General features: G+C 32.0%; 9 protein-coding genes and 1 long non-coding RNA gene across 30 annotated transcripts; 6 read left to right on the forward strand and 4 right to left on the reverse strand.

The window, feature by feature from the left end:
• Window positions 1-9,826: 9,826 nt before the first annotated feature.
• LOC133319396 (mucin-2-like) lies at window positions 9,827-14,835 on the forward strand. Its single transcript, XM_061523620.1, has 2 exons — window positions 9,827-10,304; window positions 11,236-14,835. The coding sequence occupies exons 1-2, from the start codon at window positions 9,873-9,875 to the stop codon at window positions 14,833-14,835; spliced, it is 4,032 nt and encodes a 1,343-aa protein (XP_061379604.1). The 5' UTR covers window positions 9,827-9,872.
• A 9,076-nt stretch (window positions 14,836-23,911) lies between these two features.
• Window positions 23,912-34,259, forward strand: LOC116768179 (mucin-2-like). Its single transcript, XM_032658843.2, has 2 exons — window positions 23,912-24,364; window positions 30,277-34,259. The coding sequence occupies exons 1-2, from the start codon at window positions 23,918-23,920 to the stop codon at window positions 33,526-33,528; spliced, it is 3,699 nt and encodes a 1,232-aa protein (XP_032514734.2). The 5' UTR covers window positions 23,912-23,917; the 3' UTR covers window positions 33,529-34,259.
• Window positions 34,260-38,871: 4,612 nt separating this feature from the next.
• Window positions 38,872-40,506, forward strand: LOC133319397 (uncharacterized). Its single transcript, XM_061523621.1, has one exon. The coding sequence runs from the start codon at window positions 38,872-38,874 to the stop codon at window positions 40,504-40,506; it is 1,635 nt and encodes a 544-aa protein (XP_061379605.1).
• Window positions 40,507-48,099: 7,593 nt separating this feature from the next.
• Window positions 48,100-50,757, forward strand: LOC116767942 (prisilkin-39-like). 2 transcript variants are annotated; one of them, XM_032658524.2, is made up of 5 exons: window positions 48,100-48,242; window positions 48,607-48,784; window positions 49,142-49,204; window positions 49,837-49,896; window positions 50,488-50,757. In XM_032658524.2, exons 1-5 carry the CDS (start codon window positions 48,231-48,233, stop codon window positions 50,664-50,666), a joined length of 492 nt encoding a protein of 163 aa, XP_032514415.2. In that variant the 5' UTR covers window positions 48,100-48,230; the 3' UTR covers window positions 50,667-50,757. The 2 variants fall into 2 exon arrangements, with proteins under 2 accessions (XP_032514415.2, XP_032514416.2); XM_032658525.2 differs by having other exon boundaries at window positions 48,607-48,775.
• On the reverse strand, window positions 50,743-59,227 carry LOC116767941 (conserved oligomeric Golgi complex subunit 1). 5 transcript variants are annotated; one of them, XM_061523483.1, is made up of 14 exons: window positions 58,972-59,227; window positions 58,682-58,846; window positions 58,421-58,569; window positions 58,044-58,195; window positions 57,492-57,717; window positions 57,228-57,360; window positions 56,918-57,090; window positions 56,352-56,642; window positions 55,487-55,706; window positions 53,720-54,029; window positions 53,105-53,542; window positions 52,638-52,787; window positions 51,543-51,582; window positions 50,743-50,934 (listed from the first exon to the last, which is right to left on the reverse strand). In XM_061523483.1, the coding sequence occupies exons 1-14, from the start codon at window positions 59,106-59,108 to the stop codon at window positions 50,879-50,881; spliced, it is 2,640 nt and encodes an 879-aa protein (XP_061379467.1). In that variant the 5' UTR covers window positions 59,109-59,227; the 3' UTR covers window positions 50,743-50,878. The 5 variants fall into 5 exon arrangements, with proteins under 5 accessions (XP_061379467.1, XP_032514414.2, XP_061379466.1 ...); XM_032658523.2 differs by having other exon boundaries at window positions 52,635-52,787; XM_061523482.1 differs by lacking the exon at window positions 51,543-51,582.
• Window positions 59,228-60,009: 782 nt separating this feature from the next.
• LOC116767948 (protein groucho-like) lies at window positions 60,010-70,110 on the reverse strand. Of its 14 annotated transcripts, none has more exons than XM_032658540.2 (18): window positions 69,699-70,110; window positions 69,523-69,620; window positions 69,341-69,404; window positions 69,222-69,266; window positions 69,017-69,121; window positions 68,804-68,836; window positions 67,809-67,916; window positions 65,986-66,093; window positions 65,315-65,437; window positions 64,471-64,524; window positions 63,490-63,609; window positions 63,074-63,213; window positions 62,548-62,803; window positions 62,044-62,223; window positions 61,439-61,517; window positions 61,200-61,364; window positions 60,397-60,596; window positions 60,010-60,173 (listed from the first exon to the last, which is right to left on the reverse strand). In XM_032658540.2, the coding sequence occupies exons 1-18, from the start codon at window positions 69,738-69,740 to the stop codon at window positions 60,066-60,068; spliced, it is 2,028 nt and encodes a 675-aa protein (XP_032514431.1). In that variant the 5' UTR covers window positions 69,741-70,110; the 3' UTR covers window positions 60,010-60,065. The 14 variants fall into 14 exon arrangements, with proteins under 14 accessions (XP_032514431.1, XP_032514428.1, XP_032514425.1 ...); XM_032658537.2 differs by having other exon boundaries at window positions 67,809-67,922; XM_032658534.2 differs by having other exon boundaries at window positions 68,984-69,121.
• A 389-nt stretch (window positions 70,111-70,499) lies between these two features.
• On the forward strand, window positions 70,500-109,535 carry LOC116767848 (protein fem-1 homolog CG6966). Of its 3 annotated transcripts, none has more exons than XM_032658345.2 (11): window positions 95,130-95,218; window positions 97,421-97,621; window positions 101,126-101,285; window positions 104,628-104,828; window positions 105,240-105,458; window positions 105,948-106,140; window positions 106,351-106,517; window positions 106,748-106,966; window positions 107,154-107,419; window positions 107,589-107,783; window positions 108,299-109,535. In XM_032658345.2, the coding sequence occupies exons 2-11, from the start codon at window positions 97,496-97,498 to the stop codon at window positions 108,545-108,547; spliced, it is 1,995 nt and encodes a 664-aa protein (XP_032514236.1). In that variant the 5' UTR covers window positions 95,130-95,218; window positions 97,421-97,495; the 3' UTR covers window positions 108,548-109,535. The 3 variants fall into 3 exon arrangements, with proteins under 3 accessions (XP_032514237.1, XP_032514236.1, XP_061379624.1); XM_061523640.1 differs by having other exon boundaries at window positions 95,162-95,218; window positions 97,408-97,621; XM_032658346.2 differs by lacking the exons at window positions 95,130-95,218; window positions 97,421-97,621 and adding an exon at window positions 70,500-70,794.
• A 365-nt stretch (window positions 109,536-109,900) lies between these two features.
• LOC133319405 (uncharacterized) lies at window positions 109,901-110,798 on the reverse strand. The gene is made up of 2 exons (XM_061523641.1): window positions 110,666-110,798; window positions 109,901-110,591 (listed from the first exon to the last, which is right to left on the reverse strand). Exons 1-2 carry the CDS (start codon window positions 110,725-110,727, stop codon window positions 110,108-110,110), a joined length of 546 nt encoding a protein of 181 aa, XP_061379625.1. The 5' UTR covers window positions 110,728-110,798; the 3' UTR covers window positions 109,901-110,107.
• A 2,108-nt stretch (window positions 110,799-112,906) lies between these two features.
• On the reverse strand, window positions 112,907-114,239 carry LOC116767849 (uncharacterized). Its single transcript, XM_032658347.2, has 3 exons — window positions 113,962-114,239; window positions 113,672-113,884; window positions 112,907-113,597 (listed from the first exon to the last, which is right to left on the reverse strand). Exons 2-3 carry the CDS (start codon window positions 113,881-113,883, stop codon window positions 113,114-113,116), a joined length of 696 nt encoding a protein of 231 aa, XP_032514238.2. The 5' UTR covers window position 113,884; window positions 113,962-114,239; the 3' UTR covers window positions 112,907-113,113.
• Window positions 114,240-115,147: 908 nt separating this feature from the next.
• On the forward strand, window positions 115,148-118,334 carry LOC133319406 (uncharacterized). Its single transcript, XR_009753026.1, has 2 exons — window positions 115,148-115,951; window positions 116,467-118,334. It is a non-coding gene; the product is annotated as an uncharacterized LOC133319406 (long non-coding RNA).
• The last annotated feature ends 3,562 nt before the right edge of the window (window positions 118,335-121,896 follow it).

Genomic DNA, 121,896 nt, shown 5'->3' on the forward strand with positions numbered 1-121,896 from the left:
AAGCACATCACCAAGAGTATTGTAAGCAGACGTCGTGCAGACGGGTGCAATCTTCTTCGATGTGGCGAAAGAATTCGACAAAGTCGAGCACAACGGCTTGATTTACAAACTATTCAAACTAAAACTGCCAGACAGGCTCGTTCACATCATTCGAGCCTACTTGTCGAATCGCTCTTTCCGCTTTCGAGTGGATGACACCGCAGCTTATACCTCATCAAGGTCTCTAGACTACATCATCTCTCGACTCCAGAAAGCAGCCAAAGCCTCATGGAAATGGTTTCGCCAATGGAGAATCGAGATTAATCCAGACAAAAGCACTGCAGTTATTTTTACCAGAAGTAATCGAGTAGGCATCCCCTCCCGAAAAATTTCCTTGTACGACAGCCCCATTCCTTGGCAAAAAAGAGCCAAATATTTAGGGGTCACTCTGAATAGATATTTAACTTTCAGACCCCACATTCAGATAGTTAAAAATAGGGCAGCCTAAATCCTAGGTCGCCTATATCCCCTGATCTGCAAAAGTTAACTGTCCCTTAGAAATGAGGTCACACTTTACAAGACCTGCATACTTCCCGTCATGTCGTACGCAAGCGCGTGCTTCGCCCACGGCCGTCCCTCAGCCGTCAACAAACTGCAAGTACTGCAAAATAGATTCATGCGCATAGCCACAGGCGCACCCTAGTACATCAGGAATTCCGATCTCCATAGGGACCTCCAACTTCCTACGATGGCTGCGGACTTCAAGACGATCTCAGAGAGATTTTTCGAGACCGCGACGGTTCATCCCAATCCACTAGTAGTCAAAGCGTGTGACTACTCCCAATCACCCAACTTCCCGTTAGGCAAGAGGCGTCCCAAAGACGTTCTCCTAGACCCTGACGATATAACAACAACAGACAACACAGACACAACGACCCCCATGACACAAAATCAAATCTACACACATCGTCTTCGCCGGCGAAGACGAGGTCCCGTTTCATACACGTCACTCCGGCGTTCTGCCGTCGGGGGACGTCATGTAATCCAATCTCCGATTTCATCCTCCACTACAACGACGTCCTAAGCCGAGGTCCGGCCTCTTAGAGGTACCCTTGGGACGGGCGCATCCCTCCGTCGGGCCGTTCGGGCCCGAATCAAACGACTAGGTCCCATCGGGCCACCCACCCCTCTCGGTGACGCTGTAAAAGCCAGTAGAGCTAACAGCTACAGTCAATTCGAAACTACACAAAGACAAGGGATTCTGTTACGAGTTGTGGAGCAATATAAACATCTAAGTGGAAGTACTGCCTAAATTTATTTCCAACATTATATATTTATAATATGTAAATAACATTAAATATTAATGAGAATAGAATTTATAGAGCATATATTATAATACTTCTTATTAAATTTTTCATTATAACATGACACAGATACATTTGCATACTCATGGTTTATGCTATACAAAAAATGTTTTTTTAAATTTTCATAAATTACTTCAAAAATACCTTTAACGCTTAATTTAATTCCGTCTGAGCTTTCCCTTGAAATACTGAACAAATTTACTTGAATTCTGTAACTGACGTGTGATGTTGAAACTGTCTGACATAAACATAAATTTGGAAATTATATTCAAAAATTGTGATTATTTTAAAATAATTCTGAGCTGTTATCAGAAAATAATATAAAACTAGTTCAGCATTATGTAAGATTTTAACCAACACACTTCTAATGAATAAAAAAAAGAGGATATATAATTATCAATATCATAGGGCATTGAAACAGCTGTAATAAAACAAAGATAATGTGTGTTTGAAACAGGGGATATTCCCTGTACGCGTCGAAGTCCCTCTGAGCTATAAATTCATACGGATCTGGGAACGACCGTGTTAACTGCGTCAGGCAATAACATGTCTCGACCAGATTTACGTCACACTACGTCGTTTATGAATTTTGGAAGCCAAGTCACAATATTAAAGCGTGCTACCATCAGACGAGTTTTTAATATGAACAAAAAATAACCTTACCATAAGTAAAATTATAAATATTACTTGCGATAAAAATTTTCACATAAGCAATAAAAACACATTACATATTAAGTTTTCCTTAATAATTTCAACAGTTTATAAAAGATTATAACATTGAATACGACAGAAATAATAAAAGAATTTCAACGTCTCTTTCGAGAACACATTTTTAACATAAAAATTATACTTTTTAATTTTATTACATAAAATAAACAGGTAAGTTTTTGGGAAAAACAATAAAATAATTCCTTATACAGTTCACAAAAAATATTTACTGTGTAAAAATATTACTCAATTTTATTAAAATGTAGGAAGTAAAATAGAGAATTATAGTAGCGAAAACCATTCGTCTCTTCCGACGTAATATTTAAAATATTTTATTATAATATTATAAGTATTGTTTTTTTTTTATTATATAACGTAATATTTAAAGAATTGCTGAGTTTAATTTTCTCTGAAATTAAATAATCTAAATTTATAAGGGATATTTCCAGTGATGTAAATTTTTCAGTCTAAATTGAATACAAGAAGTCGTGAACAAAATCTTGTAACTTATGCCTTCAATGTAGTCAAATGCGATTACGCATATGACATAAGGTACTTATGTATTAATATATATGCATAATACGATAATAACCATCATCTCATATAAATTCTACCAATACACTGCTTCTAAAAATTTGATTTCCACAAACAAAATCCACATCCAAAAGCGTCGTATTTCAATGTTGGTACAGTTTATACAAATGAATCCTTATGCACATAGATTTTATTGGAACTGCTGCAAAAAATAAAAAGAAACGTGCACTTTCAAATATTTTATATATATCGTATTTTTAAAAGTCTTTTGGAATAAAAGAATTTTAATGTCCTGTCATTTTTTTATTCTCAATGAACTGAATAGACTGTTCTTGTAGATTATATAATTTTTTATGTCTTTCTGTTTCTATGTTTTATTTACATAAACAAAATTAAGTATTTTTTTTTAAATTCGTAACTCAAAATACATTAGGGTGGGGTTAATAATTTTCCGTAGCAAGATATAAGTCTTCATTCCATTATTATAAACGCTTTGCGGAAATTAAGATTTGTCTTTTTTCCATTCATCTTCTTTAAATGTAATAAATGCTTTTGTATATAAACCTAAAATTCCAAACAATTAACATTTCTATTTTTTATTTAAATTACATCGTTTTAAATATATTCAAAAATAAGCAAGAAATCGCTATCGTTTAACTTAAATGTACCACCTATAAAGACTCTATGAAACAAATAATATTATATCACTATTGATTGTATTATTAGAAAAATAATATTATTATATGTCAATTATATTAAATCGCTGGAATTAACCTGGTTTAAATAAAATATACTGGTTTTAATCGAGGAAACCTAAAATGTTTCAATATGAGAAAAAGGCGTGTATCACTTAAACAAAGTGTCTAATATTTGAATATTCAAAATGAATTGATAACTGAGACGATTCCTAGTATCATTCTTTATCTTAATCCTTGGATAAAATAAATCAGTTTGATATTATTTTATTGCCGTGGTTAATAAAATTATTTACATTTATTACGTGTTTGTGTGAAACAAAAATGTTGAAAATTATTACTTTTTTTTTTAAATTAAGAGATATGAAGCCACAGAACAGAATAAAATTAGAATTATAACCTATTTTCTTTTTTATTAAAACTATTACGCGCCGATTCGAATATAAAAAAGGTTCACGCCTTCTCAAACGCGATATTATCAAGCAATATCTTTAATTCGTATAACATGAAAATTTTCAATTTAAATATAAATCCTTATTGATAGAACTCCCCTTAGCTTCCCCTTCCATACTTTTTTTTTAGCTCAGCGAATAAACAAATAAACACTTCGGCAATGCAATTAATCAATGTAAGAGCTTCGAGTGTGTTTTTCCAACAAATAATGAAACATTGTTGCCAGTGTAATAAATAAAAATTCTTCTTTTTCAAACCATTCGATGCCATTACGTGTATATTTTATTATATTTTTCTATAAACTGTACGTTTACTCAGTAATTTAATCAAATAATAGGTTTTTTAATTTATTTATGTTTATTTTGTAAGTCGTATCTTAAGTAATACAGGACTCCTGTTTCATGACTACCCTTATCAAATTATAAATACACATATTTTTTAAACAATAATAGTATAATAACGAGTTATAACCTCTTAATTACGAGTATTCAATTTGCCATCAAAAGTCAAGCAATTCTCGTAGATCTACTTCATTTGTCAAAGAAGATAGAATTAATGGACTTCAGATAAATTTACATTTCTTTGTTCAATAAAACTGTTCTTTTACAAATTGGTTCCTTCAGATGTTTTTATAATTTTTTTTCTGCTTTATCAAACTTTAACTCGTAAAATATAATTCGTTTTCTGGACTTTTATTTCACTTTATTTTAATGTTTGCTTTTTTTTTAACAAATTTATTTTATTGTTACAAATTTTCGTACATTACGTAGAAAGTGAGAAGTCCAGAACCTTGTCCGATACGTAAATTTGAATCTTGCACACCTTAATGTAGTTAGCACAATAAAAATTCCAGATAGTGAATTTACATTGAAAGCGAAAAGATTAATTAATTTCACCAGAAACAAATTTCACACGCAAAATAAACGGATGAAGAAAAAAATCAATCCAGGTAAATAAGTTAAGAGATTAGTTACAATAAAAATATATGTTTATTATTGTATTCGTCAATATTATAAATGTCAATATTAAACAAACAAATAAAAAAGTAATGAAGCTTACTTAAATTTAGAATTGTATCTGCTGTCAAGTGGCAGCAAATATAGAATTCTATTGTTATGATTGAACTTTTAACACAAAGTCTCTGAGAAACTTTTGGCCAGGACTGATTGAATGGTATTATAAAAAATAAATCTCAGTTTAAACCAAGTAAGATATAAAATTAACTCTGATATTCAGTAAGCTTTCCTAATATTTGACAATAATTATCAGTTTCCTTTTTATGTTATATGCTCAAGTATTCTTTGGATATTATAAGATAAAAAAAAGTATGCCCTAACACGGAGTGTGCGGCCTCTAAAGCAGAAGACATTAATGTTATTTATTACGCCATATTTATTTAGAAGTTCCGGCGTGTCCCACGGGTGCAGTGTGTACCGATTACTATAAAAGCCGGCGAAAGTTCGAAGTGTTGAAACAGGACATATATTTTTGCACTTTGACAGTAATATAGATGACTTATGGTTTATTTATATAAATATTATTATCTTTTTATTCATATTACAAATGTTTAAAAATATTCAAAAACTTATTTTCATCCCATAGATTCGTGTGCATATATACAACCACATACTATAATGCAATTTTGTACACAGCACTGAATGTGTCCTACGTGGTATTTTTTTATTTTCTCACTATCGCAAAATTTCTTCAAATTCTTTCAATGATTTTCAGATAAATCTACATACAAACCTTTATATGAAAAGAAATTTAACCGTAATGTTATTACTTAAATAAAATTAATTTATTATTTCCTGCATAACTAGATATGTAATTCTTTCTTATAAAATAAAACAGTATGACTAGAAAATATATTTGTATACATAAATATTAAAACAATTTTTAATATAAATTTCCTCTGAAAATCACAGAATCGAATAGAACTTGATGATCAATTAAAGGACGTGTTTTCTCAAATTTTGAAGGAAAAAAATTGTCAGGTTTTAAAGATTTCCGAAAAAGTTAACAGTATTTTATCTGTGCTAGTGATAACATATTTAACTGTTGCGTGGTTATAAAAACTCTTAATAGATAAAATTAAAAATTTTTAATTAACATACCCAGTATAAGATTTCGATGTTGGTGAAACATTTCAAAATATTGCTCATTTTATTTTTAGGAACAATATTTCGTTCATTCTAAAATTGCATTAAATCTTTTTCTTTGCTGTGTTTGGTTTTCTCGTATCGTGAGTACAACTAACAAAAAACATATAAATATATATTCAAATAAACAAATATATATGTAAAATAGGAATGTCGGTATATATATAATTTGTAGTATAAATCCACAAATACCCTTATTAGCGGGAATAAGTACATAGATACTAAAAGAAAGCACTAAAGTTTTATGTTTTTATCAATGCCACTAGTATAAAATGATTATTTTATTGGATCTAATATAAATAACTTTATTAAACACTGATATAGATTACAAATAGATCAAGATGCTTGCTGTACATTCGTTTAATCTTTTTCCGTCGTATTTATATATTATGATAAGGTTCGTAGTTTTCATAAACACGCATTTTCAACCAGATATTTACAGCCATGAAACTAAGGAAACAAAATAAGTGGGAAGCAAGATAATCTACGACAGTTTATACTTTAACTATAAATTAAATTGTCAAGGATGAATTATTTATATTACATTTTTTGAAGAAATATAAAAATAACTTAAATAAGATTAGTAAAGATTTTCGCCAGTATATTATAGTTAGTATATACAGTATAGTATAGTCAGTATATACCCCAATTTATACATGCTTTATACATCTCTCCAAGGGTCTCTCATTTGGTTCAGGACTTATTATGCCATCAGATTACGGAAAACATGAATCCGGAAAAAGTAAGTCACACCATTCAAATATCTCAGTCTTGTCTTAACTCCTAGTCTCAATCATGACCCTGGCACTGAGCGTTTTCTACTACTTTTTACACGTATTATGGGCTACATATATACTAAAGTATTTCAACCGGCAATCTGTTGAACACAGTAACGCGTTCTAAGTGTTTATAGGACTTTTTCGTTTCTGGGATGTTCGCAGACGCTCAGATAAATTGTTTCTATACGATCATGCGAAAGAGTTGCTCTCTAGTGCGTGTGGTGCAGGGTTGCCCCGACAGAACTCTAACTACGAAGGATGATTGGTCTGAAAATAAATACGTGAATCGCCCCATTGCCATCTCTCACAGAATGGTTGCAGTGAAGCGGTGAGTTGTTGTATGCAAACCGGCAACCTAACTAAGTGACTATTTCTCCACAGTAATTAGTTACTTTATACTTTTTTATTATTTTTATACTAACACAGTTTGTGAGTTATACTAACAATTAAGTATTATTTTGTTTCAAGTCCTATTTACTTAAAAAAAATGAAATATATCACTTGTGCCAACACATACCTATTTAATGAGGTCTAAGATACATACATACGTATTTGTTAGAAGTTTTTATTAGTCATCTTGCAACACAATTTTTACCTAACATTTTTTTACTGTCATATCATGTACCTATTCAAATTAAAACTATTTATAAAGTCATCAGTTATTTTATTAACATCAGTGAACTGTGGTGAGAAATCAAATTTCCTTAAAGTAATAAAATCATTCAACATTTACTGTTCAACGACCTTGCTTACTTAAGGCTAAGGAAGTGTCACTATTTTTAAGTCGATTCAATTATTATGATGAGTTTATAAACGTTTATTAGTCATGTTCCTAAAATTCTTCTTGAGTTTTGTGAAGGTGAAAAAATACTCTGTCATATTTAAATAATTTTTAAGTAGCGAACATTGAATAAAACAAACAATAAATATTCATTTAACAAACCTTACCCGTAGTGAGTGTATTTTTCCCTTATTTGTTATTTTGTTGAAGAATAAGATTCGTAGAATATATTAATAATATTATATTATATTTGAACCCCAGAGATATAAAGATTGATTCTCTGTATACATTGTATTATTATTTGCTTCTACCCATAAAAATGTACAAGAACGTAAGAAATCTAAGACGTTTTATTGTATCGTATTGTATAACATAAGTTATTCAATCAATATTTTAAACTACTTCATTATTAATGCAATTTCAATTTAATATATACTCGTAATAAAATTCATTGAAGTAAATGAAAAACATTGTCTCATAGCACTCACATTAAACTTCAAATACCATGTTAATAAATAAGAATGTATGAGAGAGTAATTTAATTTATTATTATTATTATTATTATTATTGCTTTATTGAAATACAATAAAAATATTACTTTATTGCAACGATTTTATGACGTAAAATATTTTTTCTACTGAAACCAAAAATGTCTAATTGACTTGTACCACGATAATTAAAGATAAGTTGTACACAGAAATAACATTACGGATATTTTATAGCGAGATTATTAGAGCTGATAATAATTCAGGTCTGTCTAAAAATAATTTGAAAGCAATTATAATATGTTTATTTATTTTATCGTTTCGCAATAACTTAAATCGTGTACTTTTTTTTTTTTTTTTGAATGTTTTCTGAATGAAAATATCTCGTATTAATTATAATACGAAATATTTTAGTAAAGTATATTAATGCTATATAGAGATACAGTGTCAAATTATATTCAGAATCAATATATATATTTTATTATTATTTTTTATAAGCTCATAAGCGGTTCTAACTAGAAGTATCCAAGCATAATATTACAAGTACAATAATTAATAGTCGCAGAAGGATGATTGCTCTTATGGCATAAGTATATTATAACGTGCCAGTGTGTTAGTTTATTAAAATATTCTTGCTTTAAATTTAATTTTTTTATTCAACTGATTAATTAATTTTTCGTTTTTGGAAACAAATGTATTTAGCACTATTGCGACTATTTATAACAAAAATTTAAGACTCTATATGAGCTAAATTGAAAATATTGCAATACCTTATTTGGCTTCGTAATTTTTTTTAAGGAAAAAAATTTTACAAAAACAACAGCCTGAAGGAAAAAGATTTTTTATGTTTCAAATTATCAATGATTAATAATACAAAACAATGCATACTTAACAGAAAAATTTTACTTTCAGTTTTTAGAGAGAAGTTATAAAATCATTTTCATACATTCAGTCAACTATTACCGATGCTGCAATGGAATAACCATGCTTGGCCGGCAATTTAATTGGTAAAAGCAACTGGAACGCAGATAATCAGGAGCTTGCAGATTCGAATTCCTGTAGTGTCGATGAATTTTGTATTTTAATTATAAAAATGCTTGAACTTTTATACTATAAAGCACAACTTAACACGCATATATAAAAATAATATTACCCTTCTCTGGAGTAACAAAAACCAAATCAAAAATATCCTGAATTTATGCAAAGCAGAGGAAGCATAGAAAATTTTGTCGATTGATTATTTTCAATCACAAAGCATGTTTTTGAAAACTTTAATGTTTTTAGAGAGCAAAAATTTTCTTGGCAGGACTAAATAATAATTTTAGTTATTCGTATAATTAAATGAAATGAATCTTGTCACATTATAGGCGTCTTATAAACGCTTTATATTTTTTAAATTCCAATTGGGTCAGTAAAATAATGACGAATAGAGACTCTCCGTTACATAAATAATAACTCTCCTCATACAACATTTTACAATAACATTTAATTTATAAACATTGATTAAGATTGCTATTGTGGTTTCAACTGTTCTAATAGAAATTTAATAAAAAAATGTATCTCAGTCTATCACGCACCTAATTGCCTGCCACATGGAATTATTATTATTTTTAAATTATAAGCCTCATACTCATACATCTTTTTTTATTTAATTAAAAATTGTATCTCCAAAAAATATGATGTTATAGTTGAACATTTCGAAAAAACCATTTAATAAAATTATCACAAACAAATCATTGAGTTTTTGCTAGTATTAAAATAAGATAATTAACACCTTACCTTGATTATTCAATCAAAAACTCGGACACGATTCGGTTTATCGTTTTACAGATTCGTTGAATCGTATCTTGTCCATATTAACATCAATTACCAAACAGCAGGAAAGCTAAATAAATAGTTTGAATTTGATTGTATGGATGAGTACGGTGCGTGATGTATAAATTAATTTTTTTGTTCGTACTAGTTTGTACGTGCCTTGCTAGTGAGGATTGTGTGACATACAATTTCGAAAATGGAATTGAAAACTTCACAAATGACAGAGATATTTGTTATGGCATGACTATGTGGTATATTGAGAATTACTCAGAAGTCTCCATCGATCCCTTTCACCCTCAGAGCACCAAATTCGCTTCACCACTCCCGCAAACAAGCTGCATGGCATCTCCTATGTTCCAAATGGGATTTGGAGGAACAGTTGAAATCAATTTTTATGTGAAACCAAATACAAAACAGTTGAACATAAATACATTTCTTATAGAGTATTTAGAAAATGAAAGGGATGCTACTGTAAATTCACAAGAACTTTCTTTTACTGGAGGTTGGCAAGCTGTAAATTACACCGTTTTGTCATCGTATCTGGGATATGTAAGTAAATTTATAATATATGTTGAATTATTTTATTTTCAAAGAAGATCTCCTCGAAATAACAAAATCTTTGTACATTTGATTCAAAGTGAAAATTGATAGTAAGTGAAAAGTAATACAAAAGTAAAAATTGAAATGAAATCAGTTATCTATTTAAAGTGCAAAAAAGCTCACTTCAATTTCATTAATTTTACTTCACTGGAGCATAGCAGGCTAATTTGGTCCAAAACAAAATAAATTGTATATGAATGTACTGCAACTGTGATATAATTACATAAATACTCATTAATCAACCTAACGTCCAATGTATAGCTGCGCTCACTGGAGTTGTCACGCCACATAGACTTAAAAACACAGAAGTTTAAATTCATAAACCTTAACCGGAGATTGTAACTTGATTAGATAACAAATTTTAACACTGAACTTCCCTATTTTTCTTGACTTTCTGTTTGAAAGACAAGGCTTTCGATTTAAGACTTTAAGACTATACTAAATACGAGAACACTTTATAAATAATCAATTTTAAGGGAACAAATATAGGTATACTAAATAAAGTGCAACTAATTTACTCCTAAGAATTCAAATCGCCGTAAAATGTAACATATTTATTTATATAAGCTATTATTATACATAAAATGTCACAAATATCAGACTAGTTAATACTACTATTCATAGATATACATTAAGCTAAGTATTAAAAATGATTTATTAGTCAGTCGACTTTCATTACGTATAGAAAATTAAAGTAAGGCTACATAATAAATTAAAGGAATTACAGAGAAAGAACTGGTCTACCAACAAAAAGAAGTATGTTTAGATTTTCTTACTACCAAGATGTGTTCATATATGTACAAAAATAATATGAACCAAATATAACACAGTAATTTTAAAATAATATATTTGCTAAAAACTAAAAATTTTATTATTACAGGTAGCATTAATTGGACAAAGTGAACCTAGTTCATTTTTCATAGATTCTCTTCGTTACTTTGGACCAAATACTGACAAGGAGGAATGTATAATTTATGAAGAGTATACAGAAACAACATCTAGTATAAGCCCCACTAACGCTACAACTACTACTGCAACAATGATTCCTACAACCTTGCCCCCTCAGAATACTAGTAATTCAACTGAAACTCCTTCACCAGATCCAACTGAAACTACTAATACTTTAGTTTCTACTACTTCTTCTTCAACTGAAGTTCCTACAACATTAACTACAGTTACAATTTTTACTTCTGAGCCGTCTACAACTTTATCTACCGAATATACTACTTCATCTACTACTACTACTACTACTACTACTACTACTGAAAGTCCTAGTACTTCTACTTTTTCAACTGAAGCTCCTACAACTTTATCAACCGAGTCATCTACTCCTTTGCCAAACCCTACTACAACTCCTACCACTCCGATAACTACTACATCTACTCCTTCTCCAACTGATCTTTCTACAACTTTACCTACTGAATCTTCTACATATTCACCTACTTCTACTGATATACCTACTACCACTACGATGACTACTACAAATACTCCTTCTCCAACTGATCTTCCTACAACTTTACCTACAGAATCTTCTACATCTTCACCTACTTCTACTGATATACCTACTACCACTACGATGACTACTACAAATACTCCTTCTCCGACTGATCTTCCTACAACTTTACCTACTGAATCTTCTACATCTTCACCTACTTCTACTGATATACCTACTACCACTACGATAACTACTACAACGACTCCTTCTCCGACTGATCTTCCTACAACTTTAACTACTGAATCTTCTACATATTCACCTACTTCTACTGATATACCTACTACCACTAGGATGACTACTACAACTACTCCTTCTCCAACTGATCTTCCTACAACTTTACCTACTGAATCTTCTACATCTTCACCTACTTCTACTGATATACCTACTACCACTACGATAACTACTACAATTACTCCTTCTCCAACTGATCTTCCTACAACTTTACCTACTGAATCTTCTACATATTCACCTACTTCTACTGATATACCTACTACCACTACGATGACTACTACAATTACTCCTTCTCCAACTGATCTTCCTACAACTTTACCTACTGAATCTTCTACATCTTCACCTACTTCTACTGATATACCTACTACCACCACGATGACTACTACAACTACTCCTTCTCCGACTGATCTTCCTACAACTTTACCTACTGAATCTTCTACATTTTCACCTACTTCTACTGATATACCTACTACCACTAAGATGACTACTACAACTACTCCTTCTCCGACTGATCTTCCTACAACTTTACCTACTGAATCTACTACATATTCACCTACTTCTACTGATATACCTACTACCACTACGATGACTACTACAACTACTCCTTCTCCAACTGATCTTCCTACAACTTTACCTACTGAATCTTCTACATCTTCACCTACTTCTACTGATATACCTACTACCACTACGATGACTACTACAATTACTCCTTCTCTAACTGATCTTCCTACAACTTTACCTACTGAATCTACTACATATTCACCTACTTCTACTGATATACCTACTACCACTACGATGACTACTACAATTACTCCTTCTCCAACTGATCTTCCTACAACTTTACCTACTGAATCTACTACATATTCACCTACTTCTACTGATATACCTACTACCACTACGATGACTACTACAATTACTCCTTCTCCAACTGATCTTCCTACAACTTTACCTACTGAATCTACTACATATTCACCTACTTCTACTGATATACCTACTACCACTACGATGACTACTACAATTACTCCTTCTCCAACTGATCTTCCTACAACTTTACCTACTGAATCTTCTACATCTTCATCTACTTCTTCTGATATACCTACTACCACTACGATGACTACTATAACTACTCCTTCTCCGACTGATCTTCCTACAACTTTACCTACTGAAACTTCTACATATTCACCTACTTCTACTGATATACCTACTACCACTACGATGACTACTACAATTACTCCTTCTCCAACTGATCTTCCTACAACTTTACCTACTGAATCTTCTACATCTTCATCTACTTCTTCTGATATACCTACTACCACTACGATGACTACTACAACTACTCCTTCTCCAACTGATCTTCCTACAACTTTACCTACTGAATCATCTACTTCTTCACTTACTTCTACTGATACTCCTATTACTATGATAACTTCTACAACTACTCCTTCTCCAACTGATTTTCCCACAACTTCATCTACCGAATCTTTTACATCTTCACCCACTCCTACTGATACACCTACGACCACTATGATAACTACTACAAATACTCCTTCTCCAACTGAGATTCCTACAACTATATCAACTGATTCGTCTACTTTTTCACCTACTTCTACTAATACTCCTACTACTACGATAACTTCTACAACTACTCCTTCGCCAACTGATTTTCCCACAACTTTATCTACTGGATCTTCTACATCTTCATCTACTTCTTCTGATATACCTACTACCACTACGATAATTACTACAACTACTCCTTCCCCAACTAATATTCCCACAACTTTATCTACTGAATCTTCTACATCTTCACCTACTTCTACTGATATACCTACTACCACTACGATGACTACAACAACTATTCCCTCTCCAACTGATCTTCCTACAATTATACCAACTTCATCGTCTTCATCTTCACCTACTTCTACTAATACTCCTACTACTACGATAACTACTTTTTTTCCAACTGTTTTTCCTACAACGTCTTCAACCGAAACGTCTCCATTTTTACCTACTTCTACTGATATAACTACCACTATGATAACTACTACAACTACTCCTTCTCCAACTGAGTTTCCTACAACTATATCAACTAAATGGTCTTCTTTTTTACCTACTTCTACTGATACTCCTACTACTACGATAACTACTACAACTTCAACTTTTCCAAGTGAAAGCACTACAACTGAAATTTCTTCTTCTACTACCACTACTGACATTCTGGATATTTCAACTACTTCTTCAACTGATACTACTCTCATGCCTACTTCAAGTGATATTTCTACATTAACCCCTACTGAAATCTCAGATATAACGACCAGTGGATCTACAATTCAGCCGACTGAATCTACGATGACTACCCTTACTGATACTGCAACTCTCCCTACCATAACATTACCAACAGAGGCATCTTCAACAACCCTAACGGAAACTACCACTACCCTTCCTAATATTCCCACTGAAAATACGAGTACTGAATCTACTCCTACTGAGCCTTTTACTACAAACAGTCCATTACCAGAACCTACAACAGAAAATTCATTCTGGAATGCATTTACAATATCAATGGTTACTATTTTAAATTTGATTGTTATTTGTGTGATCGCCTTTATATTTTATAGAATAGGTAAAAATAGGAATAATTCTGATATTTCTCATATATTATTTACTGATGCCTATGATTTGCCAAATCCTATAACTGTGCCAAGGGTTACAAGTGTTTACTCAAATCCTAATAATAAGAATTTTTATTTGCCTTAATATAAAGCTTCTATTAAGTTGAATAAGTATAAACTTATATTATTTTAATAAATAATTTATTCTATATTATATCGATCTAATGTGATACAAAAGTATTATAAAGTATTATATATTTTTTTAATAACTTTAAATACCTTAAGTGTAAGTTTAAGTTATTATTTTGATAAATTTTAATAAATATAAAAAAGAAACTTTTCTTTAATACATAAACTTAAGTACAAATATTAATAAATCAAAATAACCAGTATTATAAAAGGTTTTCATTTCATTTTCGTACATTAAAAGAAGACGAATATTGAAATAGAAAAAAAATATTTTTGAGTATACATAACAAAATGATTTTACCACGTCATGAGTGACATTTTAAATCACATATTTATTTTCTTGAGAATTTTGCATTACTTTCTTTATTACTATGCTGTTATCATTTTTTCTACAATTTACGTTCAAATTTTGAGTTTCATCAATGTTGAGGTTTCAAAAGTGCTTCATATTTTCTACTGAGCATTTTTTTCCTGTATACACAGAAATCGATAAATTATGAATATATAAAGTTTTTTTATACATGTAGATAAGAACGGGCGTACTAGCTGTGTCATAGTTGCTGATAATAATTCAGGAATTTGTTCATTACCTGATAAAATATCGATAATCATTATGATCTTTTAATAAGAAGCGTTCTGACGTTTTATTCTATTTTTAAGTATGATCTTATTATAAAAGATTCATTCTTTAATGGAATTATTTTGACTTGTATAACACATTTTTATTATATGTAAAGAAAAACAAATTAAAACATCGTATACGAATAAGAAATCAATATACTTATTAACCTTAGCATTAACATCTCTTAAATACGACAGTAAATGTTACTTAGAAACAACTACTCTTTTTATACACAGGCAAAAAAATGCTTAAGGTGTTAGTGCTTTTTCAGAGTTAAATTTACACCTGTGTGACGGTAGATCTGCGTCAAAAAATTCCTATCATTGCTTACTTTTATTGGCATGTTATGTTCATGAATTAAAAACATTTTCAAAGATATTTATTCTATGTCGCTGCTTTGATTAGTTATTTTAAACAGATATATAGAAAGGTGTACCTTTGTGACATTCTTGTGATGGTAATGAATCAAGATTTTGACTTATTAAGGTAGCAATGTTTTCCACAATATTTTTAAATATAATGAAAAGGTAGGAGAATCTTTAAGTCCACTCAACAATCAATCAACAAATTACCTTAGAACAACATTTTATTAGGTTAAAACCCTAGAAATTAAATGACATTTAACTATTATTATGGCACGCGTTGATACTTAAATAAGTCATCATAGGCAAAAAATGCCTTATATCATTTTTTTAAAAAGCGACACTTTTCTATTCTAGACCAATATTAACTCCGCATAGCAATGAACCACTGTAAGAAAACTCACTTTAAAAAGAAAAAACCGCGCCTTTTTTGGATCAGGGGTTAAAAGATACAACTGAATAACTGTGAACAAGCATTTGTAATATTATTCCTTTTGTTTTTTAGAATACATAATATAATAAAGACGTGGTCGAAATGATCTTCATCGTCATCATAGTTATTGTCTAATGAAAAAAGATTTTTCTAGTTTTTCCGTCTTTTACTTGTCATTGTCATGTTCTTCACAAACTTTATCGAATCTATAGAGAACAAAATAATAAACAAATATGGGTGACATCAAATCACTCTTATTTTTTTAGAGATATTAGTATCTTCAAAACTGTTGTGTTGCTGAAAGGGAGCTTACACTGAGAACAACTTAGAATCTCTTTACCATTTCATTGGGAGCTTAAATAACTTTTAGCCAGTTTGTAAATACTTAACTGTGGTGATTGCTTGAAGTGTGATGATTTTCACAACAACTAAGATACTTTGGAAATGCTATTAAAAGAGATATCCTTCCCATCTACATTTAACTATTCAACAAAGAAATTTTATATATAACAAAGAAATATTCAATAAAGAATAGGAATTATATCAACCGCTGACCCTTTTAATAATAAATATTATAAATCAGTCTACTAATATAAAACAGGAACGAATTATGAGACGAAAACTGATTAATTCAGTTTTTTAAGTTTTCGTAAACGAATTCCTTGAATATTTTTTCAATTTTGTTTAATAGTTTTAAAAGTAAAGGTATCCAAAAACATGCTCAAAAAATAAAAACAATAGTTTGACCTCTAATTTCAATGTACTTCAATCATGTTTAAATATAACACACTTGAAGTAAGCAGTAACATGTCTTGTCCATACATTAATATAACAGACATTGTATTGAAATAACTTTCCGTCTATAACACAAAATTTATAATTTTGCAACTCATGTCACTATCCTATTTTGAGGAGACCCATCACAATGTAAAACAACGTTCAAATAAATGATAATAAAGTTACTTGTGGTTTGTGTTCAGGCTATGTCTCATCAATGCGTTTTAAATGACTATAGTCAGAAAAAAATCTTCCTAATTTTTACCTTTTATGTCCCTTAAATCATATAAGTGTAGTTCATCATAGACAGATATTTGTTAGTGATGTAGACTTTTCTAGTTAAAAAACTTATCAAACCTGAGAGTGCTAGATGTTATGGAATATAATATAAACATTTAATTCGATATGTGACAGGTTTGTAATCAAAAGGTTAGTTTACTTTGACATAAATTGCTTTGATATATATTTTGGTTTTCGACACTGTTTCAGCGTTAATTTTACTGAATAAAGCCCTTGTACACTTCAAATTCTTCCGTAGAGTGGTCAAAGTAAAAATAAATCACGATATATGTAAATATAAATAAAAAAAAATGTATACTATTGTTTACCAGTCTGTAATATATTTATTTATAACTATGACGATACGATATTGATGAATCTCAAAGTATTTTAAATTGGTTATTTCGAAAAGTTTTTGAATTTTTTTTTTTTTTTATAAATAAGAAAAAGTTCCGCGGATTATTTTTTTGTATGTCGCTTAAAACATCTATTATTTTCACTGCAACTAGGGAAATGACAAAAACATTCTGAAAAAGAATACATATGGGATCCAAGAAATTATGAATTTATAACTGTTTGTCTAAATTCTTTACAAGAATTAAATATTAAAACAATCTAATTGAAATAATTATATCAAGTAATCTCCATTTTCCTGTTTGAAAATAGCTATCTACGGTCATTGTAAAATATTTTGTTTAATCAGTGAGTTATCATTGAAAAACGAAATCTTTAATTAAGTTTCTTTAACGATATTCGTTTGTCTTCCTCTAAAGAGCACGATTAGTCTTCAAGGTAGTTTAAATGAGCCGCTAATTACCTATAAAATTTAAATAAAACTATGCTTTTGAATTTTAACTCGGATATTGGATTACATTTTCACATTATACAAGCGCGTTAAATAACTCGGTCAAGAGACTTCAATTTTATTTATATCACTAGTTAAATTTATTTGAACTATGAATATTTTTCTAAAATATTGAGTTCAAAATAATTACCGAAGTATTTCTTGCACGTTATTTAGTTTTCATAATTTTAACACAACAAAGCAATACCTCTTAAAAATCAAAAAAATACTTATCACAGTGATCTAAAGACTCCCTTAGAGGGCCAGATTCTACTCCAGGGTTATGGCAGAAGCCATACTCGTACATTATCAGAGAGCCATGTCTTTATATTTAAACAACCAGAGACATTTTACACATGCAATAATTATCGACATTATAAATATGTAATAATAGGTATCCTGTTACCTAATATTTATTAAATATCTACATTTTTATTATTTCGTCTGGATAGTGTTTGACTATCTTTCCACCCGTTATAAGGTGTAAAATGATGTCGCAGGTGTGACCCTTTTCTTAAAAACACCCTAATAATAAGTGATCGGAAACAGAGGCAGGCAAAATTGTTGCCATTCTTTGATGTACTTATCAGGAAGAAGGAAGCGTATCGCTTCATCCGGATACGAAGGATAGAGGTCCACCGTTGGTCTGGTTGTTTTATGATAAAAAGTAATTCAAAATTAAAACTTGAAATTTCCACGCATTCTCTATAGCAAATTTATACATATAAATAAAATTTGAGTATCTTTTTCTAATATTGCAATAACTATTTTTACTGTATGTCTTTGATTAATATATGGTAAATAAACCAAAATAACATTTATTTTTTATTTTTGTCTGTCTGTTGTTTAAAATGGCTGGACCGATTTTGACAGAATTTCTATTGACAGGTTGACTGGTTGACTGATGTGATAAGGAACAACTTAGACTACTCATCCCAAAATTTATTAATTATCCGGCTCGAGTAAGAGAAAGAGCGGATGCCACGCTTAAAAGTTTTTCCATTGGTTTTTGTTTTTTTTTTACGCAGAGGGAATCATGGGTAACAACTAATGTTTATAGAATATAAATATAAGAAGCAAAAAGCATAACTGTTTTTAGTTAAGCTTCACTATAAGAGCTTAACTTTGACAAAATTTTATGAATATTTCATTGTAAATGAAAATTTATTTTATCTAATACATATTTATTTGCATTTAGTATGAGTATTTGTAACAAAAAAAAATATGTAAAAAATTTTTTTTTACATGAAATATTTTTTACCTTTATATAAAATTATGTTATTCCTATCAATTTGACATTTTATAAGTTTATTTGCTGCATCGTCATCTTTTTTCTATTACAAACAAAATATTACTAAATTATGTAGGTATTACTTAACGCTGTAATTTTTTCATATTTAGTTTTATTTACTAAAATAATAAATCGTTCTTTCATTAAAATATATATACAAAAGGAGCACGACGAGGGCCCTATAAAGTTCTGCAATAATCTGCAGTTGTTCTATAATATTTAACTCCTTGGCTAATTTAGTAAGCAATTATGCGTTCGGGATGATTCATTTATGTTAAAAAGGGGTTTCATAATTTATTTTATCAGTAAAAAATTTCTTAAAGCAATTATTTTTTTTTTTATTATCATAACATGCCAAGTTTATATATACATTTCCTTAATCTGTTACAAATTTTTTACTTTATAATGAAAATCTTTGCGGGTATTGAGGGATTTAAAACAATAATCAAAACTGTTTTTATACATATTTATTACTTTTAATGTCTAAAATTAGAGATGGTCTTTCTAAAGGAACATCTATTAACCACATCCGAGCTTTACTTTGTATATTCTCACGACTCATAACCTTCCAGAGCTCATTTCCAAGCATATTGTTTGATATACAGATCATCAATTCTCGTTCTTCAATGAAGTTTCAGTACATATTCAAATAAAATTTATGCTTTCAATAATGTAATAGTTATCATAACTTCTCCAGTGCTGGCTAATAATATTAATGTAATCAATCGCTTTCCTCGTCTATAGTAAAACTACTGCTAGACCTAGACCCTATATAAGGCTATATTATACAAATCAATACATTTTAGTTAAAATCTCCGTGAATCAACGAGTTAACAACTTCGTACCAAAAGAAGCGTGATAACCTTTCATAAAGATTCATTCCATCGCGGATCTTCCTTTTTATGGAAACGATGTAGAGATAATCCCAAACAGGTAAACCATAGGACGATATGCCACTATTTCCCCCCTTCTTTGGTCAAAGATACTACTATAGTCAGAAAAATACAAAATAAAAAAATACATTGGGTCTACAGCTAAGGCAAATTTTGAAATTTCATGCTGTTGCCTTCTTATTGCTGGCGACTTCCGAGTGGCAGCATCAACTATGTTTTTTCATATGTAAAAATTTTCACTTAATTATGGACATGACGCCGATATCAGAGTGGGAAGCAACAGGAACACATGGGCTACAATGTTTTTGTGATCATGTTGGTAGTCTTTATGTAACACTGTTGCAGGGACTAAACAGTTGTCTTCTGTCAAGTCTGCTAAAGCTGCTAAATGTTTGGCGAAAATGGCTTTAGCTGTTAGCTCTAAAGCTGTCACCCTATAAGAAGTACAGTGCTGTCGCTCTTGCTGTAAAAGCAAACTGCGAAATTGTTGACAGCTAGTGAAGTGACACCCAAATTCTGCTTATAAACATATATTTTGAAATTGAATAAAAATAATTATAAGGTGTTGTTTCTATGGTTTAAAGTTTTTTTCATTAAATTTTTCCTTTAAGGTTTTTATTTTATTTATATAATTTAATTAACAATTAGCAGACGTTATTTAAACAAGCCATTTGATTTACCTTTGAATGGAATATATCATAGTAGTAATACCAGATTAAATGATACATCAATTTTGGTCTGTTTTAATACACATGACAGAGAATTAGTTGAATGACTTATTAAAGCAGTCGACTGCGACGTGTACGTATATCAAGTGATGAAATTATTTATGATTGTTTTATTATTCTTTTATTATTATTTCATTATTAACTTTTATTGTGGAAATCAATTACATGACATATATTTTTATTTCCAAATTATTATATGACGTATGACATCATTATAAACTTCGGAAGTTAAAACAAAGGTGTTTACTTCATTGAGTTGTTTATATTATTTACAGTTACTATAGTAAATACCTTTGTAAAAGTTCACATTTTATGTGCACTTTTGATACATAAAAAGCAGAGCTTCTGTATGTATAAATATTAAAAAATCACAATTACTATTTAATTATACATGATATCTTTGTGCTATTAATGTATAATTACTGTTCTAATGGATATTGACACTTGTTGTTTATTAATTAAAATTCACTACAATTTTTTCAATGTTATAATGTAGACACTGATTCTACTTTGGACTTTTGGAAAAAGCCGACATGATAACAATCATATCTGGAGTGCTTTGATAATCAAGTAAGCAATCAACTCTGATGTACTATCGATAGCTCATTATGATGAGATATGTGATCCAGATAACCTTAACTGATTAACTAATTAATTCTACTGTAACTCATTGTAAAATTTTAAGTTAGAGTCAATGTACGCCGCATAATTCAAAAAGAAGATATTATATGAAAATAGATTCTTTACAAGTTAAATACTTTAAAAAGTAAATAATATGTGATATACTTAAGAAAATAATTGATTGAGAAAATATAAATAACTGGTACGCTTTATTCCGTAGGCTGCAAAGACGACCCTGGTCGTGTCGAAGAAGTTGCCGTTTTACACGTTCTATTTGAAGTCATTCAAGTATAACCTCAAAATTGTTTTAATTTTAAGAATATAATAAAAGGAATAGTTAAAATCCTAGTAATAGCTGATTAAATCTAAAAAATAAGAAAAGATATATTCCGTAAAGAAAGATAATTCTCTGAAAGTTAAGTAAATTGATAAAACTTTTTTACGTACACGAATGTAACATTGGGATACAAGGTAAAGTAACTATATCATTAAATGCTGGAGCTACTAAAAGAATGTTATTTAATATGTTTGTCTATACGAATCACGAATAGTATTGAGGTGGTGGAGCCTAGCTGTCGTCAAGTCATTACATGTCGAACAAGGGCTAGCTCGGCCGGGGAAGTATCACCACAGAAGATCGGCGTGAAGTGGTAATGGCTACGTTTAGTCCGACAAGTGAGAGAACCGATTGCCCTTTCCTTTATCCCATCCTTTCTTCTCCCGGGATGTTAATGTGTGCCATAACCTTCAATTATCAGCATCAGCATCTGCCTAAACCTGTTTTGAGGTGTTGAGCAAATTTCATTGGCTTTGGGAACAAGGAGACCCTATATTTTCGGGTCGGATCGGGGTCCTTCTGAACCACGAGCCAGCTAGACACAAAACACGACTCTCAGTTCAGAACAAGGGTAATTCTCTTCGACAGAGTGTTTATTGAACCATCAGCATGCTTCCATCATTCCTTTCACCTCAAGGGCGGGAACGCATCCGCATCACTATGCTGCAGATGTCCATGGGTGAAAGTAACTACGATGTGCGATGATTTGATCTCTTATATAAATTTCTACAATCATGAGGGCATGAGTTATTGATACAATTAAAAGATAATTATCATACGTATGTACGTATATTAATAGTGTACTGACGTCAACAATTTTTGTAGAATATTCAAAACTATTTACTTTTGATTAACACTTGATAACAGACATGAAGTAAAATCGATTATTTATTCAAATTTTGTTAGCTTATTTTGTTTTAAAATCACATTTTAAATAACATCAAAACCATAACCGAAGTACTGCATCTCTTGTCCTTTTAAGACTATTTCACGTATTTTCTTTAAATTGTAATGTATTATACATTTAATTGCGAAGACTAATATTTGTGGAGAAGTGAAGACATACTAAAATGTGCCCGAAGTTATTCTAAAACTGTTCATTTAGTATTTAATTTATTTTTAATGTGGATAAATAATAATAATATGTCTATATGCATTACTTGGTATTATCTGAGCTCTAATAATTATTTTTAACATTATAATTAATCATCTGCTTATACGCGATAATCATATCCACAATATTATAGTTTTGATAACATCAAGCCATTATCGTGTTAATATAAGCCCTTATAACGGATGTAACAATCTTGCAGTCTAAGTCCCCGTTTTAGTTATCAACCCTTTACCTAGATTTTTTTATTTAATTAATTAATTATTGGCGATATGCTACGATAATATACGAATGAAAGAGTTTTAAGACTCCTAGAACCGTTAAATATCTTCAGTTGTGCTCGATACGGTGCAGCTTCACATCTAACTTTTAGTTTTTTTGCTATTAATAAAATTACTGTTTCTCACATTATGTTGTTTCTTATGCTACAAAAATAATATTACTTCAAACAAAGGCGTCTGATCCTGATAAATTGAACCACTTAAAGCTACTGCTTTAACATAACAAATTTTGTTTAATTTAAAGCAAATGAATGTACCTTTTTAAAAAACGTTGTTATCAAAATCAGACGCGCTCTTGAAAATAATTTATTTCACATTAAATTTTTTACCCATTCAATATTGGCTAAATAAGTTATCAGCGAGCGTCCAATCATAAAATCAATAGCTTGCGTTGTATATATATACTTATTATCATAGAAATTCCGCATAATTTATCATGTATTTGAAGTTACCTATTCTATGGAAATGGACCGCTGTGTAGTTTTCTTGTTCTTAGTGTGTTCTGTGGTGTTGTGCGAGGAATGTGTCATTTTCGATTTCGAAACCGACATCGAGGATTCGTTTACGCATGATGAAAAAACTTGTCCTAACTTGGAGATGTGGAATGTGGGCAATTATAGGGATATAGAATTGGATGCACCGCACCCAAAATCAACACAGTATTTTTATCCCGATGTAACGTCTAGTTGTGCTGTGTCCAGGCAAATTCCAATGGAGGAACTTGGAATACTGGAATTAAATTTTTATTTTGATTCCAAATCTGGTGGTGATCATTTATTAGTAACAGTTTCAACGATTGGTAGCGTTACTGTAGGAAATATATTCATCACACCTCAGAACCCACTGGTAAGAGGTTGGCGTAGCGAACGAGTAACGTTAACAGGGACTGGCAAATACATGGGCTTTGTAAGTAATGAGTGAAAATAAAAACTTATAATATTTTTGCAATTTAAACTGAACATATGAAAAAATTAAAATAAATATTTAAATTTTGCTTTAATATTTTAAGTTTTTGTAACATTAATTAATTATTCATTTCGCTTAATAATCAATAATATTCATTAACACGGTTTGTGAGCACCCAGTATTTATTGAGAACCCTCACATACATACACATAGTGTAAGAGTGATAAATATTTTATAGGAAAGAATCTCAAGTTAGCTGATTTTGTAATGTACCGTCCTTCTTGCTCTTTCACTTAGAGTGTGGGCTACCTGGCTGGTGGTGACGGTTGTGTTCATTAATGGACATTCTACCTGTCCACGTAATGATCCTTGATTTTGAAATAATTTTAAGAAGCGAAATTTAAATTTTTTGCTATTAGATAAGTCTACCTGATCTAGCTTTTTCTTTGCCAAACATTTTTGACAATGCTAATTATGTTACATACGCGATTTCTTTGTTACAAAATATTAAAAGTATTCTATGATATTTGTAAATTTAATATTTTATTACTTATATTATAACTTAAAAAAAAATTCCAGATAATTATTCGACAGTTAAACTTTGAATTAACAAGAAAAAGTTATGAAAAATTGTATTATGATGCTAGTAGTCCAAGAGAGACATTTTAAATTGCAAGAGAGATAAACAGTGACAGTGGCACAACTTGCAAGTTTAAACAATGTCGTAAGTCTAATGTCACATGTTTGTATCTGTTTTGATTATTGTAACGTAGTATTTAATTAAAATAGGAAAGCAAATAAAACAATGAGCGGTTTAGATGACATATCAAAATTGTCTATTCTCTCAAGCTGATTACATAGACTATAGACTAACATTTTTATTTGGTTTATGGCTTAGGACAGATGCCTATAGATACTTTACATCTCCCTTTCTTTATAAACTAAACAAACTTAAAAACGTTTTCTTACATTTTAAAACTAACTTATTATTCTTTAATTAACATGAATGAACATAATAAATTTTATATGACAAAACAATGACTTACTATTATGTGAATAGTAAACTAACATTATTCATCTAATAATTAATGTTGCACAAGAAAATATAAAATGATTGTAAATTTACTGAGCACAGCTTTAATAAGTACTGATTTAAGTGTTATTAAAGATTAAGTCTATTTACTGGTTTTATTATTCTACCATATCTTGATGATCTAGGTGCTGTTGATGGTTGAGTGAGTGTTGACTCCAGCATGTGATTAGAACTACTTGGTGATGAACTTGTTGATGTCGGTTGAGACTCCAGGGCAGCAGGTGATTGTGGTGATGGAACCTGTTGTGTTGTTGGTTCTTCTGTATATTTAATATCAGGAACTACCACTCTGTTTCTGGTTATGTCTGCTTGAGTCTTGTGCAAATGACTGAAGTTTCTGCGTAGTATTTGTCCTTGATCAGTTTGGATGATAACGGATCTTGGTAAACCTTCAGGCCTTTCTAACACCCTTGCCCCCTCCCATTGACGGTGGGCAACTTTGTGTCTGACCTTCTCATTAATTTCAAAAGAATCTGGTTTTTTAGTGTGCCTATTACCATATTTGGCTTGTACTTCTCTTAGTCGTTTAAGCTCAGTGGTCACTCCTGTTATTATTTTTGGTTTTAAGTTGTTGTCGTTTATAGGTAATGGAGATCTGGTAATTCTGCTGTATAGACGTTGATTGGGTGAGCCTAAAATATCATTTCTTGGAGTATTTCTCCAGTTTAATAAAGCAAGTTGGACATCAGACTTGTCCATACTGCATTTTTTCAATATGTTCTTGACTACTTGAACTGCTTTTTCAGCAAGCCCATTGCCCTGAGGGTGATGTGGACTGGAGGTGACATGGTTAAATTTCCACTCTTTTTGAAAGGCCTTGAATTCTCTGGACATGTATTGTGGTCCATTGTCAGTTTGTAGCTCTTCTGGTACTCCATGCACGGCAAACCATTGTTTCAATTGTTCTATAACTTCATACGATGACTGACCTTTTAGCTGTCGAAAATCCACATATCCGGAGTAGCTGTCACAGATTACTATGTAAGTTTTACCTTTTAGTTCAAACAGATCAGATGCAACTATTTGCCATGGAAGTGTAGGAAATTTTTTAACTAGCACTATATCTTTTATGTTATCTCTTTGTGTTTGTTCACAGATGGAGCAGGTTTTGACTAGTTTTATAATGTCGTGGTACTGTCCTTTCCAATAGAAAAGTTGTCGTGCTCTTCTTAAACAGCTGTTTATACCTAGATGTCCTTGATGAATATTCTTTAGCATTTTGGGGATCTGTAATTTAGGTACCACAATTTTATTTCCTTTAAAAATTATACCGTTCAGATAGCTTAGTTCTTCTTTAAAATTAAAATAGTGTTGTAGTTCTGTAGGAAGGTCCCTGACTTTGTCTGGAAATCCTTGTATTATTGTCTTAAGTAGTAACTGTGAGTGTTGGTCTTCTTTTGTGGCTGTAATTAACTCTTGTTTAGCATTTACTGACATAGGTAGTATAACTGCAACTTTCAGATTTTCTTCTTGTTCATATTTTAGATTAGAGGCATCACAGTCTCGACTAAGGAAGTCTGCCAGTGGTATCTCTGTACCTTTTTTAAATATAACTTTTGGTGAGTATGGTGTAAGATTAAATAATATCCGTTGCAATCTTGCTGGAGCAGATTGTATGTTTTTCTTGAAGATAGACTCAAGTGGCTTATGGTCTGATTCTACTGTCAGTTCTTTGCCGTAAACATATTCGTGAAATTTCTTACATCCAAACAGTATAGCGAGTGCTTCCTTTTCGATCTGTGGATAGTTCTGTTCACATTTGGTCAACGCCCTTGCTCCGAATGCTATTGGTTGTCCTTCTTGGAGGAGTGCAGCACCAAGATTTTTTGAACTTGCGTCTACACTTAATGTTACAGGTTTATTTACATCATATAGTCTTAATACTGGAGGCCTCTGGAGAACTTGTTTTATTTTGTTCCATGTTTCTTCGTGATGAACTTCCCATATAAAGTTTGTATTTTTGTGTAGCAAGTCTCTTAGTGGATTTGTTAGGTCTGACATATTCGGGATGAATTTATTTAGGTATGTGATCATTCCTAGTAGTCTCTGTAGCTCCGTTTTATTTGTTGGCGTCTTCATTGCTTGTATGGCTTCAACTTTTTCTGGGTCTGCTTCTAGTCCATTAGCTGAAACAATGTGCCCCAGGAATTTAATTCTTTCTGATTCAAAAATGCACTTATTTTTATTTAGTTTGAACCCTGAATTCTTCAGTGTTTCTATAACTTTGCTAACAGTTTTCTTAAGTTCTTCTCTACTTTTTGCATAGATAAAGATGTCATCGATTGACACTCTTGCGTTTTTAAATTTACTGAGCAAATTTGTTAAAATTTCTTGGAATATTTCAGGAGCCGATGATACTCCGAAAGGAAGTCTCTTGAAAGAATATCTTCCCCATGGCGTAGCAAAAGTTAATATCTTTTGTGTTCTTTCAGAAAGTCTAATCTGCCAAAATCCTTTTGTACAATCTAACAATGCAAAGAATTTAGAACCTTTAATGTCTGCTGAAATTTCTTCTATAGTAGTAAGTGGAAAATGACGTCTAAGAATGTTTTTATTTACATCTGACGGATCAATACAGATTCTTATTTTACCTTTTTGTCTCACAATTACCATAGGACTCACGGCAGGGGTAGGCTCTGTTTCTGGTTTAATAACATCTAACTTAACCATTCTATCAAGTTCTTGCCTTACCTCGTCTCTTATAGCATGTGGAATTCTTCTTGACGGTCTAATTTCCAGTCTCGGGTTCTCAATAAGGTCAATATCATATTCAAAGTTTTTATAACATCCTAAGCCTTCGAAGATATCATTTTTACATTCACTTTCCTTCAGTGTTTTCACTCGTGCAATAAGTTCTAATTTTTCACATGTATCAAGTCCTAGAATTGGTGTAACTTTTTCTTTAACTATCTTGAATATTATGTTTCTTTTTTCATTTTTTATTTTACATAGTAACTCTGCTTCACCTAGAACTGCCATTTTATCTTCTGTATAACTTATTAAATTTTTGTTCGGCTTGGTTTCAGACTTGCCTTTAGTTTGTTCATCAAGTGTCTCGGTAACACATTGCATTGTGCTCCTGTGTCTAATTTGGCAGCAAATTTTATTTTACCAACTTGTATTGTTTCTGTCCAGTCTTTCTTATCTCCACCACTTACAGCTGATATATATACCTCGTCTTCTGAACAATCTGACATTTCTTCTACAGTGTTCACTTTATTTTTTAATTTAGGATTATAGTTCTTTGTGCGGCACATTTTGGCAAAGTGACCATTTTTGTTGCACTTGGTACAGGGTTTGTTAAATGCTGGACATTCTCTGCGTTTGTGATTTGAACCACACCTTTTGCAGTCAAAATTTTCATTTTCTTTGTTTTTGACACTTTTGTTTTTGACTACTAGTACTTTATCTGTTTTATTTTTGCTTTCAAACTCATCTAATTGTTTGGACGCTTGTTCACTAGTTTTACAGATATTAATAGCTTTGGTTAAGTCTAATTTATCCTCTGTCAACAATTTCTCTCTGACTTGATTGGATCGGATACCAAAAACTATTTTGTCCTTTAACATTTCGTCCAGTAAATTGTCAAATTCGCATTTGATTGCCTGAGTTTTTATTCGGGTTAAAAATTCGTTAAAATATTCATCTTCATTTTGTTCAATCTTAAAAAATATATATCTTTCGAATGATATATTTGTTTTTGGTGCAAAATACTCTTTGAACCTGTTTTTGATGGCGGCCAGGTTTTTTTTTTCTGTATCGCTCAGATTGAAACTATTGTATATTTCGATCGCTTCTGGGCCTATTACTGCCATAAATGTTGCTGCCTGGACATCGGCTGGCTTTTTATCTAGCTGAACAGCGATTGCATACCACTCAAACTGTTGTAACCAGTTTTTCCAACACGTTGATTTGTCCGAGTCAATTTGTAGGTTAGCCGGCGGCTTTATTCCAGATACTGCGTCGTTCGTAGCCATTTTACAACTTTCTCACGAATTTCTTCGTTTCCTTTTTTTAACACGTTTTTAAATAGTTCTGACACCATGTAACGTAGTATTTAATTAAAATAGGAAAGCAAATAAAACAATGAGCGGTTTAGATGACATATCAAAATTGTCTATTCTCTCAAGCTGATTACATAGACTATAGACTAACATTTTTATTTGGTTTATGGCTTAGGACAGATGCCTATAGATACTTTACAATTATAATATTAATCATTTAAAAATTTTAATCCAAATTTCAACCTGAACAGGTAGAATGTCAACTAATGTACACAACCGTTACCACCAGCCAGGTAGCGCAGACTCTAACTGAAAGAGCAAAAAAGGGCGGTATATCACAAAATAAGCTGACCTAGAAGTCTTACTTTTCAAACATTAATATCATCCCTACTAACTTGCCCTCAAGGGACATCAAGTTATGCGCAGTAAAAGTCTATCTTGTCAGTAGTCAGTGTCAGTCTTTTTAAGGATACAATACGTATTGCACTTTTCTGAGATCCATTTTTAAGGAAATCATTATGCTCTTCTTGTAAAAAATATAAAGATTTCAGATAAAGCCATCACTTTAATGCTTTATTTAAGACTATTTAGGTTTAATAAAGCAGCAAGCCATGGCGACTGGACTTCTAACGGCATTAATTATTTTTTTCAAATCCTAACAAAAGGTGAATTCCTTCGCTTAATATATGACACCATTGCAATTCTATAGAAAAAAGATATGTTTTTAATTGAAGTCTGTTACCAAAAATAGTATCAGATAATATTCATTCATCAAACAACTTTTATTTTTCTCAAGATAGTCCGCCTTTTTACAGATAACGGTCGTGGGAAGTGCGGCATCGGATTCAATTATTTTAATAGATTCATTTAGATACCTGTCACCTTCATCTAATGAAGAAAACTGTAATATATACGCGGAGCAAACAACAACGACAATAATAACTACAGAGAGTACACCAATTACACCATCGACTTCAACTTATTACCCAGATGTAGTAACCACGGGTTCCACCAATGCAACAGATACCATTACAACAGGTAGCACCGAAATATCTACAACCACTGATGTTATAACTACGCAGGATACAACTACGCAATCTGCGACAACGGATAATTCAAATATTTCTTCAACTGAAACACCCTATACTACAGACAGCGTTATAACAACAGGTAGCACCGAAATGTCCACAACAACTGAAGTTATAACTACGCAGGATACAACTACGCAATCTTCGACAACGGATAATTCAAATATTTCCTCAACTGAAACACCCTATACTACAGACAGCGTTATAACAACAGGAAGCACCGAAATGTCCACAACAACTGATGTTATAACTACGCAGGATACAACTACACAATCTTCGACAACGGATAATTCAAACATTTCCTCAACTGAAACACCCCATACTACAGACAGCGTTATAACAACAGGTAGCACCGAAATGTCCACAACAACTGAAGTTATAACTACGCAGGATACAACTACGCAATCTTCGACAACGGATAATTCAAATATTTCTTCAACTGAAACACCCTATACTACAGACAGCGTTATAACAACAGGTAGCACCGAAATGTCCACAACAACTGAAGTTATAACTACGCAGGATACAACTACGCAATCTTCGACAACGGATAATTCAAACATTTCCTCAACTGAAACACCCTATACTACAGACAGCGTTATAACAACAGGTAGCACCGAAATGTCCACAACAACTGAAGTTATAACTACGCAGGATACAACTACGCAATCTTCGACAACGGATAATTCAAATATTTCCTCAACTGAAACACCCTATACTACAGACAGCGTTATAACAACAGGAAGCACCGAAATGTCCACAACAACTGATGTTATAACTACGCAGGATACAACTACACAATCTTCGACAACGGATAATTCAAACATTTCCTCAACTGAAACACCCCATACTACAGACAGCGTTATAACAACAGGTAGCACCGAAATGTCCACAACAACTGAAGTTATAACTACGCAGGATACAACTACGCAATCTTCGACAACGGATAATTCAAATATTTCTTCAACTGAAACACCCTATACTACAGACAGCGTTATAACAACAGGAAGCACCGAAATGTCCACAACAACTGATGTTATAACTACGCAGGATACAACTACACAATCTTCGACAACGGATAATTCAAACATTTCCTCAACTGAAACACCCCATACTACAGACAGCGTTATAACAACAGGTAGCACCGAAATGTCCACAACAACTGAAGTTATAACTACGCAGGATACAACTACGCAATCTTCGACAACGGATAATTCAAATATTTCCTCAACTGAAACACCCTATACTACAGACAGCGTTATAACAACAGGAAGCACCGAAATGTCCACAACAACTGATGTTATAACTACGCAGGATACAACTACACAATCTTCGACAACGGATAATTCAAACATTTCCTCAACTGAAACACCCCATACTACAGACAGCGTTATAACAACAGGTAGCACCGAAATGTCCACAACAACTGAAGTTATAACTACGCAGGATACAACTACGCAATCTTCGACAACGGATAATTCAAATATTTCTTCAACTGAAACACCCTATACTACAGACAGCGTTATAACAACTGGTAGCACCGAAATGTCCACAACAACTGAAGTTATAACTACGCAGGATACAACTACACAATCTTCGACAACGGATAATTCAAACATTTCCTCAACTGAAACACCCTATACTACAGACAGCGTTATAACAACAGGAAGCACCGAAATGTCCACAACAACTGATGTTATAACTACGCAGGATACAACTACGCAATCTTCGACAACGGATAATTCAAATATTTCCTCAACTGAAACACCCTATACTACAGACAGCGTTATAACAACAGGTAGCACCGAAATGTCTACAACAACTGAAGTTATAACTACGCAGGATACAACTACACAATCTTCGACAACGGATAATTCAAATATTTCCTCAACTGAAACACCCTATACTACAGACAACGTTATAACAACAGGTAGCACCGAAATGTCCACAACAACTGAAGTTATAACTACGCAGGATACAACTACACAATCTTCGACAACGGATAATTCAAACATTTCCTCAACTGAAACACCCTATACTACAGACAGCGTTATAACAACAGGAAGCAACGAAATGTCCACAACAACTGATGTTATAACTACGCAGGATACAACTACGCAATCTTCGACAACGGATCATTCAAATATTTCCTCAACTGAAACACCCTATACTACAGACAGCGTTATAACAACAGGAAGCACCGAAATGTCCACAACAACTGATGTTATAACTACGCAGGATACAACTACACAATCTTCGACAACGGATAATTCAAATATTTCCTCAACTGAAACACCCTATACTACAGACAGCGTTATAACAACAGGTAGCACCGAAATGTCCACAACAACTGAAGTTATAACTACGCAGGATACAACTACGCAATCTTCGACAACGGATAATTCAAATATTTCCTCAACTGAAACACCCTATACTACAGACAGCGTTATAACAACAGGAAGCACCGAAATGTCCACAACAACTGATGTTATAACTACGCAGGATACAACTACGCAATCTTCGACAACGGATAATTCAAATATTTCCTCAACTGAAACACCCTATACTACAGACAGCGTTATAACAACAGGTAGCACCGAAATGTCCACAACAACTGAAGTTATAACTACGCAGGATACAACTACACAATCTTCAACGACGGATAACTCAAACACTTCAAGCACAACCACGACTCCAATAACTCCTCCACCAGTTGATCCAAAATATCAATTTTGGAATCCATTCACTATAACGATGGTAATATTTTTAATTTTAATATTCCTTATACTTATCGCTGTCGTTAGTTATTATATTGGACGATCTAAACGACGAAAGTACTCTGAACTCGATTTTCCAGATGACGAAAGTTTACCAAGATCTTTAACAATACCCAGGGTATCAAAAGTTCTTACTGAACCATTTACTATAAGTAAATTAGCTGCAATTCATAAAATAAATGATAATTTTTCTATTAAATAATAAACGATTGTTATTTCTGTGTAGGTAGATACCAATTTTAATATTTATTTTCCTGTAAAAAATTAAGTTTAAGGTATATTTTATAAGTAACCCCGAAATACTCGAACTAGTATGTTTAGTTTTCATAAGATAGTTAGTGAATATTTTAAGTTGGTAAACAATATGTCTTTAAATTAATAAATAATTGTGATATTATCGACAATATATTTTAGGCCCAGATTTTATCCTCAAACCTGGTTATCAAGAATGTGATATCTCCGATAGCAGATTTTTAGATAACAATTGTTAAAGACAAATAACCAAAAAAAAATTCATTATTGATAATGTATATACATGATCATATTATTATATACCACCGCCATTACATATTTTGTATATAAGGTTTCATTTATATTAACGATGGCAAACCAAGGTTTTAAGGTTTGAACACATTACTCCTAAACAAGTTATTGTGTGTAACTAAACAACAATTATATGTCCGTGGTTTTAAAACAGTCGGATTTTTCACGAACATATACATTTGTTAATCAATTTTAATCGCACGGTGATAACGATAGGGATAGGATAAAGGCACAATGCTCATCATAATCCGATTACTCATTTGACGTTGACGCTGAAATGGTAAAAAATGCAATTAAATGTACTAAAGATTGTCATACCTACAGTGTTACTAATTAATTTATTGTTATGTATTTTAAAAAAGATATTGTCTGCACTTTAATTGTATTGAAATATAGATTTTAAATAAAACACTCATATTTTTTTTTTATTACGTGGTGTAACTTTACAATTTAAAACAAAATATGGATCTTTTAAACTTCAGAAGTCGAATATAGTAAATATTTTTCAACTAAAAAAAATAGTGTATATATATTTATATATGTGTGTGCAAAAGTACTTAGTAAAGTTCCACTGAAATAAAAAATAAATTCCTGTCTATATCAGATTCAAAAAATATCTTAGAGAACATCAAACACATTTTAAAAATAAATCAATTCCTAGTCCGTCTGTATGCTTGTTATACGAAAAGGATACCGACAATAAATGCTTGATTTTATTGTTAGAGTTAACGACGAAGTACAATCAGTATTTAACTAGGATCTGCATTTATCGAGGTTTTTCCTAACTGAATACTTTTCACCCTATGAAACTTTTACCACATGCTTGAGATATGGAATCAAATTGCTAATAGTTAGTATTTCTGTCTGTAATATTTTAATAGCCTGTGATATTTAGCGGCAGCCATTTTTTTATTATACTAGTTATTACGAAATAATATTTTAATACCTAATTTATATTTACAAAAATGATATTACATCCAAGAATAAATAATGTAATTGTCACTTGAAATTAGTAGACATAATAATCCTGTTAAATAAATTACAACTTTAATTAGAATTTTACTTTGGAGTATTGTCCATAAAGTAGCAGAGGCAGTTTGTGATATCCATTTTTCTACCTACCCATTTAACACATTTAACACTTACATCTGAAAGTAGGTCTGAGTACCAAAAGTAACAAACCCACCTTTATTTTTGAAGTAAAACTTCTTTACGCACGCTTGACTTGGCGGTAAGCTGGTGAAAGCGTTAAGAAAAATGTGATCAAGCGAGGCGAATGAAAGTGAGAGGGAGATATAAGTTAGTGAAGATAGATAGAGTGTTTCGGTTCGTATATTACTGTAGGGGCAAGAGAGAGAGCATTGCGCGCGCACATTTTCTTTCTCGCTTCCTTTAATAGCCAGTGCATAAAATGTATATTTAGGGAACACACATTTAATTTAGGGATGGAAACATAAGCTGAAGAATCGATTCTCGATTCCGATTCTTTTTTCAGAAATTTCGATTCTCAGAATCGATTAATCAATTTCAAGAATGGATTCTTTTAAATAATCGATTCTAAAAATATGTTTTTTTTTAAATAAAATATATATAGAGATTTTTAATTTTAAGAAATAAAACTAGTTTAATAACGTAAAAAGTACAATTAAATGCAAATTATAGAATTTATCATAAAGAATCGATTGTGATAACTAAACAGAAGTTCGGCATGAAGTAGTCTTATGCGGCTGCGTTTCGTCCGATGAGTGAAAGAGCCGGTTGCCCTTTCCCTTTTCCCACCCTTTCCTCTGCCTCTTCCCCAATTAAGGGTCAACACATTCGCAAAAACTTTGCGGATGTCCATGGGTGACGTTACTACCTCCATCAGGAAGGCCGCCTGCTAGTTTGCCCCCTTTGACATAAAAAAAAATAAGGAATCGAGTCTAAATAATCGAGTTTTGTTGACCACAGAATCGATTATCGGATAGAATCAGAATCGATTAATCAATTTCAAGAATCAATTCTTTTAAATAATCGATTCTGAATAAGATTTTTTTTTATTCTTTATGTTTATAATCATTTATAACTCTAATAATAGTTTACTAAATTTACCAAACTGTATTATAAAAAATAATTTATCAATGATAACCCATAATGAATTCAAATATTGGTATAAAATTAATATGCGTATATATATGTATATACATGTCTGTTTTATACTGAATAAACATATGCATATATATTGTATTACATATACATATACGCATATTAATATATATGTAGATGGAGCGAAAGGTGTTTTTTCTTTTGTTCTCTTCAAATCACATCTTCATATTAACTTTCTATTACTAATTTATTCCATATGATATTATGGATAAATTTACAATTTTTGTTATTATTTCGAGTTACATGTAATTAAATGATGTTCTATCTACGATGATTATGTTTTTTGTTATGTGTATAACATAACCTGCAAAATGTAAGGGATTTAGGACTTTGGTTTAATATGTTACTGAAAAGAAAAGAAATGTATTAGTTAAAAATCTATAAAATATTTATATCTTTAATTTGATAATTTTTGCGAGAAAAGAAATTGATACGCAATCTGATTTTTCCTTTAAAAAAACACCTATCCCACAAGTAATATTAGCTTTCCATCCATAATACAAATTTAAAGCAAGTTTTAGACTTTAGTGTTAAGAAATTCATAAATTATAAAATATATTCGACATTTAAAGACCTGAAGCCGATTTAAAGTTAAAACAAGTTTTGATAGAAAATAAGGTACAGGAAGTAAATAATAAAAACCGTCTCCATCTAATAACTGTTTCATAGTTCGCTGAAATAGCTTTAAACATAATAACGTTACTTAAATACGTTACTAATTGAGAATACCTATGTACCAAAATCGTCTGTATGAAAACTTCGATGAGGAATCAGATAATTGTAAGATATGAATTATGTATTTGATAGTTCGATCACTGATAATTTTATAAAATACGATAAAGGTGTAATTCAGTAGCGGAATTTTAATTAAATGCTTTGCAAGGAAATAACAAAGAAGTTCGAGAACATTGATATGTTTTGACTATAACAAAATGAGACCGTTACTCAACATTTTTATTATTTATTATCTCGAAAGTTACATTTATTATCACTTGATTTTTTATAGAATTTTATCCAAAATAAAAGAAATGTTAAGGTTGAATTCAAAATTTCAACTTATATGTTACACATATATATTTTTTAATGATAAATATGTCAAAAGACGAAATAGAAACGAGAAACCATTAATATAGGGTTTTCCATTAAGGGCGCTTGATCGTGCAGAACTTCCATCGTAGCGTGTGCTGTGTGGCACGTAGCGCCGTCCTGTTGAAACCACATGTTGTCCAGATCCATATTCTCGATTTCAGGCCAAAAGAAGTTGGTTATCATCGACCGGTATCGCTCACCATTGACGGTGACGGCCACACCATTATCGTTTTCGAAAAAATACGGACCAATCACGCCTCCGGCCCAAAATCCGCACCAAACAGTCACTTTCTGCGGGTGCATTGCCACTTGGTGAACCTCGTGTGGATTGGTCTCGTCCCAAATACGGCAATTTTGCTTGTTGACATAGCCATTCATCCAAAAATGCGCCTCGTCGCTGAAGATGATTTTTTTGCCAAAATCGGCGTCAACTTCCAACTGCTCTAATGCCCAGTCAGCGAACACACGGCGCTGTCTATGGTCATTAACCTTGAGCTCTTGGGTCAGCTGGATCTTGTACGGGTGCAGGCTCAAGTCACAACGCAAAATTCGCCAAGTTGTCGTCTGCGAAAGGCCGAGTTCCTGTGCGCGACGCGGAATTGACTGCCGCGGGTTTTCGAGGACACTGTCGCGCACAGCGGCGATATTCTCGGCAGATCTCGCGTTACGTTGACGCACGGGAACCGGCTGATTGTTAACTGACCCGGTTGACTCGAATTTGTCCACCAATCGACGGATAGTCGACTCGGCAGGACGATCATCGCGACCGTAAAACGGGCGAAGTGCGCGGAACGTTGCTCGAACTGAAGACCCATTTTCATAAAACAATTTTATGATTTGCACGTGCTGCTCGACACTGTAACCTGCCATGGTGGTTTGGGAGGACGGAATGAATATAACACACTGCATTTGACAGCTGTCACTCAAACAACATGGCCGCAATCAGCTGTCAAAGTTCAAGCGTCCTTATTGGAAAACCCTATATTTGTTTCATCGTTACCTTTTCTCAAGGTAACAATGCTTCTATCAGAATGTTTAAAATTTTGTAATATTTCATTACAGATAATTCATTTATTAGAAATTCTAATCTATCTGCCTAGTAAAGAGGAAGAGGAACTTCATTAAAATTTTGGACATGATGAAATTTTACGTAGATGACATAATACGACACAAAAATTCAATTGTGAAACTGTATAATCTTTGAAAAGTTTTGAGATTATATACGAATTACATATATTCCTTCCGTGATAGACAACACGTCAAAAAAATCCCTTTTATCGTATTCAATTATAATGCAATAATATATTGAACCATCTTAAAAGGTTATCTTTTATCAGCATACATAAATTTTTGATAAAACTGAACAGTATATTTTTGACCGGCTATAAGTCAAGTAATAATGAAATGTCAATTTCTATATTAATGTATCTTCTTTTCTCGTTAAAATTTAATAGTGCAAAAAACTTAAACATTAGCGATAAAACCATATATCACGATGAAGTGAATTTAACAAGCCAAGGTAAACACAAAAGAAATCTTTTAGTACAGCAAAACTTTGTATTTGCTAACGTATAAAAGTAAATTTATTTCAGAATTACGGTCAAACACACTTGCGGGGTCCCAGAATGAACTAACAGGACAAAATGATCAGACACAGAAGGTTAAGAATACAGTATTAGCAACTACATCAACCGGTCCATCAATAGCGGCTACATCGGATATGATACCACCGTTATCAACGGAAACGACACTAACTTCAACCCCTAACATGTTGCCAACGTCATCAACGGAAACGACACTTACTTCAACATCTGAAGTAATGCCAACGTCGTCAACGGAAACGATATTGACGTCAACCCCTGATATGATGCCAACGTCGTCAACGGAAACGACACTTACGTCAACATCTGAAGTAATGCCAACGTCGTCAACGGAAACGACACTTACGTCGACACCTGGCGTAATGCCAACATCATCAACGGAAACGACACTTACGACGACACCTGACGTAATGCCAACATCATCAACGGAAACGACACTAACGCCTACCCCTGGTATGATGCCAACGTCGTCAACGGAAACGACACTTACGTCGACACCTGGCGTAATGCCAACATCATCAACGGAAACGACACTAACGCCTACCCCTGATGTGATGCCAACGTCGTCAACGGAAACGACACTTACGTCGACACCTGACGTAATGCCAACATCATCAACGGAAACGACACTAACGCCTACCCCTGATGTGATGCCAACGTCGTCAACGGAAACGACACTTACGTCAACATCTGAAGTAGTGCCAACGTCGTCAACGGACACGACACTTACGTCAACATCTGAAGTAATGCCAACGTCGTCAACGGAAACCACATTAACGTCAACCCCTGGTATGATGCCAACGTCGTCAACGGAAACGACACTTACGTCGACACCTGGCGTAATGCCAACATCATCAACGGAAACGACACTTACGACGACACCTGACGTAATGCCAACATCATCAACGGAAACGACACTAACGCCTACCCCTGATGTGATGCCAACGTCGTCAACAGAAACGACACTTACGTCAACATCTGAAGTAGTGCCAACGTCGTCAACGGAAACGACACTTACGTCAACATCTGAAGTAATGCCAACATCATCAACGGAAACGACACTTACGACGACACCTGACGTAATGCCAACATCATCAACGGAAACGACACTAACGCCTACCCCTGATGTGATGCCAACGTCGTCAACGGAAACGACACTTACGTCAACATCTGAAGTAATGCCAACGTCGTCAACGGACACGACACTTACGTCAACATCTGAAGTAATGCCAACATCATCAACGGAAACGACACTTACGTCAACATCTGAAGTAATGCCAACGTCGTCAACGGAAACGACATTGACGTCAACCCCTGATATGATGCCAACGTCGTCAACGGAAACGACACTTACGTCAACATCTGAAGTAATGCCAACGTCGTCAACGGAAACGACACTTACGTCGACACCTGGCGTAATGCCAACATCATCAACGGAAACGACACTAACGCCTACCCCTGATGTGATGCCAACGTCGTCAATGGAAACGACAGTAACGTCTACCCCTGATGTGATGCCAACGTCGTCAATGGCACCCTCAACATCCCCAGACCCTGATTCTTCCTATACAACTGAATCGCCTAGCGAGGAAGTTTATACAAATTTTTGGAATATGTGGACAATCGCGTTGTTAGCATTAGGTTCTTGTGTGATTTTATCTATAGCAGTCGTTAGTGCATATCATATTGGTAAAATAAGAAGAAATAACACTGACAGTGATTATTTCATACCCGAAATTGAACCGCAAAGAATAATTCCTCGAATTAGAAGGGCAAGGAATAATCCAATATTTCAAGTTTAAACAGGTTCTTGAAAATAAGAGATTTAATTGTATTAATATTTACTGTAATATAATAAACCAACCTTTAATTTAAATCACTTAAAAGGCTTTAAATATAGCTTCTTAATTGTAGTTAATCATAAGACTAACAACAATCTTTAATAATTTAATTAAAAATTTATTTAATTTAAAATTATGTCTGTTTTTGTGTGTCTATAATATATTTTAAGCCACGGCAGAACACAAATATGAGTTTATAAAATGTTGGAATAAAGATATAAAGATATTTTAAGGAATAAAGAAATATAGGTAATGGCAAGTAACCTTATCTGAAACTCATGTATGTAGTTTCATTACACTTGTGTGTATATAGATATCGGCGCAATTCTTATTATTTAAATAACTAATAATTGGGGGTAGTTGAAATTATCGGGTGTCACCCGAATAACCACTTGGGTAGCCACCTGTGCAAGTGTAGTCACAACAATGTTGGTATAAATAGAGGCGAGAATACAGATTACGGATAGTCTCGCTCGAGCCATTGGAAGTATCGGGCCTCTTCGAAGTAAGGGGTACATCAAATCGTCTACGAGGTTACCTTCAATAGCCTTAGAGCCCGACGAAATTCAAGAAAATAGGCATTGGTGACGTGGCAGTGGTGCTGACGTCACTCTTTTTAAAAACCATGGCTTGGACCCTACTCCGACATATATATAAATATATTTATTTATCCACATTTGTTGACAATATTATACTAGTTAAATAACTTTATTAAATACTTCATATCAAATGAATACAATGCAATTTATTTGGGTACTAAGCTAGAATGGACATTGTCCTAAGTTATATTACATACAATAAAGCAAACTCAATTAAACAATGATAGAAATATTTTTTTTAACTCAAGAATGTCAGTGGATTGGTTCAGTATACCAGTAATTGTCCGTTTAAATAAAGTGAAGAAAATATGGAAAAGAATCTCTGAACGGTAAAACTTGAAGCTCTACATGTGTTACAACTTTGTCGGACTTGGAGCGCTTTGTACTTTTTCTTTATATTTCCATTTCCTTAGTCTCGGGCACTTTCAAACTTCAAAATTTGCGAGTATGCGATATGTAGTATTGAAAACATTTAAAATGTTTTCAAGTTGACATATGAATAAACGTTATGCATAGTCTAACTTATAGATGTGATCTCATTTCACATAATATGATAACGTAACATTTACATACATATAAGTGGATTGTCTGTTTGAAATTTTTAATTACTAATTCTATGCCCTACGCATATAAAAAAGCATTCATTGAAATGTTTATTTTTACGTCTGCTTTTTGGTTCAAGTAAGGTTTGAAGCAGCAGGAAAGATTTTGACGAAACTTTCAAGGACAGATAGCTGATGTAGTAAAAAGTAATTATATGTAAAATCTTTGCTAGCACATATTTAAAATTTTACAATGTTTTTTGGTGACTACGTAAATTTATAACATTATTTTTAAATTTTTCCGACGTTTCGATTTACAGAAACAGTGATCTTAGTTATAATACAGTAATCACGGTTGCTTTAAAGTAATTAAAATATCGGAAAAATGTAAAAATAAAATTATCATATTATCCAAAATTATGGTTTTATTGTAATAGAAACCTTAGATTAATTTCGTTTTAGGAATTCTATTGATTTAATTAATATAAATTATAAAAAAATAATAGTTCCGCAATAACGACTACGACACAGCCAGTGATTCATATAATTGCGAGATTGGTTCAAAGTTGTTTTTATGAAAATGATTCTAAGGAGACATTGACCTCCAAATAATTATAAGCAACACATAATATGAAAATAATAGCTTTAGTTTAGAATCTCTACTATTTTTTACCTGGACATGAACACCTTTTGGCCAAGACTATTCCAAATAAAGTTCCGAGATTTGTCCGTTGTAATGCTTCATTCAAGGTTTCATTGTTTCCAGGCAAAGAAACTTTAATAAATTAGTTATATTTAGTTTCAAAACTGATAAAATATTACGCTGGCTGTTAAACATATTTGCTGAAATATATTTTTGCATCGATACATTGATTCAAATTAAATGTAGGCATCTTGGAAACATAAAGATAGATATTGATATGAAACAAAGTAATTTTTTTTACAAAATAATTCCTATTTTATGTCTAATTGTAATTTGTATTTATTACAGGTATTATTGTTTTAAAATACTAGCTAAACCTTTGAGCTTTTATCATTTTCTTAATGATGTTCATATTTGATGAGAAGCTAACTAGTAAAATTAAAATCAGTCGGTATTAAACTGAACAACGCTCTCCATATATAATAACGATCCATTCCAAAATATATAACGAGCAGGTACGATAACTACGTACACGCAACATTTATCAGCTAATAGTTAAAAAACGAGGTTGTAATAATAAAAAAAAAATATGTTATGCATTCCTTAAAACAGGAACGATCTCTAAAACAAGGAATCATTAACTCAACAATATCTTTTTTTTATAGTTATAAAATAAACATTAAAAATATTCTTGAATATAATTTACACATAGACAATAAGGTTTCGACGAGATGTAGCCAAAATTAAATATAGCAAGTTTTTATTTTATAAACATGGTATAAGTATTAAATTGTGTGATTCAGACAATTGACTTCAATGTAACCTCGTTTTCATTACTTTTATAACTAAGCATATCATTAAATCAATTAAAATTTTCATCCGGCCTACATAGCTTCGTTGTAATTCTTTTGTTATGTCACCGTCGGATAAGTGCCACTGTAATATTGTTTGTTGTACGCTTATTATGAGCTTCAATCTTCACTTCATACGAAGCGTTTTCCGTTTTTTATTCAACAACCCACGTTAATGCTATAATGTGACGAGATTTATCAAGAAAAAAAATGCTAACGCTCCGTATGTAGCCTGCTGATGCTAACTTGGAATAGGCGTACTGGTTATTATTGTATTTAAGTTGTCATATACGATGGCATTTGTATAGTTTGCTCCGAGGCCGTAAGCGTAAAAATAAATTAATATTGAAATGGCCATATCTGTTTATTTTAAATAATATCTAATATTAATATTGAAGGAAAATTTTTGTTTCTAAAATGAATGAATAAAGTTATACACTGGTGGCCCATATGTATCACGATTTATTGCTTTTGATCTTCAGTTAGCTTTCTTCTTCTTCTTAATCGTGCCCTCACTGCAGAGGATCGTGATTCTAGAGTTTCTGGGTAAGCTGCTTCAATAGAAGCCCAATAGGGCACGGTTAGTTGTTTGATCGAGTGCGACGCTGTCAGATATTTCCAGGTGTTCTGGAGTTTGGTCTGACCACCTTGTAGGATTTGGGCCTCTAGGTCGTTTACCGTCCATTTTTCCAGTCATTATCAGGCATTCAAGGCTGTCGGTAATTCTGCGAGCGACATGACCAAAGAACGCCAGTATGCGCTGCGAGCAGATATTAGATAAACGGTGACCATTTTGAATTTTGAATTCTTGGATTATAGAGAAGTTCGTACGGCGAGACGTCCAAGGTATGCGTAACATACAGCGCCATGACCGCATTTCAAGGGCTTTACGAAAACATACGAAAACTATACCAACTATAAACCACACATTTAAAATTTGAATTTGTTTATTTTTCATTTATTCAAATCTCACTTTTGTATAATTTGTAATTTTTTTTAATTCTTTAGCAATTCAATTGAGTCTAATCCAAAAACTTGTCAAACAGAACGACGTAAACTTTAAAATGCACTTCATTTAATATTACATATAAAATTTTTGTATCATAATTAATTATTTTCTTTATCTTTAAGAAATCAATTCCTTTGTATCGAATATCTCTAGATACGTATGAAGACAAAGGATTCATTTTTGTTATTCAATCATGTACAAACTTTTTTAACCTTGAAATTTTTAGTATAAAAAAATATATTTTTTAAACTATATTTAAACGATATTCAAAAAGTTCGGAATCTAACCACAAAGGTAAACAATGTAATGGAAAAAAGCATAAAATCAAACATCTAAAGAGGTTTACCTGCCGACTCGAAGGGATAATTGGACGGGAAGTAAGAAAATCAAGAATAAAGTAATATGCTGCCATCAAAACGACTCAACAGTTCTTAATTACGTTTATACTTACGTATTTTTTTTCTACAATTACAGCAATAAGACCATAAATATATGAAAAATATTCACCGACTTGTTGCAGAGCAATTGTTAAATTGTATTTAAAAATATGCACTGAACTTAAAAAACAAGTGAAACTGTTATCCGTAAATTTATAACGAAAATGTTGAATAACTCACTGCCTTCAGTTTGAACATTATATCGCAAACAAATTCAAATTTGATTTCAAAGTAAAAGCTTTTAGGAAGTTGAATGAAGATTCTTTTAACAAATTCATAAATTCCTTTTGTATTTTAAGTAAATTTTGTTATGCGATTGTTTGTTTTGCACGATACTCATTTATCAGTCAAACTTAATTTTGACTAAGAAATATGATTTACATTATTTACAGAAACAAATAACTTAAGTAACAATAAAATTGTGAGTGTATTAGTGAGTTTACGTTGATTTCTAGATGATTTAAAGTGAGCGTATATATTTATTTTTTTTCTATAATAATATAAAGGATATTTTTATGATGGCCGCTTCACTTTAATGGTTATTTGAGATTGCCACTGTAATCAGGTTTCTGACCTAATACGTGCGAAATTGTTTTTTCCGCCCCCGGCATTATGCTAAAGAAAAATCATTTGTGAAAGGCTATCATTCTGTAGAATTTACTTTATCTTTTTAATGACACTAGATACCTTTTTTATGTAGGAAATGTAAGAAAATCAAGATACGAACTTCTTTTCTAAAACTCGTAGTTTTTTTTAATTCGTTTTACACTTGCATAATGTATTTACATATGGGATGTAGATTTGTGACTGCTTCATCATTTTAAACTTTTTCTGGAAAGGTATAAACGATATAACATGCATGCTAGATTCTTAAGGGCAATTTTATATTGAGTCCGTCACTATTATAATCCTTTTATAACCCAATAACACTTTTACTCCCTCAGTGCAAATAAAAAGACAGTTATATATCATCACTTTGGATTGTCCGTTTACATAAATATAAATATATATGTATATATATATATACATATATACATCTATATATCTACATATATATGCATAACCATAAAGCAGATTATTATCATAACAAAATATAATATATTATATAGGAATAGAATTTTAGTTACAAATTAATATATACCTTTTAAGCCACAATAGACTTTAATAGATGAAAGTTTATTTTAGTTTCAAACGGCTAACATATGTGTGTATATAGAATAGATGATAAAGATAGGCTTAAATAGAAAATTTATAAAGAAAAACAGTTAAATATGTATATGTATAGCAGGAAAACTTTTATTTATAAAAGAGAAGCACAGCTACAAGAACTACTGATAACTGATCAAACTCCATACAACCATGTACACATTATAAATAGATTTTTAAGCACAATTTTTGCATATGTAATGTAAATAGAGAATAGTTCATGCAAGTCATAATTCTTTAATCTATAAATTTCATGTCTGGTATGGATTAATTAGCAAAATATGTGGCTGAGATGTTTTTATACTTGTATTTCGATAGTTCTTCGTTGAGCAAACTTAAAAGGCAATTGAAAGTATCTTATAGCTTCCAAATATCCTGCAAGTCTTCATTCTAATGAATATATTACCAACTTTTATAACTTGCCTACTTATGATATCTATACATATAAGACAGTAAAAATCGAGTGTCTGTACATTAAATATTATTCCGAAAAACCGATAGGAGGCAATTAAAGAAGAGTCATAGAAATCAAAAAAACAATTTTTGGAATTTTTGTCTGTCTGTCTGTCTGTGTCTGGTACGTTGTAACTATTCCACGGATTTGAACGCGGTTTTCAAATATATGTTAATTTTAATATTAAAAAATATGTTCTAATATATGTTACTTTTAATATTAAATCTTATGAGAGGTAACAAAAATAACAAGTAACGCAGTGCGCGCGGGCGCGGTTGAAGTGTTGAACACTGTGCTCGATAGATGGCGTTGATAAAATACGTCATCAACCTAGATTGTTAAGAGTCTCCGTCGTGTAATGACTACCATGCGGTTCGAAAGTTCCTTTTTGTTTGTTAGTTGTGGTTGTCTATTATTTGTTATCATCTCTTTTCTTTATATTATTATTTTAATTTATATATATATATATATATATATATATATATAGAGCCACGGGCAACTGCTAGTTTATATAATATTCTATGATATTCGGCCTCTCTGATTCACCCACGACTTGCTCTGACATAGTAATTTTATGGGTTTTTCGCTTCATAATATGAAGGTTAATTGATTACGAGAAACCTACTTATGTACTTCGTAGTTTTTAACATCATAGTGAATAAAAACGTCTCTGGTCATAAATGTGTCATCTGTGACCAAGGTTGGAAAAGATGTGCATACCACCAAGGTCAAGGATTACATCTCTTGAAATTGTCCTCAAGTAAAAACATGTTTGACCACGTTTATACAGGCATTGTTTAATAAAAAAATATATAAAAATGGTAAAATTTTTCAAAACTTTTTAATGTAATAAATCTATATATGAATGAACCACAAATTATAATTATTTGAGAACCATTAGTTAGTTTTCATTTACATTGTTTCATATATAGGTACACAATTTTATTTTTCATATCATCCAGTCAATATTAATTCAATTAATGTATATTAAATATAAAGCTTTTATGTTATAATGGTTTCCATTAAATTATTTAAATGCGTCATACACAAAACAACAGATGTATTGTATGACAATAAGAGACATTTCAATTCATGCCTTGCTTTATTCGTCATGCCATTTTTGGTGAACCCGTATATAATATAATATAACGTATTTGGAACTAATTGTTGTTCCGTATTCATTGGGTGAATTTTTATTCAAATCATGAGCAGTTATTTTTCTTTATCTACTTTATTAAAAAATATATCGCATGTCTTTTGATATAGCTATTTATATTTGTTATATTTCATAAAACGTAAGTACGGTCAACACGAAAGTTGTTTTAATCTTAAACGGAACGGATAAATTATTTGAATTCCTTTCATTTAGATCGCATTTGTAAAAAAAAAAAATAAAGTGATATGACACTTTAACGAATCAATGAAACAGTAAAGCTGACTTGGTTGAAATGTTAAAAAACGTATAAAGGAATAGAAATAACTACAACTGAACACAGCGATAAAACACTTTGCCGCGAAAACTTCTTCATATTCCATTTCATGACTACAATCATGCATGTTGTTGATGCGTGTTTAGAATAAGCTATTTCCTTTATAGAAATTTGCCCGTGTTCAATAAACAATACACTTAATATACATTTACGCTCACTCCAATTTAACATTGTCATACTACGAGTACACAGTTCATACACAGTATTTGCACTTTATCATACATAAATCTTAACTCATTACTTATATCATTTCATAAGTAAATATTCTATTAAAGCAGGCAATACAAACGGGAAACTTTTCGTATGTAGTGACGTCTCACATCGTCACGCAAACTTGTGGTACACAATGTGTTTATGTACAGAAATGTATCTGAAATACTCTCGTCCACATATAAGCGTGCACAACGCACGTTCGTGGTCAATAGTTTTCGTGATACGATTGTGAATAGTGACAATGTTCTCTGTGGTGAGTGTCTAAAACATTAATAAGTCAACTTTACATCACAAATACATATTATATGTTCCGGTCATAATTTTGTAGTCGAAAAAAAAATTTTGACTTATTACTATAATGTCCTTTATCTTTGTATTTAAAGTTTTAACGAATGAATTCTTATGACTTTTAATAAACATTTTAAATTAGCATGATACTTGTTCACATGTTACATATTTATTTTATATAATATATGCCTATTGAGAATAATTTTTAATTTACAACTAGGTACTCTAATTCATACTATATTTTACTTAATATTGAAATAGATACATTGTTAAGTAGTAGATACATTGTTAAATTTTCCTAATTTGATCATCGCTTACTTTTATTCTAGAAATTACTTCTGCTGTTGAGCTTGTCGGCTGTGTCGTTGGGCCAGCGGCTCTCTGACGGTGAAAGCTCAAGGAGTTCAGGAGGTTACGGTATCTACCGTCCCGGTTATAATAATTACCCCGGCTACGGTGGTTACCCTGGATATGGAGGTTACCCCGGTCAATATCCAGGTGCAGGGGGTAAAGATTCAAATTGCCTTATATTTCAATCTAAACAAATCGTTCCAACGAAAATATTTAACACTATAAATCACTATATCATTGCAATGGACGCTATATCTTCTTTCCATAGATCTATCTTTAAAATCCAGGATCTTCTATTAATTATTATCTATCTATTAATTTACAAAAAAAAATAGTATAAATATGTAGTGCAATAAATAGTTTTATTAGATAAAATTTACATTAAATTGATTTTCAGCTTTATTTCTTTATCGAAAAAAGTGATGAAAGTTACAAAAATGACATAAAATAAAATTCTTGATGTATAAGTATTTTGTATAACGGCAATACAACCGTTGCAATTTAATTTCACAGGCGGTTATAACGGATATCCGGGAGGATATGGCGGTTCTGGACAGGGATATCCCGGTTATGGTGGTGTGTATTTATTTGACGGATAATACGAAACTAATAGCAAAATATTTGTTCACAAATCATCATGAGTTATGCGAATAGTAGAAATAACACAGAGAATTAATTGTTATTACACTATTTAAAAACTTTTCTACGTTTCACAATTAGCAGTAGTTCTCTTTATATTATTACACGTAAAAAGTATGTGATTTTTATTCAATGGAACCATTTGGAAGACTTTTTGTATTTAGAAAGATATATGTTAAATCCATCTTTGTTTCGTCGCATTTAACGTTTAAAAATATAACTAAATTATAATTAATTAATTAAAATTAGAACTTAATATTTAATATTTATTTAACATTACAGTAATTCTAATAATAATAGAAATATGTCTTAAATACTGTTAATGATATATGTATGTAAACATTATATATATTAGTTTAGTTCTTAAGAAAAAATGTTATCTTTCTTATTAATTTAGAAAGAAATTAAATATAGAAACCTCTAAATAACGTCTTCAATCGTCGCTAAAAATTTCTTTATAAAATTCATTTTATTATGTATTCAATAAAGCAATGTGATGTCTAAAAAGTTTATTGCAATGCAATGTTTTTGACAATGATACTATTGATTGTATTTTTTTATATTTCTAGGAGGATATAACGGCTATCCGGGTTATGGTGGATACGGGCAAGGATATCCGGGTTACGGGGGTATGACATTTAAACATAAATATCTTTTTAAATATCACACATATATATCGTGTTAAGTGATAATTACCCACTTTTTAATTATGACATATCTTCATTTCATTCGTTTTTCCGTAGAATTTGGGTTCATACGAAAAATACTGAAATGTGTAAATTGGTATGTTTCTTTTGTCTTCTATTGCAAAAACTGAACACTTATAAATACATAAATACAAACTTGAAAAGACTTGAGTCTGTCAGAACTAATGTCAATTCATTCTTTGAACGTACTCCAAAGGCAGCCCGAGTAGGTTCATTTCAAATTTGGGGTTAGAGAGAGGAGCTTGGACGGTGGAGGTAAGCGTTTAACGCACGTTAGATTGGGGTCCCTTAAACCTACACCTGGGTCAGAAGTCCCAGGCACTACTGAAGCTCCTCTTCCTGTATGGGATTGACCCGGCAACCGCACGGTGAATCCAAGGAAGGCTAAGAAGTTTCGTCACATTACAACGCAGTAAAAATATCTTTTTCATGTTGTAATATCTAGTGTAGATATTAAAATGTTTTCATTTCAACTGTGAGTCCAAAGGCACAATAAATCTTCTGTCACCTCAGGTTACCGTCCTAGCAGACCCGGCTACCCGGGATTCTCTGGTTACTCCGGCTACCAGCCCGGGTACAACAGACCCGGTTACGCGGGTAACATTTTCGGCGGCTTCGGAGATAGTTTCGGTGATTTCTCATTGGGACGCAGAGCGAGTGAAGTGAAAAGGAACAGCGGATCACAATCATAGATATAGAATGTTTGTACTAATAGTGTTTTTATAGTAAGAGCTTTAATATTTGTAAATGATAAAGAAATAAAACTCATTAAGATAATAATAATTTATTTACACATCAACATATGAATCAACCGCTGAACCAATCTGAAGTCATCGAGTTAAAGAACGAGGCGGCCCCGGACCTGGCGTTCGCGAAGTTTATTGGTAGCGACGCACTCATTATATTATCTGTTACATCGGGTTTCGTCTTGCTCGGACTGGCCGAAGGTTTCTTCTTGGCCTTTAACACAAAAATGTTCAATTAATAATAAAATACAAAAAAAAAATCTTTCTAAGAAAACTCGGATAATAAACAGCAAATAAAGAAACGTATTAAGATATTTTTCTTATAGAAAATGCATTAAAAATATATTTAATTAATTTACATAGACAATACACTGTCATTACACTTATATTGTGACTTTGACACTTAATATACGTCAATCCGTGAACATTCCTCAATGTGTCTGTCAGTGTCAAACAATAACTTCTCTATACTATTATTAGATTTGAGATAATCAATTAATTATGTTCTAGTACTGGCTGTTTCTATGCATGTATTATATTATAGTGATATTAATAATTATTTACGCACATTTAAGTAAGACTGCAAATCTATTAGTAGGGAGTTTGCGTTAGAAAAATGACAGTTTTGAATGAATTACGTCGAAACTTTACGTGTTTAGTTTGATGTGAACTCGTACATGGTACTGGATATCGTTAGTTATGTGAATAATGGTATATATGCGTATAATTATACCGGGACTCAAATATTACATTTTGACAATAATAAGGGCTAAAAGGGCTAAGTCACACAAATCAACAGCAACAAGCTAACTCCGTATTTACCGTGAGTTTTACTATCGTTGAAACACATTGTAGACTTTTTCTGCGTAATAAAGTGAATGAATATTTAATGATTACGTAAATTAACTTTTAAGAAAAAGTAGTATAGTCACTTTAGTTATAAGTAAAAACACATACATTCACACAAAACTGCCTAAACAAGTAGTAAATTGTTTTTACCCTACCGAAATAAAACATTATATATATAAATGGCACTAACGTTAGAAGTGACATAAATTTTAATAAACTTATCAAAATTATAATAATTAAGCAGTTGCTTAAGAAAAATATTTTCAACCAAATTAATTTCTTTTCAAAATATCAACTCTTTGTAGCGATGAACGAATGAATCGAAATGATTAAAATTTAATAACTACTAACTAACGACTATCCATACTAATCTGATATGACGGCATAATTGCGGGCACGTAATGTGGCAGGGCACGATAGATGCGCAGAATGCGACTTTAGATGCCATAGATATGATTGAGGGCGCGGCATACGGCACAATTTCGTTCGCTCCCGAGTACACTTGCGAGTAATTAAATTGGACCGATTGTTTTTGTTACTGTTACTTTTTTGTTTTTGATAAGCAACTAAAGTGACCACTTTTTGTTGCTCTAAATGTACATGAGCAAACTTATCCCCACCATATCAAAACCTTGCCGAGTTATTTGCCGGCAACTATACTCAATGACCGATTAAACATTACCAATATCAGCAAATAGCTACGGGCATCGAATTTTCATAAAATATATTTTTCTTTGACCATGAACTCATTAACATAATATACAATATACGTACATGCGTCACCCACACACTGTACACTGTCATGTATAGAAAGATTTAAACTGATTCCGTCCTCAAATTATAACAATCAAAGGTTTCATGTATAATTAATTAACTTCACGTGTTTATAATATGAATTTAATTATTTACATAATCTGTGATAAGACCTTAGACGACAAACATGGATGATCGCTGAAGAGAATACTACACCGATCAACATTGCTTACATTATTTATTAAAATATATATGTAACATAATATATTGTGACCACGGCTACATTTTATATAAATATTATTATACACTCACCACCTTTTCCTTCTTGACGGGAAGGGCAACCGGAAGTAGGGAGAACCACGGCGCGTCAGCAGCGGCCAGGATACGGGCAGCGCTGTCAGCACTACCTCCAGAACGAACAGGCTTCGATAACGACTGAGGCTGACTTGTACTGCCCAGTAGAATCTGATTAAATTAATTATTTGTTCTGTTCAGATAATCCAACGAGACTAGATAATTTAAGTAAACATTGATGTGTGCTGCGTTACGTTTGGTCATTACAATGTATCTTAAAGATATTCTCAGGATAAACATTTTCTGATACGTTTTCTAAGGACTCGATTGCCTTTGCGCCATCGTAAAGGACGCCGTCTAACTATTTTTTACTATCTATCTATCTAATTTAAAAGAATTGTAATTAAGGCTTATATACAAAAATAATAGCTGTTTTTATTTATGGTAACTTGTAAAAAATATAATAAAATTAAAAACAAAGGACTCACCATAACCCTTTGGACCGATCTCTTTAAACTAGTCTGTATATACGGATAAAACACATCATAATCAAACGGGTCTATCTTGTGCCTTAAGACGTCACAAATGTCTTGGGACACCTCCATTGCTTTGTTATCTCTAGCAACCATTAACAGAGTCAAATGACGAACGTCCATGAGCAATTGGAGAGCGCACCTCTGATTTATATCTTGTTCGTTTTCTCTTATGACTCTATTGTAATGTGCGAGCGAGATGGATATAGTTTTGTCTATATATCTCGCGTGTATCTCGCTCGGTAGCGTGTGTGGCACCACCTCGTCTAGTATACGACTTATTGAATATAAATACTCTTGTAGTTTCAAAGACGGACCAGCTGGTACTTTTATCGTTGACTCTACAGGGTTGCCGTCTTCGTCTTTTTCTTCTATTTTCATGACATCCCATTCCTAAGATACATTGGGGAAAAAGATGAAAAAATAATATTCTGTATATCAAACTTAACGAAATGTAGAAGATCAATAGACTGAAATCGGAAACGAATGTATGGACATTTGGTATTTGTGAGTGCTATCTGTTTATAACGACATACTTGGTACATTAACATATAAAAGTGTCTCACAAACCATCATCAGATAATCTATATTGTCTTCCAAAGTGAACTTCTGCGGCAGGCCAGTTGTTAGTTCGTTTATTTTCACTTCAGCTATATCCAGCCACTTGCTCCAACAGAACAGACAATTTTCTTTAAGCACAGCACAAATGTCGTTCCAGGCCTTCGTATCGTCCAATGTAATATAGCACTTACGCAGACAGGGCATAAGGACTGTTATCGCTTGGGTGAACCTCGCCGTGTATACAGCTGTCGTCTTTCTCTGTAGTTCTGTAGATTGTAGAGTCGGTTCATCGAAACACGCCCGTATGTATTGTATTATACTGAAAATATAATAAATAAAGAATATCACCTAATTACAGAACTTACTGTGAAGTGGTTAATTATATAATATATAGATATATTTTGTCATTGTAAATACGGTTTCCATATAAATGTTAAGTCACATCTTATGTACTTATCAAACTATAGGGTTTTCCATTAAGGGCGCTTGATCTTTGAAATGCAAAAAAAAATACATGTAGGAAAGATATTTGCGAAATTTTTTTTTTTATTTGAAAGGTCTATCGACCCCATTATGTATGGAAAATGACATCATTCAAATGACCGCCACGGCTTCGGTTGGTGGCGCGCACACGAAAGGTCCAATTTTCGATGACTCTGGCGCACAAATCGGGCTGTATTTGATCGATGGCGTGGCGTATGTTGACTTTGAGGGCATCGGTGGTTTGCGGCTTGTTGGCATAGACCTGCGACTTAAGAAAACCCCACAAGAAAAAGTCCAGCGGGGTCAAATCGCACGATCTCGGTGGCCAGTTCACGTCGCCTCCGCGCGAGATGACCATGTCCAGAAATTGCTCGTGCAGAACTTCCATCGTAGCGTGTGCTGTGTGGCACGTAGCGCCGTCCTGTTGAAACCACATGTTGTCCAGATCCATATTCTCGATTTCAGGCCAAAAGAAGTTGGTTATCATCGACCGGTATCGCTCACCATTGACGGTGACGGCCACACCATTATCGTTTTCGAAAAAATACGGACCAATCACGCCTCCGGCCCAAAATCCGCACCAAACAGTCACTTTCTGCGGGTGCATTGCCACTTGGTGAACCTCGTGTGGATTGGTCTCGTCCCAAATACGGCAATTTTGCTTGTTGACATAGCCATTCATCCAAAAATGCGCCTCGTCGCTGAAGATGATTTTTTTGCCAAAATCGGCGTCAACTTCCAACTGCTCTAATGCCCAGTCAGCGAACACACGGCGCTGTCTATGGTCATTAACCTTGAGCTCTTGGGTCAGCTGGATCTTGTACGGGTGCAGGCTCAAGTCACAACGCAAAATTCGCCAAGTTGTCGTCTGCGAAAGGCCGAGTTCCTGTGCGCGACGCGGAATTGACTGCCGCGGGTTTTCGAGGACACTGTCGCGCACAGCGGCGATATTCTCGGCAGATCTCGCGTTACGTTGACGCACGGGAACCGGCTGATTGTTAACTGACCCGGTTGACTCGAATTTGTCCACCAATCGACGGATAGTCGACTCGGCAGGACGATCATCGCGACCGTAAAACGGGCGAAGTGCGCGGAACGTTGCTCGAACTGAAGACCCATTTTCATAAAACAATTTTATGATTTGCACGTGCTGCTCGACACTGTAACCTGCCATGGTGGTTTGGGAGGGCGGAATGAATATAACACACTGCATTTGACAGCTGTCACTCAAACAACATGGCCGCAATCAGCTGTCAAAGTTCAAGCGTCCCTATTGGAAAACCCCATATTTACCTATGTATATTTCTGTCGGATGCCTCCTTCAAATACGTTTCTATTTCTTCTTTGTCCGTGTAAACCTGGTCCAGTTCATCGTCGTAGAGATAAGGATCTTTATCCTTCCTCTCGTACAAGTAGTCCTTCAAATCTTCTAGAAGTTTCTGTAACTCGTCATCTAAACTCTGACAGAGTTTTTGTAGTGCCGGCGTAAAGCCGCGGTCCTGTCGGGACATGCCTGTAATTATTTTATAAATATATATACATATATTGACATTCAAAATTCCATTCCTACAATCGTTTCTCAGTATCTTTTGAAAAAAATGCATACGTATGTAGCTTGTACACAACCACACACATATATATATATATATATTAATTTTTGTTCGTCCATCTACCTGTTTGTTCCAGATAAACTCTAAAACGGCTAGACAGATTTAGACAGTACTTTCACTGGCATATAGTAACGTTATAAGAAGTAACATAGGCCACTTCTATTTCAGAATATTATCACATTATTATTATTTTTACAAATCAAATCCACACAAAGTGGAGACCACAGGTAGTAAGCTGTTTAACAGAATAGGTTGTTTAAGAGCCATAGTCGGTCCTTACAATTAGAAAAATTGTTTTTGAAGTGAAACTTCTTATGCGACTTCCAACAAGGTTGCGTTAAACAGAATCAGAGCGAGAGGGTGTGCGCGGCGCTCGGACGCATGCAGGCAATTAATCGTGACTTGTAAGTAATGTCAATAAAGTTTGTCTTAAAGAAACACTAAAAATTCCTTAAAAATCAACTTCCACTTTCCGCCCCTTCCTGTTGTCGTTCGAACATAACGAAATTTCACTTCTTCCTGCACTATTATTTTTTTCATAATCCTACCTTTCATCAAGCCCTCCATGACGCTAACAACTTCGTTCCTAGATTCAATGACTGTGTCGCCAATAAGGTCCTTCCACACGAACCAGTTGATGTCCGCCTCCCTGTCGTCTGAAGCGACCTTACTCAGGTCTATCAATATCTGTGTTTTGAACGAGTCATTGATCTTCTGCCAGCGTGTTTCTATAATGTTTCTGACCCTCGCGGTGAGAAGCGGTTGGAAGTAAGTACACCATATGTGTACTTCTGGTATGCCGAGCGATGAACATATAGTAGACCAGTTCTGAGGACACTCTGGAATAATAAATATACACAAATAACTAAATTATATCAAATGTACCGGTCCATGAACATCTTACAAAATATATATAATTCTTAGTATTGTAAATTAAGTTTCATAGAAAATGTTTTGCACATTTTAAATACTATAATAGAAATGCACGAATTTCCAAATCAAGCTTATATTTATATATATATAAAAATTACATATCCAAAATTACACTAACATTTGTTCAATACTTTTCGCTTGAAAGACGAACATACATGTATAAACATATAAAAAATCTCACCAATCTTGAACGTCTCCTCTCGTATTTCATGTAAAACCCTAATTCTTGTTATGTTTTGTAATAATGACGTCACATTCTCGAGTATGAAGGACTTCACCCACACACTCCATCGTTGAACGCTACCTGTCACTTGATCTGCAGCTAATGGGCTCAGATCCTTTGATAATGATAACCTGAACATAAGTTCACAATTAAAAATAATGTACTCAATAGCTCAATAAAATACTCAAAGCAGTGACATTACTATGAAGCAGGTAATAGAACATGCATTCATTTGAAATCATAAATCACTCAAAGTAAACTTTCTCACCTATAATTAGTTATAGCCGATGGCAATAATTTCAGTGCATTTGCATCACTAAACTGTATCAATTCTATCAATGGTTGAGAATCGGGTCTGTATAAGTCTTTCAATTTATCCAAAACAGCACCTCCTTGGTTTTCTTTAAATAAAAAAAATCTTTTAATTTTTAATTTATTGTTAGTATAACCTTTTTTATTAAGACTCCTTAGATAATATATCCTGGCAAATGTGTATAAAATTTTTAAATATGTGGTAAAGCAAGGTTCTCACCAACAAAACAAGCATAAACCAGAACAACAGTTTTCATAACAATTTTAACACTATTTATTATTTTCTTCTTTATCTGTGCTTTGACGTCTTCAAGTATCTGAGCCAGGTCAAATTGTAGCGTCAATTTCAGACTGGTATTACTATGGAGGTCGATGAGAGTGTTCAAGAGTTCCACCATTGATTGAGAGTCCAGAAGATAAAGACCTATCAAACACGAACAGGACACCTGGAATATAAGTACATATAAAAGTAAATATATATATATATATATATATATATATATATATATATTAAATGAGTTAAATATATGGATACATAGATATATGTATATGGAAAAAAATACATAAACATCTTGTTTATTTCATTTTATTTATCCCATTCATTTCAAGTAACAAGACTCAAGACCTTATAGTTTGTTTAGTTAACAATATATTACTGATGCTAATATTGTTTTACAAAGTAGTTTTGTTATAAATCCTTGTATTAATTTCTAGATATTTAAGTGACTACAAATAACAAATGTGCATAAACTTTTAATTAATTTTTAATTACCTCAGCACTGATATCAACATCTCGCAACTTTTGTCCGCACATCTCGACAATGGTATTGCTCAAGTGAGAAATAGAATTCCACTGTTGTTGAACAAGCTGGTATAGTGACTTGCCGGGATTTGTATTCCTATCAGCTATCTGTAACTGGAGACCTGGAAGTATGATTGTATGAAAACCTGACTTATTATAAATTTTGAGTAAAATCTAATTTAATTAAATTTTATAATAAAAACATATTGTCAAGACAAACCATTGATAGGCTAATAGTTGAAGAAAATAAAAAGATATATTAAGATATATTAAGTTATATATATATATATATATGATTATATATATAATTCTATAAAAAATTATATATAACCAATTTAAATACTGACCAGTGTTAATATGTCGGGCCATAATAAACAGCTGAGCTGCTTTCACAAAATCATTCACTTCAAGACTTTTCCAGATTTTTTCAGGTATTTCCATTAATAATTTTATCTGTACTGAGATAGAATGCACTGGGTCTATACTGGCCTGAGAACTAAAAACTTTGTTCATTTAAATAACTAGAATATTATTGATATTAAATTGAGTTAACCTTTTAATTATGAAAAATAATAATACTTGATGAGTTAATATTATTTTATACATACTTTTGAGAGTGTTTCTTCTCATTGATCTTAAACCCCACTAAGTGAGTGTCATGCAAGTTCCTACAAGTGGCCATCATATCATTAATGTGTTCCAAAGTACTAGAAGTTGTGGTTAACATTTCTTCAATAGTATCTGCAGCATGTATTAGGTCGCGGTATCTTTCTCTAAAATAGTACAATAATTTTATAGTACTTTGTCATTAAAATTGGAATTAAAATTCAGTAAAGACAAATATTTGAGATAAAAATTATGTGTTTTAATAATTATGAACTATAATTTGATAACACACCCAACCATAGCTCTTAACTCTTCCCTTTTTCTTTCGATTTCATATTGAAGTTTCTTCTGAACATTATCTATTTCACTAATGGAATGGGTTTGAAACAGTTTGTCTGGGACTATATCTAAAAGATTTTGTTCCTGCATGTTTTTAATCACGCATGTATTCACTTTGATTAAATATATACACAATTATACCCTAAAATAAATAGCTTAATGTTTAATTACAAGTCTCCGTCCACATCTACTGTCACTTCTCTTACACCTTTGACAGTGACAATTGTGAATTGACAAATCACTGATCACAACTTCAAAATTTGAGATAATCGGATGCTCTAATTTTAAGATTTAAAAAATTATGTGAAAATGTAACCTAATTTTATTTAGGCAAATGTTAATTGTTATATTAGACTTGTGAAAATAAGAAAAAATGTTTGAAAGATAAACTGTTGACCTACAATTCTTTTCTCACGTTAAGGATATGCCAACCAAGCACTTTGTATGATTTGAATTTTAAGGTTTCTAAAAAAATATAAGAATTTATATCTTTTTTTCAATAGGCAGTGATCATTAACTAAATAAGTAGTATATTTTATAGTATGTATATTGAAATTTTTGTCAATTACAATGTACAAATAAACAATAACTTAATTCTACGTGTTTTGTTAACCGGATTTCCTTTCCATGTTACGATTTAATAAAAACTTTATTTTCTATGAAAATTAAAAAAAAAATACGATTTTACTTAATTATGCAGTAAACAGACACTTTTAACATCATGAAATCTTTTTTGGGAATGTAAACCCGAAAAAGGTTTGTAAAAAATGTTAAATTGTTTTTTGTTATAGGAACGCCGTTTAACCTTCTATAGAATACGAAATTCTATACATATATAACAGAAGCTTTTGTAACATACACATATAAAATGTATCAAACTTATTCATTTTGCATTCCACACATACAATAATTAAGATGACAGTATTAGATTACTCTCAACAATACTAATGTTATAATTAAAGCAAGGGTTCGAATAGAAAATAAAACTGCATTTTACAATGGACCATTTATTCACCCAGTCAACCATTGGGATGTAAAATCTCAGTCTCAATACACCACCTCATACACTGTAGCCTTTTTGTCGCCGGAACCCGTTGCTATGAACTTATCATCCGAAGATATATCACAACTCAGCACCGAAGATGATTCCTTTGACTGTGAAATGCAATACATATTTATATATTTATACAGCTTACGTTAAATGAGACATAGAGTGATTTATTTATTGACATATTATGTAATTGTTGTTTACTTTGAACACTTATTGGTTGGCTATGAATAAAACAATTTAGTAAAATTTTTATACTACTGAAGCAAGTATCTTAAACACAGAAATTACCAAAAATATATTTCGATAATGATAGTTACAAGTAATTACCTGGAATATACTAGCTCCGTAAGGTGTCCGCCACGCGTTCAATAAGTTGTCCTTCCCAGTGGAGACGAACCATTTGCCGCTGGCTGCGAACCTCAGTGACAGCACGCAGGACTCATGTAGAACAAGTTGATAGCGGTCCGGTTTCCCCGCGTGTAAGACTTCAACGTGACTATTCTCCATACCCACAGCCAGCCAGGAACCTGTTTGCAAATATATGATCTTAGTAGTTAAGAAAGAACTTATTTGTTAATTATAAAATTAACCAAAATTAATCTTTGAGTAGAAACTAATCAAAAATAATATATATATATATATATATATATATCATATAAATATTTTGTTGAAGTAGTTACAAGTTCTATATAGTGTGTGTTAGCTATTTTATTATTATTATTGAACAATTTCATTAACACAAAAACGAATGTGAAATTAACTGTATATGCTATGTGATATAAGAAATCTATTAACTATCTAAATTAAAATTTGAATAAGGTATAGAATGAAAAATTCATATACACGAAGACAATTCGAAATCGCAACAAATTACCACCCGTTGTATACCGTCCGAAAACGAATACTTTCGGCTTGAGTACGCGTTCTTAACTATTTTAACATCATACTCCGACGCTTCAGTTACTCTGAAGCAACCGTGATCACGGGCGGACGAAAAGGGGGCAGCTTGAAATTCTTTTCGTGTCTATGAATTTTGCATTGTATATTTTGTAATTTAAACATTATTAACATATAAGTTCGACATTGCTTTAACTTTAATAACGTTATTATAACCAGAATAATTTGTTTACCCGTAGGACAGTATCCTAATGAGAATATCTGACTAGAGAAGTCGTGTTGGTGTAACTGACGGCCTTCTCTGAGATCCCACGACCGCACTGTGTTATCGAGGCCGCCCGTCCACAGGCGGGAACCGTCCGGACTGATGTCTATACAAGACGCTCCGTCTGTATGACCTGTAGATATAAAATATATATCATATCATATAAATATGCGTTTAAGGTGATGAATATAAATTATATATGTTTACCTTGGAATTGTCTAACTAATGTTTGATTGTGGAGATCCCATACTGCTATATTGCCATCTGAACAACAACTGAAGCATACCTGAAAACAGTGCATATTATAATTTTATGTAATCAGCTGTCTTCACCAAATTTACTTGAAGTTTGTATATAAATAAAACTACAGTACACTCTATATAGTATTTAAGAGAATTTGCCTTTAACTTAAACTGAATTAATAGCTGTATAAATATAAAATAAGTATGTAATAATAAAGGGGTATCTTATTTTGTGAATAAGAAAATTTCGTTCAAATCGTCTAAGTAAATATATAAGGTCAGAGTTTGTCATCATTATGAATATATAACTACCATTTACCCCAGCATTTCATTAAAAAAATATTACAATATGTGAGTAATTTTATGAATGGAAAACTTGATTATTACTTAAATTAGTTTTACCAATGTAACACGATAAATCTATGTGAATAAAACAATCCAGTTCCTTTACGGACACAACTATTGGTAAAGCAGTATGTTTAGAATGTTCCAGAAACAGGTTCAAATCCTTGTCTATGAAATTTTCTTTATGCAATTTCTATTTAGATTTTAATAAAATTCCTTAGTAACCTTAGAATCGGGACTTATGGCGAGTGCATAGCAGGCGGGCGCGGACGACGTGAGCTCGGCGCGGATCCTCGGCGTGGGTGAAGATAGATCCCAAATAGAAAGGTTAGACGCCTCGCCCCCTACTAACAGTGTACGACCGTCCGGTAACAGTTTGACTGACCGTATGTAGTTATCCCTTTGCTGTAAATATATTTATAAACAATTATTAAATTCCAATAATTATATTTTGAAAATGAAATACTTGTTAATTTTTTATATCATTTTATAATTTTAACTTCTTTTTAACTCGTAATAATTTTGTGTGTGTGTGTGTGTGAGAGAGAGAGAGTGTGTCGTACATACATAGAATTTCAAGTGAATTCATGGTTTATTTGTATATCACTGCTCTAGATGAGTGTTAAGCTCGGTTTGTGAATGCAAACTGTCGTAAATGTCCGTATTGTTATTAGGTTAGTCGATACAAATTTATCACAAGGGAAGGTATAAACATTAAACGCAACCAACCAGGCAGTCGAGCTGTGACAATGGTTCCATGTTAGGTCCGGGGTTAGTGATGTCCCATAGTTTGACGCAGCCTTTGCCGCCGGTGTAGGCGTGCCGCGAGCCGCCGCTGAGCGACAGAGCGACAGCGCAGACGACCTCGCCGTGCGGCAGAGCCGCCACCTGTCGAGCGCCGCGAGGTATGCCGGGCCCCACTAGCGCGTCTGCCGGGAACGGCACCGGCTGAAGCGGGCCGCCGCACGTGTGGTACGAGTACGCACTGAAAGATGTTAGACAATATTATTATACTGGCTGGTTACAGTTTCTACATTCCTAATCTACTCGCCTCTCATATTCAAAATATTTACAATACTAATGACACGGCTTTAAAGTGTTGATATTTATAACATCCATTACTTCTATTTCATGTATACAATAAGGTTTTGTATCCAAAGGACTTTACGTGGATTAATTATAGAAACTGATAAAAAATTTCTCTATTAACTATAACTTCTAAGTGTTTTTGATGATAAATAATATTTCGTCGTACGGTTTGGCGGGAGGCAGGCCGTTAGTCCTTGCTAACGGTCCTTCATAAGGCAGCGGCGGTCGATAGGCGTAAGGTGGGAACGCGTACCGGCCCGTCGGAGTAGGAGCTCGGGCTTTGCCCCCCGGAGTTCCTGGTTTCTCCTGGAAATATATTAATTTCAATATATCTTTTATTAGTCTGAAATAAAAAATTATAAGTAAATTACATTTTTATATAAATAATATACCGAAAAATGTAAATAGTTTCCATCAAATGCTGTGTAAAATCAACAATTCGAGTTCCAATTACCGTATAATACAATAAAAAGTAAATAATATTATATATGATATTTGATACAACTGCTTTCACATATTGTAGGTTGTACATATAACATGCAGTTTACACTAACGAGCATATTATATTATATTATATCTTACGTCTTTGGAGCTCTTAGGCGTGGATCTGCTGGAGGACGAGCCGGACCTTGAGGGAGGTCTCGGGCCATTCTCCGCCCGCTCCCCGCCCTCCGTTCTCGCGCTCGGGGAGCCGCGTTCCTCCTGGAGGCAAAATAATGCCATATTAATAATATATGAGACGAAACCTCTCAGCATTTCATGGATCCTCCGTGTGGGTGCCGGGTCCATCGCGTTGCAGGAATAGGAGCGTCACAGTGGCTGGGACAAGCTACCAAGATGTAGGTTTAAGGTGCCTACCTAACGCGCGTTAGGTAGGCACCTTAAATAGGTTAGTCTCTCTACCTCAAAGATTATAAACAATGCCGAAACGTACATTTTGGTTTCAGATATTAAATAAATATTATGTGATAATATCAGATCGGAATCTTCAAGGACCGAATATTATTCATCCATTGTATTGCTTACGCTGTCATTTTAAAAACATTTTTTTGTTGGAGAGTATATACTAGAGTGTTTATATATCATTCTGTTTAATTTTTGTTATACTTAATAATTATAATATTATGATCTATTAAAGATTTTTTTGTATGCAAATTAAAGAAATATTCATATTTACTCTTGAGACAGCAAGTCGGTTTAGACAATTCATATACATATATATTTAAGTGTTATTTTCTTTTTATTATTTAAGTACTTATTTATATACACTTCAGACATTTGATTAAAAAAATAATATGTACCTAATATTGTTACGATTCAACAGAATTGCACTAATTGTAAGGTTTCCCGTCCTAATTATAACCTTTATAAGTCACAGGTCAATTTACTGACCTGATTTCATAAATTTCATGTCGTCTTCAATGGTAAATATATACAATAAAAATCACTAACTGACCCACTCCATGGCTATTAAGTTTAGGATGTTTATCATTGCATGCAGACATACAAATATATACATTGATATAACATCTAGTGTTCCTATCAGTTCCTTGGGGCCCTCACCTCGTTAGCCACGTCCACAACCAGGTCCTGGTCGCTCTTCTCGGCATCACTGTCCTAGAATGTAATATAATCACTGTAGTCACAATTAATATATTGATAAATGGTAAAAGCGACCGCTAGCTATGGAATGTTTAAAGCGTTTGTAAGCTCGGAGTTGTTGCCCGACTGTTGTCTAAAGGAAAATTGTTCAAAGTAATAAAACTTTCTAAAGAACAGAGTTATTTTCAAACTAAATATAGACACACACACACACACACAACTAAATATACGCACACGCACACGCGCAAACGCATACACACACACACACAAGTTGTATAATAGAAAGAGTAGGAAATTAAAACTAAACAGTTTTTTATCACGTGACATTCCAATGAATTTATGCGAACAAACTGAGCTTTTATAAATCGATGGAAAAAATCAACATTACTCTACCAATTATTCTGTTGTAAACCACGTTAAAGAACTTATTTCATAATTGACTTTAAAGAAGTTAAAAAAATTAACAACCGTTTTTCAGTCGGTAAATATTTTCACTTTAAAAATTAATTTAAATTTCGAACCAAAAAATTTTGTATATCTTTGTTCTACCAATACCTTAACTACAAAAATAAAATTTAAAAATCGAACACAACAAAATTGTTAAATTGTTACGTTTAAATCATATCCGTGACATTTAATTCCATCCATATACATTCAAGGTAATTTAAGAGCTGACAAAAAAAATCTAGTGATGTCTTTTTTTATCGATATCACAGAAGCTATGTTAGTTTGTTTTTACTCTTTATCGATATCTTTTAAGCAACAGCCGGGCAGTTCCTATGCGTCAGTAAACAACAACACATACACTACACAGACTCACATGCCCCACCTTCTCCTCCTTCCTCCTCTTCACGTCTGACGTCTCTGGCTCCGGCGACCTGGGCCTGTACTTCTGTTCGCGCTCGTGCGGTGACAACGAACGCCTCTGCTGTAATGCACAGTGACGCTATTTTCATATAATACGCATAAATTTTCATAATGAGATCTGAGACTTTCGCGAGTACCTATTCATTTAAATGAAACTAATATTTTCGGATTACTGTGCGTTCTTTAATTATTTTAAATAAATACTGCCGACGTTTCGGTTACTTTGTAGCAAACGCGATCACGGACAGACGAGATGTGAAATGTATAGATTTTCAATTTACCTATTTGATGCTAACATAAAAACGACGCTAGGCTACGTGATTAGATTAAAATTCAAAAAGAAAATATTTAATGAAAGCTTCACAACCACGAGGTGGATTCGTGTATGTGAGTTGGGGCCTTATCGGAAATTTCGAGAATTCCCTTCGCCAACTAAGCTGTCGCGACACGATTCGAATTTTAAACAATTTTTATGTCTTTTGAATATATATTTGAGTCGTTATTAATATCTTGGACTGCTTACTAAAAATGTACAGTGTAAAGAAAATTAATATGAGTAAACATAATTTATATCTATATTAATATATATAGGTCTGCGTAGTTTATAACCTGTGTGTTCATATTTCTCGTGGGTATCCGATCGTCGTCTCGTTGCGGCGCGGGAGGGCCGCTCGCTAACACCGGCGGCTTAATGTCAGCGGGCGGAGGAAGCTCAACCTTAACATACATTAAATATGATTTTAAACCTTATTTCATAGACGATACAGTTCAATATATATATGAACTCTTGATAGGTTAGATATTATATGTACATTTATTTAATTTTAAGCCATATTCTTTTACAGTTAAGGTCTTAATTTGTTTTGAATAATAAGTAATCTCTTGCAAAGTTAGTCTTAATTCGATGGATTTGCATTAAATTTTTATCTTTATTTGATTAATGTTAAAGTTGAATTCAATTAAAACGTAAAATACATATAATTTGTCGAGATTATATTTGCATATAATAATAAACTTTATTTCTTAAGAATAAAGGTACACATTTATTTTACTGCTGGCAAACCAAATGTACCTACATATACTTTAGATTATTATATTATTCTCATTAATACTGACGTACATAGTACTTATATAAGTTTTATTAATTCTTGTACATATATAAATAACTGTCAAAGTATTTCCTAGGGTTTATAAGATTTAAAGAGATCATCTTATGTGGTCAAAATTATAGTTAAACCTATTGGAATAGTTACATAAGTAGACCTGTACCAAGGCAATTATCATTAAATATCATAGTTCGAGTTGTATAACTTTATATACAAAATTCGCCATCTCTGTTTTCTATTACATACAGAATATGTATTCTGGCTTAAAAAAATATAATATATATGTATATGTACTTTGTTCTCTATAACATATGACTTGACGTATGACGATGAAAACTTGTGCTAAGCATACTTTCCTCACGAAAATATTTTTATGCAAGCTTCCTAATTCAAAAATATCAAAATCTCCCGAAATACTAAATCATGATTTTTTTTTATGATTACAGAATTAGAGAATAGACCAAGTAATTTTTAAATTAAATCTAATAAAACAAAATATTGTCATCACCTATATCACGAGTCAAAGGCTACGTTTACTTTGTAAACATAAAACATTTGATTTAAGAGTCGCCAATAAATACGATCGTGAACTCGGCGTGGTTTCGTTTCATATCACATATTTATTACTCTCAAGTCAAAATAATTGCTTCAAATAACGGATGAGAATCGGCCAAGTGCGAGTCGATTTCGTACTATTTTCCTCCATAAAAATATATTTTTTAATCTGTTATGTCATATTGATTGTGAAATAAGATGGTTAAATTTATAGTCCGTGAACATTTCAACTGTTTTACTAACAAGATTTACGAGTTAAAGCCTGGTGACATTCGGACTGAAAAACGGACGGTTAAGCCTCAGTTATAGAATCTCATTGTACTTAAAAAATCTAAAACCTTTGAGCAGTTTAATAATATTGTATATTTTAAAAGGATGTTTATTCTATAACTATTTCTCACCTCACTATATAAAGTGCAACTGATAAAGCCAAACTTAATTACTACAAATAATTCATATTTAGATATTTATATGCTGACCTTATGACTTTGTTTCTTTTTTTATAAATACTTTTTTATTACCAACAAAAGTATCAGCTTACTGAACTTACAATGAAAAGAAATAGGTATTTTTTTAAGTTTCTTATTGTTTTTTGTTTTGTATAATATGTAAACCAATATCATAAGGCTTTAGCAAATTTAAATTAGGTAGAATTTTTAACATCCATACCAACTCTTACTGTCTTAAACGAGTTACAACCCTAAAAAATATATACATAATGTATATAAGTATATATATATGAATATGTCATAAATGACAACCCCGACTCACCTTATGCGCGGGTGGCGGCAAGTGTGGTGGCGCAGGAGCTCCAGGGAACAGAACACCAGCACCCAGCAGCGCCCCTCCAACACCGTGTGGCAGCCCTGACGCGTGGATCTGTTGCTACCACACATCACAAGTTATGTTATGTTCTATATAACTTAGATCATACAGTGCGACAACCCTGACGCTATAATTATTCGCGCCAAAAAAACCATTATCTGATGCAGCTTATCGTATAATCGGCGCCATTTTTGGTATCGCTACCGAATGTATTATGACAGGTGACGTTTAGAAACTTAAAATAACATTTAATGTTCAGTAACCAGTTCAATGAGTTTTATGATGGCATAAACAACACCCTGATGATACTTCATATGTATACAGCTTTTATTATTGCAATAAATTTACATTTATCAATATTACAATAAGTAATCAAATATAATAGAATTAAAAAGCAAACATTTCGTAATCTCCACACTTAAATCGCAAAGAAATTTATGTGCATGTAAGCGAAAAAACTACGTGTTACCAATTTACTTGTAATATAAAGTTAGTGACAATAAAAAACATTAATCTGTTACGTATTATGTGAACACCATTAACTCGGAATAAATGATAAATGAATGTGAATTTTTCCTTATATTAACATCGATGAGTGAATTCTGTTAAATGATGAGTGTAACACAAATATAAATCTATAGCAAAACAAATAAATCATGCACATAACGAGTTCATTCTATATCAATTTACTTTCAACGATATATATAGTACATGAAAATAAAATTAATTCTTACAATTATTAAAATAAAAATACAAAAAAATCACACAAAGTTATTACATCGTTGATACAAGAATTTGAAGAATATTTTATATGAAATATGTGAAATTAGACCGCAGCTAATATTTTAATATACACCATCGTTATCCTAAATGAGGGTCGGTGTTAATCACAAACAAAAAAAATAATAAAAATACCAAGCACAACAATAGTTGTAACTTACAAGGAGTTGCTGGAGACCTTGTTGTTGCTGTTGCTGCGGACAACATTAAATAAAACCATGCTAAATTATTAATACTAGATGATCATTAAGTGCATGATATATATATACCTATGTATTCACATGATAATAACTTAAAGGAATCTACTTCTTGAGCTTTATGTTCTTTAAGGGTCTACTTACCCCGATAATAGCATTAAGTTCAGACATAGTGACCTGCTTAGCTCGTTCCACGGCAGCCGCGACTTGTTGTTGATGCTCCTGAGCTAAGAACGGCAGCACTTGGCCGATTATTGCGCTTAACCGTTTCGCTATCTCTGTCTGGAAAATGTTATATTATAATCAACCAACCATAAACATTGTTATTATACTTGTATAAACATACATGTGTTGTAAGTATGACTAATATAATGAAACACACCTGTTTATGCATCTCCACATTAAGACCATATGACATTTCATAATACTGCAAATAAAAGTGAACAAAAATTTTATTACATATTCCATAGAATAATTTTCCATTAATTACAATATATCTACCATCACATAATGTCTCTGCATTTCAGTCTTCTCACTGGCTAATTTTTCACATTCTAGTTTCAATCTAAAAAAACAAAGCAGTAAATTGAATCACAGCACTTGTATTTATTTATATTTGTTTGTAAACTTTTCAAATTATTTTGTTTACTAATTGTATAACACAGAAGTTTCAATGTCCTTACGAGTGATATTGTGCTTGTAAAAAGTTAAACTCTTCCTTAATACGTTCTAAAGTATCTGCTATCGTAAACTTAATAGGTCCAGTCGCGGGCTGCGGCCCCTGTAACAAAAATTTATATTTTTAATGATACAAAACCAATTTTAACTTTACAAACCTGATAGTCATTTAACTACGAACCCTCACAGCAGCAGCGGGGTGCCGCGTCGGCGTCGGATACATTCTGTCACTCAACTAAACAAAGTTTTATATTCACAATCAAATATTATTTTCTTTTGATCCGAATAAAACTAACATTAAAGGCACCATTTCTTACTCCTCAGCCTTTGCTATAAAACACAACGCACGAAAGACCCGCGGCAAGGCGCTAAAGACAATGATATGCACAAACTTTGTCCCAAAACTTTTAAATTATCAGTCATTATCTTGATACACACAACTATGAACGCAATTACTAACTTCTCTTTGAATTTCTACAGTATATTTTTACAAAATAACTGTAACAATTAATAAGCAACAGTTAGTATCTCGTAAGATTTAACCATCAATCCACGCCGCAATTTTTGTTGTCTGTCAAGTCACATCCATGAAACATCCATCATTCATTCACCCGGGGTAGCAAATATTTCAAATGTGATAAATTAAGAAACCAAAATAAAATTTATTAATAAAAATTATAATTGATGTTTTTCTTATGTATTAAACTAAGCGAATGAAAGAGATTTTTTATTAAAATGAAGGATAAATAAAATAAATGATCTCAGAAACTTGTCACACCAGCACATATAAAAATCTAATTAAATATTAAATATTTTTTTGAAACATTAAATCTTAGATAAAGTAAATATTTATAAGTTTTGATGTATATTTATATTATTTTATTAGCCTATAACTAGGTACCTCGGGTTACTATAAACTTTGCTGTCATTTTGACGTATCTGACACTTAAATATTGTCTATAGTCACAACCACATTTTTGCCTTTGGAATTCTTATGAAAGCAGATTGTGATTGTCCTGCGACTGCAGCTGTTCGATAACGATAAGCAAGCGAGAGTGCAGTGACGGAGTGTTTTGAAAATATATATTGTGGTTGCTTTGTTCCATACGTGAAACAGTGCATTTTCAAATGATTATTCTTAGAAGAAAGTGCTATTCTTGAAGTGTTTTTCGATTATTGCAAGTTCCTACGTCGTAAGAAAAACCATAATGGATTTCAAAACAGCCGCTTATCACATTTTCAACTCTGCACGAAATGGAAATCTAACACGATTAAAAGTAAGTAGAACGAGCTTATCATACTAATATTTGAAATAAGCTGTGTTATGTATAAACTGCTATGGGAATAAATTGACTTGTAATTACTTGCATGTTTTTTCCGTTATGAAGTGTACATATTAACAGTTACATCCACGTTTGATTACAATCTCAAGTGTTCTGCATTCGGAACACGTTATAAATAGATCTTTTAATGATTCAGATATTTGAAACATGTTCTTAATAATATATTCTTGATCTGATATCTAACAAAAAAACTGTTTAACAAAATTAATATTTTATTAGTTTTGAATTGAGAACATTTTTAATTGTAATATTGGTCATAGATTTTTTTGCAAACTATTAAATGTGTCTAGAATGTTTTAGTATTCATTTTCAGATTTAAAATAATCTTGTTTACAAACTGATGTTATATATTCTTTTCATTAACATTGAGCACATGATCTATTTATCACTTGAATGTTACCTAGTTATCAGAAAATAAAAGTATAAATTTTTAAACAAAATCTTATCAGACTTTATAATTGGGGATAATTTAAATATTATTAAGTAAGTTTGAAAAACAAAATGTTTAAAAACATGTTTATTTTCATATATTCTTTCTGCAATAATTTTCAATAATAAAAAGATCTATTAAATTAATGGGTAATTATTTGATTTGTAAATATATTCATTATTGTGTTATATAAAAGTTACTATTTTATTCCTTAAGTAAAAATTTTTAATGGCATCATTTTATAGCTATAATCTGACTGCTTCTATTTTCCAACAACCCTCAAATTAAGTATATTAAGTTATTTTTAATATTATTTTAGAGGATAGTTTATTCAGTAAAACAAATGTATATTTTGTTATTATCTGTAATTAATCCACTGTTAGACATTGCCTCTCTCACATCATTGCTCTGAGCTCTTCTAATGTCTTCTTTTCCCCTATTCTTTTTTATATTCTTCTCACTTTTCTAATTAAATATCATTTTTCAAACATATGGAATACTGATGATTATTTACAAATCTCATCACAATATAACCATTAATGTATTGTTCTCACTGACTATTAAAAATATGTAATATATATTAAAATTTCAAATTTAGAATATTGGATGCTGCTAGTATACCAAAATAAATATAATAATTCTGCGTATCTTATGGATCATTACAATTATAATGCTTTAAAAAGACTGGGTACTACCTTCCATCGAAATTATTGTGTACAAGCGGAATAAAGTAGTGGGTCATAGAATTCAAAAGCATATTTTTTTTTTTCAAATAATTTAATGTATACAAATATTTTTTTAAAGGTTTACAGATACCGCAAATACATATATATAAAGTATAGAAATTGTTATCATAAATTGATTAACCTACATTCTGCAAAAAAAAAAATATCATAATATTATTTTTAAATTAAGAAAGCTCTAGAATAATGGGTAGCTAATGGGTATCCAAGAATCGAAAATGCGTAAATGTCACAGACCTCGTTATAAATAACGTGGTAAATTTGCCAGCAATTTCAACTTAAAACCAAGGATCTCAATAAGTACTTGTATATTGGATTAATAGCTAAAGTTTTATCATAACGAATAAACTTTAACAACCTTTGTCGAGAAACAGAAAAGATAGGATTATTTTTTTCAATTTTGATCAATAACTCCTTTGTTGCAATATCAATTGCAAGAATAAAAGTAACAGTTCTGATCTATGTGTCGTTTAAATATCATCTTCGCACATTTTTAAAAAATCTAAACATAAGATTATCATTGTATGTGATAATGAGACAAATTATCTTGCACTTAACATTTTATTTATAACACTTTAGATGCTCTTTTCTTATCTTTATTTATCCAATTGTCAAGAGAAGTATTATTTATGTCTCAATATATTTTATGCCTTTTCTGTTTATATATTGTAATTATATGTATATATGATACAAAAATAAATAGATGTTGGGGGAAAGTAGGTAGTGCATTGACCTTATTTGATTTGTTTACAAATGTCTCTTGAGTGGGTGGTTGGTATGAAGAGAAATCGGCCCAACTCATGAGTCAAACCAATTAAATTTGTTTTGTAGGTGATGTACTGCTTTATATTGTAATGAGTTGTTGTATAAATTATAAGTGTTTGAAATACTTAAGAAAAATTTTGTATATTCTTTACAAACAAAAATAATTTAATAATCAAAAATGGATGTACATATATATGTTTTGATATTTTTAACTGGCAACACTTCATTGTTCTATATAATCTTTAGTTATGTCTGAGATTTTTATATAACTAATAAAATCACCTGATTCTACTTTCACTAAAATATTCTATACTAAATGTATATCTTAAAACACTCAGATATGTCTTTACAGATGTGTTTTAACCTAACTCAAATCGCAGAACTCATGATATTTTTAAGGATAGTAAGTGGTACCATCTAGTTTTTTGTACCAATAATTTAATGTTATTAATGGAAAGTGACCTTTATTGTATGTTTACTACGGACCCGTATCGTCGAACGAAACTTTTTTTTAAACGATCGTATGTATATATATGTATGGTCATATGAATGAAAAATTAAATTTACTGTTTTTAGGTTCGAGACGAAAACTCATGATAAGAACACAGTTTTATAACCATTGTAATATATTTTTCCGACTATTTAATGTTTGTTATGTTACGTAATCACAATAAAGTATGGGATGTCAAAAACGATTTAAAAATTTGATTTCGCTTTGGACTAGTGCTATCATAGAACGACTCGACATATAAAAAATGTAAAAATAATTTATGTTGAGAGCTTAATTAATACAATCATATATTAATAAAAAAATCTCAAGAGTTGAATTTCAATAAATTAACTCGTTTTTTTTTTTAGTTTAATAATACGCTAACAAAAAAATTAAATTATTTTTTTAATAATAATATATGTAAATTTGGAATAGTCTCGCGGGTGACCTGTTTTTTTTATAATTTTATATTGAATGAATCAAAAATATCAGGCAAAGTTATAGAAAAAAGTGTACATAAAATACAGACGTTTCAATAGTTATATTTATATCAATAAAATATTGCAGCGATCATTTCTATATTTATATCCGATTCCCAAAAAAATCTTAAAGTACGGTTAAAAATAAACAGAATATATTTCCGGTTCGTATGTTGGCTCTACCGAGGAGACGCTGGCAAGAAATTGAATATTTCATCTTCTACAACAAAATGACATCAGACTGAATTGATTTAACGTCAAATTAAGAAAAATCCTATAAAACAATAACAGTTAAAATTCCTCTAAAATCTACCTACTATCTTCAAATTGTGGTCACAACAACGCTACAATGATTATTATTTAAATTTAATATCGTAACACAGCCCTTGAAATTAAAACAAAATTAGTTTCATTAGAAAAAATAAATATGCTTAATATTTTAGGTCGAGCGAGACCGTACGTCAGTAGTATGTACACATTATAATAAATTCCAACAAAACAGAAACCGTGATTAACTTTACGGTTTCTCTATTACAACAAAAAATCTATTATAAGTATCATAAAAGCGAACAAATCAAATGTAACTGTCGCGTCTTAATAAATAAGTCGTTAGTTATGTACCTATAACGAGTACGAAACAGCGGCTCAAGAGTTCGGTATCAAAATTAGAGCGAGTCTCATCGCTTTTCTGTATTGTTTTTTTGTCGCAAGTCTCTTTGTCCGAGAGTGAGTCATTCACAGAAGGTTTTTGCTCGATATATTTCCTACTAAGGTCTTTGTTCACAACAAAACTCTTGTCCCCTCCATTGGATGTCTGCCAATAAAATGCCCCAAACGTCTGATCTTCGTTGTTAAACTTCCGCGTCATGAGCTCGTTGATCTTGTCCCATTTACTTGTGTTTGATATGATCTTATTCTGTCTTTATATAATGTATGTTTAGACATAAATTAATTGAGTTTCTATTTATAAGAATTCACTTCTTGCTTTAGTCTTATCTATAAAACCTTATCTATCAAAAGTTGGATTTTCCGTGAGATAAATATTATCGATAGTATACCATTCCAAACAAGAGTCTCAATATCGATGGCTCACTCAATATGTAATTATTATGACTAACAATAATTTTACTTTACATTCATATATACGCCTATGTATTATTGTTTAAAAATATATCAAGATTAATGTGTTTGATAAAACTATCCCTTGATGATGAAGTGAGGCAGTCAGCTTTAGAATGTTTACGAACTGGTCCATTAATGTAAACGAGTAAGAAATAAGCTGAAACCTATTAAACTACGGACAGATATGCTTTAGAATATAACGTAATATATTAATCATGCATTCTATGTAAAATGTATTTTTATTTTAGAATTAAAGGCTATGCAATTAGGCAAATAACGTTGGACACTTAAATCGTTTGCTAATACTTAGATTAGGGAGTTTTGTATTTGAATGATACCACGCACTTGTAATATACATATATAACTATCGAGAAGGCTATAATTAAATCGATTAAATTTAAGCATGCAGTAAATAGTAAATGTCCTATCCTAGTATTGTTATAAAAACCCAAAAACCTTGACGAATTTTAGGACTATGTTCATTAAGGTCTGGTTACATTCAAAAATATTCAGATATTAATAATTACGTGATATCAACGTAGATTGTTGATAGAGAAACGGAAAACGTTCTGTATTACAATACAAACACGTGGTAAGCGTACTGAACACAGTTTCGTAACGACTTATGTACATCCGTTGCCCAAAAGCCATTTGTAGCTATGCAAGATGGTTGAGCAAATCTAGCTTTACATCACTGACACTCAAGCCGTGAAAGTCCATTGAGCAGTTTTTTTAGCTATTAAGTCACTCATAGTGTTCTATTTTTCAAATCTCGACTTTATCAAAACAAATAAATAAAATTGTAATGTCTGTTTGTAATATTAAAATATATATATATTTAATTAATAAATGTATACTATTTATTATCTGTTTGATTGTTCTGTTTAATTTTTAACCTCTTGCCCCTTGCTGGATGTAATGAGTAACTTAAATAACCTTTATTTTTTTTTAAATATATTTTCGGTACGGCCAAAGTCGAAGCTCGAAGTCGAAGCGAAGTACAGCGAGTATAAACAAATTTTATAATAATAGTCTTCATTAAAATATGTTCCTAACTAGTAAAGTATTTTTATGAATAGTCAATTTAGTATAAGTCTAAATAGCTTAAGGTCAAAGACAAACTTTGTGTTCCCACGAACATACAGATATTAAGTCCCTATTCTATGTGTTATCTCGACTAATTATCGGAACCTTTAGATTAAGGTTTCATGAATAAAGAACAACATATTGTTGTTTTGCTGTAAGTGTTATTTCTATTATATAAAACTTATTTTTTATTATTTTAAACTACATACTCCTGACGTTTCGGTTATTTTGCTCCAACCGTGATCACGGGCAGAAGAGGTAAAAATGTAAATTTGCGAAAATATTAGTTTTATTAAAAAATACTCGTGAAAGTCTTCTATATTATTAAGTATTATTTCTGTTTAAATATATTTTTATAGCGAAAGTAAGAAGACAATAAGAGAATAAAAAGTAAGATATAGATTATGATACTATTTACAATATCTTAGAATAAAAAGAATATAGAAAACACTCAAATTATCACTAAACAATTAATACCAAGTTTATTTTTATATGCATAGCTCATTCACACGACTGACTCGTAATTTGATGTATATTTTGTATAGGATAAAATCTACGTTTATGTTGCTCTAATGCTGAAAACGTAATTTTAACAATAATATTTTTTCATTAAATATATTTATTTATTAATTATTAATTTATAAATTAAGGTTATTATTTTATGAGCTTTTAATTTGCGTAAAAAATACTTTCATACGATTTTTAATATACCTTACAATAATACATTTCAAGGCGCACCATTTATTTCGCCTCATAACATGGTTGGTTTTTCACCCAGTGAAAGTTTCATTAAAATAAGTACAGCCGTTCCAAAGATTACCTCGGTTAAATAGAGAGACGGACAGACGAAAACCAAACACAAGTGACAATTTTGTATATGTATTATGCTGACGGGTAGATCCAACTATCACTGTGTAATATAATAGATAAGATTAAAAATACTTGGAAGAGTTAGAAACGGACGCTTACTCCGAGTTTTTCATTCATAAATCTTGGTACGCTATAGTATTAACCTACGTTAAATGAGGTACAGTGAGCTCTTCGTAATTAGTGTGAACATCAAACATGTGCTTAGCTAACTTAGCTTGCAGCTTTTTATTTCATAATAACAAGACCGAGTTTTAATATTTTTGCTTAATTTTGACAACGTCATAGTAAGTAGAACGTTGAGGAAACGTCTAGCGTTTGTAATGATTGTACACGATGTTTGAATCATTATGAAAAAATATTCTAGAATTGATACATTGAACGTTAAGTAAGATGATTCATTTGGATATTCGAAAATATTTGTGAAAAAAATCCCATCAGTCTCGCTTGAACTCGAAACGATTTGATTAGTTTAACGAATGAATGTATTTTTACGTTGTTATAACATTCGTTCATATCAAATCAGAAAAAAACGACGTTTATTACAAAAAAATTATGAATTTTTGCATATTTTATTGTAGATTCGTTTAATGATAATTAAAGTTGAAATGTTTGATTATTATCCGGTTAATATAACTGTTTTATAATATCTATTATAACTCATGTGACACATAAAACTCGCCAAGTGCCATAAAGCTATCAGTAGACTTAAATGTTATTTAAGCGAGCAAGGGTAGCTCGCCGTCCGACCACATCCAGACCAGATATAATGACGCAAATGTAGATAATTATTTATTTAAAATTCACTGAAATATGTCGTAATATTAACAAAAGTTCATTATTTTATAAATAAAGTAAAAACATTTTTATCATACTGGTGATACTGGTTTAATGTGTTTGTTGTTGAGGACATAAGTACGGAGATTTCGCAAGGTATTTTAGGAAAAGTTTTTTCTTGAGTGTACATAACACTCGATCTTAGTAAATATGAGGCACTTAATTAAAATTTAAGAATAAAAAAATAAGATATATATAAGAAAAGGATGTGGATTTTTTTAAAAACTTATTTTATGTAAAGAATGATAGGGATGTCAAATGAAGATTGTATTTCTAAGAATATTGTATACTAATTTTAACTAGCAGCTGTCTCGTGACCAATCCTGACCTGATCTGACCCAATATCACCATAAAATACAACTTCCTTTCTTTTACAATTTAAGGGTCCAGAGAAAAACTACGCTTGCTGATATCAAATTACTTATAAAATATATACATAGTGTAAAAATAAATAAACTGTACGAAATAGGAAATGACGACATATTGTGCAATTCAGAAATAAAAAAAGGTATAGATAAAAAAAAAACACAAATGAATCTGACGTACACACTACAGTCCACGAATGAAAAAAGATCTTACTGAAATGAAACTCATTTGAGCGATATCTACTTACAATGAAAATTATAATAAACAATTCCATTATAATTCTCGTCTCAGCCGAGAGGTTGCCCATGAATTACTTATACACTTGTTTCTTATCGTGTGAAACTGTCTTGTGTTGAGTTAACTTGGAACAATTAATTTTAATAATATCCAAAATTTCTCACATCCTTGACTTAATAATACTGCTAATGGGAGCAAGGACAACGCATCGATAAAAAAAATAAATACGATAAGGGTTATTGTTTGAAATAGATATATATTTTATTATTCAAAAAACAATTTCCCCGGTTCTCGTGACATAGTCTCGTATATACGTAATATCTGAACGAACTGCAGATATTTTTGTATCCAAATTTAATTTATAAATATTTTCGTTGCCATGGAAACGGCAAAGTCGGAGGCAAATATGGCAAATGCAGAGTCAAGCTGTCGTGTGAGTTAACAGAAACTTACGATTTTTTTGTTAAATGTTGCCTGTTATATAATTATCACTTCTCAAACACATTTGAAACTTGTATTAATATGTTTCTTGTTTAACAGAGTAGGTATTCAGTTTTCGAAAATTAAAAACACATATATTTCCTATATAAAACCGTATCCGGGCGTAATTTTTATAAAATACGTTCAATTATCTCGTCTATATATCATTAAACCGGATTATTTTCCTCTGCCATTTGTATAATATCGTTGTTTACGATTTCAAGTATAACTTGTATGTACATTACGAACGTTGAAAATGTGATTATAATTTTATGCTTCATTAAATATATAATGTTTTTATAATTTATTATATATAAGACTTGTTTATGACTTTTTAATGAATAAAACTTTTCAGCGTGTTCAGTATGTATATTAAATCTCTCTCTCTCTCTCTTGTAGTATATATAGTACCTTTATGTACTTAAAAACATTTTAAATATTTTGATTTCTCATAAATCATGTATATTACAGTATATAAATTTATTCTTACAATATTCATTGATTGTTTTTATTTGTAAAATTCTGAAAACCGTTTTTCTATAATAATATGTAAGATGAAAAAATATAAGACGGATATATGTAACAGATACTCACCACGTCTAGTCTGTCCGTGACGACGATTACTTTAAAGCTTAAACTTCGGATAAGATGTAGTGTAATAAAACGCGTAGTAAATATGAAAATTTTTACTTTTACATCACTGTCTTTATTCGTTGTTTTTGTTAGATTTACTTAATGATAATGTCGACGATAAATTTGACAACAACAAATTCAGCGATTGCTTCTACATAAAACTCGTTTCATTGCCTGCGACTTTGTATTTTATATTTAAATAAATGACGTCATCACACGTTTCATTAAAAATATAAACATCGTTGATTCGTAATAAGGAGATTAATTTCCCACAACATTAGTAGTGAATGCCATAACTCAACCAACGAAGGTTATAACTAAGGAAATGAAGCCGGTCATACAACCCAGGACCATATATGATTCACAGATGGACACGATTTCAGACCCCTATAAGGATCTCTGTTTACATTTCAATAAATGCCTGACATTTTGTATTTGATTACATTAATTCCTATTGGTATAACATAGCTATATCGAAGATTATTTTTAAATGTTCATAATAGTGAAAGTTTTGTATTGTTGTTAAATAAAGTCTCAATATCTATGAAAATTATCACTTCGTATAGAGATATATATAATATTTTCTCTTAACGGACACATGTGTAAAATGTCTGAAATAAACAAAATTATTATATTATTATTATTATATGTATATATGCAGGTTTGAGAATAAACTTCTTCGTATAAAATTTTTTCATCAAATATTTCATGTCTGACCCAGTTAATCATTTTCGTGATATATCACTAGTAATGTTCTTAATGAAAACGGTAATATTTAATTGATCAGTATAAAAATGCTTAACACGGCCAATATTCCTCCATAGTTATGTACAGATTCATTATGGAAATTCATGTGATAAATCATTCTTTTCCATAAAACTGTTCTCATATAAAGATAAGTAAAATTTTCGATTCCCATTGACGTTCGTTAGACGCTTAACACCTTTTATATTGAACTGAACTGCGCCTAGTTTGAACAAATTAATTACAAACGTGCATTCTAAAAACATGGCCATAGTTTTAAGGATTAAAGACAATAAATAAATTCACATATATATACATTTTATTTATGATTCTCAGAAATAAATACAAACACATTAAATTAATACTTAAGAGTTTTTGTAATTCATTAATATTTGAATATAATACAGACAAACAACTCGGTTATCATCACTGAATGAACGAGAAGGAAAAGCCATGTGAATTATTATAAACACGGAAATAAACGAGTGCGAAGACAAACATACACTATTACAGATAAAAAAACACTATACGAAGATAAGACATACTTTAAAGTATGCTTAACCCAAGTTTGATTCGTCACTAAATACGAAGCGTTAAGTGTTTTCCACACATGAATCTTTTATATTAAAATTAATGTAGTTTAATGAATGAGAAACGTGTAAATGTTGGTATGGAGTGTGATGAGAATTTATCTTTTGTATATTGTAACCATTCTACGATTTGTGCACTGTCACACTCTATACAGATAGTTTCTAGTTTTTTGTTCTAAAAAAAACTGAAAACTATCCGTGTTTCGTCTAACGACGCAAACTTGTGGTAAGGTTGCTAACGATCGATCATCAACACTATAAAAGTCAAAGAACGCTTTTGTAATCACGGAAGCGATGTTGAATAATAATTAAATTGAGATTAAATTAATTGGTTAGTGAATTTTTAACTGGAATAAAATTTCGAGATAAGGAATTTGTTACCATATCTTCTTTGCGTAAGGTGTATTTTTCTTTGAGTATATTTCAAGTCACAGAATAGACGAAATTAGTTACTTAACTATTTAGTAAGATTGTATTTAACCGCTTTAATTTCTCAGTAATAACCATAATTCATTTGGGTATGATCATGTAAATTTATTATTATTAGAGGCATCCTTAAAAATAACTATAGCCTATGATCCAAGGTACTAAAAAGGCAAGCCATAACAAGTTACAGCCGTCTCGTGAATGTTTGTCCATTGCAACTCTGTTAAGAGAAGAACTTATCAAATCAGAGACAATCCGTAGTTGGACCAATATCGTTATTTTGCCATAATGTGCGGTTCCAGGTCAGAACATCTCCTGAAAACCCTGGGTGATATAGAAATCCAGGACCCATAGCCACCAAAAATGTATCTGTCCAACCTCAGATTAACTGTTCAATTCAAGAAAATGTTCAGTAGACTAACTATCTGATATATACTATAAAAAAAAATTAATCGATTCTTTCAAACAAACATTCAATAATTTTAAAAGCTTCCTCATACCTTATTTATATTAAAACCATTTTATGATTTGCCGTTATAGAAAAACTTTTTCAGTTATGCGAAGAAAGGAAATCGGGAATTGTATGAGGCGCGGTGGAAATAAAACCTCATTCTTAATTAGGTACTATTTTATGAAGTTTAATTTTATTTTTTCTCTGTATATCTTGATAATTCTCTGATTATAAGCATTTTTAACTATGTAGTATATTTTTCGGACCTGCCGTTTCGATCAATAGACCATGGGGGTCGTTGACTCTAATAATGTTTTGCTGGTTTGTTACTAATAGCGGTAAAACCTACATCATTGTGACTCACGGTCGCACGGCTCTTATTATAAATGAATTAAAAGTATTTAATTCATATAACAGTTACGTTTATCATTTGACTGTTATTTTTGAAAATATTTTTGTTAATTTTTATTAATAAAGTATATTATTCGCTTGAGTTTAATTTATGATTGATTTAAATTTATAAGTAATTTTAAATTTAATCACACTTTTATCGTATAAAGATAGGTTTGTATAATTTTTCTGACTATCATAATAAAATAAAAAATGTATACGACAATCTATCTTGTATGTAGCTATTAAAAAACAGGTGTAATCAAATGACACAATTATTTAATTTAAAGATAATGCAATAATGTAGGTATTACCATTTTTGTATTATACTAGCTATTACTCGCGACTCCGTCTGTGTAAAAAAAAAAACAAAAAGAATAAAAAAAGGCTTTCTAGTTCCGCATTTGCAATTACTTCCCACTTGCGCTTGATAAGTGATAACGCTTAAGTTCGGGATCGGGATAAAAAGTAGCCTATGTTACTCCTTATTACAGCAGCTGCCAACAAAAGTCCCGTCAAAATCGATCCAGCCTTTTCAGAGATTAGCCAGAACAAACAGACAGACAAAAATTAAAATATATATGTTTTGATGTATGTACCGTATATATGAATATATATATAACACACGACAAACGGTTATTTCAATATTACAAGCAGACACTTCAAGTTTATTTATATGTTTAGATAAAAGCTACGGGTTACAAGACCCCAAGCTAAAGAATTTTTCTTTTTCGTCTTGCTTTAGTTAAAATATTTACAAAAAAAAAAATAGTCATAAATTTTTCTATTTTTTTTTTAAGGTTAAAAATAATTAAGTATTTAATATTGAAACACTCTACAGGGTGTAAAGATCAACATTAAGTAACTTACAGACACAGATTTTTTTTTTATTTACATATGTATCTATTTTTTGCCCGTGACTCCTACATAATGACTGCTAATTCTATTTATGTAATCCTGTACTTACCATTTTAATACATTAAGTACTCTTTGTTCGGATACCTCATTAAATATACATATGATATGTAATATATTTTAAGAATTGTGAATCATAAACATGAAAATCATTACCCTGTAAATTCATGACTTTCGTCCACATATTTTTTATTCTTACTAATCCCATCCCTCTAAATAAAATAACTTGTTCTTTGAACTGACAATTTTATTATTTATGTCCTTATGACTCACGGATCATTACCCGGGTTAATATGAAAAATATCTAGTAATAAATGTATTGACCACAACGATGTTATAAATGCAAATGTTGGTAAGGATGGCTGTGGCTATGACTGTCTAACTATTTTACACAAAAAACCGACTGGTTTATAGCTATTTACAATATTAATATTATTATTATTATTATTTACAATATTGAAGCTCATATAAGACATTAAAGGCTAAAATAATCCCAGAAAATCTAGTAATTCTCTCCGGAACACTGAAGGAATTGTTTTAAGTATAACGTCACTTAGCACGGGAATCATATAATATTTAGATTGCTTGCCATTACTTTTTTTAACATATAAATTATCAATATCAATAAATTCTCACTGACTTCACACCCATAGTCTACAGGAAAAAATCTGTGTATAATCTTTCTATTATATTCTTTAAGAAACTTTTTGCTGATCATGTGGTAGGTATGTATATATTTTTTCTTAAGCTAAAAACCTAGACATTACATGGGATTGTTTAAGTATTTCTTCGTTCACATGTATAGTCAGTGTACATAATGATAGCAAGGATAATTACACCGTTGAAGGGAATTCAATTCATATATATATGATGCAACATAGACGTGCTGTTGCAAAATAAACCGGCCCTTGTCTGCATAAACACAATGATTTATAGAATATGTACCATTTAAGGGAATTATTGCACAATATTATTATAATAATATACATACGTCAAAATCTCGTTAAATGTGAGTACGGCTCGATATCTTAGGTTCCAGTAGATTTTATATATTCCTTGTATAGAAACAACATTATAAATATATCATAATGTTCAATATATAAAAAGGAAATTTCAAAACTGTTACATAATAAATACTCTAATAATGAAAAATTTTGTACCGGCATTTATATTTTTGAAGTGATTTCTATGTCTACTCATTATAGTGTGTAATCTTGAGACGGGATCCGCTTATTCGCACCTCGATGGATCAGTAATCTCAGACGAGATCTCGTAAGTTTTTCGCCGGACTAACCCTATTTATAGTTTAAAAAATGAGGCGAGATCTCGGAAGTAACTAACATAATTATCTGAAGATATCGTTACTTTATTTGAAAGCTCTAATCTCTGGAACAGATAATTTTTCAAGGAATCCTGTTAGCTGTACATAATCACTTTACAACTAATAGGAGCGGAGTTTCATGAGAAATGCTGAAAAAACTAGGAAGAAAATTTTCTTCCAAATTTCCATTTTGCATGTGTTCTTCTTTAAACAACGGTGAATCTTTTACGAACATAAGCTCGAACTTCCAAACCAAGCTCCTTAAAACACTTAGACGTTACAAATACTTATAAATTCTACGCGAACAAAGTCATATCCAGACACTAGTGGCTTATTACTTCGAGACGATCTTCATAAAAGAAATACATGCGTCTAAACGTCGCTCGATTCATAATGGATTGAATTCTCACATGTCAACAATTGAAGATATGTTTTTATTTAGAAATCACGACTATTAGGGGCAAAACATGTGTTCGCAATAATTATCATTTACGAACATAACTTCGATGTAATGACGCGTGTCAAGAGCAGATGATTGCTCCGGAGTTGGCAGCGGAAATGTTTATGAGCGAGGCGGATTCAGCTTGGGACGTTTGAATTAAAGGATTCCATATATATTTACAAAATAATAATTAGTATTTTCTTTGTATGTACCTATGTTTGTTTGTAAGGTTTAAGATCAGGGATTATATGTATGGTGTTAAAAGGTTTCAAGTCCTAAAGATGTGAGCGAAGATTTGGGCGAAAGTTAGTGTTTAATATTTATATTGAAATTTACTAGTTTCGCATGATTTTTTTGTTCGGGGAATAAAAAATAATATATATATGTGTATTGTGTACAAATTAATTTCAAACATTTTATATTTTTTTTTTGAAGTAACTTCAAAATTATGTTTCTAACACAGACGAACAAATATATAAATATATATTGGCTGTAGCTACTGATACTACATCCACTACTAGCTGATACTTCCACCGAAATTGTAGAATACTAGAAAGTTAAAATTTTATCTGGTATTGTTAATATTTCAAAGAATTCTCCCACACCAAAAATCTCATTATAACTATGATAATGAAATTCTACAAAAGTTAGGTTAAGTCACATATCATATATATGTATATATTATATGTGAATCTTCTAAATGTTATTTTAATATATATATATATAATATGATACTTCGAATTGGTCCACAAAAAACCTTACAAAATTTATCACACATAAAATTATGATCACAGACAGACATAATGTCTTTGTTAAAGTAATCGTTAAAGTATTACCGACCTCGCTTAATAGGTCACTGTGTCGAAAATATAGTAATAATTTATTTATATGTTACAAATATAAACACAAAGACAACTTTCAGACAAACGTTATACATTATTTAAATGGAAACAATGCGTGACTAATCTATTCAAATCAGTTTGTACATATTAATATAGCGGCAATGAAAGTAAATTGATTATGCTAAGGTAATTGTATATGATTTAAATATTAGAGTTACTCAGTCTATTGTATTATAAAAATTTTCATCACACTTTCTGGACTATCGCAATATTGTCTAAAAATATAAACGGCAGTTCTGTAAGAATTGTAACTCTATAGTTACGTCTATTCTAATGGTTATTAATGATATTATATTTCCGCAACTGTACAGTGTTCTAAATTCGTTTCTCACTTCTTTTTTTTCTATACATAAAAGCTACATCAAATCTTTTACATAACAGCCTATATTGGTGACGTGTAAAAACTCCTTCATCCGAATCTAAAAGTTCATTAACCCCTAGTACAAGTTGTACATAAAATATACCCGGAATATTTGATATTTCAGAATTATTATTAATTTTATATATATTTTTATTACGCCATTTGATATTCGATTAATCATAAGGTATTTTTTTAATATCCATCTAAAGGTCATCAACTCATTTGATTCACTCCATTTAGTTTCTGTGTACAGATGACTGAAATAATAAGTTATATATTTAGAAAAAATATATATGTAACAATCCTTTGTAGATTTTTATTCCTACGTTACCTCACTAATCATATAAATTTTAATGTACCTGTGTTTTATGTATGCTTATTTGTTTACATTAGGTAAAAACTACTGAAGGAATTAAAAAGTAATAATAATTTTTCAGTTATCAAATTAAAATAAAAAATAACATGTCCATGTACAAAAAATATCTAGAATTTAAATGAATTTTTCCTATTACTATGAAAATATTTTTTTTTTTTCGTCGAATCAAAAAGACAATATTATATTTTCAATAATTTATTGTGGCCGCTCGTATTTTTTTGATGTTTTATCCACCTATTTATCAGTGATCATATCTCACAAGGAAGTTTTTTTATAAGAAAAAATATATTGTTTTTTTTCTTCCTATCTAATTAATATATTATACTCTGCTGATATTTTTTTGTATTGTCACGTTTGTTGTTATATACATATATTTTTTTATATAGTGTCAAAAAAAGTACACACCTTTTTGAAAAGGCTTCCGTGACTCGCCGGCCGGTAAACATTTTAGGCGGTATTAAAAAAAAATATCAAGTTTCTTACAAATTAACATATTTAAAAGTGATGCGTTATAAACTACATAATATGTATTATATATCTGTAAGTAGAAATTAATACGTATTTGACTTATAGCTGTAATACTTCCAAACATCAATTTATGAAGGAAACATTATTGTTATTATTTTAGCAATCTCGTCGTCAGTACAATTTTTCATAAGTAACTATTGCGTAGAATTAAAATTTAATTATTTTAAATATTACGATTTTTATTTCAAATATATTTATTGTATAGCACACACTATTTAGTTATTTTTAGTGTTTATGACTCAGAGTTGAGATGCCCGTCACAGATTTGGTTTACTGCGGAACTGAAATGTTTTATCGCTTTGATAAGAAAAGATTTTTATCATCTAAGTTATCGTTGGAGCTGTCTGGAGAGTTATCATAACCAATGTTATACAAATAAAATATATATGTACTAGATTCTTGAAAATAATTTCAATATAAATGATAGTATAAAAATAATAATAATAAAAAGATTTTTTTTCCATACTATTTGTATAACCGAAAGTAACTATGTCAATATGTATGTGATTTAAACGATTTTTTTTATATATGGAAATATATGTGGAAATTTTATAAATGTATGTTTAGCTAATTACGCAGGCGGCACCGCGGACTGTAGCTGTGATGTTTTCACGTCCCTATATAACATTCATTAATATAAAATAATAATATGTCATTTAAAAATGGAATATTTATTATTATATATATCTACACATGTCTTGTGTCTCAGTGAAATCTTCAATGACTATTTTTTTTCTAGTCAAGGTGACACGGAAGACAAGCATGTATTTAAATAACAAGAAGCTATAGAAACGCTTAATTTTAGTTATAGGGCAGTTGTTAGTATAAGTCTTAACGGCACTTCATGTTATCGTGTTTTATAGATGTCAATGATTTATACTTTCATCCTTATACGGTATAAATATTTATGATTTATAGGCCAGAAGCATTGTGACGTCACGCGTGACGTCACACACGTGTGCACAATTCGCCATACATCAAGCGAAACCCGTTCTGTACTTTTGCGGAAATGAAGGCGTTAGTTTACTGTAGAATTATCATGAGTGTGCCAAGACAAACTAGACATTCACAGTTTTAAAGTTTATCGTTCATAGTATAATATGATACTATCAAAGTGTATGTATGAATGAAAACTGATTACTATGTGTCTTTAGTTCAAAGTTAAAAACTTGTGGTAGTGAAGAATGTGATTATAAAGAATAGACACGAATAGTAAGACCATACCCAGGCGGAATCAAAATATATGACATTCAATGTTATTTTTTTTTAATGAGCTGTTACTTACAGTTTCTAAGCATATTATATATTTATTTATATGATCGTTGTGATAACTTTAACAAAAGGATAAATTTAAAATAATAAAATTACAATGTATTTTTATTTTTTGTGAGATGTTATCACGAAATATTTTTTAAACCATAACAATGGTCTTTTATATTATATTAAAGACTAGTACGTTTGTTACTTCTCAAAAATATGCCAACATATATAGAGCTATAAATTAATATTGTTTTTCCTATGTAATATATTTTCTAATACAATTAGAATAAACTATTATAAATGTTCACTCGGGGTTTGAACCCAGGAACTATTGAAGTGGCCAGCGCGCGTCAAGCGATCGTTCAATACGTACGTAATATAATATTGTATGGGTACGCTTGTTGGCGACACGACTCGGTTACGCAATTCTAACGTAACGAAACCTTAAAGTCGGTATGCAAAGGTTTCCGCGTATACAAAGCCGGCTACAGAAGATATGTCACTATACACCTGGATATCTTAAAGAAGACAATAATGATGTATATTACGTGTGTAATCTATATGTCAAGATCAACGCACTATAATGTTTTTAATTTCGATATAGCAATTTAAGATTGTGAGGCTGCTTTTCAAATTTCGAACGGCGCGGCGTGCGCCAAAAATAGTATCATTCAAATTAAAAGTCTCTATAGAGAATATTAATTGGTTATAAATTTGTAGCGGAATAATCTTTTATGTGTTTTTAAATTCATATTTCGCCTCTTATAGATATAGATACCATTAATCTAACTTTCATTTAACCGAACTTCCGCAACGTTATCTTTAGCATTATTTATCAAAACTCCATTTTCCTATTCCATTCTTCCTGTGAATATATATGTTAATAGCATTAGCCTTTTTAATATTTTCTTCTCGTGAATGCTGCAGCTGAAAATATTGAGATAAAGAAAATGTCGAACGTGTAATTTTCTTGAAAACGCTCCTTTAAAAACCTTGACCTCTCGTAATTCAGCCCCGGCTGTAACTAAGGATGGCTGTTATAATTTCGAGGCTTCAGAAAATATCTTGTTTATTTAATTTTATACCACAGTCTATTAATTTTAATTACATAAGTTGTTATGCGATTATGAACTTTAATGAAGTTAAAATTGTATATCAGTATTGAAATGATTATCTGAAGTTATTTTTCAATACTTTTGTCACCGACCTATTTACGTATTAATGTATAATATAATAGTTACTCTGATGGTATTCACGTGAAAGTAATTTTATTGCTCATTAAAATATTTTTATTTATATTTCGTGTCCGTTATTCCTCGTATTTCTTCTATTTTCTTGTTATCAAATAACTAAATATAAATACATAGTTGTAATCGTTTATTTGCTAGGTAGTTTTTTTGTATTGCGTATTATTTAAACGTATTATCGTATATTTTTTTCACATTCGTTTGAATACATTTCGTTTGCTAAGCAACGCGTTATTGATCTCTCACTTCCAATGTCGTTAGTTCCACGGCCGTTTATTTGAAGGACGAGATGCCTAAGAGGGATATTTGAGAAGAAGTAGAACACAACTTTATATATTAAATATTAATTAATATATATAATATTACTACCGATTGTTTCATTCTTAAATTTTTTTATATATATAGTAATAAAAAAAACCTTTTGCCTGTTTTTGTAAAATTGTCAATTAAAAAAAACTGCAACCCATGTTCTAAGTAATTATCGAAATGTTAGAATTAAATAGCAGCCCCTTTTATAGCTTTTAATTGAATGTTATTATTTCCTCATTAGTTGTTACGTATTATTTTACGTATAACGTATATATGAAATAATTAATCGTCCTGTGACAGCCCTGAAAAAGCAATTAGATGGAGTGTTTCCGTATGACCCGTTTTACTTTTCAAGTTTTTCTTAGTTAAAGTAAAGGGTTGGTATATTTTTATTATGGCTCACTTTATATAATGTAGACATTTATTTAAGGTACATCTGATATATTACACTTGAATGTGCATGCTTATTTTAAACATAATTCATGGATTCTTCTATGGCTTTCGAAAATAGTGCTATTAAAACTTTACGAAACACTTTCCCTTACGTTTTTGGAAATGTTTATTTTGTCCCAAAAACTTTTCTCATACCTGATCCAAGACCCGCCAATGACAAAATCAATTTACCTCGGTACATTTTCACCTAACTGAAATGGCAGACCTACATTTTAGAAACTTAGCGATACTGAATATTTCGGACAATGATTTGAAATTTCATCGTGATGTTTTTCATATCTTCTGGATGAATTAAGATGCAGAACTGCAAGCGAGTCGAGAACATTCATCATGAGCATTCAGGATATGAATGATCTCCATGACCTCAACATTGTGCAGCATACTGACAAGGCTGGCAGCGCATTTCCTCTTTTGTTGTAGACATGTCTGTAGGGTCAGGGCGCCTTTTCTCATCAGCTATCTGGTTTAAGTTAGATTTGCTTCTAGCCTACATACGACATGGAGTCAAAGAAATAGATTTCTCTGTGAAAGTAAAAGAGAATAAAAGTTGCCCCCACTGATAGTAACAGTGTAATAGCTTCCTAATCACAACGGTAATGATTAGTTGAGTACGTTCGAAATGCAACTGTATGTTCTTTTTACTTTTAACTGAGTTAGCAGGTATCCCAATCCCTTTTTGTACGACCTATGTATAGATTATAATTGTGCTATCTTGACAACCAGGGTGTTGGGGGGAGGGTCCCCCCTCTAACCGGTATAGTTCTCATAGTAAATGTCAAGCTATGAACCAGTCCTGACCTTTCCTCAGTCATCCTTGCTGGCGAGAAAGTTGTCAATAACGTCAATAATCATTAACGCCTTTAGAATAACAACCGGCTATTGTTTCCAATAGTCGCTTTCACGCGTGATTCACTCATTATAACATTTAAAAAATTTTATCCATACGCTTTTTATGGATTTATTTTCCATATTTATCACCCAGCAGTGTGAAACCCATTTGATAGTTATGTTTTATGTAAACCATTAAATAGAAACTCGCAGCTCGATAGTATCGCAAATAATGATACATAATTTTAATGAAATTTATGCTCTTACTGAGCTTAATATAAAGCTCTTTGACATGTAGTTAGGCCAATGATATTAAATTTGAACAACGTCCGTCTATCCGTCCGTTGGTATTGCATGACTTATTTCTTATAATAATTTATAAAAAGCGAGAGTCGTATTACGCAGTATTACGTTACGACGACAAACAGAATATTGAACGTACACGAGTTGATGTCGCAACAACAGAAACACGCCTCAAATTATTTTGGATGTATACCAAATATTTTAATGTTTGTTTTGTAAATATTGCGATGTTACATCGTTTCATTTTGCTTATACATTATAATGCTATAGCCATTACGACTCTGTGATATATGTCATTTGAAATTGTCTTAAATTGAAACTCACTAGTCTTAAAATAATAATTGATATTTGCGTAAGAATCAACAAAAAAAGCCTAATTCAACGATTTATATAAATGTATATATCGCTTTATGACTTTTTATTTCCACGAACTCAACTTCATTTACATAAAAAAATATTCTTATCAATTTATTTTTAACCAAAATTACATATCTGTAAACTATGTAAACATTAGATATGCAGTGTATGTAATTTAATGTATACCTACTAACTCGCGAAAGTTAACCAATAAGACTGGGCCAGTGAGTATTGAGAATTTGCCCCGATAGCAACAGAAGTGCCAGCCGCAGTAGACAACCCGCTAGAAACTAAATCTGATAGACTTTCCATGTTATATAATTTATAATACTAGGTTTATTATATTTTGTGTGCCTTGTTTAGTCGTTAATAGGTTCTAAGTCGTTAAAGGTAGATCTATAGGCTAATAAACGTGTCGTATAAGGTTATATGAATATACATTGGATTTTATACATAAGTGTTATATATAAATATGAACTTTTATTTTTATAAGGAAAATATAAAATGGAAGTAATAGAGTCACAATTACTTTTTAAACATTTTAGAATCACTTTCTTTCTTGAAACAGTTTTTTTTTCATTCTAATTTTAGCTATTATGTTATTAATGGTTATTAATCAGCCTGTGTGTTATGTTCCATGGTTTAACATCTAAACCTACTTGATAACCGGGGGCTAGGAATATAAGGAGTTTGAAATTATAAATTCCTATCATCTTTTAAATGTACTGTTAATTCAAATTTATGTTAAACAATTTTGGAATTAACATTTTAGTATATAAAACACCTACATTGGTTTAAACGTTATACTTTAACTGCTGTATAATTTTTAACCCAGTCGCAGATAACCTAATGATTAATTCAATTGATATGATCATCCTTCATTGTCCTGCCTTACGATTCCGGTTAACAGCCTGTTTTATAAAAATAACAGCAAACAATACGTCTATACAAGATTACTGGCATTGAGACTCAAAGTAAGGAAGGGGCTTGTTGCAATTATAAACTATGGATATAAAAACGGCTTAAAGTATTTCGGTCTGTCCAAACGGCTTGCATGAATATATACATATGTCCCACGTATAAAAAACTATGTTACAATCCTATACCGAAGCATTCAAATTCTATATATTTCTTACGTATTTCGAAATTATCTTTCACTAATATTATACTTGTATTATAGTTTCATATACACATTATACAATCGTGTATATTGTAAATGGAACGCAACATATTCGTTCCTGTATTGTTTGACAGCTAGTGATAGCGCCTTGTTCCTTTTTTCTACTCATCGTGCGGACTCCTTTTCTTTACTAATTAAACTATAATCACGCTGCAATTTGCAAATATTATTTATTTATAAATTCCTGCAGTGTATTATTAAGTGTCCGCTTAAAATTTTGTTTAAGCCCCGAACTTAAGCGGTTCAGTTATTTGGGACAGAATTATTGTCTTATTTATGTACAAAAAATTTATTCTCTTTCGTGTTTGCAGACAGTGGAATTAGCTTCGTTTTCTAAATCTACATTGATCTACGGACAGCAAAAAAAAAAGTAATTTATAAAAATTTAAATCTGCTATAATGATTATTAATAATTGCTTTAATATTTGCATAACGGAGCTGCCACCGTGTTAAATTATATATTCAATACTATTTATATAAATTGGAACGAATAGAGATCCTCTAGTAGAGAAAGTTGGTCTACAACTAGTTTTGAGACCTATTTTGGTCTGTAAAACTATGTATTCGCGTTTTCTCCTTTCTATTCCATGCTATGTTTATTATAATAAGTCGTGATACAGGAAATCTAAGTGTTTCCTAACTAGATTTCACCTAAACGCCTGCTGGTTTCTCGGTAGCTATTATGTATATGTATGTATTTAATGAAGGAGGCGAAAGGCTCTCAATGAGAATATTTTAAGTGGATTTGTGTTGTTAGTGTTTGGATCAGAAAAAGTCTGAACACTTATGTATGATATAAAACGTGGGAGAATAAATAAATAATCTTTGGTAACTCTCGTATAATATTATTATTCTACTTCACACATATTTCTTATGAACAATATAAAAATTTACTCTTGTATTTTCTAAATTACCAAAAATAATAAATTATATTATATATTAAATAAAAAAAACATAGCAATATGCCTTACAAGAGTAACATATTTAATATGTCTTTAAACAAACAAGGCGCTGCTGATGTTTTAAAAAATATTATCGTTTTGAAATTACTTGTGAATAAAAAAAATTAAAACAAAAAGTTTCTGAACCACTTGTCTCAACATCCTATACAAATTTGATATTTATTACGTAAACAAATAACATAGAATAATATTAATTTTAAATATTGTATCATTTTTCATTCAAGATACTTGTGAAGGGCCCGAGTGCTTGCGAAAGAGATATCATTTCGAGCTAGGATTTTGTAAATCATTTGCTAGGCACGCAATACTATTTACTAACAAATATATTTTTTTATTAATACTTTAAAAAAAATATCAACATAAAACGTCACATAACTAGCATATCTATTTTATATTCCTTTGTATCTTGGCGTGTAATAAATAAAAAATGCGCTGTATGCCCTTAGGAGTGTTATTGAAATCGTTGGAAGAATACTTGCTTTATTGTAAGGGATATTCTTTTTTACTGAATTTCTAAAGTCACATTTGAGTAGGACTTAATGTCTTGAACATATTTTCATTTAGTTTATTAGTTTGACATTAATTAATACTAGGAATAAAATATCATATCTGATGGTTATGAGGCTTAGTAGCTTAAAATAAAGCGGTGACCTTGACCTAAAGATAAGTGTACACGGATCGAGGTTTCATAGCCACAATATATTTAGCCTTTTATAACATTATAGCAAAGTCAGTCTTCTCTAGTGCGTGATACAATCAAAATGTTCTATACTTTCAAATCTTAACCGGCTTGAATTAACAGTTTATTCAAACTAAACCTCTCTGACAGTAATGTGCTACCAGCATTATAGGAAAGTGCAATATTTTATGGTTTCGAGTCGCCTGTGCCGGTAATAATAGATATCTAAATCTTCGACTTTCTAAATTTGTAATACAAACACTGTTCACCAATTTCATTTATAAAATTATCTTATACAAGTGTTTAAATCTGATATAAGTATATTATGTAATGGAAAATGTTGAATTTTGTCCTCGACTCTTTCTTATACTTATCTCTCCTCTGAAACTGAAATTAAACACAAAAAATGAATTTCGGATATATGTAGTTTTAAAAAAGTTTATTTGGTGTTTTATTTTCACTGAATTAACTTATTTCTTAAACGGATCCTCGGTGTATACAAGGGATTACCATCACAAGATATTTCGAAAGATTTTCTAACGCGGAACAACAATTCCGTAACGACGCCCAGTACCGATCGTGAAACAAAAGGTGTCTACATCAGTTCCATTGGAACTAAACGAATATAAAAAAAACCGGAACCGGTTGCTAATCTCTTCGTTGCTACATGCAGTTGGAAAGGCTAGGGTTGCGTAACGGTTGTGTAACCAGTGAAAGAGTCTGCAGCCTGCAGTGTTGCATTCGCTTTGTCAGAGAGCGGACGTGCGCGCGCGCATATCGTTACCAGTACTCTTTTAATGTAACTCATAATAACACATATATTATATTTAATAAATAGTACCATTAGATTTAAAGCAAATAATATAAATCTTAGTTTGATTTCATATTATTTTGCACGTTTTTTTTATTAATCGGATTGATATTAGTTTTGTTTATTTACGTTTTGCTGTGACGGATATTTCGTGTTACGTTGTAGATATAACGCAACATTTTTGCATTCGATTTTCATTTGCCGTGTTAGCGATAATGAATCATTGTTCGTTAGTTGATGTACAGTTTCCAATTCAATTATAACATGTGATCGAATGTTGTTTATATTATTTGTGTGATTTAAGCAAATATTATCATGAGAATTCTCATCGTAATGTAATTGGATCTATTTTAATGTGAAAGTTTTAAAGACGTTTGTTACATTACAATATTTAATATTATAAATAATTTGTTTTTTTTTTTTTTTTCATATCGTCTGTAAGTTAAAATACGTCCGGCCAGCGGCTTTCTCTTCTAGCCGGTGTTTAATTATGTTTATAAATTATGACATTTGTATATAATAATAAGAAATTTGAGAACCAAAAAAATATTATGTGTGTTTCAGTAAATAGTAAATAAATAATAAATTTCAATCATATAAGGATTTTAAAATATAGCGCTGATTATTCTCAACGTCATATTAAGTATTAGTCGAATGTAAGTGGTGCTTCGAAAGATAAAATTTAATTGGTATGTAAATGTTTACTTGTTATCAAGTGCTTTGGACAAAATTAATAAATAAAAGCGTTTCCAGTTATTGGACAATTGAACTATTAATATGAAGATCGTTATAAGAACTTAAAGGTATGAGGGACAAACGAGTTAACATTTCGTCACGATCGATAACAGAACCTCCCCATTCGGTGTCGGTTGAAAACGACACTATGACACATTTCGAGAACTTGTATAGTATACAGTACCCAGTTCCGTGCATAGCCTATTGGCACATATTTTACGTAACAATGTTATGTACTGATAAAAATGTAGCCTTTGCATCGAATTAACTTTTTATAATATACGTAACATTATAACGTTTGACTTTTCGATTTCGTCACGTATTCACGTAATATTCGTTCCCATTTCGGACTTTTAATCTCAATAAAAACATCCGTATCGGAAATAAAAATTATGTTCATAAAATTACCAGTTTTCCTCGTAATTTATCTGTGCCCTTAATATACGGTTGCATCGTCACTACATACGTGACGTTTCCAGTATTGTATTGAAAAATGTTTACACACTGTGCTATCTACTTAGGTTTATGAATCAAAAACAGAACGCTCCGTATGTAGTAATGTATAGTATTGATAATGAAACCAGTGGGTAATTGAATAGGTGAAAAACTGCCTTTCCGTATGAATCGCTCATTGTACCGAGATCACATTTGACTGTACCCTCGATTAACAATAGAGGGTTTAATTATAATTTCAAGGTTAGAAATTTTTTTTGTTATAATTTATTTCGCAGTCGGGCGTTAAATTAAAAACTAAAATGAGGATTAACTCATTTATACATAACATAGTATTTTAACTCTTTTTCTAGAGCGCTTCGATCTTATTATTTAATAATTTCATATATCAAGGTTCAATAATCATTAAGGAAATGACATTGGTGACACGTCTAAGGTTGATTAAATATTTTTTTTGATAAATTTTGAATATATAAATAATGTGTTATTAATTAATATAATTTCTTATGCATTAGCTCTTGAACTGCAACTTGTTCTAACCTCTAACAAAATATCGTACGTACTTGTGTATGAATTTAAAATTTTACATATATAAATATATATATAGAAAGGGAGAGAGAAACAGAGATAGATATACATACGTAAGGAGAATAGCGATTAGAGAAATCTTATTAAAGTTTTGTCCTTATACAATAATTTCTACGAAAATTACATGAAGCATATTAACTGACGACATTTCACACAAATTAGAACAGTAATTTATAAAGTATCACAAACACTAAATGATATTTCATTAAAGTCTTCTTCGTCTTCATATTTTTTGCTTCCGACGAAATAATTTAAGTCCGCAAAAAAAAAAAATTATACGTAAAACGCTATATATGCTAACATTATTCTCATATCCCGTGTGTGCATATCGGTCTCATAGTCAAAATATTCGCAAAAAAACTACAATTATAAGATAATGGCCGCTTCATATATATGTTTAGTTATATTTCACAGGTGGTATATATAACAGAATTTGTGTATAATTGTTGTGAATAGTGCCACGTGGCATTTGTGTATAGTAATGTGATAATGTCTAATGGTGTGTGGGACTTGATGGATTTGATGCCGGTGAAGTGCCGCTGGATTGAGAGGTTGAGGAGGTGCGGGAAGACTCTACTTCGAAGACAGCGGAGATTGATAAGACGCTTGAAGAAGGTTCTTATCATATATTATGTTTAATTTAGTAGGAAGAACACTGTAAATTTTTATTGATCATTTTAATTGATCGGGTGTCGTATTACATACGCTTGTATTAAATTATTTTATTTGATTACAATATGTCTATGCATTTATATGATAACTTTCGTGTTCCGTTGTAAAAGTTTCACAATATGTTTTTCCTTCGTCTTCAATTAGATGCAGCAGAACTAGCAGTAATACTGCCACTTACATTTGAAGGTTGTCGTGGCTTTTCATCTGTAAGTGGTAGAATCGCGTTGTCCCTAATAACTTTACTCCATTGTGTGTGCAAAAGTATAATCAAAATCAAAAATAGCATTTCAAAATTATAATGAATCTTTGTTCCATTAGTGTCGAAAGAACAAAGATGTCTACTGTCGCGACATTGAACCCGGCATACTTACGAAAGCCGCCGACAATGCTCATTGTGAAAGAGATCCCGTGGGTTCATTGTCTCAAATGTTTAATTTTAAATAGAATTAACCAACCCGGTGTCAGTGTGTATCCGTCTTTCGGTTTGTAGGAACACCAAGAACGTAGCCATACAACTACCGTAAGATTTTTGTGAGTAACATTGACATTTTTTTATTTGATTTTTACATATAAAATTATTATAATATATACATATATATTATAATATTATTTAATTCTTAAGGACTTTTATCGAATTAGAATGAACGTCATTGAGATTTTTTTGCGGTTTTTATCTGATTTATAATTAACAATGTCAAAAGTGTATGAAATTTGTAGTGAGTTTAGAGTTGTTTTAGTTTCGTACATTTCATTTGTAGACGTCGTTAACATTCAGGTTAATGGTTAAACATTTTCGTTGTTAGCTTCCCGTTATGAGAGCGACCTGGCCCCGATGACACTTGAAGCTATTGTGTTATGGGTGCTAGGCTGTGCTAACTGTATTATACTTAAAATTAGTCAAACTTGTAAAAGCAACACACACACACACATACACACACACATATATATATATATATGTATATAGTTTGTCGTATGCCTAAATCTAACCTTCTGCATATTATATGTATTTTATTTACAAGCAGCTTCTGCTATGGAATATTTTGATGCTAGGATTATGTTTGTTTACTTATAGTTTATAACACGTAAAACTGTCATTTTCCTCCAAGCAATCACTGACATAAAATTTTCCTAAGTCTACATAACTATTCTTCTTCCGAGTTATATAAGAAATAGTGAAATATGTATGTTGTTTTAATAGTGTTATAAAATACCTTATTATAATATTCATATTGGTTTTTGTTAAGATTTTTTTATTTAGTTAGCCAGTTATATTTTTATTGAAGCCGTCTCGAATGAAATATAAATTAAAAAAAATAAGTTTAAATTAAAATTCAAATATATGTACAGGATTTGAATCTGTTGTTTCCGGAGTAGCGCTTTACAGTCGCATTTGCTATTGCACTATCGTTCCCATGCATCTTCTATATATTGTAACACGCTTATTTGTATCTTATGTCAAGTATTGCTTTATAATATGAAGAAAATTGAAATTCTCCAAGATTTAATAGCATTAATTCGTCTCTTAAATGTTTAAAAAAAAAAAACTCATTTTGGGACTTTTAATTCAATTATTAATATGCTGTCTTTTTCTATTTGATTTGATAATCGCAGCTAAATTTAAGTTTATTGTCCGTAAGTAGACGCTCGAGTGAGTACATAACGCTGTGGCAATAGTTACGAAACCGTTCGCTGCTATGTTAACAGTACCCTTAGTAAGAATTTGTATTCAACATAGGCGGTTAATCTGACATAGAATTGGATATCATTTCTTCTGAAATATGTCACAGACTACATAATAAAAGTCACATGTCTAGGGCTCTTTAAAAAATTATATATAAACCTCATTTATTGTGGCTGTGACGTTTAAATAATTTTGGAATATACGAAAAAAATATATATTAATGAACGATTTAAATGGCTGTAAGTTTTCGTTGTAATAGAATAGCAGTAAATAATTTCGATTCGATTGAATTGGCGTTGCAAAATCTTAGCAAACCCGTTAAGGTCGTTACACTGCTCTGTTTAACATAATAATTATTGGTTCGATGTGATATACAACATGGAACCAAACTGTATAGAGATATATAAGTGGTTATATTGTGTAAAAAATATCTGCGAGTTTTCTTGTAAGATTAGATTTTATTACCTAAAATCGATTCTTTACCTGTAATCGATTCAAATCACATGTATTAAAGGATTACTCATTGTATAATAATGTGTTTTTTTTTTTGTATAAACAGATGAAGTTGAAAAAAAGTGCAATAAAATTCACATGTCGATTTAACTGTTGCAATTATTTTTTTTCACTGTCACGGTTTTATGCAGTATAGTGCAATTTCATTCATATTTTTTATATACGAATGATCCGAGGGTTCAAGGTTTATGAAAGTGTGTCGTTTATGTCGAACGAAACGGACATTGTGATAGCATTGAGACGTGTTGCATGATGCGTTACACGACTCATATCGGAAAGTCCGAATTCAAATTAATTGAGAATTCTTATGTAATATTCCAAGTATTTTTGGTTTACAAATGCGTCAGATTTCTGTCAATGAACGGTTGAGTTTTTTTTTTGTGAAAATATTTCCATGACCTTCTTTCTCTTTACCTGCCAATTGTTCTGTTGGAGCTATTAAATAAAGATACTATATTAATGTTGGATTGAAAATTAAAATGAATCAACTTGAGTTTAGAAATTGAGTTAATGAAGTAAAATAATTTATACCTATCAATAGTCGTAAGTATGGGATAGTATATGTTTGTGGGTGTGTGCGTGTGCGTGTGCTTGTATGTGTGCACATGTATTACTACTGAGTTCACACTTGACGGATTTCATTGAAATACACTTGCACTGCCAATTTGGCACTAAAAATATGTACAGAAACTGGTTGGAGCGTAAGCAAAAAGACGTTAATTTAAATAAACATACCTATTACAAGGCTCCCGACCAGAAACGTAGTTTTTGATGGACAATTACATCGTTATGGAAAATACTGTTTCTTACATCCTTGATAACTTGTTTGCTAAATTCCGACCGTGAAAAACGTATGAGTAGGTCGTATGAAACACAGACAAACGGACTAAATGAAGGCTTGGTCCTCCATACACAAAAATCAAACATTGTATCATTATTTAATTAAAACTATGAATAAAATGCAACTTATATTATTTCATTGATAAAATTTGTTACTTTAAAAATAAATGTATTTCTTATTTTACTCATCACTTTTGTACATAGAAACCTGTTGACAGTAATAAAAAGGCACAAATGGAAATAAAAAAAAATAACGCGTAGAAATCCGAAAATATTAGTTTAATTTAAATGAATACTCGCGAGTCTCAGATCTCATTAACACAAAAAAAACTAATACAAAATAAACTTCCGGTGACGATACGAAAATATAATATAATATGATATGTTAATGTGTGTGTGTCTGTTTATTTCAGATGTACCTGCACAGCTGGCGTTCAGACGAGCTCAGCATGTTGGTGGGGGCGAAGGTGACGGGTGCTACGCCCCTAGTTATCGCCTGTCGCAACGGACACTACGACGTCGCTGAATACCTCATAGAGAGGTGCAAGGCTGATATTGAACAGCCCGGGTCGGGTACGTTCCAAATATGTACATTACATTAAAAAAATACGAGTAATAAAACAATTCGGTTGTTGATAGCTATTGATAGCGATAATTTAAAATCGAGTCCATTCTATAGACGAACTTTATAATATGTAATTAATATTGTCTTCAGAGCTTTCAGTTTTATTTTATTAATCAGATTATCTTAATTGTTAAACGTACGTTTGATTTTTAATACAACAGTAAATATCTGTTAATATATGAATCAATATATATTTATATTTGTTTGTGATATTATTTTAATTTACTCCCACCAACGGGCGGAATGACATTCCGACAGTATCCAGTCGGATTAAAAAAGAGAATAGTCCTATTATGTAAATTACCGAGTTCATAACGTATACCAAAATTTCTAAAGTGTTTACATCCTTCTATGATTCATACTAAGTTGTGTTACATATCAATAATATTACTCCTTAAAAAAAAATCAATTTACTTTAAAACGATGTTATCGATGAAAGTCAAACAGGTTTATTACTTTTTAATTGATAATATTATGAATGATGGCTATATAAAAATATCCTAGCGAAATCTTGTAGTTTTCCGTGTGATTATTTCCGCAGGATGCAATGCTCTCTGACCTTTCGCAATCGCAGACAATTCTATTAGGTCGCGTTCGACAGTTTCCTGGTGACGGTTCGTCGACCTGATGTTGTCCCTGATAATTACTCTCATCTTCCGATACTCGTCCTTATAGTTCATTCCATATAAATACATAGTCTCGTCTCCCAAATTGCAGACTTCCGCAATATATATTTATATTGGCATAATTTTCGTGGTACGGCTCATGGCATGACAAATGACTTTACAGGTGCGACCTTAAATTCTCTTTAACGATACGTCTCAGTAAAATACTCTTTAAATGTATATAGTGTTTCGACATCCGCATATACTTTCTCGTGTAGGCCGCTTGGCTCAAATCCATCTCACCTTTTCATTTAAATACGATTTTCTATATATATATATATATATGTGTATGGGTTAAGAAACTGTCATAGTCACATATTTAGAGACGTGTTTATGGAAATTTTTGTTTCTATCTCTAAATAAATCTATCTGTCTCCAAAAGATGTAGGTATTCCATAGTTTTACGAGCGATATTTTTTTTTCTATTATAAATTATATTATTTTGAGATGTATTACATTTAATTACAAACCTTTAATTCAGTTTAAATTGATTCTATATAAATTTCTTCTTATATTTATCGAACTTTTAAATTCGATTTGTAGATTTTGGTACCTTGCCAGTTGTTTGAATGGAATTTTTCATGTTGTTATTTAGTGAAATTTCGCTTCGATTTCAAACAGTATTAGTATTTATTAACATTCACTCAATACTTTACTGACTCATTAGCTATCAAAAAATATATTAATTTTCTAAGGCGACGTTCTAAAATTTTAATATGTTATATGAAATAATTTAAGAACAGAAACGTTAGAAGAATAATAATTAATTTAATGATTACTAGGAAATAATATTTAATTTATTTAAGCTATATATAAATTCATAGGATAATAAAATATCATAGAAAAATAATACACTGCGTGTTTTTAATACAGGAAACAGTTTTAAATTGTGAAGCGATTTCAACTGGTCTTATACAAGTCGCCGCACAGTCGCTAATGAACAATATAGTCCGGTCAATTTAGACATTCGAAGTTACATAAAGTCCCAACAAGCTGAATTTCTGTGAAGTTGTTTAAAACATAATTATAAACAATGTCTCAAAGTTCCCCATCATTCCCGTTTAAGGAAAAAATTTTATTCAAGGTCAAAGGTCAAAAAAAACGAGTTTTTCGCGATTTTCAGCAAAACGGTAAGTTTTATCATAAAAGTACATTAGACAAAAATTGTAGATCATAAAATTATCTATAAAAAATGTATCAATACTTTTTTTCTTACGAGCCACCGTTTCTGAGATATAACGATTCAAAAAGTTATAAAAGTTGTTATCGTCATAATATGCACACGTTTCCACGCCACCTATGAGGTAGTGTACTTAGCGCGTTTTTCTTAACGTGGTTTCCCCAGTAGGCCTACTCCACGGGTCAGTTGTGATCCTGTTTAATGTAAAACTATTGCAAAATAACGGAAATTTTTAAAGATTGGGAAAGATAAAAGCGATGTAAATAAAAAAAAAGTGTTGAAGTTTATTTGTCTTATTCGTAAGTTTCAAATTCTTGTTCTTCTCCTCCTGCTTCTTCTTCATCTTCATTTTGGATGCAAGTAAATTGCGCCAATAGCGATGTATCGCATGATACTTCGTCGGAGTCAAACGAATCCTCCATTGTTTGTGTTTCAATATTAGAGCACGACCGGCCTTGACAATTTGTGCATGCCAAAGAACAAAACAGTCCGACTTTTTTGCAACCACATTTAGCACTGCATCCCTTTTTGCAGTTGCAAAAAATAGTGTTCAGCAGTTTTTCCGGCGCAGGTGGAAGTAAAGTTTGAACTGGCTCTAATATATTATTGACCAACTTCCAACCCCAGTCTGTAGGGTCTAGCTGATTACCAAGCCACACTTAAACTTGGTAATATACTCGAAAAAGATGTTGGTGAGCAGCAACTGAGGTTGGAGGAAGATGTCTCGAAGTTACACTGGCTTAAAGATTAAGGGACTGGGTTTCATTTTACCTGATATTCTTATAGTTAAAACTTATGTATATTTTATATTGTAAGTATAAGTTACAATGACCGATAGAAAAATATTTAAACATTTAATATATAATATTTATATATATAATATATATATGTATAATATAATAATATATAATATATATATATATATAACAACTCAAGATGTATATGCGTGGCGTACTCATGCATATTATGACGATAACAACTTTTATAACTTTTTGAATCGTTATATCTCAGAAACGGTGGCTCGTAAGAAAAAAAGTATTGATATATTTTTTATAGATAATTTTATGATCTACAATTTTTGTCTGATGTACTTTTATGATAAAACTTACCGTTTTGCTGAAAATCGCGAAAAACTCATTTTTTTGACGTTTGACCTTGAATAAAATTTTTTCCTTAAACGGGAATGACGGGGAACTTGGAGACATTATTTATAATTATGTTTTGAACAACTTCACAGAAATTCAGCTTGTTGGGACTTTATGTAACTTCACCCTCATTTTTTGGTCTAAATTGACCGGACTAAATATACAAGCGCTTTGCAATTAAAATATAAACAGTTTCTCATTTTTAATTTAAATTTTCAAAGTCCTGGTACGAAAAATGTCTGTGATATAGCAGAAAAAATAGGTTTTAAGTAAGTAACATGTTATGCATTTACCAAACAGTGACATTTGATGGGGAGACGATAGAGGGTGCTCCGCCCCTGTGGTGCGCGGCGGCCGCTGGTCACATGCCGCTAGTGAGATTGCTGGTGAGAGCTGGTGCTAACGTCAACTCAACCACCCGTACACACAGCACACCGCTCAGGGCAGCATGCTTCGATGGGCACTATGATATAGTGAAGTTCCTCGTTGAGAACGGTGCCGGTGAGTTTTGTAGGAATCACGTATTAAAATATGTACTTATAACGTGTTTCACTTGAGCCACATTAATGACATGTTTAAATAACGGTTGAAGTCTTCTACGAACTGGATTCGAGGTAATAGAATAGAGAATCTAAGAGACTTTAAGTATTCCCAGTTCGAGGTTGCTCAGGTCCGAATTTTAAGGGTAGATCCACAACGAATGTCTTTCTTCCCAAGACTAAAAAATATGTTATTTTCAGTCCAGCATCTTTAATACAAGTTTTTATAACCTCAACACCAATAGTTTTTTCTCTATAAGAATATTCCCGATGTTCGTATAGTGATTCTCCAAAAAACGTTGTATCCATCCTTGTTTAGGAAAATGGACATTTCTACTACGTTCCTATTTGAATGTGTATTCTACATTCCCAGATATCGAGATAGCAAATCGTCACGGTCATACCTGTCTCATGATAGCCTGTTACAAGGGTCACATACAGATAGCCAAGTATCTGCTGTCGCTGAACGCTGATGTGAACAGGAAGAGTGTGAAGGGGAACACGGCATTACATGACTGCGCCGAGAGCGGCTCGCTGCATATACTGAAGATGTTACTCGCCCATGGCGCTACGATGGACGTTGATTCGTATGGTGAGCATATCTGGACGAGTGGGGATGAAACAGAGAGAGAAAGAAAGAGACAGAGAATATATACACACTGGTGTATATGTGGTGTAAAAAGTATTAGGTACTAAATGTAACCTTGTAAATCTGACAATATAGGTATCGTCCATTGTCGAGCTTGTACATTGTATTTCTAGTAACGAAGTAAAGTTGTAACATGGTGATAATAATATAATTTTAAATGTTCTACAAAAATTAAATCTCAATTGATATAATTGAAGGTAAGTTGCTTTTCATATTTTATTACGTACTGTGCGATGTTATTCCATAAATAAAATTATTAATTAAATTATGCGTTCCTTACATTCGTATGTTATTTAACTAAAAAGATTTATATTATAAAACCCTATGCTATTCGTTTGGAATCTTTGAGTCTCCTTGCCAAAGTTTTCAATAAGTTAAAACTAGATGGCGTTACTATGTAAGGGGAATTTCACACTCTTGTAATGTTTTTAGGCATGACACCGCTACTGGCTGCGTCAGTAACCGGTCACACTCACATAGTGGAGCTCCTCATCAACATAGAACACGGTCTTGTGACGAGGCAGGAACGGATAGACGCCCTGGAACTCCTCGGCGCCACTTACGTTGATAAAAGGAGGGATATGGTTGGAGCTTTGGCGCTATGGAAACGGGCTATGGCATACAGGTGATTGTAACGTGATGTGTTAAGCTTGTGAACGTCTTTCGTCCAGTGGACTTGGGAATTTTATGACCAGAGCTTGTCTTAAAATTTGTACAGTAAGAGAGACCAGCGCCATCTAATGTCTGTGTCACATGATATTCTGAAAATACAACAATAGCCTTCATGTTGCATATATAACAAAAATGTTTACATATTTGTTTTTATATATTACAGGTTTCCAGACGACGATCGTGAACCTATCCCCAAGCCGAAAGACGTTCCCCGTATAGAAGCTTACGAGTATGCAGTGGAGCCCGGCGATGCTCGCCAGTTGGAGGAATTGCTGGCCGACCCTGACGCCATGAGGATGCAGGCCCTCGTCATACGCGAAAGGATACTCGGTGAGATGACGTCACCGTGATGACGTCACACTTATTATATACCACTCCACGAGTGTGGTTTCATAAAGGACAATGGCAGCGTGTGCCTGTGGTTCAAACATCACACTACATAGAAATTTAACTGAGCAGATGGCTGCATGTTTAAAATGAATTGTAAACAATAACATATAAATACACTAATATATTACAATTCAATTTGATCTAACTCGCCCTCCCCCCTCCTGAAACAGGCCCCGCCCACCCGGACACGTCATACTACGTCCGTTACCGAGGCGCGGTGTACGCGGACGCGGGTCGTTTCGGTCGCTGTCGTACTCTGTGGCACCACGCTCTGGACATGCAGCGAGCTGTCCTCCCCCCCCTGTCTCCCCTCACCCAGTCCAGCTTGTACAGCTTCGCGGAGTTGTTCTCCTACATGCTGGCTGAAAGGACGAGACCGCCGCTTAGAGGTGAGCCTGTTTATTTGATGCTCCGTCCTGCTTACGAATTATAAATTTGCCTCTGTCGATTTAGTACTCTGTGCTATGTTTATAAAACACCATAGATACCTTAGTGGTTTCGTTAGATGTCACAATACATCAAAGATATTTGTGTGATTGTCGGATATAATTAATTTAATATTTGTTTACGTTTCAGGTCGAATAGTTCCTCCGGTGACGTTCGAGGACATAGATCCAGTGTTCGTGAAAGCGTTGTCGGAAATACACAGGGGCATGGAGTTACTAGAGTCAAAATTAACTATCGACAGGGAGCAGACACTTGTGACGTTACAGCGAGTGCTAGTTATATCTCTACACCTTGCTGCGCTCATGGCAAGACTGCTGGAGGAGCCGGGGTGCACCGACGACGTCTCCAGGAAGATACATAAGGCTGTTTACTCACTGGTTAAATTAGACATTAAGGTTTGTACAAACTGTATTTATAGAAATTTATTAAATTAAAATATATATCACAGTGGCAGCAAATATAATGTTCAAGCATCATATTACTGTTTGTACAACAAAAATAATAAATCAATGTTTAATTTGATTCTTATGTAACCTATAATGATATGAATTTATATCATTTCAGGTCCGTCAAGGTCGCTCAGCGCTCCACGTGGCGTGTTCGTCTGAGGCAAGCCGCGGGCGGGGCGGGGCGGAGGCGGCGAGCTCGTGGACGGCGGAGGCTGCGTGTCCCGCGCTCGTCGCACTCATGCTGCGGCTCGGAGCGTCGCCGGACGTGCGCGACGCGGACGGAAACACGCCCTTACATCTAGTCTGCAAGGTATATATCAATGATGCCATATATTCTACTCCCCCAAATACTTTCTAAGCCAAGGTCTGGCTTCTAAGAGGCGCCCTTAGAGCGCACTAGGACGGATAATACAAATTTTCACCTCCCCCAAAGCAACCCCCCCCCCCCTTCAAAGCTTTCCTAAGCCAAGGTCTGGCCTCTAAAAGGCGCCTTTAAGGAGCACACATGACACAGGGTCAAAATGTCAAAGGAATCTTCTTCCGTTCTAGATCTTCCTTCTATCCTGTTCAAGCGACTAGTCCTCCTTCCTTATGAGTACAACAAAACAATGGGAATAGTCGCTATTCCATTTACAACTTGAATATCTACAAGCTATATCAGTGATATCTTATAGAGGGTTCATCACTTTCCGCTTCATGTCCATTAACCATCAGATGTAATAATAGCCACGAACCATCCAGTGCGTATACGTAGCTATTTCCTCACTGATTTAATTAGATATTAAATAGTTCAGTCAAGTAAACCAAATGTATTCTCTGTTCCAGCTAAACCCGTGCCCTGCGGAGGTGGTTCGCGAGTTATTATCTCACGGAGCTCACATAGACACGGTCAACTATGAAGGTCAAACTCCTGAGGAGATATTAAAATCCACCCAACAGACGCTCTCGTCCATAGTGAACCCATTAAAATATACGACGCTCAAATGTCTCGCCGCGCGCACTGTTAAGAATTACAAACTACCCTACAGACATGTTGTGCCGCAGTGCTTACACTCGACTATAATTACTCATTAATATTAATATAAAATATAAACGTTCATTTTTATTTGGAATAGAACCGTTTTTTATTAGATATATATATATTTTTTTCTAGTGTTATTTTTTTTCGCCTATGTGCCAGGTCTGCCGATTTCAATGTATCACTATGCAGTATTATCTAAAACAATATCGGTTTTAAAACCTATAATTTATACATTACTTGGAGAATTTTTATCTTTATATATTTTGTACATAATTTTTTTTATATATAAATATATATCTAAGCAGTATTTCTACATATTGAAAATCACTAGTGACAAATCTTACGATAATGTTGTATATTGATCTATATAAAAGTTTTGATTTGATGATAACACAATAGTCTCTGTAATAACGAATTTATTGTATAGAAAAAAATAATTAACTGAGTTTGAATAAAGAATAAAATGTGTATATGTAGATTGATAATTAAAATACAAAATTTGTTAAATAAATTATGTAGCGAACGAACATGTGATAGACAAAGAAATATTGATGTTTTAAAATAATAAATTTCTATTTAAAATAAGATTATAAATTTCTATAGTATATTATTTACGGCACGGCATCAACTAGTCTTCGTTTTAAATATAAACCGATTCCTCTCCGCATATAATCTGTTGTAAACTTGAGTAACTCGATCAGATTTTATTTAACATTTCATTGACATCAGGAACAAATAAAACTATTTAGTTAACTATGGAATGAGTAACTTGTAAAGTATATGTAAGTAGGTAGATATAAATTACTGTATATTTTGTGACATATAGGTATATAGACAGCCAGCTGGTGTTCCGTTTGGGCGTTATAATAAAACATTTAATGACTGTTCATTCAAGTTGATATCTAAAAATGTATGTCAGTAATATTATGGAAGCCCGTCGCTATCTGTGTGTATTATCTCATAGTATAATGAATTAGAAGTACTGCGTGATTATGTACTAGATATTTTTTGAAATTAATAAAATGCTTTAAAATATTACAAGACATTTTATTTTATGCTTTGTTATAAAAGTGTATTGATATATTGTGAATTACATTCAGCAAAATTTCTTAGAAAATTAATTATCTGGCGGCAAATTGTTTTCATGATTGTGTAACTACAAACAGTTTAACAGAAAAATAATTTTATCTTTAATTTACGATATAATAGTATTGGACAATACAATTTACAATATATTTTATAAACTATAAAGACTTAAAATTTAAATGCTTCTTGTCAATGTCTCGGACACAAATATTTAATGTTATATCACCATTTCACACAAAAAACTGGCAAAATTCTAAACAAAATTTATGAAAACATTTGATTTGATTGGTATAAAGGAATGATTTATCACAATAAAGAAATAAACAAATGAATTATTTTTAATGATAAGAAGTTCAACAAACTATGTGTAATACTAATGACAAAGTTTGTAGAATAAGAATATAATTGAAAACTGATTACAATATATTATAACTGTCACAAATATAAAATCCTTTCCATCAAGTAGAGTATCAATTGAAAGGAGAGTCGTAAAGTTTAAAAAATAATGGCATACAAGCCTTACATTTTCAAGAGTTCTTGGAAAACAAAACTTTCAACTCTGGAGGACTTAATTCCAGTAATTTTACTAAATCCTGTACTGACCCTGATGGAAACGCCATCCATTGCTTCTGAACCTCAGAAAAGTTGTCCATCATATCTTGAACCATTCTTATGCCACTTGGATTTTTTATTTTAGCCATTTTAATTATGGGTTCCTTTGTGATTTTGTTTTTGTGGAGTTTACGCAGAGCACACACGAGAGGCCAAAATTGGAATTGATCATAAAAGTGTTCTGTGCCGCTTACAGCTGATAAATACAGTCTACATTTTTGCATGTTTCCATTGTCCCAAGTTAATCCCAATAATTGGGCTTCAGTTGATGTCAGATTTGGAAATCTATGTCTGTACTCAAATGCATAAGCTGCTACCAAGCCACTAAGACGATTTGCAGTAAACTCATAGTTCTCAACCACAATATTTGGGCCTGTTTTTTTTACGAGCAATGGAGTGCTATAAATAAAAAAATATTACCACTAGTTTTTAAAACATTTAACACAATAAAAAAAAATTTAAACTGCACTTACTTCCGTTCAAGCATCATTCCATTTAGAGCAACTATTTCTCCTGGCTTGACCTGCTTCAACATATTCCTTAATTCATATCCCTTCGCCAATATCGTCTCTACATTTTCTTACATCTAGTCTGCAAGGTATATATCAATGATGCCATATATTCTACTCCCCCAAATACTTTCTAAGCCAAGGTCTGGCTTCTAAGAGGCGCCCTTAGAGCGCACTACGACGGATGATAAAAATTTTCACCTCCCCCAAAGAAACCCCCCCCCCCTTCAAAGCTTTCCTAAGCCAAGGTCTGGCCTCTAAAAGGCGCCTTTAAGGAGCACACATGACACAGGGTCAAAATGTCAAAGGAATCTTCTTCCGTTCTAGATCTTCCTTCTATCCTGTTCAAGCGACTAGTCCTCCTTCCTTATGAGTACAACAAAACAATGGGAATAGTCGCTATTCCATTTACAACTTGAATATCTACAAGCTATATCAGTGATATCTTATAGAGGGTTCATCACTTTCCGCTTCATGTCCATTAACCATCAGATGTAATAATAGCCACGAACCATCCAGTGCGTATACGTAGCTATTTCCTCACTGATTTAATTAGATATTAAATAGTTCAGTCAAGTAAACCAAATGTATTCTCTGTTCCAGCTAAACCCGTGCCCTGCGGAGGTGGTTCGCGAGTTATTATCTCACGGAGCTCACATAGACACGGTCAACTATGAAGGTCAAACTCCTGAGGAGATATTAAAATCCACCCAACAGACGCTCTCGTCCATAGTGAACCCATTAAAATATACGACGCTCAAATGTCTCGCCGCGCGCACTGTTAAGAATTACAAACTACCCTACAGACATGTTGTGCCGCAGTGCTTACACTCGACTATAATTACTCATTAATATTAATATAAAATATAAACGTTCATTTTTATTTGGAATAGAACCGTTTTTTATTAGATATATATATATTTTTTTCTAGTGTTATTTTTTTTCGCCTATGTGCCAGGTCTGCCGATTTCAATGTATCACTATACAGTATTACCTAAAACAATATCGGTTTTAAAACCTATAATTTATACATTACTTGGAGAATTTTATCTTATATATTTTGTACATAATTTTTTTTATATATAAATATATATCTAAGCAGTATTTCTACATATTGAAAATCACTAGTGACAAATCTTACGATAATGTTGTATATTGATCTATATAAAAGTTTTGATTTGATGATAACACAATAGTCTCTGTAATAACGAATTTATTGTATAGAAAAAAATAATTAACTGAGTTTGAATAAAGAATAAAATGTGTATATGTAGATTGATAATTAAAATACAAAATTTGTTAAATAAATTATGTAGCGAACGAACATGTGATAGACAAAGAAATATTGATGTTTTAAAATAATAAATTTCTATTTAAAATAAGATTATAAATTTCTATAGTATATTATTTACGGCACGGCATCAACTAGTCTTCGTTTTAAATATAAACCGATTCCTCTCCCCGCATATAATCTGTTGTAAACTTGAGTAACTCGATCAGATTTTATTTAACATTTCATTGATATCAGGAACAAATAAAACTATTTAGTTAACTATGGAATGAGTAACTTGTAAAGTATATGTAAGTAGGTAGATATAAATTACTGTATATTTTGTGACATATAGGTATATAGACAGCCAGCTGGTGTTCCGTTTGGGCGTTATAATAAAACATTTAATGACTGTTCATTCAAGTTGATATCTAAAAATGTATGTCAGTAATATTATGGAAGCCCGTCGCTATCTGTGTGTATTATCTCATAGTATAATGAATTAGAAGTACTGCGTGATTATGTACTAGATATTTTTTGAAATTAATAAAATGCTTTAAAATATTACAAGACATTTTATTTTATGCTTTGTTATAAAAGTGTATTGATATATTGTGAATTACATTCAGCAAAATTTCTTAGAAAATTAATTATCTGGCGGCAAATTGTTTTCATGATTGTGTAACTACAAACAGTTTAACAGAAAAATAATTTTATCTTTAATTTACGATATAATAGTATTGGACAATACAATTTACAATATATTTTATAAACTATAAAGACTTAAAATTTAAATGCTTCTTGTCAATGTCTCGGACACAAATATTTAATGTTATATCACCATTTCACACAAAAAACTGGCAAAATTCTAAACAAAATTTATGAAAACATTTGATTTGATTGGTATAAAGGAATGATTTATCACAATAAAGAAATAAACAAATGAATTATTTTTAATGATAAGAAGTTCAACAAACTATGTGTAATACTAATGACAAAGTTTGTAGAATAAGAATATAATTGAAAACTGATTACAATATATTATAACTGTCACAAATATAAAATCCTTTCCATCAAGTAGAGTATCAATTGAAAGGAGAGTCGTAAAGTTTAAAAAATAATGGCATACAAGCCTTACATTTTCAAGAGTTCTTGGAAAACAAAACTTTCAACTCTGGAGGACTTAATTCCAGTAATTTTACTAAATCCTGTACTGACCCTGATGGAAACGCCATCCATTGCTTCTGAACCTCAGAAAAGTTGTCCATCATATCTTGAACCATTCTTATGCCACTTGGATTTTTTATTTTAGCCATTTTAATTATGGGTTCCTTTGTGATTTTGTTTTTGTGGAGTTTACGCAGAGCACACACGAGAGGCCAAAATTGGAATTGATCATAAAAGTGTTCTGTGCCGCTTACAGCTGATAAATACAGTCTACATTTTTGCATGTTTCCATTGTCCCAAGTTAATCCCAATAATTGGGCTTCAGTTGATGTCAGATTTGGAAATCTATGTCTGTACTCAAATGCATAAGCTGCTACCAAGCCACTAAGACGATTTGCAGTAAACTCATAGTTCTCAACCACAATATTTGGGCCTGTTTTTTTTACGAGCAATGGAGTGCTATAAATAAAAAAATATTACCACTAGTTTTTAAAACATTTAACACAATAAAAAAAAATTTAAACTGCACTTACTTCCGTTCAAGCATCATTCCATTTAGAGCAACTATTTCTCCTGGCTTGACCTGCTTCAACATATTCCTTAATTCATATCCCTTCGCCAATATCGTCTCTACATTTTCACTGTGACGCAGGAACTCGGCATCTTTGTAAACATTGTAAAATATTCGACCGGAAAATACTTCACTTACTTCATTATTTCTAGACGAAAACTCAAACTTTTTCATTCTATGGTAAAAAATTAAAGTTAATAAGAATACAACAGGGACAAATAAAAACAGGAAAAGTTGAGTTATTGATTATACCTGTACTGTTCTCGTATTATTCAATGGTAAACACTTAAAAGGAAAGCAAGAATAAAATTACTCGATCACAGTCATAAACGAGGAAATTCAATACGTATACAAATAAAAAACAATATGAAACCCTAAAGGTACAAAATTCACTAAAAAAAACAATACACAGCTTGTATTTCTAATTTGAATTATCACTTAACAACACAAAAACTAAAAAGTATGTAACTGTAAGGAATATCTAAGAGCTATTGCCATTTGCCAGCAGATATTAAATTATTACTTATTAATACTCTTTGTCATTTGTTAGTATATGTTACAAATTAGGTTTCTTTCAGATACCAACCAATCACAGGACACTTATGACCACAGCTCACTTATTATTGGATAACTCGATTTAATGTCAAATATCGGGTATTTCCCGTCTAGATATTGCCAAAGACCCTCAATTTATACAGCTAAATCGTAAGTGTTGTATCTTTTCATATTATGAGTCTTATTTATATTTTGTTAGGACATAAGTATGTGTGAAATGACAAGACAAGTCCAATTTTTTTTTAAATTGAAGTGCTATTCAGTAATTACAACTCTTTAATTTAATATCTATAGATATAATTTAAAATGTGTTATCTGCATCCATTAATTTTGAAGCGTGTTTAATTTTGGGCTCCCCGAAGTTGGCCTTGCAAAAATGATTTTTATTTTGCTATTTTAGATCTTTTAGCTTTTAAGTAATTTGTTCTTGATTATTCGCTATTAATATATCTAGATCTAATATCTTCATTGCGTACGTGTCAACTATACGCTTAAACTTTAAATGAGGTTTGAATGCTGAAAAAAAAACCATTATAAATTTTTAAGGAGCAATTAATTTCGTACTTATGTACGAAATTTATTAAAAAATATAATAATAATATAATTCACTCAAATACAAATAATCTTCAATAATTAAGAAGTAATTAAACAATAATAATTGAAAAGCATTAATAATTATCAATATAGATAGTAAAGCTAGCACGTTAGTTAATGAAGATCGTTTTATGAAATATCGAGTTAAGAAATTAAATAAAATCATTTTTTATTAAATATAATAATATATTAAACATCTGTACTATACATTCCTTTTTTGTTTTTTTTAATCTATTTAATTTAATTGTGTAATCTGTTCGATGCTTACATTTTATCAATGACACGTCGTAGTGATATTTATGTCAAAATAAACTAGTAGGCACTAGGCAGTCCGCAGTATTCAGTAACTGCAATTTACAAACCATTAATGATTACTGTTCTATGAACAGTATTCAGTAGTCCTTTCAGGCATTACCTACCTAAATTTGCAATATGAGTACGCTACTTAGTAGTTCTTCCTTGCCTTTGTCAATATGAACTATAGCATATCTCGCTGATAGATAGATAATTAGATACATACAAATTGTAGTTGATTTGACAGAAAAATATTGTACCGAAAATGTTGAGCTCCGTAATTGTTATGTGTATGAAGATCTGCTTTGGTCTAGAAAGTGCCCAATTTTTACCATTTGTTTATTGTAAAGTCCAAAGCGTTTGCCGTCCAACACAAGGAGCGATTTGTTTTGACTACACTTATTATTTATTGTGTTATTCAGTATTGATGTAACATTTAGGGATGCGCAAGATATTGTCAAAAAAGTATGATATTAAAAATTTCATGACCACCTAATAATATCCTGTGAAAAAAAATATACTTCCAAAAATACAAAATATAAGAGCATCAAAGGATAATAATTGTGAATGACGTCATTGGTTTCTATGGTTGTGATTCACTGGATCATATATCAGAAATTGCCTAAATGTTACAGGAAATATTACTATAATAGGATAATTGAGAACTGAGAACTTCATTCTCTTAGTAAACTAATGGATTAGCAGCAGATATTTAATCAAACACCATATGAAGTCACAATGTTGCATTATTATCAGACGACCTTAGAACACTTTCAGTGATTTGTTAAAGAACATTATAGTAAGTAAAATATAGTTGGTAATTTGAGAATATACTTAAAAATATCATATACTCTCTTATTCTTTATCTATTAAAATTAACTCTCAACCCTAAATTTATTACTTCTATTGACATTTACAACTGAAATAACTTCTATAATAAGTTACTTGTTGGATATTTCTAATTTCTTTATTTAAATAAACTATAAATTTAATCTAATAATTTGTTATACAATACTTTTCTTTTTGCTGGTATTGTCAATGATTTCACATTAATTAATAATTAAAATGTTTCCTCATTATACAAAAAACTTGTAAGAAACTTCTTCATTCTTTCATAGAAAAGTATGTTTCTCAGTTTTATTAATCAAATCTAAATAAAGAAGGTAATTGTGCACCAATACTAAGGCTTCAATAATATGCCTATATTAATAATATTTAATATTTTTGAGTAAAACTAATGTTTTTTTGGATTTCCACCATGAAGGATGAGATTAAAATGTACAATTAAACAATAAACCTTATCTATGTTTCCAGGCTACTGAGTCATTAAAGAATTGTATTGGTGGTTCATATTTTTGGTACAATGTGAAATAATCTGAGCCAAAATTACACTATAGAACAGCAATATAATATATTTAAACGACAGAGAACCGACATCTGTAATTTCTTTACCATTCAAGAAACTAATGTGATTAATTATGAAATGTTATAGCTCCTATTAGAATGTTATAGCCCTGATCGTCAAGCCTAGCAATGGTGGTAGGCTCTAACCAAACACTCTGTAGCCCTTCATTATACATTGGAACTGAAAATAAAAGTTCTGATAAGAACATCACATAAGTGGTCGGTTGAAACATACATCTAATTGAAAAAGAACGTAAAACGACATTCAGCAAGTTGAAACATTAAAAGGCTTTCAAAGCGGTATATTCGCAGGATAATGAAACAGTTATGCCACATGCATAACTCATCCCCGAAAAGAACTTTTTTACCATACCTCCATGACGTCGTCCTATACTCATCTCACTTCATGTCCAGTTGCAAAAGGATCTGAATTGCCTTAAGGCGCCTGCTAAAAGTGAGTCTCGGACCACGAATTTAGGACGTCGTGGACGAAGAAGGGATTGCCAGCGGCGGCCTCCGACGCTCTCTCGCGAGGGATGTCGCTTTTACCGGTGTAACGTTCCTACTACTATTATAATCTGACGACGCGGTGATCCTATTTCTAAACGTAACGTCATCTTCCGGGTCGATGAGAACGTGTTTGGAGCGTCTCCTAAAACGCTTGTGAAATTTATTCGGACTATTGTTGACGATTTCCGCCACCAGAGGGTTGGGGTGATAGCAGCTCTTTCGAAGTACCTCACGGACAGTACTTTGAAATACTGCTGAATAGATGGAAGGTCAAGGTCTCTGTGGAGGTTGACGTTACGCATGTACCACAGGGCGCCCGTGATCGTGCGTAGGAAACGGTTTTGGAGTGTCTGAAGAAGTTTCAAACTCCGATGAGCGAATGCTACGTTAGCGTTGGACAGTATTGCTGTTATGCAAGTTTTGTATAACGTCATCTTATTTCTAAGTGACATCTTACTCCGTTTGCATAGAACAGGATAGAGGCGACTGAGGAAGAAAAAGGCTCGGTTTGTGAGTTTTTTAATGTGTGAAGCGAATGACATTCGTCTGTTTAACGTCACACTCAGGTAATTGGTTTCCGTCCGCCAGGACATAAGTGTATCGAATATGGATATTTGAGGGGGGACACCGATATAACGCCCCCGTTTGAAGTACACGGCCGTACTCTCCTCGGGGTTTAGAGCGATCCTGCATTCCCGAAACCAGTCGCATAGGGCGGTGGTTGCGGCTTGGAGTCGAAGGTGAATTGTGACAGGATGTCGGTTAGTGGTGTAAATAGCGGTGTCATCCTCGACAAGGTCCATCTTAGAGGGATTAGGAGGCCTGGGTATGTCGCTAGTAAAAATGGAGTATAATGTGGGAGATATCATTGAGCCTTGAGAGACTCTGACTCTGATAGGTCGAGGAGACGAGAGCTCCCTCTCCATTCGGTAGCAGAAGGAGCAATGCGACAGATAGTCTCGTATGATGAGTACAAGCCTGCCTGAGCTACTTTTGAGTTGGTACAACTTGTATACCAAGCCATCCTGCCAGACCCTGTCGAACTACCCGGTTTGTGAATGCCTATGACAATGGCCTCTTTGCATTGATCCGGAAACTAGCATCCGGTCAACAGAGCATTGAATACGCATGCCAGTAGGTTAACGAGGCGGGGCGGGAGAAATTAGATCACTTTATTAATAACTATCTAATCCTTTGGACTTCTTGATGTAAAACTGTATTATTTTAATAACTGAGTGAATGGTTTATTGAAATTAAACAAAAGAAAAGCACACGTAAAAATAGATGTATTCGGTGGTAGCATGAAGTATTACCGATAATAAGTCATGTGAAAGATACTTAAGTTGCACTTAATTTCTAATAGATGACGCCACTTATACAATTTTGCAATTAATTAATATAAATCAACACTTCTTAACATTCAGTGCTTTTATTAATCTGTCGGTTGCCTACTCAGATTACACTGGCTCTCTAGGCTGTCGGCTAGGTATTCCGCTTTTTCAAGATCGTCGAAGGCGGGGGTGGGGTTGTGGGCGAACAAGCTGAGGCATTTCCGAGTCAGCATCTCTCTTCAACGACCAGAAGGCGATGTATGAAGGAGCGATAGAAGAGAGCTTCCTGTCCCAATTCCCATCTCGGAAGTTGGCGAAGGCGCAAACAACCTGTCTCGCGAGAGGACGTAGCCTACGCTTGTTCAATGACATGGGGGCCGCGTCATGAGCTTTGTTCGCAGCGGTCTTTTGGTTGATAAGGTCCAAAGATCCAGAGGGATCTCTCGTCTGCTGCTATGGCCGTCCGAGATCTCTCTCGTGCATCCCTCGACCCTGTCATCGAAGAAGTTTCCTAACCCTACACAATCTAACTCCGCATTCTCGACCGTGGAGATGGTAACAAGGATTCGGTCGAGATGCGGAGAATCCAACGACTGAAGTCGTTCGGAGAGCTGTTTTCAATAGATGATTCTCTTCGTCTAAGGCGCCACATCGGGAGGAGGTCCTAGCTGGACTAGGACAGGTCGATGGTCTGAGTCTGGCTCGGATAGCGTCTCGATGGAGCGCAAATGTAGGGTCACGTCCTTCAAGAGCGCTATGTCGAGCACGTTCTGTCTGTGATTTTCTACATTCGAGTAGCGAGTGGGTGCCAGGGAGCCGCGATAACGAAATTGAAATCGGGTCTGTCAGTCAGTCTATTGAGCCTGGGGAGCCTGAAGGGCCTTTGGAGCCTGAGGGGCAGAGGGCGCAGCACCAGAGGCTTGCGGAGCCTTCGGCTGGTGCGAGGAATTTTTCCTCGCTTTGACCTGAGCGGCGCTTTCTGGCACCCGCGATAATTTGCTTGGTGGTCTGCAGGCACAGGACGCAGGTCGGAGGGACATCCTCCATCGGCGTCTTTAGCGGACAGTCCAGATCGCGCGTGTGCGTCTCCAGCGAGATTCACATCAATCAGCCAATCACAGCAGACTGTACATCTTCGTAATTTCTAATAATAATTACTATGATTTTATCTGTATGTAAAGGAAAACATTTTTCAAGTATACCATTCTCATTCTCATCACTACAGTTACATGTGTGTTACTCTCTATAACAAGTCCTCGAACACAGCCTCCAAAACTCGAAGATCCAGACTCCTATTATTTCAAGAAAATAAAAAAGTTGTAAATTAAGAATTATAAAAATTTTCATGTCGCCTCTTAATTTAATGCTTTTTCAAACAGATTCTCATCAAATTCAAATTTACAAGGTTTAAATATACATAAAATCTTAGATAACACCTACCATACCAGTATTGGTTGGCCGATATAAAATCACACACCTACGTAAATTTAAACTTTACTCAAGTAAAGTTTTAATCATCCTTAGTTCGCAGCTTAAATTTGAAGAAAGACGTTTATACGATCAATTAAAAGTATAAATAAAAAAAGGGACTGCAAATATTTTGAAAATAACCGAAGCGTCGGGAGTATTTGGTTTAAAAAAAATAAAATACGCGTAGCATCTAGGTAATCCGAAAAATATTACTTTCATTTAAATGAATACTCGCGATAGTCTGAGATCTCATTACGAATAAAACATGTTAATAAAATTCACACCTATCAAAGAGAACCAAATGTTTGTTTTTGTTTCGTTGTACTACAAACGTAGTAATTTCAGTTTTGTATTCAAAAACTATCACATGTGAAGATTGACGAAAGAAAAACTTACAACTCTCCTTACACAGTTTTACAATACAAACTTGTGATAAAGCTTATTGCTATCCTAGTAGATTTTATAAATTAATTTATTCCATACTTGTAAAATTTGATAGATTTTTTTTCTAAAACCAATAATATCCTATGATACGTGGTTTCATTTGTTACTGGTACTTAATACGGTAGTCTTTAAGATTTTTAGTATTTAAAAACTTTTCGAGTGGATTTATTACGATAGATTTATTAAAATATACATAAAATAAAGTAGATTTCAAATGATCATCCTTCCTGTACAATTAGTCATTTAACGCCCAGAAAGTCGCATGTATCGATATAGTAGCAACTTTTTATTCTAATTTATATCAGATATAAATGCTATACATTATTCCAATTCCATTTTTTTTGGTACATAAACTGGTGCAGCAGAAATAATTTACGGAGCAACACTATTGTATGTTTTATTATTCAAACAATTTTTGTTTAAACAACCCACTATCCATACCTTATTTTTGTTTATCGTATTTTTTTTATATTCAACAATGAAAATTAATAGAGAATTTATATTAAAAATAAAACTCAATACCTCAATATTTATAAACAATCAGAGAGGTTGATAATTTACGTTAAAATATAGTAAATCAATACTGAATACAAAATGTACAATTGAACGTAATCATATTAGCTTGTCACTATTTATTAATGATATAATAAAAAAAATAAAAATATGTTTAAATGACTGATAATACATTTGAAACTAAAGTTTTACATGAATCCGTAACATACATTTATTTCTTTTTTTTTTGCAAAACAAAAACAAAATACACCATACCGCCATGTTGTAGTAAATAAAATGGCGTCATTTGTCAAAATTACCGTCGGCGCGGAATAACAGGGAGGTGAAACAAAGTGAAATAAATAACGGTTCTTGTTAGCTGCCCATCTTGTGGATGTTCATACATTTTTATGAGCTTTTATATTATCCACCCATGTACACAGAATCCTAGCTGTGTTCAGATATTCGTACAATTCAAATCACATATATTAACCAATTGTATTCGTATATCTACGTATTGTTGCAATTATAATGAAATCTATTAATAGCAACTTAATTGAACCGCATTATTATTAGTGAATATATAACTGTGAATTGATGAACTTATCTCAATACGTTTAATCTAGCGTGTGTTATGTTAACCCTAAATTGGTACAAATAAATATGAGCCGGACTCTCAGACCGGGTGAAATAGGTCCCATTGAAAAAACCCGGCACGCGTCGCAATAGAAAGACGTCGTTAAACAAAAAGGCTATTGTGTCGTGAATGTTCCCGGGCGGGCAGTTATTGTACAAATATGGCTGATTCGCGGAATTCAGAGGGAGATGCTTAAAATTTGCGGAAAAAAATTACTCGCTTCAGCTATTTTAACCGATTCTGTCATGATAGGGTTGACAATTTAGATTCTAAGATAAGCATTTATAACCATTCCCGTTAATTGGATATTATTGTATTTTTTTTCCTTAATATAGTTTTATTCCACGAATGAGGTGTTGATTCAGTTATTGTACGATTGATTTTTTTTTATTTCTTTGTAATTTTTATGCTTCTAATAGTATTTATAAATTCTAATCAGCCAGTATTGTCTTTTAC

This window comes from Danaus plexippus, chromosome 19 (genome assembly GCF_018135715.1).
Source record: "Danaus plexippus chromosome 19, MEX_DaPlex, whole genome shotgun sequence".
NCBI classification, from domain to species: Eukaryota; Metazoa; Arthropoda; class Insecta; order Lepidoptera; family Nymphalidae; genus Danaus; species Danaus plexippus.

Bases quoted from the DNA above. Each gene is read 5' to 3' on its own strand.
- LOC133319405 (XM_061523641.1), bottom strand. From the start codon at position 110,727: ATGTTGAAGCAGGTCAAGCCAGGAGAAATAGTTGCTCTAAATGGAATG. The intron at 110,592-110,665 runs GTAAGTGCAGTT...TTTTATTTATAG, and splicing joins GGAATGATGCTTGAACGGAA to CACTCCATTGCTCGTAAAAA.
- LOC133319397 (XM_061523621.1), top strand. From the start codon at position 38,872: ATGTTGCCAACGTCATCAACGGAAACGACACTTACTTCAACATCTGAA.
- LOC116768179 (XM_032658843.2), top strand. From the start codon at position 23,918: ATGGAAATGGACCGCTGTGTAGTTTTCTTGTTCTTAGTGTGTTCTGTG. The intron at 24,365-30,276 runs GTAAGTAATGAG...GCCTTTTTACAG, and splicing joins CTGGCAAATACATGGGCTTT to ATAACGGTCGTGGGAAGTGC.
- LOC116767942 (XM_032658524.2), top strand. The intron at 48,785-49,141 runs GTAAAGATTCAA...TTAATTTCACAG, and splicing joins TCAATATCCAGGTGCAGGGG to GCGGTTATAACGGATATCCG. The intron at 49,897-50,487 runs GTATGACATTTA...CTGTCACCTCAG, and splicing joins AGGATATCCGGGTTACGGGG to GTTACCGTCCTAGCAGACCC.
- LOC116767848 (XM_032658345.2), top strand. From the start codon at position 97,496: ATGTCTAATGGTGTGTGGGACTTGATGGATTTGATGCCGGTGAAGTGC. The intron at 97,622-101,125 runs GTTCTTATCATA...TGTTTATTTCAG, and splicing joins TGATAAGACGCTTGAAGAAG to ATGTACCTGCACAGCTGGCG. The intron at 104,829-105,239 runs GTGAGTTTTGTA...CTACATTCCCAG, and splicing joins CCTCGTTGAGAACGGTGCCG to ATATCGAGATAGCAAATCGT.
- LOC116767849 (XM_032658347.2), bottom strand. From the start codon at position 113,883: ATGAAAAAGTTTGAGTTTTCGTCTAGAAATAATGAAGTAAGTGAAGTA. The intron at 113,598-113,671 runs GTAAGTGCAGTT...TTTTATTTATAG, and splicing joins GGAATGATGCTTGAACGGAA to CACTCCATTGCTCGTAAAAA.
- LOC133319396 (XM_061523620.1), top strand. From the start codon at position 9,873: ATGTATAAATTAATTTTTTTGTTCGTACTAGTTTGTACGTGCCTTGCT. The intron at 10,305-11,235 runs GTAAGTAAATTT...TTATTATTACAG, and splicing joins TGTCATCGTATCTGGGATAT to GTAGCATTAATTGGACAAAG.
- LOC116767948 (XM_061523525.1), bottom strand. From the start codon at position 69,740: ATGTATCCGACGCCGACGCGGCACCCCGCTGCTGCTGTGAGG. The intron at 68,837-68,983 runs GTAAGTAGACCC...TGTTGTCCGCAG, and splicing joins AACTTAATGCTATTATCGGG to CAACAGCAACAACAAGGTCT. The intron at 65,438-65,985 runs GTTATAAACTAC...TGTGCATTACAG, and splicing joins CGAGAAATATGAACACACAG to CAGAGGCGTTCGTTGTCACC.
- LOC116767941 (XM_032658522.2), bottom strand. From the start codon at position 59,108: ATGCAGGAACAAAATCTTTTAGATATAGTCCCAGACAAACTGTTTCAA. The intron at 54,030-55,486 runs GTAAATATGGGG...TTATATTTTCAG, and splicing joins TCCGACAGAAATATACATAG to TATAATACAATACATACGGG. The intron at 52,788-53,104 runs GTGAGTCCTTTG...TAATTTAATCAG, and splicing joins GATCGGTCCAAAGGGTTATG to ATTCTACTGGGCAGTACAAG.